General features: G+C 38.6%; 3 protein-coding genes across 7 annotated transcripts; 2 read left to right on the plus strand and 1 right to left on the minus strand.

Annotated features, from left to right (window-relative positions):
• Positions 1 to 6,145: 6,145 nt before the first annotated feature.
• p2ry8.L (P2Y receptor family member 8 L homeolog) lies at positions 6,146 to 28,730 on the plus strand. Of its 2 annotated transcripts, none has more exons than XM_018246164.2 (3): positions 6,146 to 6,250; positions 14,179 to 14,263; positions 26,125 to 28,730. In XM_018246164.2, the coding sequence occupies exon 3, from the start codon at positions 26,161 to 26,163 to the stop codon at positions 27,250 to 27,252; it is 1,092 nt and encodes a 363-aa protein (XP_018101653.1). In that variant the 5' UTR covers positions 6,146 to 6,250; positions 14,179 to 14,263; positions 26,125 to 26,160; the 3' UTR covers positions 27,253 to 28,730. The 2 variants fall into 2 exon arrangements, with proteins under 2 accessions (XP_018101653.1, XP_041437672.1); XM_041581738.1 differs by lacking the exon at positions 6,146 to 6,250 and adding an exon at positions 10,708 to 11,062.
• A 24,043-nt stretch (positions 28,731 to 52,773) lies between these two features.
• On the plus strand, positions 52,774 to 80,673 carry asmtl.L (acetylserotonin O-methyltransferase like L homeolog). Its single transcript, NM_001092345.1, is given in 14 exon segments — positions 52,774 to 52,851; positions 58,832 to 58,933; positions 60,924 to 61,055; positions 62,654 to 62,701; positions 63,723 to 63,787; positions 64,700 to 64,764; positions 67,444 to 67,552; positions 69,130 to 69,541; positions 71,405 to 71,567; positions 76,273 to 76,457; positions 76,602 to 76,734; positions 77,484 to 77,627; positions 78,872 to 78,994; positions 79,868 to 80,673. Coding segments are annotated over 13 exon segments (1,878 nt in total). The 5' UTR covers positions 52,774 to 52,851; positions 58,832 to 58,840; the 3' UTR covers positions 80,074 to 80,673.
• Positions 80,674 to 85,248: 4,575 nt separating this feature from the next.
• LOC108707981 (interleukin-5 receptor subunit alpha) lies at positions 85,249 to 109,240 on the minus strand. Of its 4 annotated transcripts, none has more exons than XM_041581741.1 (12): positions 109,085 to 109,240; positions 100,154 to 100,230; positions 99,075 to 99,161; positions 97,064 to 97,223; positions 95,145 to 95,265; positions 94,400 to 94,517; positions 92,180 to 92,358; positions 90,445 to 90,584; positions 89,070 to 89,214; positions 86,666 to 86,765; positions 86,163 to 86,241; positions 85,249 to 85,908 (listed from the first exon to the last, which is right to left on the minus strand). In XM_041581741.1, exons 3-12 carry the CDS (start codon positions 99,149 to 99,151, stop codon positions 85,828 to 85,830), a joined length of 1,200 nt encoding a protein of 399 aa, XP_041437675.1. In that variant the 5' UTR covers positions 99,152 to 99,161; positions 100,154 to 100,230; positions 109,085 to 109,240; the 3' UTR covers positions 85,249 to 85,827. The 4 variants fall into 4 exon arrangements, with proteins under 4 accessions (XP_041437675.1, XP_041437674.1, XP_041437673.1 ...); XM_041581740.1 differs by having other exon boundaries at positions 97,064 to 97,221; positions 99,070 to 99,161; positions 100,154 to 100,226; positions 109,085 to 109,239; XM_041581739.1 differs by having other exon boundaries at positions 97,064 to 97,221; positions 99,070 to 99,161; positions 109,085 to 109,239.
• Positions 109,241 to 124,009: the final 14,769 nt, after the last annotated feature.

A 124,009-nucleotide genomic window follows, 5' to 3' on the forward strand; every position in this document is an offset into this window, starting at 1 on the left:
CATTCTGCCAAAGCGACCCCCCCAGCGATCAACCGGACTTCTTTGCAAAGTTGATGGTGACAGAGAATTGCCAAACGGATTACTGTGTGCATTGTCCCACTGTCCCACTACCATGTGCAGAGGGTGCTGCTTGATATTGCCATCACTGTTAATCTTTCGTATAACCAACAGAGGGCGCTGTGTGATATTGCAGTCACTGTTATTCTTTCATATAACCAACAGAGGGTGCTGTGTGATATTGCAGTCACTGTTAATCTTTCATATAACCAACAGAGGGCACTGTGTGATATTGCAGTCACTGTTATTCTTCCATATAACCAACAGATGGCGCTGTGTGATATTGCAGTCACTGTTATTCTTTCATATAACCAACAGAGGGTGCACTGTTATTCTTTCATATAACCAACAGAGGGTGCTGTGTGATATTACAGTCACTGTTATTCTTTAATATAACCAACAGAGGGCGCACTGTTATTCTTTCATACAATTAACAGATGGCGCTGTGTGATATTGAAGTCACTGTTATTCTTTCATACAACCAACAGATGGCGCTGTGTGATATTGAAGTCACTGTTATTCTTTCATATAACCAACAGAGGTTGCTGTGTGATATTGCAGTCACTGTTATTCTTTCATATAACCAACAGAGGGCGCACTGTTATTCTTTCATACAACCAACAGATGTCGCTGTGTGATATTGCAGTCACTGTTATTCTTTCATATAACCAACAGAGGGTGCTGTGTGATATTGCAGTCACTGTTATTCTTTAATATAACCAACAGAGGGCGCACTGTTATTCTTTCATACAACCAACAGATGGCGCTGTGTGATATTGCAGTCACTGTTATTCTTTCATATAACCAACAGATGGCGCTGTGTGATATTGCAGTCACTGTTATTCTTTCATATAACCAACAGAGGGCATTGTGGGATATTGCAGTCTCTCCCCAAGTGTACTGTTGGTATAGGAATGATTAAAAGTGACTGCAATCTCAGCTACTCGGGTCGGGTACCGCTGACCCGAGTATAAGCCAAGGTAGACTTTTTCAGCACATTTTGGATGCTGAAAAACTCGGCTTATACTCGGGTATATACGGTAATAAAAAGAAATAACTATACATTAGTAGCCTTACAGAGCATTTGATTTTAGAGAGGGCCAGTGACTCCTATTTGCAAGCCAGGAAAGAGTCAGAAGATGAATGCAAGTAATTAAAAAAAAAAAAATGATGGCCAATTCAAAAGTTGCTTAGAATTAGCCATTCTATAACATACTAAAAGTTAACTTACACGTGAACCACCCCATTAATCACTTGTTACGTCCCTGTTCCATGGTAAGTGTAAATCAGCTTTATGCATGTGGAAGTTGTCTCATGAGGAAACTTCAGGCTACTTCAGAAAAATGAAGCAACACGTATACCATTCCGCCAGCTATTCATATTCTTGCCGGTGGGAAGGCATTTCAGGGAGATTAGTCTCCCCCCAGTAGCGAAGAATTATCATAGGCGACTATATCGCCCAGTGTGCCACCACTGTTAATACTCTCCTGTGCCCCGTGACCTCTGCCACCCACTACTCCCTTTCTGATTAAAAGAGACAGCATTAGAGCAGGACTACACAGGCGATTTCGCCGCGATCAGACTTACCTTATTTCCGTTGCATCCGACGTGATGCCTGCGATTTTGCACAGTGCGTCGAATCACGGTGAAATCCTGCCCTAAGACTCAGAATCCCATTACACAAGTTAGAGAAGAGAAGTCTAAAACCTTCATTTGAGAAATAAAACAAAGATGTTTGACTTGAGATTCTTTAGTTGCTGTTAAACTACAAGCTCTAGCAACCCCAACACCTATAACCTGAAAGTTAATTAGGGCATCATAGCATTCGGAGTATGTCATTTAATATGTTCTTTTTAAAGGAGACCCATCACCCAAAAAAATTATTTTTCACATTAATCAAGCAAAAAAAAAAAAACTACAGTGTAACTTTAATTACACTGTATAAATTATTTGAATCTTGTTTCCATCAGTCTGGGAACTCATAATTATAGCAAGCAGGCAGGAGCCATTTTGTGGACACTGTTATTAAGACAAGCCTTCCATCATCTCAGAATCTTGTTTGTGCACCAGAATGGGGGACCCGATGTTCATCCCCATGCCCTGGCTACACAATTAAATGGTTAAGAGAATTGGGGGAATGTGGGGAGAGCAGTGACATCTAGGAAGTGCTGAATGGAAAGTGAAAGTAATCGCTTGCCCCGCCTCTATGCCTTAGGCATAGAGGAGGGGCAGGCAATATTTGATTGACAGCTGAGATTTCTAACTTAGTTTACAACAGCTATGAATGCTTTAAAAAATAAATAATTTGGATTTCATATTTAATTTGAATAGGACTTTTATTATACAGCTTTTTATGTGTGGGTGACAGGCCCCCTTTAAACATAAAGGTCATTTAAAATGAAATTGGTGTTTGTTGGCATAAGTGATACTGTGTCATCCAATAAACTGTAATTCAGCAATTTATTAGGTGCATATATAAATTGCTTTAGAAACCTCCATCCACTGAGATGGCAAAATGTTACTGTTCCTTTTGTTTGAGCCTTAAAAAGGATCTGGCTGGAAGTAGGGAGACGCAGCTGCCCTTTTTACTTCCTTATCTGCCAATTCACTTTTTGAGAAGGGATGGTTCGGTTCAGATGAGTTTGAAAAGACCGACTGTAAGTTAAAAGGATCACAGACGGACTGTTGAAACTGTATCACAGATGCAGATAAAAGGTAAATGATCATTCCTTGTTTTGTGTGGCATTAGCTCTGAGCCTAAGAATATACCTTAAATTCCTGCCAAGATTTATCAAGATCTTTCATCATCATCACAATCATTTATATAGCACCGGCAAGTTATGTAGCACTTTAAATGAGCTTTTCTTGAGCACTCAGCCTCTGAGCTTTAATACCCCATAGAACAGAAGGGTGTTTGCCAGCCCAAAACCATTAAACACATTCTAAAGTCTTGACACTGACCTGTTTTGATAAATATGATACTTTTATGACTGTCAGATTCTAATGACTTGACACTGATCTGTTTTAATAAATATGTTTAGGTGGCCATAGACGCAAAGATCCTAGCGTACGAATCGAGGACTCGTACGTTTATCGGACCATGTGTGGAGAGTCCCGACATTTTTCGTCCGTCGGAGATCGGCCGTTTGATTTTGTCCCGACTGATCCCGCCGGAGCTCATTGCGCTCTCATCGTAATCTGATCGTTCGGCCATAGGGCTAATGTTCAGATTACCCCCGATATAGCCATGCCGTTAGTGGCATATCGGGGAAAGTTCAGCTCGTTTGGCGATGTCGCCAAATGCGTGGATCTTTTCGTCTATGGCCACCCTTACTTTCCTGACTGTCAGATTCTAATGACTTGACACTGATCTGTTTTAATATACATGTTACTTTCCTGACTGTCAGAAAATGTTCCCAACACTCAGGAAAGTATCTTGTAATGGCCAATTTACATTTCAGTAAATCTGCACATGGCACCAACACTAAGCACTTTCCCTCTAAACTTAAATGGAGAGACGTATGGGCAAATGGTTTTAACACAAAGATAGTTTTTTTTTCTTGTTGCTGACACACTTTGTGGCAACCTGGTGAGAAATGTACTAGTTATAAAACAGGAAGCAGGTGGGTGAGGCATGGCAGGAACATGAAAAACTGAAAAACTGAAAAACTGGTCTCTAATTTTAATTAGGGCAGGTAATTGTGTTTTAAAACTCAAGAGCCTGTTTATTCTTATAAACATTGCTGAGTGAGTTTATCAGTTTTAACGCCTGTTTAGCGATGTCACTTGACCTGAGTATAGTAGAAGCTATCATGGAGTTCCATGTCCTGGATAAATGCACTCACCCTGGGACCTCATGTCTATATATGGTCCACTTTAATCAAATAATTCACATTTTCCAAAATGATTTCCTTTTTCTCTGTTATAATAAAACAGTACCTTGTACTTGATCCCAACTAAGATATAATTAGTCCTTACCGAAGGCAAACCATTCCTGTTGGGTTTATTTTATGCTTCAATTAATCTTTAGCAGACTTTAGGTATGGAGATCCAAATTATGGAAAGATCCTTATCCAGAAAACTCCAGGTCCCAAGCATTCTGGGTGACAGGTCCCATACTTGTATTGTTCTCTTCTAATATCTGGTAAATAATAATCATAATATATAAAAAAAAATATTAAACCAAAAGATTTATTTGCTTTATTAATATCTTATGTTTTTATATTATGTTACTAACCATATACAGATTATTCAAGAACAATGTGTCCCTGTTGCATACTGGTTTTTAAAGCAGAATCCCATACCTTACTAAAATGTCCCTTAAAGTGATACTGACACTAAAAAAATATTCTTCAAAATATTAATCTACATTAAAAGTTACCTACTGTATAGTTCATGTTGATTGTTTTTCACCGATAGGTCTGCTTTTGTAAATAATTGTTACTTGAATTTAATAAACCTGACTTTTGCCAACCTGACTGTCCCTTCTCAGACTGTCAGTTACAGATTCTAATGCTAACAGACTATTGAAGCTCAAATATGGCAGCCCCCTCATAGAGGAACACGGGGGATCAGATGGGTAATTAAAAGCATCTGCAAATACTTTTATAGCAAAATTATAGGTAGTATGCAAAGACAGCTTTATGATAGATGTAAAAAAAAAATTTTTTCTGGTGTCAGTATCTGTTTAATAGGGAGGGGCAGGGGAACTGTGCTTTTGTTTCCCTATGTCTCGTTCTGACCTAAGTTACCAAGATAACAGGACAGGAAACTGAGTGTTACCCAAATGACACGCGAGTGTCCAAAAAAGAAAAAAAAAAGACTTCACCAGTGATACCAGCAGACACTCAATAATGGAGTTACAAATATAACAAATGTACACATGGGGCAATCTTAATGTTTTTTAGCTCATTGGACAGGGGACAAAAGGCTTAAAATTGCCCCTTCAATCTCTTGAATGGAAATTGCCTGAAAGGGACAGCTGGACTTGTATGATAAACGATTGTTGCTGAAAAATGCTCATTGGTGTACACTGAATGCCCAAAGCAAATCAAGGAACAAATGTAGTGAAACATGGCAAAATGATATCCTGCCCAGCAATATTCTTTGAATAAATTACCATTAGACAACTTATTTTCTAAATCCATAAATAGTCAATATAACGTCCCTGAAAGGAGCAGTACACCCTTTCTATAACATAACATAGGTGCAACAAATAGAATTTGATATGAGCATACATTTTTTTTTGTTATTTCTTGAGCTAAACAGGGAAAGTGAAGTTGTGGTTTTTATACAAATGGCCTGTAGATGTCACTGTGCTCAAGACTTATACTGTGCATACTTTCTATACAGCTTGTGGTGTTAGAGTTGCTTGCTGTTGTGTAATGGCTGCATGAGCCTGCTAATAAAGCACTGTTATACTCTACTCATCCTCGGCAACCAAAACATAACAATTATGCAACATATTAGGTTCACGGAGATCAACACACAATCGAATACCTCCAGTTTTCTTCATTGTTACAACAGAAGCTACTCCATGTTTGGTTCTTGCAGGGGAAATAGTTAGATTATCAATGCACAGATTAACAGAAATCCATTATGGGGGGAGGGGTGTCTGTGCATTGGAATTATCTACCTTGCAAGCTCCAAATATGCAGTAGCTTCAATTTCCCTGTTTGCCCAGTTTATCTAAAAAAAATTATAGTTTTTGCACGATTAAAACAATAGTAACAAAAAGTATGTTCATCACAAGCCCTATTCATTCATCTCTTGTTGAACAAGGGTGTGCACTGTCCATATAAAATATGATAACCACAACACAAGTTGCCAGGGACATCAATGCCCACTGTGAAATGTTGAGAGATCAATGCCCAATGCGCAAAAGAAGTGTTTGTAACATTAGTCCTAAGTGGATTCTCGTCATCTGCGGAGTGAGAAATTGGTTGCGGTGTCCTGTATTGCTAACAGCAAACAACCACTTTCATCACAAACGTTGCAGACAGCGTGACAGTTAATGAGAGGAAAAGACAAGCCTTATTCTTTTCCTTTTTTTGTAGCCCCACCTCTCTACACATGAGAGAGAGAAACAAATTCAAGGCACAACTCAATTTTAATTTCCTGTCTCTGTAAGATTCTTTCTGAGTTGATGACAACATGACAAGGGTGTCCCTCGCTGCAGTGTGTTGCACAGTAGGTAAGCACTGTACCACTTCAACTATATTTATTGTATGAACAATTGGATTATGTGTGGGGATGACTTCCTTGTTGGGTAATGACCTAGATACATTGAAAGCATGGTAAGTAGAAAAATGCCTTCAAAAGTGAATTGAATTATTCTGTAATATAATTGGTCTGGTCATATAAAAGAAAAACACAGTGCATTGTACTTAATACATTTGTAGGGAAAAAACATAAATCCATTGTATGTATACAACAAAATCAAAGATTTAACAGTTAATTGCAACGGTATTTACACTGCTACACACAGAATACAGATATAGGATCTGTTATCTAGAACGTTTGGGACCTGGGGCTTCCGGATAAGGGATCATTCTGTAATCTGGATCTCCATACCTTAAGTCTACATAAAAATAATTGAAACATTTAAAGAAACCCAATAGTTTTGCCTCCAATATAGATCAAGTGTATTTTAGCTGCCGTCAAGCGCAAGATACTGCTTTATTACGGTATTATGGAGGAAAAATAAATCATTTTTAAAATCTGAGTGATCTAATTATGATGGACTTCCAGTAACTGGATAACAGGTTGACAGATAACGGATCCCAGACCTATATTAGCATATTGCAATGTGAAACTATGAGCCCTGGGAAATAATGAATGAAGAGTGGGAGCATAGGCGGTTTTGTTTACTCTGTCTAACCCATAACAAAACAATACCTCAATGTGTAAAGCATGAAATGTTATACAGGTATCGGACCTGTCATCTGTTACCTGTTATTAAAATGCATGGGACCTGGGGTTTTCTGTAATTGGGATCTTCATACTAGAAAATCATGTAAACATTAAATAAACCCAATAGGATGGTTTTGCTACCAATAAGGATTAAATATATCTTAGTTTGGATCAAGTACAATGTATTGTTTTATTATTACAGAGAAAAAGGAAATCATTTTTTAAAATCTGGATTATTTGAATAAAATGGAGTCTGTGGGAGATGGCCTTTCTGTAGTTTGGAGCTTTCTGGATAACGGGTTTCAGTATAATGGATTCCATACCTGTATAAGAAGTTTTGATTGTATATTCTAACAACAGACAGGAATCTGGTGAGAAGCAGACATGGGTTTGGGTTTGTTACCTTCATGTCACAAGCTGTTAGTTTAAGTTATACCACACTGTGGGGGAAAATGTGCGCAGCAAGCAGTAAACACTGTGACTGGTTTTTGTCAAAAATCGTGTGAATATCCCGTTTCAAGAATTGAGCCTTTATCGCAAATAAAAAACAGCACTGTCAACATTACTTGTCTTTTGCTTAGAAAATGACATTGTGTTGGTGCAGTACTGGTGCCTATACGTTAAACATAGTGATCCACGTGGATGTTGCACTCACTGTTTGATATTTGGGAGACACGCTGAACTGGACAATAGAGGGATTCATGATCAGGCATTTTTCATTGTTATTAAAGCTGCACTGCTGGTAATTATGCACAGCAAAGACTTCATGGTTTAACTTGACCCGTGAAAGACTTGTCCCAGGCCACAAGGATCTGAAACGGAAACTCAGGTCCATAGACATAGGTTTAGTAATTGCTGCAGCGGTTAGCTCACTTGCACAATGATCTGTAACCTAAATCTAAAAACTATGCAGCAGCATGGGGTGGGAGAGCTTAGAAGTATGGCCTTGCCTTTGGAAGAAAAGCACATCAGACCTGAAGAAGATAGGAAACTGTTTTTGGGTGAAGTTATGTAATAGACAACATATATTAAAGTAAGATACAATCAAAGCCAAATCTTGAGTTGCATCTGTTTCCCATTAAAAAAAAGTCTTAAAGGAGTGGTTCACTTTTAAGTTAACTTTAATTATGTTAAAAGATGAGTAATTTTAAGCAACTTTTCAACTGGCCTTCATTTTTGAATATTTTCCCTTCTTCTTCTGACTTGTTTCAGGGGTCGCTGGCCCCATCTAAAAACAAATGCTCTGTAAGGCTGCAAATTTGTTGTAATTGCTACTTTTTATTACTTATCTTTCTATTAAGGCCTTCTCCTATTCATATTCCAGGCTCTAATTCAAATCAGTGGTTGCTAGGGTAATTCTGACCATAGCAACCACCTCTCCTATTCATATTCCATTATCTTATTCAAATCAGTGGTTGCTAGGGAAATTTGCACCCTAGCAACCAGGTTGCTGAAACCACAAACTGGAGAGCTGCTGAATAAAAATCTAAATAACTCAAAAACCACAAATAATAAAATATTATTGCAAATTCAGAATATCACTCTCTACATCATACTAACAGTTAATTTAAAAGTGAACAAAAGTGAATAGGAGACCTTGACCTATTATTTTAATATACCCCACCTTGACTATTGTGTCTCCCAACTGATCTGCCGCTGGCAACATTGTCCCTCCAGATCTCATTCTTCACCTCTTCAAATGTATCACCCCAGTCTCTTTTTGGATCTGACAACAGGGCCTGGTTTAGGTCTCTGATTAAAAGACCACATTAAAAAATTCATAGAGAGAAAAAAAGCTCAGTTTTCTCATTTTATGTGCCACTGGATTCTACCAAAGTGAAACATTGCCATTTGTTAGTTGGTAGATGAAGAACGCCATTAAGGCATTTGTTTACATTGTGTCTTTCTCCTCCAACACAGTGGAAACTTCTCCGTCTGATGTTCACACTTTGTTTTGCAATTTCTGTTCCATTTTCCTGTCCTGGGTGAAAGGTCAATTTTTCTTTTTTAGCTCAGTGACTCAGAGACACAAACAAAGATACACCAAACCAGACTAAAAGGGAACTCCACTCCGATATCGCTTTTTTGATTTGAAAATGTCATTCTAAGCAGCTTTTCAAGTATACATTAATCACATCATTAGCTTGTGATACTTTTGGTGCAAATGTGTTGTGTCTATTAGTGCAACCCGCTATGGAGACCCTGGAATTACTGGTATTTTCAGGGTGGTGGTAGCACCAGGGTTCCCCAGTGTCAATAGGTGCACTTACTTACAATCAGCAAAAGATGCAGGATAGATGCAATGGAACTATATGGAAGTGCAAGAACCATGTTTGGGGCAGGTACTTTTCATGGATGGCATTAATGTGCAACATTTGTTTAGTATGTCTTCTTATCAGTGTGGGGGGTGTATCCTAGCTAAGCGATGTATGTCAGAAACCCATCCCTGGTCAGCTAGAGAAACACTTGGTCCTCCTGCCAAAGGCTTGCATTAGATAGATCCCAAGAATGAGCCTCGGGCCTTGCAAACCTTGGGTGCCAGATGAACAGTGGGGGGATCAGACGCCACAAAACACACTTTGCACAATTGGTACTTTCTCTTACACATTGCAAGAGAAAGTAACCCCAGCCTTTTGGCCCAGTGGTGAAGAAATGTTTATATTCCGGCTGATAGGTGTCACCCATCCCTTTTATACTTTTTAGCACGTTTCGGAACTTTTGCCTAAACCCCTGATTTACACACTGATTTAGGGGGAGGTCATTAGGCTCCTTCTGCTAGTGAACCACACCATGGGTACACAAGATTTTGGATCCTCTTTGGAGGTCCACAGGTGTTCCTGACCCCCTCATCTTCCTTTTGGCCTGAGGGAGAAGAAGAAAGGGACCCCCAGCCTTGCAGGAAAATCCTTGCCTCCAGCTGGCCTTTTGGCTGGGGACCTAGTTTTTGGACAAAGGCAGGCCCGATGAAACTCACGGGAAACTGTGCCTTTTGGTTGGGTGACACAAAGATAGTACCAACAGTCTCTCATTGATATCATCAGGCACTACATACAGAGATATTATCGGTAGCCGATATAAATCTTTTAACCTGTCCGACTAAACTACTGATCGCCAATGCATGGAAAATGTCGGGACAAAGTACACACAGTCTGAAAATTGTATGATATTAATTTCTTACGATTTTCGGACCATGTGTAGATTGTCCCGACATTTTTTCGTGCTATGGCGATCAGTAGTTTAGATCAATATCAAAGAGAGACTATCGGTACTATTTGTCAGACATAACTTTCATATGATTGCTGCCTGTCAATTAATGGCCCAAGCATTGTGTGATTTGTTCTTTTTATTACTTTATATTAATCTGAATTGTTAGTTGCAGATCGGAAGATTGGAATGGAGATTTGTATGTCTATGGCCAGCTTTAGTCTTTTTAAGACTAAGTCATTGAACCCTTTTGTACTTTTTTGCACTTGGGTGATTTGGAGAACAGGGGCTTCAGTAAAAAGCATTTTAGCACACCCACACTTGCATCTGCAAATAATACTTCTTGAGTTTCATGAGTATCTAGCAGAGAAAATAATATAAAAGCCAGGATAATTAGTAATTAATTCAGATTAAATTCCATGACATGACACCAGTGCATGGTGTATCACAATTTAATAATCATCCCTAGGACAAGCAAACCTCATTCACCACTTGATGATTCCTGCGACCCCTAAGTGCAGCTTCTTAACAACGGTGCACAGTACACTGAGCATGTGCAGTGCCACTGACACTCAAAACATGGCAAGATGACAAGCTCCTATGGACAGCTTTAAAGCCAGGGATCATAACTGCTATTGGGCTGTGATAACTCTGTGCTGGTACAGGATGTTCAGTAAATTAAGTAAAAAGTACAGTAATTCTATTTTTTTTCTCATTTTTATACTTTAGTTCCTTAAGGGTTTGTTTTGAAAATGGAACATTTGTAGCCAGACATACAATACAGAGGGACTTTTATCAGAAGGGAAGAGAAAATTCCCCGGCAACAGACAGAAAACCACTAGCAGATAATGTTTATATAGTCAAATAGTCATTCCTTTGGAGAATTGTTGTAAGTATAATTATATTCAGTATTTTAACAATTATGCTGCAGCTACAATACAAACAGAACTGCTTCTAGTAAAGGGGTACCTTTAAAGTGGACATTCAAGTGCATAACCTGCATTTATCAACATTGAACCTCATTTTCCAGTTTGCTGCCCAGTTTCCCAACTTAGACAAATCACTCTGCAAAGTGGCAGCATCCTGCATGGAACCTATAGTTCTGCAAAAATAGAAACAGTACTTTCAATGCCCACCTCCAGGTCATTAATAAACAAGTTGAAAAGCAAGGGACTTAGTACAGAGCCCTGCGGTACTCCACTAACAACACTGGTCCAATTAGAAAATGTTCCATTTACCACCACTCTTTGTAGTCTATCTTTTAGCCAGTTCTCTATCCAGGTACAAATACTATGTTCCAGGCCAACATTCCTTAATTTAACCAGTAACCTTCTGTGTGCCACTGTATCGAATGACTTAGCAAAGTCTAAGTAAATCACATCCACTGCCATCCCAGAATCGAGGTCCCTACTTTCCCCTACCTTCTCATAAAAAGAAATTAAGTTAGTCTGGCAAGTTCTATTACGCATAAAAGCATGCTGACACAAACTCATAGTACTATGATTTGTTATGAAGTCCAGTATGAAGCTTTCCTAGCACTGACATCAGACTAACTGGCCTTGATTTTTGAGGCTGGGAACAGGATCCCTTTTTGAATTATGGCCCCACATTTCGCCAGTCTCTCAGCACTACACCAGACCTCAAAGAATCCTGAAAAATTAAGCAAAGAGGTTTGGCAATCATAGAGCTTAACTCACTAAGTACCCTGGGATGAATACCATCTGGCCCAGGACCTTTGTTTATCTTAACCTGTTCTAGTCTCTTTTGAATTTCCTCATGTGTGAATCATGCAGCATTAGCATGGTGAACTTGATGGACTTTGGTCTTTTTTTAACCCAATTTAACTAACTATGTAACTATGATATACACAACAGTTATGTAACAGGTGGCACCTCTGCAGGGTTGAGAGCTGCCCATAGAAGAAGTTACATTTGCTCCCACAGAGGCAGGACTTGAGGTTATAAATCAAAAATGATCAGCAACCCCAGGCTATGAAAAAACAAACAAGAAGAAAAGAAGCAATACTGTATAATGAAGACGATTGAATTGGATCATCATGTGCTCTGGGAATAAAATGCTACATATGAGGTGTAGTTGTCAATAGGAGATGTTATATGTGCTCGCATGGAGGCAGGACTGCGGGTCAGCAGTAGCAGGGTGGTGGGGAGTGCCGTGCAGATGGGGCAATTTGCCCAGATGGCTGTTAACTAGCTAGATAAACATGTGTAAATTGTCTCGTGTATTTAGTAATCTGTTCTCTTTTGTAAGAGAGATATGCAGTTAGACATCCGGATTTAGTTTCAACATCCTTTCAAATCATAACTGTAATAATACAGCTGCTTTAGGGTTGCAACTTATCATGTGCTTAGACTTGCACTGTTCAGTTATTTTCTTACATATGAGGAAATGGGGTTTGAGTGAACAATCTTACAAGATCTAAGATTTAAGGCGACCAGTCTGTGCAAAACAATGTGCCCCTGCACTGTCATTCAGAGATATAAACTATTTCAAGCAAAGTCCCAAAATAGCAATTTACTATAGTAGGCATTATATATACAGTATATATATATATATATATATATATATATATATATATGTGTGTGTGTGTGTGTGTTGGGAAAATTCTTTGTACCATGTCTCGGTTGTGTCCAGTGTACAGTGTCATTAGGGTCCTACCTTCTCTGACCCTCACTCTGGCAAACAGTACAGAATAAACAGAATTCAGGGGTACTACAATGATTAAAGGGTTCTCTCCACCAAGAAGGGTGTGATCTACATTTGTTTTTTGAATGTCTTCCACTTTTTTGTGATATTTCCCTACAAGTGTCAGTTGGATGTATTTTAGACATATTCAGGGTCAACTGAGTTTGCTCCACATGTTCTTTCAGCCCCATTTTGTGCCTGGCAAATTTACATTCCCCCATATGTAATATAAGACACTAAATTTACCCAGGCACAGTAACCCATAGCCCCCAGTGAGGTGTTTGTTTTTAAACAGGTAACCAGTAAATAGTACCTGCCTTAGGTCATAGGTTGCTATAGGTAATAAGAACGAGAATGCTCTAGAAGTGTATTTTAGCTCATACATTTGAGTCCCACATTTCTGGGCGATGTCTCCATAAAAAGTTCTTGCAATTGAAATGCTGACTGTGAAACCCTCTGTCCTTGTGGAAATGCCTCTGTTTACACTTTCTGTTAATATTTTACTGATCTGCATGTCAGCACAGGGAAATATAAAGCAAATACAAAGGAATAATAAATGTTGATATACTGTATACCGTCCTGCATAGTAACTTGTTAAGCTAAACAGAGACTGCCTATATACATACTGTATATATCTCCTTGTTAGATGAGCATGTAATAGGCCAGGATATGATGAGCTGGTGGGCCAATCTGGTCTGATCCAATAGTTTGATCCAGCAATTGAATCATGGCTGTGGCCAATTCAGACTTGTGGGAAGAGGACTACAATTGTGTGGAATATTACTGTGCGTGCTAAAAAGACAGAGGGGAAATAATGTTCACGTGAAGAGAAGGGATTTTTTTTTTAAATTCTGAACTAGCATTTTATAAAGTCCCCTCCTTGTTCCTCTATTGGTCTGGGCAGTACTAATCAGCAAAATCTTCCAGAACCCAGACCTTCTTCCCTTCCTTCACTGGGGAATCACTTCTAGACAGTGCCAACACATACAGTATAACCAATGAAACCTTTTAACTGGCTTTAATTGTAAACTGATGTGTTATGTGCTGAATTGTACTGTGCCTCAACAGTGTGATCACTTTGGTCAAGCCTCTGACTTCAAAGCAAGACTTGTAGGACCAGGTGTGGTGTACACATGTGTGTCAAGGCTTTAACATCCCAGAAGATGACATCCCTCCTTTGGCGGTGCCATAAAACTTCTGAAGGAAATCTGAAATAATGCAGTGCATAAGTCAAATATTTTCACAAACAGCCTTAACATACCAAATGCCAGTATTTACTTTTTTTAACATTATATATTACAGTGGCCAATGTGGAATACCAATTGTTCTTAAAGAACTGGAGAAGTTCGACCTGATCAATATCATCCAGAATAAGCTACGCACAAAGGTACTTAACTGTATTTGTTAAAGCTGTGGTGCTTGTGGCAGGTTCCCATGTATTTTCTTCCATATTAATTTTGCGCTGGTTTCATTTCAGCAATACAGCTCCAAAATTGAAGTGTCATTTATAAACCTTAACAAGAAAATGTTACAAAAGGAGATCTCCTTGGTCTATGGTCTAAAAGTGTGATTTGTCAGGTATTTTGAAACCACAGGAACACACTACCCTTAGTTCTAAACCATAACTTTTAGATAGATGGGGTGGGTGGGATTTACAGATATTTGCTACAGTACAATGCTGACTTTTAGTAACATATCCACATGGTCTTCAGAAACGTTCTTTTTGGATAGTAGTGTCTTTCTCCTTGAAACCCTGCCATGCACACTATTGTTGACCAGTGTTCTCTGGATTGGGTCGGCTTATTAACACTGACATTCGCCAATGCAAGAGAGGCCTTTACTTCCTTAGATATTAGGCTTGGGTTTATTGAGATCAACTGGAGTATTAAGATGGCCATACACTATACGATCAGCTCATTGATCAAGGTTGCCAAATGAGTAGATCTTTCTCCTAATATACCCACATAAGGTGGGCGATGTTGGGCTTAATCTGACCATTGGCAGTGGGGCCAATCAATCAGATTAACAGAGGCAGAAATAGGAGCCATCAGATCAAAGACCCCATCAGCCCTCAATTCGAGGGGAAAATCAACCCTGTCCGATCAACATCTGGCTGATGGGCCCCATACACAGGGCCAGAATTAGGGGTAGGCAGAAGAGGCACCTGCCCATGGTGCAACGACTCTTGGCAGGTACCTCTTGAAGAGCATTCTGCCTACTCCTTCTCTGGACTTTCTTGTTTCTGCTGGCTTTCTGCACCACTACACTCAACCGTGTGCTGCCCTATGACGTCACTACGTACACACGAGCGTTTGCGCACATGTGGAGGGGGGGAGTGAAGGGGCTGACCAGGTCACCAATGGCACCCGATCGTCTTGGCCCACCTCTGGGCACAGGACCCGAATTGGCAGCCATGCTTTTGGTGTGATGTTTGTTATTCAGCCACTCTTAAGGAAGAAAGCAATGGTGTTGAATTGCCTCCATGTATTTGTATGCACTAACAGTGGACTGGTGGCGTCTAAACTCTTTAGAATTTGTTTTGCCCCCCCTGATGGTGAGCATCAATAACTGTTTTTCTGAAGTGCCTAATAAATGTCCTCTATTCAAGCCATGACTCACACACCTGTGCTGTTAACATTTGGGTAGAGAAGAGCCAGATTTCTGTTCTTAAAATGATGTAGTGCATCCCACACTCACACCTGATTATCCATTGAAACACTTTAATTTCCCCCTTTTAAATATTAGGGGTTCAAATACTTTAGCCACAATTTGAATGGGCATTAATCAATTTCTATATATAACTAAAAATGCCTTGACAATAAAACTACATTTAGAGGAAAAAAATGGAATAGGCATTAAGAGATGTTTTTTGGAGGACTTAGTGCTGTAATAGGTTCATATGCGTTGCAACACATTCAGTCCAAAGAAGAAAGTGCTTAATGTGCTAAATTATTCAAGGCATAGTGTGGTACAACATGATTTCAAAAGTTTAATGTTCTACGTGATGAGTCAGATTCAAGTGGGTTAAATGACCCGATCAGCAGACTGATAATGCTTATTATACAATTTATGAGCGTGGAACTTTCATGGCATACAAACGGGGTCATTTACACAGTAGAACACCATGTGCAAAGTGCAAAAAAGGCTGCAATTGGCACAGCATTCACTGCACCCCGGGGGAAGGTAAATGACCCCTACTGACTTCTAATATCAATGACCTTGTAGCAAGTGGCATGGATTAAATTCCCATCTGCTGACTGCAGCCTAGGAAAACTTTTTTTGTTTCTCCCCAAGTTGTTACATAGCAGATACCAGAACATACTTGAATAGGATATTAGTGCCAAAGTAATGAACTTGCAGCACTGAAACCAAATAAGAACAATTTGCAACTACACCCACAATGTGGGTAACTTCAACTGATATTGCTGCCAATCTAGATACAAATACTTCCAGCAAGAGTATGAAACTCTTAGATTAATACAATAATGTAAATCATTTATTAACTGCCTTGGTGAGGGGAATTTTTCTGAACTTATAACATGAGCATCTACATAAAAAATGTACAGATGTAAATGTACAGTGTAAAGAGCTGCATAATTTGATGGCGCTATACAGGTATGGGATACATTGTCCGGGAACCCCTTATTCAGAAAGCTCAGAATTACAGAAAGGCCATCAAATAAAATCAATTTTATCCAAATAATCTACATTTTTAAAAATGATTTCCCTTTTCTCTGTAATATTAAAACATTACATTGTACTTGATCCAAACTAAGATATAATAAATCGATATTAAAATAAAAACCAGCCTATTGAGATTATTTATGTTTACATGATTTTATACTAAACTTAAGGTATGAATATCCAAATTACAGAAAGATCCTTTATCTGAAAAACCCCAGGTTCCAGGGATTCTGGATAAATAAACAATTGATGATGATGATGAATTTTTATTCCAGCTTTAATTATCACTGAAATGGGAAATCCATCATCATGATACACAGACATGGGACATGTTATTAAAAATGCTTGAGACCTGTTTTTTTTTCGTATAAGGGGTCTTTCTGTAATTTGGATCTAGGCTAATAAAAAATCATTTAAACATTAATTAAAGTATTAAACCCAATAGGTTGGAGGCTTTACTTCCTTTAATTGGATTATATCTTAGTATTATATCTTAGTTATGATCAAGTTCAAGGTACTGTTTTATTATTACAGAGAAAAAATAAATCATTTATGTGGTTAAAATGCAGTCTATGGGAGATGGCCTTCTTGTAATTTGGAGCTTTCTGGATAACGGGTTTCTGGATAATGGATCCCATATTTAGCTCCAGAAAGTCATGCAGAACTTTATAATTTCTAAAACACACCTGCCTTATAATTTAAAAGAAGGAATACAGAATAAAAATATGATTACTGGGTCGGCTAACAACAGTTTACAATCTATCCACAATTGAGCTAAAAGGCCAACAACTATACATATTCATTTATAATACACAAAAGCCATGAATATCCTGTAAATTATATCCTTATAAACGGTGAGTAGTGATGTCATCAGTTATAAACGGTGAGTACTGATGTCATTTCTGTCACATGACTCACTAAAATTTGTGTATTATAATAAATAAAGTACCCCCAGTTGTAAAATATGTGGATATTAGAAGTTACCTCGGAGTTCCATGACCTGTATAAAAACACTCGGCCTTCGGCCTCGTGTTTTTATATGGTCATGAAACTCCTCGGTAACTTATAATATCCTTATATTTTACAAGAGGGGGTACTTTATTCACTATATATAAGAGGTCCTCTTAGTTGCTCAATCTTGTGAAAAAGGTGTCTAACCATGAGAAAGAGAAGGGGGCTTAAAGGAGAACTAACCCCCACAATAGGAAAAGACCCTACCTACTACACTGGATAGTCCTCCCTCCCGGCTTCCCCCTGCATAGCTGAGTACCTCTGAAAGTTCCTCTAAAAAAGTACTCATGTATCGGTGCAGAGTAAGCACAGCGGAGCTCATGGGCGCCATCTTCCAGCTCTTTGGCAATTTCCAGCACTTTTGGCGCATGCGCAGTTGGTGTACATGCGCAATACTTAAGAGCTAGAATGAGCTGTAGTGATGGGCGAATTTTCCTGTTTCGCTTCGCCAGAAAATTCGCAAATTTCCCGCAACAATTTTGACGCTGGCGACAATTTGACCTGCGCCTATTTTGTTCAATTGCATTAAAGTCAAGGGTGAGAGTAAATTGTCGCAGCCATCAAAATTGTTGCCGGCGTGAAACATTTTTTGATACCGGTGAATTAATCGCGAATTTATTCACCGGCAGCAAAACGTGGAAATTAGACGCAAATTTGCGTCTGGCAAATAAATTTGCCCATAACTACTCCATTGCGCTTACGCTGCACCGATACTTGAGTATTGTGTTAGAGGCACGTTCTGGAGTAATCAACTATGCAGGGGGGGGGGTAGCAGGGAGGAGGGACTCTCTAGGGTAGGGGCTTTTCTTATTGGGGGTTCATTTTCCTATATATTCCTATATAATATAGTAATTAGCACTCAAAGAGAAATGGGCAAACAAGAAAATATATATAGTGTAGCATTCTTTTTACATAGATTCACGCTTATATGCAAATACATCCACACATTATCAGGGAATCATCTATTCATTCAATTTTCCCTTTCATAAGCTCAGTGCACTTACCTGATGGTGTAAAAGTATGTTTGAAATGTATTCACTTGCACATTAGACTTTGGGTGGATATTACCGCACTGATAATGTGTGTAAGTATTTGCACAGAAGAGTGAATATATATAAAAATAACACTACACTATATATATTTTCTTGTTTCCCCATTTCCTTTTGAGGTACGATCGGTAACACTGTTTGGAGCTTTATTTGACTTTGGAGGTTGGAGAGAACCTACACGTTACTGAACTGGGAACTACACTTGGTTTGGGACTTAGATATATTTCATTTTGTAGTTAGCGCTGTCACAGAGGGACCCTTTATAAATGTGCCACAATGCAGGGATTTTATCTAAAGCCCCCCAGGTATATCATGCAATGCAATAACTGTATGCACATGGTAAGACTGAGCAACAAAGGGTGGTATTCTCAGCAGTGTATAAATCATACTATAGGGGATTATTTACTAAAATCCAAATGCAAAAATTTGTGATTTTTTTTTTATATAAAATCGGACAAATTTTTCAGGAATTTATTAAATCCTGAGGATGGAAAAGTCTGAATCTGAAAATCCGGCATCTTAGACCTGTCTAGGTTGCATATAAGTCAATGGGAGAAGTCCTAATGATTTTTTGATGTGCGCTGGGTTTTTAGCAAGTTTTCAGGCAAAATTTTTTGGGTCAAAAGTTTCCGGGTGAAAAATCTTTTCACGATTTTTTTCCCGCAAACAACATTTTCGGGAAAGTGTATTAATAAATAAGCCCAAAAAACCAGTGCGGATTTGGTCTGAGTTTTTTTTCAGAAAATATTGAGATAAATTCGGACTTTGATAAATAACCCCCTAGGTGTCAGGTGCTAGTTGCTGAAGCCCCACAGTAATCTGACTTTGTTACTTAGCCATATATCATTCAGTTCAGTTACTTGAATATTCCACCCACACTCATGTTTTGCAGGGCATCCTGTTCACTGTAACCGTCAGTCGTTGCCCTTCCTGTGTATGAATATTTTTCTTTGAGATATATATTAATAAAATGTTGCTGGTTTCTGTTGAACCTGTGCTTGTATACGGAGCCATGGCCGTGCTAATGCAACATCCTGATGTCATGTCACATTTCCTGTATTACTACTGGTTTCCTTTACATTCTATAAGTAGTACAAATGAGTAATGATTCCTGCGTAAAACAGATAAATTTGTGATACTGGAGGAGAGAAAAGAAAATGTATTACCTCAAACCACATGTATATGACTTGTTAGTTTTGTCTTCATAGTCACACAAAAGAACTATCATACGTCATTATTACATACAGGTATGGGATCCATTATCCAGGAACACGATAATGTTTAAATGATTTTTTAGAACCCTTAAGGTATGGAGATCCAAATTATGGAAAGACCTTTATGCGGTCCCAAGATTGTAGCTAACAGGTTCCTGTTTATAATAGTTTTTAGGATTGGGAGTTGCTACTTATTTAAAGGGGAAGGAAACCTAGTCAGTGTAAACCCCCCACCCCCCCTCACGTTTGTTGCCCACCCTCCTTCCTCCCCCCCTGGCCTACCCGTCCCGCTGGGCAAATGCCCCTAACTTGTTACTTACCCTTCTGCGCAGGTCCAGTCCAGGGAGTTCAACGACGTCATCTTCTTCCACGCGATCTTCTTCCTGCTGTGAACGGCGTTTTGGTGCATGCGCAGTAGGATCATTTCGCCGGTACGGATCTACTGCGCATGCGCCAAAAGTCACGCGCATGCGCAGTAGATCGTACCGGCGAAATGATCCTACTGCGCATGCGCCGTTCAAAGAAGGAAGAAGATCGCGTGGAGGAAGATGTCGTCTGTGAACTCCCTGGACTGGACCTGCGCAGAAGGGTAAGTAACAAGTTAGGGGCATTTGCCCAGCGGGACGGGTAGGCCAGGGGGGAGGAGGGAGGGTGGGCAACACACGGGAGGGGGGAGGGTTTTTGCGCCGACTGGGTTTCCGTCTCCTTTAAGAGGGATATAAATGAGCTGGAGAGAGTGCAGAGACTAAGTGCAACTAAACTGGTTAGAGGGATGGAAGACTTAAATTATGAGGATAGACTGTCAAGGTTGGGGTTGTTTTCTCTGGAAAACACGAGGGGACATGATTACACTTTACAAGTACATTAGAGGACATTACAGACAAATAGCAGGGGACCTTTTTACCCATAAAGTGAATCACCGTACCTGAGGCCACCCCTTTAGACTAGAAGAAAAGAACTTTCATTTGAAGCAAACGTAGATGGTTCTTTACAGTCAGGACAGTGAGGTTGTGGAATGCACTGCCGGGTGATGTTGTGATGGCTGATTCCGTTAATGCTTTTAGTATAGGTATATATAATTTATGTGAAAGTAGGAAGGGGTCAGTGTGAGTGTGTGTATGTATAGATGCTGGGTTTCATTTGGAGGGTTTGAACTTGATGGACTTTTTCAACCCACTCTAACTATGTAACTATGTAACATTATCATTAAGATATTTTTAGAAATCAACATTATATTTCAAATGTAAGTTTTCACTATCTTTCTGATAGACACAGGAAAAACCAATAACACACTCACCCCAAAACAGCAGCCACTCCTTATTAAAACTGCACCTTAGAGTATGAACAACACATCAACTATCCCACACACTTTGTCACACGTCACTTACACACCACCTGACAAACCACATGTATGTCTACAAAGATGCAGTGAATTAAAAGTTCACACATCTGCTGCCACAACAAACCTATATATTATATACAAGTGTAAAGAGAATAAATAAATAAGTCCTTTGTCTGCATTTGGAATTGCCACAATTCTGCCTCATACTGACTACACTGGGGTAGACCATTAATAGCCCACGGCTATTAATGTCTAAGGATGGCCAAGTGAATTTTTGGGGCAATTACTTGGCATCATAAGCTACTAATGGTGTGTGGGATTTCACTACCACTATAAAAGCAATAAAGCACACGTGGCGCAGCGTTTTCCGAAGTCACCCGAAGTTTCCTCTTGTGGCATCTTCAGGCGACTTTGGAAAACGCCACACTGCGTGTGCTTTAGCGCAGGCGACTTTTCATTATAGTGGATGGGAAGACACGAGGAGGCAGTTCGGGGAGATTGTCGTCCAGAAGTCAAGGCGATTAGTCGCCAGGCGACAAAATCTCCCCGAATCTCCTTGTGTGAACTAACCCTTACAACCTACCTGCAAGGTTTTTTTCACACTGACTCTTTCAGGTTGATATTTTTATATATTCCTGTTAGCCTCCAGGAATGGTGCAAGTGGCTTCATAACTAGACTACAACTGGCCCATGTATATTCCCTACCTCCAATCAGAAGAGTTTCAAGATAATACAGTTACATTGCATATGTTTTCTGTTCAAGAGGAGGAGGAGAACAGTTGGCATTCCAGAAGTTGCAGAACTACAATTGCCATAATTTTAAAAGCAGCTCAGCTGATAAAAGATGATAAAAGGGAATTGATTTTTTTGCAACGTATAGGATGCTGTTAGAGTTCGGTATATCAGAAAAAAAATTGAAACTTTAACACTTTTGTGCAGGACAGTTGTTCATGGTTCATTTAGTTCCTTACCAAACAAACAGTCATAATCGTATATAAAAAAAGGGAACATATCTTTCGACGTGCTATATTTATTCTCTGAAGCACATGTGTATTAATCAGCAGAGATTTGTTAAAGGAACTAATGCAAAACAGGTGCGTGCAAGAAAAGCGCTGCAAATGTATTTACTATCTCTCTAAATGACAAATAATTAATAAACTGAGTTTTTTTTAAAAAAATAAATAAATACCCAGGGGGTTATTTACTAAACTCTGATTGGCAAAAATCTGAAAATTTGTGTTTTTTTAGTATAAAATAAGAATTTTTAGTGGAAAAAAAACAACACAAATTTTTCGGGATTTATTATACTCCGAAGATGGAAAAAGTCAGAATCCAAAAATCCGACATCTCAGACCTGCCGAGGTTGCATTTAAGTCAATGGGAGAAGTTCCAAAAATATCTAGATCCGCACTGGGTTTCGTGCAATAATTCGAAGATTTTGAGGTTTTCGGGCAAAGATCAGAAAAAATCTGAATCCGAAAAATTTGTACGATTCCTTTTTTTTCACAATTTTTTCGACTTAGGGAGTTATATACCAAACCTCATTTTTTTTTATTGGGTTTTTTTTGGGGGGGAAAACTCAAATTTTTAGAGGAAAAAAAAACTGTAATTTTTCAAGATTTATTATACCCCCAAAGCTGCTATAAGTCCGAATACGAAAGTCGCCCATCTGAAACCTGCCAAGGTCAGAAGTCAATGGCAGATGTCCGTTTTACAATTTGAAGAAATCATGATCTGCGCTGGGTTTCAAAATTCAGGGTTTTCAGGTGATAACACAAAAAAAAAATCGTGTGATTTGAGTGTCAAATCCGAAAAATGTGTATGATTCAAGCTTGGTTTAATAAAAAGATGTGATAAATTTGAGTTTAAGTAAATAACCCCCTTAAAGTATGCTAATCCAAATTACGGAAAAACCTCTTATCTGAAAAACCCCAGGCCCTGAGCATTCTGGATAACAGATCCCATACCTGTCATCATAAATAATGGTTTTATTTAGCTGGAAAAAACATTTTATTTCTCTGTGCTGGGCAAGGGAGTCTGAACCAAATCATTTTTTCTCAGAATTCTGTTTTTACACAGAATTCTGCTTTTAAAAAACAAACAGCTGACTTTGCTTGCCTGTCTGTTCCTTAACAAGCACATGATGTTGTGTAGATGCAGAAAAGAGATCAAAGGGCCGTCAATTTTTTAATTGAATTATTGATGTGAACTTATTTTTGCCGTTTGGTTCTCTGTGCTGTTCTTCCATTTATCCTCTTTACAGAGATATTTATTAAGAAGTGCATCTGAATGGAATCCATTATAAAGCAGACCTCAGTTTGGAAATGCTTGAACAAGTGGTGGTCTGCCTTTTCCGCTATGGCACATTGTTCTTGAAATAAATGTCTATCCAAAAATGTTGTTTTTCGCATAATCAAAGAAAAGTCGATTCTAAGCAATTTTGCAACAAACATTCATTACAAAATGTCAATGGTTTTTAAGATACAGGTATGGGATACCCTTTATCCACTAAGCTCCAAATTAAGAAAGGCTGTCTCCCACAGATTTTTATTATTTTATTCAAATAATCCAAATGTTTAATTCCTTTTTCTCTGTAATAATAAAACAGTATCTTGTACTTGATCCAAACTAAGAAACAGTTAATCCTCAGTGGAAGCAAAAACAAGCCTACCAATCCAAATTACGGAAAGATCCATTATCCAGAAAACCTCAGGTCCCAAGCATTCTAGATGATAGGTCCCATACCTGTATTGCTTTATATGACTGCAATTGAAAGCAGTTTAGAGTAAGATCCAATGGTCAGGGCTTGCTTTACCTCCTGTATCAGCATTTGTAGATTATTTGTATGTATGATATATGCATCTTCTGTTGTACAGTGTTGGTTGGTTGGTGTTACTACTAATAATAATGATAATAGTAACTATGTAAAATGGGGCGATTAGGGGTTCATAACTTGGATGCAACTAGGATGCACGGTACATAGTACTAATACGAACAAAACATGCAACAGTTATTATGAGGATAGTTTTGCCCATTAAGATAAAAGCACCCAAAAAACATACATAACTTGTTGACATAGGGAAGGAAGTCTACTAATAAACAAGAAGAGTTTATAAGTCTATAAGCATCTGTTTCCGCTTGGGCATTAATTAATTCCTAACATATGATGTTGTATCCTGTTTTGTTCTTATTTACTTTCCTGTCTCGACCTTTCTCTGGTTCTTGATGTGTGATATGCTCTTGACTGTCTCAAATACTCAGTTATGGTTTCTTCGGTAAAAACATCTTCGAACCTATTGCATACTATAGATTCTACCATGCTTTTGTTAATGGCATACTGAATTCTGAAAACATCTTTAGTTCAAACTGGTTCAGTGTTTTGTTTGCCGCATATCCAAAGATGGTGGTTCTATTCTATTGCTGACCATGAAAGGGACTTGCCATAGCAGATAAGCATCATAGAAGCACAAAAAACATGTACTGTTTGTATCAACTCTTATTTACCATGCTTGAGTGTATTAGTATTTATCCTAATCACATTATTGACCCTACTGATAGCTTTGGCCCACCTAAAAGGCAAGCATTACAGTCTAAAACCTCTTCTTTAAAGTGTAAAGTATATGTAAAAGCCTCTTTAATCATAACTGTACTGTAGTGCATTGGAAGAACTGTAAATAGGGTGCGTATTCATGAAACTCTGTGCTGGGAATGCAAATACAGTTCAGACGTATTTCAAGGTGACAGCTGTTTCAAGAACGTCTGCAGACACGTTACCACAAAAACAGGAAAATAAGATTTCTGGTAATATGTTGTTTGGTTTATGCTAGAAAATGATCTCATAATTCCCACAGATGTCAGATATCAAAAGCACAGATTTTATAAACATTAATTAAATCCAGCAGAATTGTTTTGCCTCCAATAAGAATGAATTATTTGTCAGTTTCGATAAGGTACAAAGTACTGTTTTATCATTACAGGGAAAAAGAAAACAATTTTCTGAAACATTTGAACTATTTGATTAAAATTTAGTCTATGTGAGATAGGTTAAGTAATATCTGGCAAAACTAGGTACAAGCAAACAAAAGAGAGGCGGACTGACCAATGCACATTCCCTGGTCCCCTGTTTTATAAGTAATTTAGTATCTAGTGCAGGTATTTTTATAAGTAAGACAAATTGCTGGTCCCAGGGTATAAGTGTGAATTCCTAGGAGCCTGTGTCACACTCCCAAAAGGTATAAGATACTGTAATAAAGTTGGAATAAACAGCTTCAGAGCAGTGTTTTGCACTGCTAATAAAAGAAACACATGCAGTTTAAAAATACTGCTTTGAAGCTGTTTATTCCAACTTTATTACAGTATCAGGTATTTTTATAAACAGGGGTTTTTAGTTGTGATCAGAAAATTGGTAAGCCACCGTACATATGTATATATTTCTAGATGTGCGGGTCGGGATTTTCCTGTCCTGCAATCAGGACAGTCATATATATATATATATATATATATATATATATAAATATATATATATATATATATTTGGTAAGGACCAGCACTCTTTAGATTTAAATCATTAATCATTACCAAACATATGCATTCAGGTCCCATACCTGTATAAAGAACTATGAAAAAAGTGACCTACAATTTTGTGAATTTTTCATAGCGATGTTTCCCCATTCACACCATTATTTTAATCTTAATTTAATATCTTCTCTTCTGTTGTGGTGGATTTGTGGCTATTATGGTTATGGTTGTCAAATGGAATCCAGTGTCAGACTGATTATTTTTTGTTCTTTCGGAAACAGTTGTCAGCAAAAACAGTGGTGGTCCAATGTGTGACCTATATAATTATACGCAAAGTGCACAAACAAGCACCGGCTATGGCAATTGTAAAAAAAAAAAAAATGGTGCACATCAAATCAGTTGGCTTATGTTTTCTTTTACTGTTTTCCAGATTTCCAGAAGACAGAAGAGCCAAATCCTTTTAGCGATGGGTCCGTTCAGTTTACCTAATGAAACCGAGCCAGATAATGAGACTTTAGCAATGCTGGAGAACAAATACATTGCAGTTACTCTGCCTGTAGCCTACTCTATTGTGGCTTTAATAGGCATCCCAGGCAATCTATTCTCCCTTTGGATTTTAATGTTTCACACCAGACCTATAACATCTTCAGTAATTCTGATGATCAATTTAAGTATAACTGACCTGGTCCTTGCTGCTTTCCTTCCATTTCAAGTCATTTATCACATCTTGATGAACAACTGGATCTTTGGCACACACCTGTGTACTCTGGTGACTGTGCTCTACTATGCAAATATGTACTCTTCCTTATTAACAATCATGCTAATTAGCATTGAGCGCTACCTTGGTGTGGTCCACCCAATGAAGTCTGGAATGTGGAGGCGAAAAAGATATGCTATCGCAGCTGTTATTATCATTTGGATTTTAGTGATGTTCATATTGTATCCAATGTTTACAACGGACTTGACCTATGATGTGAAGCATCTGAAAAAACTAACATGCTTTGATGTTCTTAAATGGAAAATGTTACCAGACCTAATGGCCTGGGCAGCCTTCATCATTTGTCTTTTTGTGTTTTACTTCTTGATTCCTCTTATAGTGACTGTGATTTGCTATGTTCTAATTATACTGAAACTGGTTCAGACTTCTAACAGATATGGAAGTGGACAAGAACGAAGGTCAATACACCTTGCACTAATGGTTCTTCTGGTGTTTATCACATGCTTTGCTCCCAGCAATTTCATACTTCTGGTTCATGCAATTAATCGTTTGTTCTACAACAAAAGTTACTATCATGCCTACAAACTCTCACTCACCACGAGCAGCTTAAGTAGTTGCCTTGATCCATTTCTTTACTATTTCGCTTCAAAGGATTTTCGCAAGAAAGCCAAAGAAGTCTGGGCCAAAAAAGTAAGACAGACTGAGCCTTATGAAACAAGAAGGAGCAGCATATTCTCTGCTTTATCAGGAAAGTCCATGACATTCTCGAGTGGACACAAAGAAGTCTTTGAGAATGGAAGCACCCATCGCAGCTGTGAACGGCAGGAAAGCGATGTTTAGGTGGTAGAGCCATAACCTTGGAGGACACTCCTATAACTGGGAAGCCAGAGATGCCTGATCACAAAACTGTACAAAATAACCATAGACTGAAATCTCAGGGGATCAGGATTTTTACACTGTATTCAGGCATACTTTAGGAAAACCGTTGAAAAAATACTGTAATGTAGGGTGTGCCAAGGAAAACCTCACCACCTGTACTGAACAATTCATTCACAATGGTAGTAGCTGTTTATGAAGGAATGTTTTTTGTATGATGGGCGAATTTATTTGCCAGGCGCGAATTTGCGGCGAATTTGCACGATTTGCCGCCAGCGAATAAATGCACGAAACGCACGTGAAAATTCGTGGCGCCGTTTTGCGAATTCGCCCATCACTATTTATAATGTGTAAACAATGTGCTTTTTTTTCTTTCTTTTATATCAGATATGCAGAAGATACCAGTGACTTATTTAGAACTATAATGAAACCTACTGTACAAAGCATATAGACAGCAGATGTTGCCCTTTATTGACTAGTCTAGCAGACTGATCTGCTCTGAGTGGTTCAGATCAGGTCACTTAGCCAAATCCAACTGTGAAGGCCGGAACTTGATAGATCCTCATCCGCCATATATTATTCGAACACTTGCTCAAGGGCTGAACACTGATTTATTCAGTCTGGCCCAAGATTTGATTGTTCTTGAGCCTGGCCAAAAAAAGAGATGTTTCCATGTTTCAAATCAGATCATTTTAAATATATTCTAAAATGTGAGGAACGCGGAATACGTTTCTTAATGATTTTTTAAAAAGAGGCGGAAATGAAGAAGAAAAAACAACCAAGTAAAGGAACTTATCTAAGCAGAGTATATATTCGTTTAGAAATACAACAAAGTATATGGACATCTTGCTTGCTTAGAACACACTTTTCCTGTATAAAGATAAATTTGATGAAGACTAGGTTTGCTGTAACTTTCCATGGCAGTGGAGAATGGCTGAACAGCAGCTCTGTCATGGCTAAACTACAAATTTAGAGGAAAGGAACATTCTTTGCACCTAGTAAGTTATACAGGTAAGGGATCCATTATCCAGAAACTTGTCAACCAGAAAGCTACAAATTACAGGAAAGCCTCCTCCCCAGAACTACTTTTTAATCAGACATTCTTTTTTCTCTGTAGTAATAAAACAGTGCCTTGTATTTGATCCCAACTAAGATATAAATCCCAACTAAAAAACAATTAGGGGGTTATTTATTAACGTCTGAATGTCCAAAACTCGAAAAACTCTAGTTTTTTTAACTATAAAATCCAAATTATTAGTGAAAAGAAAACCTCCAATTTTTTGTACCCCGAGGATGGAACCCAAAAATCCGGCATCTCAGACCTGCCAATGTTGTATATAAGTCATTGGAAGAAGTACCGAAGATACATTGATCTGCGCTGGGTTTTGTGCAAAAATCCTAAGATCTTCTAGTTTTTGGGTCAAAAATCTAAAAATACAAGTTTAGGGTGGAAAATCAAAAAAATTTGTACAATTCGAATTTTCGCACGATTTTTGCATTTTTTCGAGTTTTTTCCCACACTGCAATTTTTCAGGAAAATGTATTGACAAATAAGGGGAAATAACCTGTGCAGGATTGGTCAGAGTATATTTCAGAAAAACAAATGATAAATAACCCCCTTAATCTACATTTGAGGCAAAGCAATCATATTGTGTTTATTTAATGATTAAATGATCATTTAGTAGACTTGAGGTATGGAGATCATAATTACGGAAAGACCCCTTATCTGTAAAACCTCAGGTCCTAAGCATTCTGGATAACAGGTTCCATACCTGAACTATGATACTTTAATGTGAAAATAAATGAAAGATATACTTTGGTAACTAATGCAATTTATTTTTCCAGGCACCATCTATAGCCCTATATTTGTATGAGAACATCCTATGAGTTTTTGTTTGCTTGTTGTGGGTATTCTGTGCAAAAGGGGAAATAAAGTCACAGAGGTTGTACTGCATTTTTAACAACATCTCTAAAGAAAGTAACAGCAATGCACCTAATGAGGAAGTAACATTGTGAAAAACAATCTCTTTTTTGAGTTTTAACTAACAGCATTAAACAGAAATCTAAGTGTACATTATGCTGTATTACACAACGTAGTACCTATAGGGCATTACTACCTTATCTTAAACAAACATACAGTGACAGATAAGTTAAAATAAGTTACTCTAACTGAGCCTGTTGAGTGAGGTACTTTTTGCAAGTGCTTTGTAAACATTTTATCTGCACTCAGGCTTGCTGTGTTTTTGTGGTGAATGTATATATATATGTATATATCTATATGTATGTAGTTGAAGGCTTAGGCACACACTAACGTATACTTAACCTGGGTGAAATATATAACACATTTTGAAAAAAATTGCTGATGCACTCCAGGAATTTCAATAATGAAAACATTATTTATTAGGTCCAATAAATCATTATTTCTTTATTTAAATTTCTGATGTGCCTCAGCAATTTAAAAAAAACCCCAAATATATATATATTTATACACAGAAATACATCGAAGGGAAATAAAGGCGCCACCAAAGTGATTAAAGTTGCTTACATGATTTCTGGTATTTTTATAGGAGCACCAAGTAACAATCTTCTTCTGCTTCTTAGATCTTCATTTTGGCCCCAGTCCAGTGCAATTCCGCAGTAGAGTAAAAAGCCAGCCTTTTGCTTCTCATTCTACTGTGTATGCACAATCAAAATAACAAAAGAACCGCACAACCAGGTCTTTTGAAGGTGAAAAAAATCTAAGTATATTTATTTCAATGTTTCGGCTCCTAACTTGAGCCGTCCTCAAGTTCAAGTGCGGTTGTTTTGTTATTTTGATGTTTATTATACAACTTGCACCCGGGCATTGGTCAGATCTTTGGTCGTGAGTGTGGAGATTTTGTATAGTTTTTGAATTATGTGCCTTCTTCTTCATCTCACTCTTTCCAGATTTCAAATGGGGGTCACTGACCCCATCTAAAAACAAATGCTCTGCAAGGCTACACATTTATTGCTATTTGTTGTTATTGTTTATTACTAATATTTCTATCCAGGCCTCTCCTGTTCATATTCCAGACTCTTATTCAAATCAATGCATGGTTGCTAGGGTAATTTGGACCATAGCAAAGAGATTGCAAACTGGAAAGATTGCAAATTGTCTCAGAATATACCCCTCTACATCATACTAAAAATTTATTTAAAGGTGAACAACCCCTTAAATTAGCTTACTGATTACAAGTGCATGCAATTAATAACAAATGCAGCCTCTACCAGAATATATAGTCAGAGTTTTTAGCTCTTTATGTAACTTTTAATCTCAAATTTCTCTCTAATATGCCTTCCAACGTGTGTAAATGAATTAAACTGTTGAAAAGACTTTGGTGATGAAAAACAAAAAACATTGCAGGCATTATTTTACATCTGTGTAGGTCTTATAGGAAAAGGCATGATAAAAATCTACTTTTTTGTAACATGTGGGAGAGTACACGTGTGTTTTTGTGGGTGTGTAAATGGAAGAGAGCAGTTGCCACGTTTAGTAGAATGAGTCAATGCCACAACAGCAATATATGGGACACACAAAGCAACTTTTGAAATGAATCACTAGACCAAAATAGAATACTATGTATTTAAATTTTTCCCACTGCCTTTAGCATTACCATTATAATAAACTGCAATGGCATAATTTCCAAAGACATGAAGCATGTACGTTTACTGAATTTATTGCTCAAACTAATGTATTGTAATGGATTTGTTTTCCCACCTATCCCCTCATATGAATTCAATGTCATGTGCATTTACAAAACACATTCAATACTGCCCTCTTTTTGATCTAGAGCTCCGCCGTATTCTGTATCGATGCATTCTTAATTGTAAATAAAAGATACATTGCACCTGTTGGAACTGGACTAAACCACTAGACAGTGCATACACAAATACACTGTATCCAATACATTGTAAAGCAGATAAAAAAACAAAACTGGGCATTGCCAGTCTATCAACATCTCAACTTAAAGGACATGTAAACCTTACATTTTCCTACTATGTATATAAGTTGGGAACCTCTCCCACAGCTCAGGGCATCATTTGCACTGCATATATCCCCTGTTCGCCAGCACTGTCACGTATTCCTAAAAGAAATATCAGCTTTTACCCATTTTCTCTATGGCATATTTACATCTGCTAACAGCTCATGCGCATTCTAAAGTTCCTGCAATGAAAAATGTGGGCTTGCACAGGCACAACTTTCTTTCATAAAAAGGTTGTGCTTGGATTGAAATAGTTAAGATTAGCTCAGGAGAGGTTAGGAGAAAAAAATAGGAGTAGTCAGCTAGAGTAGAGTTTATATAGGAACCAGCAATGCTAACTCTTCATTGGCTGGAGGGTGTGCTAAGTAATCTGAGTTTAAAAGAACTGAGCATGCTCAGTAGCCAACAGCCAAAGTAAATTCCCAAGGGAGGGGGCTGAGTGGGTTAGAAGAGGAGAAGGAATCCTAAGTGATTAAGTGAATGCTGTAGCCTTACTATTAACGAGTAGTGGCAGAGATTTAAATATTTCAAACAAGCTGTTCACTGATTATTTTTTGTGTGTGTGTGTGTGTGTGGGGGGGGGGGGGGGGTTACATGTTCTTAGAGATCCCCTAGTTCTTAGAGATCTTAGATTTTCTGCTAAAACCTTTGAATCTGATCCCTGCACATAATTTGTCTCATAAATGATCATGTATATATTGTACAGTTAGCACATGGAATAAAATACATTTTTCATATCTCAGAAGTTGTTTGGTCGCTTGATTCAAGGTGTTGATTTGTATTCTCTGAATATCTCTCTGAATATTTTCTCTGACTATAATTTACTCCTGTAGCGTGATCATTATTCATTTTACATGTATGAAGTCCAGATATTTAAAGTGGTGGTTCACCTTTAAGTATCTTTCCAATTGGTCTTCATCTTTTCTTTTTTGTAGTTGTTTGAATTATTTACATTCTTCTTCTGACTCTTTCCAGTTTTCAGATGGGGGTCACTGACCCCATCTAAAAAAACAATGCTCTGCAAGGTTACAAATTAAGGGGCCGATGCATTAACCCTTGATATTCGACTGGGGAATGAAAATCCTTCGACTTTGAATATCGAAGTCGAAGGATTTTGTGGAAAAAAGTTAGATCGAACGATCAAAGGAATAATCCATCGATCGAACGATTAAATCCTTCGAATCGAACGATTCAAAGGATTTTAATCCAACGATCGAAGGATTATCCTTCGACCAAAAAAACTTAGCCAAGCCTATGAGGACCTTCCCCATAGGCTAACATTGGGTTCGGCAGCTTTTAGGTGGCGAACTAGGGGGTCGAAGTTTTTTCTTAAAGAGACAGTACTTCGACTATCGAATGGTCGAATAGTCGAACGATTTTTAGTTCGAATCCTTCGATTCAAAGTCAAAGTCGTAGTCGAAGTAGCCCATTCGATGGTCGAAGTAGCCCAAAAAACACTTCGAAATTCGAAGTTTTTTTTTACTTCGAACCCTTCACTTGAGCTTGGTGAATTGGCCCCTAAGTGTTATGGTTAATTTTCATTATTCATCTTTCTATTTAGGCCTCTCCTATTCATATTCGAGTCTTTTGGGTAATTTGGACCCTAGCAACCTGATTGCTGAAATTGCAAACTGGAGAGCTGCTGAATAAAAATATAAATAACTCATAAAACACAAATAATAAAAAAGGAAAAGCAACTGCAAAAAGATTAATAAAAAGGTGAACAACACTTTTAAATGATGAGGCCAAGTATGCCAACAGGTTTCTAGCTAGACGGCTGTGATCATTTCAGCTTCATTCATGTATTTAGTGTAAAGGTATGGGATCCCTAACCCAAAAAGCTCTGAACTGAAAGGTCATCTCCCATGGGGGTAAATTTATCAAAGAGTGAAGTTCCGCCACTAGAGTGAAATTCCGCAGCTCTCCATTCATTTCTATGGGATTTTGAAAGGCGTATTTATCAATGGATGAAAGTGAAATTTCACCCTTTGATAAATACGCCTTTAAAAACCCCATAGAAATGAATAGAAAGTGGCGGAATTTCACTCTAGTGGCTGAACTTCACTATTAACTTCAATCTTTGATAAATATACCCCATAGACTCCATTTTAATCAAAGAATTCAAAATTTCAAAAATGATTACCCTTTTCTCTGTAAAATATTGTATTTGTACTTGATCCAAACTAAGATATAATTAATCCTTATTGGAGGATAAACAGTCCTATTGGGTTTACTTAAAGGGGAACTATTGCAAAATTTAAAAATTAATATAAGCTTCAGCATACTGAAATAAGAAACTTTGTAAATAAGATCAATTAAATATTCTGCATTGTGAACATAATCAAGTTTATGTTCACTACCCTTTCTCAGCTTTTATTTCTCTTCAGCAGTAGTTGGTTGTCAGATAGTCATTGACAGTTAGATCCAATATATTATATAGGGGGGGCTCCCTTTCCTAGCAGACGTATTAGAGCTCACTCAAAAAACTGATTCCAAAACAACCAAAATCTAACAAAATAACTGCCTTTTGCACAAATTCTGCATGTAGAGAGAGAGGATTTCTGGTGATTTTAATACAATGATCTCTAATACATCTTCTAGGCAAAAGAAGCCCCCTATAAGATATATTGGATCTAACTGTCAATGAAAATCTGACACCCAACTCCGGCATGAAGAGAGAATGAAGAGAAACTGATGCTGAGAGAGGTATAGTGAATATAAACTTGATTATTTCAGAAACGGTACAGAGTACAGATTGTATTTAGAAAGTTTATTATTTTAGTATTCTGAAGCTTATAATTAATTTTCATTTCTGCAATAGTTCCCTTGAATGTGATTTTACTTAATAATTTACTTACATGATTTTCAGCAGACTTAAGGTATAGGAATCCAAATTATGGAAAGATCCCTCATCTGGTAAACCACAAGTCTCGAGTATTGTAGATAATAGGTCCCTTACCTGTACCTTTTTTAGACTGATATTTAATGTGTGATGTGCACCATATGCATCAGACAAGTCTGCTCCATCTATATGTATATTAAAAAGTAAGAGATTAAGAAAAAGATATGGCTTTGAATGTCAAATTCCGAAAATACCCATTTAGCTTTAACAGCATTTTTTAATTCTTAAATGTTATCGGGCTTTGCACGGTGGGAAATTTCCTGTTTACAAAACCCCGTCTGGGTCAGACTTGAAAGGCACCAAAGAATCATTGTAAATGTCAAATGTGATGTGTTGCATAAAGAGTAACATTACAGGGGTTTTGAATGCAAATACATAAAGGAGGACATCGCTGCTAATTAAAAAATGTTCAGATTGAATCTGTGCCCAATGGGACACAAAGCTATTATTATGGTTAGAATCTCAGCCATGAAGCAGGACAAAAATCCTTCTTACAGTGGGATTCAAAAGGTGGCAGTGCAACATTGTGCCCATTGTGATTATAATAAAAGTCTACAATAAAGTTGTAAATACAGTTACTGTACTAATGCACTTGGCTTCCTATTGTAGCATACTGGTATTGGACCTGATATCCAGAATGCTCTGGACCAGGGGTTTTCTGCATAATGGATCTTTCCGTAATTTGGATCTTCCTACTTTCAGTCTATTAGAAAATGAGTAGGTTGGTTTTTATTCCAATAAAGATTAATTATATTTTTATTACTACAGAGTAAAAGGAAATCATTTTTTAAAATCTGGATTATTTGGATAAAATGGAGTCTAGGGGAGACAGCCATTCCGTAATTCAGAGCTTTCTGGATAACGGGGTTCCGGATAACAGATCCCATACCTGTACTGGGCATTAGGTTCAGACTTACATAGTTAGTTACATAGTTAAATGTAACTAACTATGAAAACCCAGCATCCATACACACACCCCTCCATACTTTTAATTAAATTCTATATACCCATATCTATACTAACTATAGAGCTTAGTATCACAATAGCCTTTGATATTATGTCTGTCCAAAAAATCATCCAAGCCATTCTTAAAGGCATTAACTGAATCAGCCATCACATCACCCGGCAGTGCATTCCACAACCTCACTGTCCTGACTGTGAAGAACCCTCTACGTTGCTTCAAATGAAAGTTCTTTTCTTCTAGTCTAAAGGGGTGGCCTCTGGTACGGTGATCCACTTTATGGGTAAAAAGGTCCCCTGCTATTTGTCTATAATGTCCTCTAATGTACTTGTAAAGTGTAATCATGTCCCCTCGCAAGCGCCTTTTTTCCAGAGAAAACAACCCCAACCTTGACAGTCTACCCTCATAATTTAAGTCTTCCATCCCTCTAACCAATTTAGTTGCACGTCTCTGCACTCTCTCCAGCTCATTTATATCCCTCTTAAGGACTGGAGTCCAAAACTGAACTGCATACTCCAGATGAGGCCTCACCAGGGACCTATAAAGAGGCATAATTATGTTTTCATCCCTTGAGTTAATGCCCTTTTTTATGCAGGACAGAACTTTATTTGCTTTAGTAGCCACAGAATGACACTGCCCAGAATGAGACAACGTGTTATCTACAAAGACCCCTAGATCCTTCTCATTTAAGGAAACTCCCAACACACTGCCATTTAGCGTATAACTTGCATTTATATTATTTTTGCCAAAGTGCATAACCTTGCATTTATCAACATTGAACCTCATTTTCCAGTTTGCTTCCCAGTTTTCCAGTTTAGAGAAATCAATCTGCAAAATGGCAGCATCCTGCATGGAACCTATAGTTGTGCACAATTTAGTATGATCTGCAAAAATAGAAACAGTACTTTCAATGCCCACCTCCAGGTCATTAATAAACAAGTTGAAAAGCAAGGGACCTAGTACAGAGCCCTGCGGTACTCCACTAACAACACTGGTCCAATTAGAAAATGTTCCATTTACCACCATGGAACATAGCCAGTTCTCTATCCAGGTACAAATACTATGTTCCAGTCCAACATTCCTTAATTTAACCAGTAACCTCTTGTGTGGCACTGTATCAAATGCTTTAGCAAAGTCTAAGTAAATCACATCCACTGCCATCCCAGAATCGAGGTCTATAGTTACATTCTCATGAAAAGAAATTAAGTTAGTCTGGCAAGATCTATTACGCATAAAACCATGCTGGCACAAACTCATAGTATTATGATTTGCTATGAAGTCCAGTATCTTATCCTTTATTAACCCTTCGAAAAGCTTTCCTACCACTGACGTCAGACTAACTGGCCTATAGTTTTGAGGCTGAGAACGGGATCCTTTTTTGAATAGAGGCACCACATTAGCAATTCGCCAGTCTCTCTGCACTATGCCAGATCTCAATGAATCCTGAAAAATTAAGTAAAGAGGTTTGGCAATCACAGAGCTAAGCTCGCTAATTACCCTGGGATGAATACCATCTGGCCCTGGACCTTTGTTAATCTTAACATGTTCTAGTCTCTTTTGAATTTCTTCATATGTGAACCATGCATCATTAGTTGTATTACTAGAATTGGGACTGTTAAGAAGGAAACCTTCACTTACTGGTTCCTCATTTGTGTAGACAGATGAAAAATATGAGTTCAGAATCTGCGCTTTTATTTTGTTTTCATCAACCAGCTGACCCCCCTCTGATAGTAAGGGTCCCACCCCTTCCTGCTTCATTTTTTTACTATTAACATATTTAAAAAATAATTTTGGATTTTTTTTACTGCTTGCTGCAATATCCTTTTCTATAGCAATTTTAGCTTGCCTTATAGCTTCTTTGCATGATTTATTGGCCTCCTTGTACCTTATAAATGTTTCGGCTGTACCAATTAACTTCCACCTCAACACCAACGCTTCTATTGAACCAAAAACGGTTTTGCTTTGCATCGACGTTCCTTGCTTACAAGTGGAATATACTGACAAGTATACTTATTAAGCAGCATTTTAAAGACTTCCCATTTTTGTTCTGTGTTTAACCCTGTGAAAAGCATTTCCCACTTAATATGTTGCAGAGATGTCCTTATACTGTCAAAGTTTGCATGTCTGAAATTCAGTGTTTTAGTTACTCCCTTATAGAATTGCTTCTGCAACAGAATCTCAAAGGAGACCATGTTATGATCACTATTCCCTAAATGCTCACTCACACAAATGTTAGAGATGAGTTCAGTATTGTTAGTTATTACAAGGTCCAAAAGAGAGTTATTCCTAGTAGGTTCTTGAACGAGCTGGAATAAAAAGTTGTCATTCAGCATATTTACAAACCGACTTGTGAATGTATTCCCCCATAGTCATTCATGATTGCTTTCTACTGACCTTAATAGGAAGCTCTGTAGACCATCCCCAACACTCACTTATTACCCAACCTAATCTAGTGTTGGGCTATGAAGCATAGGTTTGATAGATGGCTGCTACTTGATTGATACAATCGCTTAGTGCTGTGGGTCGCTTCCAAAAAAAAGACACGTCCCTACGGATCTTTCACTTCAAACTCAGATGTCCCTCTGAGGCAAATTGGAGAGGTTTCAAATGGGTGTTTTTTTCCTTCCTCTGGATCAACTAGCATTTAGGTAGGTTATATATAGACTTAAAAAGTTGAACTTGATGGACGTGTGTCTTTTTTCAACCTAACTTACTGTGTTACTAAGTAGAACAGGGATCCCCAACCTTTTTTACCCATGAGCAACATTCAGTAAAAAGTGTTGGGGAGCAACACAAGCACGAAAATATCTCTAGGGTAAAAATAAGGGCTGTGATTGGCTATTTGATAGCCCTTATGTGGACTGGCAGACTACAGCAGGCTCTGTTTGGCAGTGCACCTGGTTTCTATGCAACCAAAACTTGACTCCTAGTCTGGAATTAAAAAATAAGCACCTGCTTTGAGGCCACTGGGAGCAACATACATGTTGCTCACGGGCTACAGGTTGGGGACCACTGATGTAGAGCTTCTGATGCACTAGCATGTCTAGTCCCATTTTTTCACTATTTATCAGTAAAGAAAGAGGTTTTTTAAATTTTTTTCTTTCCAGTGTGGGATTGTCCATGGTTGGAACGTACTTAAGTAGCTTTTCTATTTCAGGTGAGTCATTCTAGCTTTTATCCTGCATTATACTTGTTGAGTAATTGCTAGCAAGAAGATGCAACATTCATCACTTTGGAGTGATGATCTGCTAAGACAGGCACTATGCTGCAAAAGTGCTGGTAAGCACAGCAACAAATAGAGATTTCTGCTTTCATTTTCTAGCTCATCATTGTAGAGTAGACTGATCTAAAGTAATTTTGACTGGTTGTTATTGGCAACTGTACTAAGCTGCAATGTGAGTTTATCAGCCCTAGGACCTTGCAGTTAGGACCACATAGTCCACCAGTGCACATATTTCGGCTTATCCACACTGCACTTCCCATTGACCTTAAAGGGGTTGTTCACTTGAAATTACATGCACTGATTTACAAGAGATTTACACGAGACTGGAATAGAAAGATGAGTAATAAAAAGTAGCAATAACAATAAATGTGTCGCCTTAGAAAACATTTGTTTTTACCTGGCAAACTGATAAGATGAAGCTACATCCTCCTTAATCTTATGTCAGTGACATCATATCCTGTATGCTGAAAAGTTATACATAACGCTGGCATTTTTCAAATTTTAAAGCGGGATTGCCTTCAAAAGTCCTAACTAGTAAAGATTTTTGTGTTTACATTTTTTTTCCAGACATTTGAGGGGCATGCCACATTTGTTTTAGGATGGGCTCATGTCTAGGGCATTAGAGGATGCTAATGCTTCCATGTGGACATGTGTAATAATAAGTGGCCACTTCAAACATTTGCACCAACATCTCTAATAAAGACGTCTATACGACCTATATGTACCCACCCTATTCAAATTGACCTAAGTGTAAGAGTACTAACGTTTGCCAGGCAGAAAGGAACGTTAGCGAAAATTGGCTATGAAATACTCACGCTGACAAATTAACGCTAGCGAAACTTCGCCAGCCCTTGGCTATAGAGATGCAACTTTGGATTTTAGTGATTTAGAGTTGTGGTAATGAATATACACTTGTCGAAGTGGCGCAAAGTGTAGTGAAGCGTTTGCTTGTGAAAATTCGCCATTAAGTGAATTCTCCTCCATGTCTAGAGCAGCCCTACCAAAGTTGTCCATGCAAACTCAAAACTACACCTAAGTATGTAATGGCCCAGTGAGATTTAACTGAAATTGAACTAGAAACAAAGAGTGAAGTTAGAGATCGCCACAGTTCTCTAGAGTGAAATACCACCACTTTCCATTCATTTCTATGGGATTTTTAAAAGAGTATTTATCAATGGGTGAGAGTTCATCCATTGATAAATACGACTTTCAAAATCCCATAGAAATGAATGGAGAGTGGCGAAATTTCACTCTAGAGGACTGTGGCGATCTCTAACTTCACTCTTTGATAATTATACCACTAAGCCTTAATTTAATTCAGCTGCAAGTAACAGTCGATCAAACGATGCTAATCAGCACAACCTTGACCAGTTCTCATTACATAAAAGGTAAAAAATTGCAATGGTAGCTCTCGGGCATAAAGACTGCCTCTCCAGTTCTTATAATATATCATTATTTCAATCTATAATGGGCAGCTTCTGACTGGAACCTCTTAGCACCCAGGGCCGGAACTAGGGGTAGACAGAAGAGGCAGCTGCCTAGGGCGCAATGATAGGGGGGCGCTGGCTAGCTACCTTTAAAATTGTCTTCTGCCTACTCCTAGTCAGTACCCCTCAGTCTTACTCCCCTTCCTTCTGTCACCCATCCCTCCCCCTCACCCCCTCCCTCCTGTCACCCTCCCCACTATCGCTGTCCCCTCCCTTGCTCCTCCTCCTCTGTCTCTAACCCCTTCCATCCGTTGCTGTCCACTCCCTTCCTCCTCCTCCTTTGTCTCTAACCCCTCTCCTCCGTCGCTGTTCCCTCCCTCCTCCATCACCCACCCCTCCCAAAATCTAAGGACAGAGTGAGTGTGAGCAAGAAAATAGTGGCTACAGGGGATGTGTGCATGGTGTTGCAATGAGGGGGGGGGGTTCCCAGTCTATATTTAGTACTTGGGTTACAGAACCCTATCTATGTCACTGTCACAATAAGCTACCCACAGCAACTTTGCAACATGGGAGACAAGTTGATTTAAAGGGGTGGTTCACCTTTAAATTAACTTTTAGTATGCTTTTGAATGGTTAATTCTACTCAACTTTTCAATTAGTCTCCATTATTTCTTTTTTTTATAGTTTTTTTAATTATTTGGCTTATTCTTCTGACTCTTTTCCATTGTCTCAGAATTTCTCTCTCTACATAAACGTTTTTCATACTTAAAGTTAACACAAAGGTGAACAGCCCCTTTCATGCCTTACACTCATTTATAGTGCCTTGCATAAGTACGCATCACCACATTTTCTTGTGTTACAACCGGAAAATAAAATTGATTTAAATTTGATTTTTAACCTTCTGATTTACTCAATAAACCCTTTGAAAAATATTTTTCATCTTGACCCAAAAATTAACTGATCTAAATAACAGACATTCACCCATATGGTCAATACTTGATACATCTGCCTCTTGTTTCTTTGTATTTTGGGGCAACTACATATTTGCACACTGCTGTAGTCATAAACATGTGTTTTCAATTACAGAAATATCTGGCTTAATTTAATTCTTTATTTCTCCTGCAAGGGCATGGGCTGGTCAACCACTTTTCTGCATTAGTGAAATTGGAAGATATGCTTTTATCTGTCCCAATTTGTACTAAAGGTATATATCCTCCTACACACACACTAGTACTCTCTACAGGGCAACAGACCTGTAATGAGTTTCAGATTTGTGGTGAGATCAAGAATGTTTTTTGTACCTCTGTTAGTTGCAAAGTAGCAGCAGCACTAGTAGGGCTCTTACACACGGGCGGTTTTCCCTGTGTTGCTCTTTATTCTGTTCAGCCGCAGGGGAGCGCAGGAGTAGACGCACGCAATTATTGTGAAGGGGGCTGTACTCACACAGACGCATGTAACCACCAAACGCAGGTGGGACACAGCGGGGCAGATTTACTAAGCTCGATTGAATAGTTAGAATAAAAAAATATTTGAATTTCGAAGTTTTTTTTGGGTACTTCGACCATCGAATTGGTCAAATTTGATTGAATTCGATCGAATCGAATGATACGAACGATTCGAAGTAAAAATTGTTCGACCATTCGATAATCGAAGTACTCTTTAAAAAAAACTTTGTCTTCATTCTTCGCCAGATTAAAGCTACCGAAGTCCAATGTTAGCCTATGGGGACCTTCCCCAGCACTTTTCTAAGGTTTTTTAGGTTGAATAAAAATCCTTCGATCGATCGCTTAAAATCGTTCGAATCGTGCGATTTTTATTCGATCAAAGTTTTTGCGCAAAAATCCTTTGAATTTTTAACCCTCGAAATTCGACCCTTGATAAATCTGAACCAGCATGTTGCATTTCACCTGCGTTCATGTGTCGGTGTGAGTATAGCCCCCTTCAGAATAATTGAGTGCGTCTACTCCTGCGCTCCCCTGCGGCTGAAGGGAAGAAAGCGCAACGCAGGGGAGCACAGGGAAAACCGCCCATGTGTAAGAGCCCTTAGAAATAATAGTAGAGGCATGTGATCTGTTATCCGGAAACTTGTTATCCAGAAAGCCACAAATTACGGAAAGGCCATCTCCCGTAGACTCTATTATAATAAAAATTTAGAAAAATAAGGTACTGTGTTATTATTACAGAAAAACAGGAAATCATTCTTAAAAAAAATTGAATTATTTGATAAAAATGGAGTCTATGGTAGATGGCCTTCCTGTAACTTGTAGCTTTCTGGATAAAAGTTTCCCAGATAACAGATTCTATACCTGTACACACAATGTTACCTGAAAGCAGCCTAGATAAACAGCCAAGGCATAGACTGTGAGACCATAGCTCAACTTTTCACTAGTCAAGGAATCTGGTGAATTATCAGTGGCCGCGATCCCTTGGAAGAAAACATTAAACATCATGATGATGTCCGCTAACCCAAAGCTAATCTGCTGTTTGGAAACAGCCAAAGTAAAGAGAGCTATATTGGAGGGAGCAGTTGTGCAGTTTGGAAGGGGAGAGGCCTGTATGGGACCTTAACCTAGATAAATAACTTTCATTCCCCTTTATATTAAGCAGAATCACTTTAATTTAAGCAATTTAATATTAAAGGGGTGGTTCACCTTTGAGTTAACTTTTATTATGTTATAGAATGACCAATTCTAAGCAACTTTTCAATTGGTCTTGGTTATATAGTTTTTTTCACCATTTGCCTTTTTCTTCTGACTCTTTCCAGCTTTCAAATGGGGGTCACTGACCACTGACACCATTTAAAAACAAATGCTCAGTAAAGGAACCCATTTATTTGTTATGCTACTTTTATTACTCATGTTTCTATTTGGGCCCTCTCCTATTTATATTTCAGTCTCTTATTCACATCAATGCATGGTTGCTTGGGTAATTTGGACCCTGGCCACCAGATTTCTAAAAGTGCAAACTGGAGAGCTGCCAAATAAAATGGTAAATAACTCAAAAACCACAAATAATAAAAAAGTAAAACCAATTGCAAATTGTCTCAGAATATCACTCTCTACATCATACTAAAAGTTAACTCAAAGGTTAACATCCCCTTTAAGTGTTTCGTTTTAAAGCACACAAAAATAAGCTGGCCCAGGATCTACTCCCAAACCTTTACTAAATATTAGTGATGCACCGAATCCAGGATTCAGTTCGCGATTCAGCCAGGATACGGCCTTTTTCAGCAGGATTCAGATTCGGCCGAATCCTTCTGCCTGGCCGAACCGAATCCTAATTTGCAAATTAGGGGTGGGGACAGAAAGCACTTGACTTTTTGGCACAAAACAAGGAAGTAAAAAAATGTTCCCCTTCCCACCCCTAATTTGCATATGCAAATTAGGATTCGGATTCGGTTCGGCCGAATCTTTCACGGAGGATTCGGGGGTTCGGCCGAATCCAAAATAGTAGATTCGGTGCATCCCTACTAAATATGCTGTCCATGTGAATGGAGCATGATGTTTCTAACTCCTGTATGGCCAAAGCTATTATAAACACCAATACTTCATAGTAAACTGGGAGTAAGTCTATAGATTGCAGGCAAATTTACTGGTATTAGTGGTAAACATTGATAATGAAAATTTTTTTGAATTTTTCAAGATTAGCTTTAAATGCGCAAATACTATGTTATTAAACTTTTGGGAAAATATTGTGTTTTTACCCATTAACTGTAACTGTTAAGATCCTTACATGGTCCTCTTTATTATTACCCCCCCCCCCAGTTGTTACTTCCCTGACAGTCAGCAATGTCAGTAAAATTGGGACATCATTTTAGTGTGGCCCTGCTGATATTGCTAGAGAATAGTATCCAAGCCATGCTGTGTCATCTCCTGACAAAGGGGAAATATTACTACAGGTATCAAGTCAATATTATTTTATATCTTGCTTCCATCCCCCTATAGTTTCACATTTGCTACCCTCAAACTGTATATTGTCACAGCTTCTATAAACCATAAGTACTAGATCAAAGCTTTCTAAGCAGAAGCAGGAAGGACAGAATAGTGTCATCTCTTTTATTACAAATAACTTTGGCATCTCTGAGAAACAACTAAGTTGGCTTGAGGCACAAATTGAGGTGGAGCAGTTTAGTTAATAAAATCTCATTTGCCCAAACAGTTTCCAAATGGAAGATCAGCAGGAGAAGGCCCGCAAAAAGTTCATTCAAGTCATTCAACTAAAAAATAATTATAACACTAGGCAATGATTAAGTGCCTGTGAGATACGAAACGCGTAAGGCTGCGCCTTTGTATACCAAAATAAACAACATTCTTTTTACACGTATGTTTGTAAGATTGTGGTTGATCCACTACAATACGGTTCTGATCCGCTCCCTCAGCTGAAGGTCTATGGCGCTGCACGTGGACCTCTTCCAATACTCGGTGAGTTTAATTACCTTGAGACCTTATCTTTTATATACTAAACCAGAAGTTGAACCCTCTCAGTCGATCTACTTTCTGCTGCCAGGGTCAGTGTGCCACCCAGACCAAAGCAGGGTCTGAAAATGGGTATAATTATATCTGCAGGGTGTTCTATTTATCTCTATAGATACATTGATAAATTTAGGGTCCTTAGCTTTTTCAACATTCTAACTTTATTAGACTAATCAAAGCTGATCGCTAAGTGATAGCTAATGGCTATAGCTCACATGGTACCATCTTGGAGCCCTGTGACATATCCATCATATCTCCTGAGACACCCCTCATAGACACATTGTTGGATCACTTAGCTGACATGTACTGTACATTTACAGAGAAATCTCTACAAATGAAGTGCAGAAAATGTCTCCACCCAGTGGTGGAATTCAGAATAAAGAAGTGCTGTTTATGCCGGTCAGACGTATGAAGCAGTTACATAGGAGCATGACAGTAAATAAAAGTACATATTATTTATCTTACAAGAATGCGATATGGTACAGTGTAATGCAATAAAAGTACCTGCTGGGTTCCCTAATATGTTTTCTTTTTAGTTTATCGTATATGCATAGTATATTGCACTGAAGCACATGAACACACTCAGGACTCATACCAGGCTCTTATTTAAACCCTTCTTAAAACTCCTGTTGCTATATATATCATTGAACTGGAGGGTGAAACGTGTCAGTCGATAACACAATAAAGGTAATAATCAGGAAAAGCTATGTTTAACTCTTTAATGTCCATTCTGCTGGCTCAAAGGAAGATGCCTGTACTAGAAATATTGTTCCTAAAAGCCTATAGGTCTTAATTGTTTTTCTATATCAGCTTTAAAAGACAACATGCATTATTTATTGGCCCGTTTTTACCCCTCAAACTGAAGGGGGTTTGATTATTCCCTTTATAAAAAAAATAAAAGTGCCAATAATAATATTGTTTCTAAATATTGTTTGGTTCCAGACTCCCTAATGCCAATGCGCATTTTCATGGAATTGTTTTTCTGTATTTCCAGTTTTACACTGAAAATCCAGGTCGGGGAGACAGAAAACCCTTTCTGGTTTTGGGAAATGAAAGGTAGTTGGATCCAGTGGAAGGTTCCCGCAATCCCTTAAAGGGGTGGTTTACCTTTCAGATAACTTATAGTATGAGGTAGAGAGTGACATTCTGAGACAGTTTCAATTGGTTTTCATTTTTTATTATTTAAGGTTTTTGAGTTATTTGGCTTTTTATTCAGCAGCTCTTCAATTTGCATTTTAAGCAATCTAGTAGCTAGGGTCCCAATTACCCTAGCAACCATGCAGTGATTTGAATAAGAGACTGTAATAGGTATAGGAGAAGCCTTAATAGAAAGGTGAGTAATAAAACATAGCAATAACAATTAACGTGTAGCCTTACAGTGCATTTGCTTTTAAAAAGAGGTCAGCGACGCCCATTAGAAAGCTAAGAAAGAAGAAAAAGGCAAATAACTATGAAACTATAAAAAATATATAATGAAAACCAATGGAAAAGTTGATTAGAATTGGCCATTCTATACTAAAAGATACCTTAAAGGTGAACCATCCCTTTAAATACATGTTTTTTATTGTTAGAGAGCACATTAACAGCCTAGAGAAACATCAGATCATTCCCGTTACATATATTAAACTCAGTCTGGCAGGTAACTTGTATTGATCTTGTGAGAGCATCACCCGACCCTCAGTATGGTTATGTTCAGAGTGAATTGCTTACTCCTATTTTAATTACCAGCACTATTGTGTAATACAGTAGTAGTTTCACATTGTTCTGCCAAGTATTTAAAATTCTTAAAGAATAAGGAAACACAATGGGGCTCATTTATCAACACTGGGCAAATTTGCCCATGGGCAGTTGCAACCAATCCGTGATTAGCTTTTTAAAGCCAGCTGCAAGTAGAACAATGAATGCAGCAATTCGATTGGTTACCATGGATTACTGCCCATGGGCAAATTTGCCCAGTGTTGATAAATGACCCCCACTGTGTTAGCACCTCCCAATAAATTGAATCATTAACATATTTCCCTGGGCCATGCACCTCTTTGGAAAAATACCTTGGTCCTTCTATAGCAGTATATACTTAGACCTGTGCACGTGCCAGAGCCAGACCAAATAGTATTGCAGCCCAAGGCAATATTACTTGGTCTGGCACCCGATAGACCATCTCCAGCCAGTTTCATTCTCCCTCTTATGCCGATCCCAACCCCATGACTAACATTCACTTCATCCCCGTCACTGGTTCCTCACTTCCCCTCTCACTGGATAGTTGGTCCTTCTGCTGGTCTCCAACCTTACTCAGAACTGCACTCTAGGCACATGTCTATCCCGCCTACTCTTCATTCTCGGCATGCAAAATTGAGTTATGGCACCACCATCTGCTAGATTAATTACTGGACCTCTTATAGGGTTGATTTCAGAAGGCAACTAAACTGTTCCTTGCGTAGAGCTTTCCAGGTTTACTGCCAATATTTCAATTTGGTCTCTCTTGTGAATATTTTTTGTTTAAGCACATCACTTTAGTGCCCATTTACTAAGATGCTTACTAAACTGCATTACTTCCAGTTGCTAATAGCACTTAATCAGTGATATTTAGAAAATGCAAGAACTGAGATGAGCAACATAAAATGTTCAAAAAATCTGTTTACTTGAAATGAGCATGAACAAAATACAAAACCATAAAGCCAAAGGTCAAAAAGGGCAGGGGATTCATTGCATGTTTTTTATACATTTAAAGCTCTGCTAAAACGTAGACTCTGGATTTCAACAAAGGGACACATTCTTAAAAAATTCCAGTCTCACAATTGGTTGAATTGGCACATGTTTCTACACATGTGAGCAGTAACGCCACGCCAAGGCTTCAACCATGTTACTAGCCATTCACACACCGTTCACTCCGGACGTAACAGGCTTTGCCTCCTTTAACATGTAAAATACTTAACGTTAACATTATAACAATAGTAGAATAATGATATAACTATGGAGGCTGAAAAAGACATGTCTGTGAAGTACAAGCCTTTACACTTGCAACTGATCAAGAGGGAGCGAAAAAACCCATCTGAAGTGGGGGGCCAATTTGCTACAGAAGGGAAAAAAAACTCCCTGAACTGGATCAGTGGTCTGTGTATTAAAAGCAAGGTATGAACGTCACAGACATGGTATGAAGACAGAACATGCTGGAATTTGGTCCCTCTAAGAGGAACCATCTTTGCCCTTTTACATTCCTATCACACATTCACACACACAATTACGCACCTTTCTCTTATAGTAAATGTACATATGTTTACCTCTTCCTGATGTTACTAGGTGAGCTCTAGATGGTACTTTCCCAGATGGCAATGCAACAGATGGTACAACCAGGCATTGCAGGGTATGATGGTGTCTCCATGCAGCATGTTCATATCCCAAAGTCCATAAATGATGGTTGCAGATGTTATATTGTCCATGCCTGTTGGAATAGCATGGCTGAGCCTCAGAAGCTTAATCCTGCCAAGTAGAATCAATGTAGGAAAGGCCAGAAATATTGCCCCCTAATGCGTTGTTGTTCTTCGTGGAATCCAGGAATGATAGAGCCTTTCCTTTATATGGCTTGATCTGCTCCCTTGATGACTGTATGAAAAGGGGAGGAAACAATTTAGTCTTAGGAATATAAAATATACAATAAAAGTGAACAACTAAAGTGTCTGCATTTAACATTTATTCAGCAAGTCCAGCAGAAAGTTATAGGCTGCTGTGCTAAAACTCCTCCTCCTGATATCACGAACTAACCTATAAACTGCATCATTGCTCCCCTTTTATCACCTGCTCTACCCCCAGCTTGGGCAGCCTACTGATGAAAGGTAGCCACTCCCCAGTTACTTTTATCACTAAGGGTCATGTTTACTCACATTGAAGATAAATATCTGGAAAGATTTCTGGAGATGTCCGTAGCAACCAATCAGATCTCTGCTTTTGTTTTCTAATGTATAGGTGGCTGTTTAAATCTAATTGCTGATTGGTTGCCATTTGCAACATCTGCAGAAATCTCTCCAGATATTTATCTCCAATGTTAATAAACATGCCCCTTAGTTCTTGCACTGAGACAGTTCTCTTTTTTGAATACTGCACTAGTCTGGATAGCTTCACCAGAGTGGGCCATCACCATCTGCCCCAACTAGGCTTGGTGCATGATGGGGCAGATGGTAATGGCCAAGCTTGTGCTTTCACCGGAGATGCTTTGGAAGCTGGGGGGAAAGATGGTTGAAGCCTGCCCTGCAAAAGACTATTCCAGACCGGTCCAGTATTTAGAGGTGATTACTACATTTCTATGTAAAAAGTATTTCAGCTGCCTTTTATCAATAAAATAACTCAAAGTCGGGTAAAGACTTGATGAAATTGAGCGAAAACTCAAATCATACACATTTTTCAGATTTGACGCCCGAATTCCTTGATTTTTTCGGGTTATGGTCAGAAAACCCAGATTTTTCCCAGACAAAACCCAGCGCAGATCATGATATCTTCAAATTAAAAGGGACATGTGCTATTGACTTCTACAATACATGTCCTCAACAGGTTTGAGATGGCATTTTAACAGCTTCAGGTTATAATAAATCACAAACAATTTGAGGTATTTTTTTTTCCACAAAAGATTTGAGCCCCCCCCCCCCAAAAAGAAAAGGTTTAGTAAATAATCCCCTTAAATGTGTTTATCCTGTTAGGGAAAAAAAATATTTTAGTGCTTTGGTTTTAAGAGAAGCATCAGTCTAACAAATGAGGAGAATAAAGAGGAAAGTTTCCTGACTGCTAATAAAAGCATATTTAGGTTCAAATAACATCTGTATTAAGCAAAAATATGAAGTGTAAATATATGTGTGCATGTTACAATTCTTCTGTACCACCAGCCATACTCACCTTTCTCAGTAAATGTTTAAGATCTCCACTCAGCCAGTAAGGGATAATGGGCTCGTTGTTGATGACTGTATCTATAAAATTCTCATCATCGCTTTCCTCGGAAAATGGGGACTCGTCTGTGGCCACTTCACAGGTGATAACTCCAAGTGCCCACCAGCCCACCGCTGCATTATATTCCCTGTTCAAGAAAATCTGAAAAATAATAATTGACATTTTGAAATTACTACAACATTTTGTTAACTTAGTACATACTTTCTATTGTAATACCCATGAAGGTAAGCGAACCCTCATATATACACACAACAAAATAATACCACACAAATAAACAAAAATACATATCCATAAACCCCAGTATGCATACTGGTACCTTTCTAAGTGATTATTGCCTATCCATTGATACCCATATGTCTATTCCCATTCTTTTTGGGTCTCTCTTCTGGGCTGTCCTTACAGGCACCTTTTCTGTTCTTCATGGGTAGCTCTTCAGAAAAACAGTCATTGTCTATCCAACTTCTTCCAGTTTTCCCCTCTTATTTCTCTTTGTGGTGCTTCTTCTTTCCTTTCTTCTTCCCTGGTCGTTTATCTTCTTTACTCTCTCTCTAAGTTGACAGAGGGTCCTTGTCCATCAAAATCGACGCTCTTTTTCTCCATTTTCGTGCATTTCACTGCGTTTTCTGATCTCTCCTACTCTCTTGTCTCTTCTCTCCCAGCAACTGTTTTTCCAACTGCCAAGTCTAGTCCTGTAGCAGGTGCCACTTAAGTGACATCATAGCTTAGGTGCATGCGGCATGTTACAGATACAACCCTGGCCCATATCTCAGCAGTTAAAAAGGCACTCAGTTAAATTATTTTCTTATTGGGCTTTTTGTGTATTTGGAGTTGGGAGCAGCATAATGTACAGGGAGTATCCGATGTTGTTGTAGATCCCAAGAGTTAAAAATGTATGGGTTGCAAATAATAAGAACTTTTAAGGGTAAATTTGGCTTTGAAACAGCGAGAACTGTGAATATATATATTTGGCATTTTTCTGTCTTTTTTTAGTTAAACATTTCCAATTTTTTCATGGTGGAATATATGAATGGAATAAATGTAACTTTTGCACCAAGGGATCACCTCAACATGGCATAATCCCTGTGCTCAAGCAGTATGATAAGGAAAAATAAAATGTATTAAATGATAAACTATGTCAATGGCATCACTCTATACTCTTTGGTTACTTTCCAAGGTGAATTAATTACCCACCTAATGCACCCACAATTACTGGATTTTAGGGATGCACCGAATCCACTATTTTGGATTCGGCTGAACCCCCAAATCCTTCGCGAAAGATTCGGCTGAATACCGAACCGAATGTGACCCCTAATTTGCATATGCAAATTAGGGGTAGGAAGGGGAAAACAATTTTTACTTCCTTGTTTTGTGACAAAAAGTCACGCGATTTCCCTCCTAGCCCTTCATTTGCATATGCAAATTAGGATTCGGCTTCGGTACGGCCGGGCAGAAGGATTCCGCCGAATCCGAATCCTGCTGAAAAGAGCCGAATCCTGGATTCAGTGCATCCCTACTGGATTTGTTTTGACTGCTCTTTACTTACTTTGATCCTAGGTCCCACTAGCTATTGCAAACACTGCACCAGCTGAATTTCCGCCCCTAATGAATGCAAGTTTTAGATTCTCACGAAGGCAGGGCTGCCAACATATGGCCTGTGGGCTAGAGAAAACTGGTGAAAGAAGCAGACATATACAAATCCAGGACTTGGTTTAGGACTCAAGCAAGTGTGAACTGGACTATCTGTGATTATTTGTGCACAATCAATGCACGTTTTTTTAATAATTATTTTTCTCAAATTCAAATATGAAAATAAGGATTCCGATTTGATCCATTATTCTGCCAAATCTAAAAATTATATGTTTGGTTCGTCCCTTCAGAGAAGGTGTCATGGTTCTTGTGTGACAATTAGAAATGTTTTACCCGTACATCTATACGGTCATGGCCCCTTGTGATAAGTGCTGCAGGCCCTTACCCCCAGGTACAGTGAGGTAAGGTATAAGCAGATCTGGCCTGTGTTTCAAACAGGAGGAGGATCAACAGAGCTCTGCACTTAGACATAGACTTTATACAATTATTTTTAGTTTGCTGAGGAGCACCCACTGCACTATTTCCGACAGGGTGCTGGTCACTTACAGGAGATAATAATCATATCAGATAGGAGGGGGAAGAAGAATACATCTTATTAAGGCTGCAGTTAATCTCCCAAAACTGATACCCCACTATCTCCCCAAGATAAAGATGTCTGGGTGTTTTGGGAGATAAATTTATGTTTCCTGCCAACGTTACAGATAATTTTAAATACGTCTGCTGTTGCTAAAAAACATTGTATTATGCTTAATATTAGTGTTTGCTGCAAGGTAGTCCTATTATTACGCCCTTATTAAAGGAGTTGTTCATCTATACATTTTATTATCTATTATTTTTAGTATAATGTAAAGACACAATTTTCAGTTGGTTTTCATTTTTTATTTGTATCTTTTTTGAGTTATTTTGCTTTTTATTCAGCAGCTCTCTGGTAAACAAGTTCAGCAATCTGGTTGCTAGGGTCCAAATTACCCTAACAACCATTGCAATGATTTTAAATTTGAGACTGGAATATGAATAGGAGAGTGCGTGAACAGAAAGATAAGTAATAACAAATAGCAAAAACAATAAATGTGTAGCCTTCTACAGCATTTGCTTTAGATGGGGTCAGTGACTCTCATTTCAAAGCTGGAAAGAGGCAGGAGACGAACAATTAAAAAAAAATATATATAAAAAAATTACGAAGGCTAATTGAAAAGTTGCTAAGAATTAGCCATTGTATAACATACTAAAAGTTAACTTTTAGTATGTTATAGAATGGCTGACTCTAAGCTACTTTTCAGTTGGCCTTCATTATTTATTTTGAATAGTTTTTAAATGATTTGCCTTCTTCTTCTGGCGGTCTCCAGCATTCAAATGGGGGTCACTGACCCCATCTTAAAACCAAATGCTCTGTAAAGCTACAAATGTATTGTTACTGCTATTTTTTTATTACTTCTTTTTCTATTAAGGCCTCTCCAATTCATATTCCAGTCTCTGATTAAAATCAGTGCATGGTTGCTAGGGTAATTTGGACCCCAGCAACCAAACTGCTGAAATTGCAAACTGGAGAGCTGCTGAATAAAAAGCTAAATAACTCAAAACCCACAAATGATAAAAAATGAAAACTCAGAATATCACTTTCTACATCATACTAGAAGTTAACTCAAATATATATATTATATACATAATGCAGAGCAGCTGAATGTTTTCTACACTAAGCTCACTCCCCACACACCTCCCTCTCAACTACCGTTCTGGAGTCACATGCTGCAGGCTGCTGACACACAAACTTAATGACTCAGCTATAGACGACACCCACCCCTTCCCCCACTCTCTCAGCCTTATATAAAGCTATTTTCATCACGAGCCCTTTATGCCTATAGAAGACAGAAAGGAAAGAACAGGGAGGAAGTGGGGCAAGGGACAGGAAGTGGGGCAAGAGGAAAAGCTGCCTCAGAAGCCGTGTCTAAACAGGAAGTGGGGCATCAGTAGTGTAGGAAGAAGGCTGGGTTTGATTGGTCGAGCTGTGGAAGAGTCGAATAAATATTGCACCAGTACAGAGAGAGGATTCTACACGTGAGTTTATTGTGAATTTCTGTGCAATTGTGTCCTTTTCTGTTGTTTTAGGTTAGGATAAGGGAAGGGTTTATGATGTACCTGCAGCTCAACCTGCAGAGACTGTCAGCTGGGCTGCTAGAATTGCAATGAGGGAGATACAGTAACCACAGACATCTCATTGCAGGGGAACATGTGCAGGGAAACATTACCTGTTCTGAGCATTCACAGCTTTATGGTTTATGGCCTCACTTCTGAAACAAATGCAGGTGATTGAGTAAATGTGATTTTTTATATATATATATATATATATATATATATATATATATATATATATATATATATATATATATATATATATATATATATATATATATATATATATATATATATATATATATATATATATATATATATATATATATATATATATGTATATATATATATATGTTATAGGCTCACCCATGTACATATCACAGGTGGGTTTATCTACTTTGCGTCAGCCATGATCGGCGATCCCTCTCACCTGAGTTCGTTTTCTGGAAAAAAAATAATGTCCTTCCTATATATTTTTCTTTTTTCCCTATTAATAACATTGGGATCAACCATCATTTTTACGGTAAAATACCAGGTGGAAGCCCTAGTAAGGGTTCCAATATCATTTATATGTGAATACATGAACACTGCAGTCATTTAGTAAGCAGTAGCCATTGTATGTTGCAAGAGTTAAAAAAAAAACCCAAAAAACTATTTCTACAGATGGCACCCCTTGAAATTAAAAGAATTGCTGGTGTTACAAAATAAATGATAAATGTGTGCTCCCTAAAGCATGCAGTGGCATTATCTCCCAGGGGACCGTACCCACTGAACCGGAACATGACATTCTATTTGATTTGTAAGGGGCAATGCGTTGGTTAGACTGTACATGACACATTTAAATGGAAATCCTTCTGCTACATTCTTTTACTATATTTTGCCGTGAGCCAAGCTAAGGGAGTAGGGATAAGTTGACCAATCCTACATCACAAGCATGCACATAATGACTGGGGCACTGGGAGTTCTTTCATGATGCTGGTGTCCTAGAGCTCCTGACGGTGTTTTACTTGAAAAAATACTGTTTCAACCCAACTGGAGTATGAACTGTTAATCTAATAGGCAGTGGCAATTTGGCACTCATTGTCATCCTGAGTCAGCCTAGCTGATGCCGGCCCCCTTCCTCCAACACACGCACTATAAAGGGTTATTTACTAAAACTTAAATGTGTCTCCTCTCAATCTTAAACCAAAGTCCCATCCATGATTTGAACTTATTTATCAGTAAAATAACTTGAAAAAGTCAGGTTGGGAAAAGACTCGGTAGAATCGTAAATTGTTCGCCTTTTTTGGATTTGACGCCCATATCGCTCAATTATTTTCGTGGTTGTCACCTAAAAAAACCTTTTTCGGAGACCTAGTGCAGATCACCATATCTTCAAATTGTAAAAGGGATATCTGCCGTTGACTTCTACATGACATTGACAGTTTTGCGATGTAGGATTTAGGGGTAAATTCACTAAAGGACGAAGTGCCTAATGCTAGCCTTAATTCGCTAGCGTAGCGCATTTTTGTTAATTCGCCGATTCACTAACGGACGCTGGCGTAAATTCGCTAGTGTTACTTCGCACCCTTACACCTGGCGAATTTGCGCAACGGACGTAACTACGCAAATTCACAAAAGTGTGGATTTTTCTGACCGCTACCTTTTACGCCAGACTTCCTTCGCCACCTCGGACCAGGCGAAGTGCAATAGAGTAGATAGGGATTGCTTCCAAAAAAGTTAAAAAAAAATTTAAGTCCCAAAAATGCTGGCGTTTTTACTTTTTTTTTATGGGTGATAGGCTGAAAAAGATCGAATTTTTTTTTTTTGGGCTCCCCTCCTTCCCACCTACATTTCCTAACTCATGGCACCTTAACTATACAGTGGGCACATGTGTAGGGCAAAATAAAAATTTTATTTGATGTTTTGAAGGTTTCCCAGGCTTGTGTAGTGATGCTTCATATACCTCCATTGTAACTTCAATTTGCGCCGTATGCAAATTAAGCATCGCTAGTGTAACTTCGCTTTGCTTGGCAAATTAACGCTAGCGCAACTTAGCAACCTTACACTTCCCCTGAGCGCAACTTCGGATTTTAGTGAATTTGCGTAGCGCTGGTTAAAATACGTCTTGCGAAGTGGACGCTGGTGCAACTACTAATCTTAGTGAATTTGCCCCATAGAGTTTAAGCAGCTTCGGGGTATAATAAATCTCAAAAAACATTTGGGTTTTTTTCCTATAAATATTCAAGTTTTTGGCCAAAAAAAAAACTCGACCAGAAAAAATTAAGGTTTAGTAAAGAACTCCCATAGCCTTTTAGCATCAGAGTATTTTGAGGGGGATCACTAGTGTTGCATTTGGCTGTAGGTACCTTAAAAGGGAGGACTTAGCCATGGTGGCATGAGAAACAAGAGAAGAGATGTTGTAGGTTGCAGAGGAATAAAGCGCTTTAAACAAAATTGAGAAGGATTAAATTAAATCAATAAAAATTTTTGTTAGGTACAATTTGAGGTGGCATTGACTCATTCATGTCGAGATTGCTAGGAGGCAAAAGATTTAAATTTCAGCTGGTAATGAACAAGTTGATAACTATATTTGGATTTAAGCATAATCATAATATTTAAAGCAATATAATTGGAAAATAAATATATTATGTAGGTTTTGGGAAAAAGTTAAACTTTATATTGTGAAATCTGATAACCTAAAAAGCAAATGTGGGCTCATCTGCTATCACAGTGATTGCAGTGTAGACATGTTGCAATGTTAATATAAATATTTGAATTCCTGTCAGATAATGCTTCCATCAGTTCAAGTGACAGGACTTTTGTGTTTGGCAATGTATTGAATTTAAAAAGAAAAAAATCGGACCAAAGTCTAATCTGGATTAACAGACTGCAAGTCAAAATCTGCACTGTTGGCCTTTTTGCTACTGTCTCTCTCCCAGTATTATTTGCACATGGTGAGAATTGCCATTGCCTCCTCTCACAGTAGTCACATCAATTCTTTGTAATGATAAACCTGGGCTTACTCCCCCTGCTTCTGATGGAGCCAGAAAACTGCTGACCCAGACAGACCTCCACACATGTAGGTTCTATGGGATACAGATCTCTGCTTCTGAAATGAAACTGTATAGTTAAAGGGATACTGTCATGGGAAAAAAAAAATTTTTCAAAATGAATCAGTTAATAGTGCTGCTCCAGCAGAATTCTGCACTGAAATCCATTTCTCAAAAGAGCAAACAGATTTTTTTAAATTCAATTTTCAAATCTGACATGGGGCTAGACATTTTGTCAATGTCCCAGCTGCCCCATGTCATGTGACTTGTGCCTGCACTTTAGGAGAGAAATGCTTTCTGGCAGGCTGCTCTTTTTCTTTTTCAATGTAACTGAATGTGTCTCAGTGGGACATGGGTTTTACTATTGAGTGTTGTTCTTAGATCTACCAGGCAGCTGTTATCTTGTGTTAGGGAGCTGCTATCTGGTTACCTTCCCATTGTTCTTTTGTTTGGCTGCTGGGGGGGGGGGAAAGGGAGGGGGGTGATATCACTCCAACTTGCAGTAAAGAGTGATTGAAGTTTATCAGAGCACAAGTCACATGACTTGGGGCAGCTGGGAAATTGACAATATGTCTAACCCCATGTCAGATTTCAAAATTGAATATAATTGAATATAAAAAAATCTGTTTGCTCTTTTAAGAAATGGATTTCAGTGCAGAATTCTGCTGGAGCAGCACTATTAACTGATTCATTTTGGAAAAAAAATGTTTTTCCCATGACAGTATCCCTTTAAATTAGTGCAGTCATTTATTTAGGGGGTTATCCGATTTTTTTTTTTCTGATTATTGTATTAAAAAAAAAAAGAGCAAACTAGAATCCACAATTTGACCTTTTATTTATTATAAAAAAAGCTCAATTTAATCGGATCGGGGAAAAACTCGATAAAATCTACAGAAAATCGGAATCACACGAATTTTTTGGGTCTTTTTCCCAAAAAGTCTGAATTTTTTAGATTCTTTTTGCCCGAAATGGCTAATGGCTAATTCCAGTGCAGACCTCAGAAACTTCCAAACAGGATTTGGTCTCAGATTGAGGATTTTCGGATTCTGACTTTTTCCATCCAGGGGATATAATAAATCTCGAAAAATTCTAGTTTTCTTCCACTAGAAATTTGGATTTTATAGTACTAAAACTCAAATTTTTCAAGTTTTTTGCAATCAGACGTTTAATAAATAACTCCCTTAATGTTTGGTTAAGAAGATAATCATGTATGGCATTGCAAGTGTCCATAAATATCCCAAGACAATCGGGAAGTAATGTAAGGTTGTGTGTTTTTTTTTTTTTATATTAAAATTCAGTATGAAATGCCATCAGGCCTGGTAATGCCTGGCCACCCGAAATAATCATACTGGTATGGCATCTGTTATCTGGAAACCTCTTATTTAGAAAGCTCCAAATTACAGGAAGGCCATCTCTCATAAACTCCATTTTAATCAAATAATTCCAATTTTTAAAAATGATTTCTTTTTTCTTTGTAATTATAAAACCTTATCTTCTACTTGATCCCAACTAAGATATAATTAATCCTTTTTTAGTAGAATTAAGGTATGGAAATTCAAATTACAGAAAGACCCCTTATTCAGAAAACCCCAAGTCCCCAGCATTCTAGATACTAGGTCTCATACCTGCACTAAACATTTTTAGGAGTGGCTAGGACCGTAACCACCAGATTACAGTTTAAAGGGACACTAAACCCAACTATAAAGGTGTCCCACTGTGCCCCCTAGTTCTCTATAGAAGCTGAGAAAAAAACATAATTACTCCTGAAAACCAATTCATCTATGAGAATTCTGCTGACCAAAAAACGTCCAACTCCGAAAACAGGAGCAAAGAATATGGAGCCAGATTTACACAGATCAGCTGGGATTCTCATTGGAGGATTATTTTGCATTTTAATGCCCTAGAGAGCCGGGTAAAATTTTTATTTTTAATGAATTATAGGATATTTTGAATTAATCGATTGAGGCACCTGACACTTTATATTTATCAAATACCAACATTAGGGATAGATCAGTTCTCCCTGTGTTTGAAGCATTTGCACTTTCTATTTATTAAAGAATCACTTCTTCTTATCTAGTTTTTAATAACCTTTAAGGAATACAATGGTGAATTCATTAAAGAGACATTAACTTATTACCAGGCACCAAGCACTTTATTATTTATTCAATCATCAAATAATACAGCAATTTATTTTGTTAGTACTGATTGATGTAAAGATAATTGATTTAAAGATGGTTTGAAGGGTTGAAAGTTAATGAATTGATTCCACAAGTTAAATGCAACTCAAGGGTTTTATAATTAATAATCTGGAAATATACGGGGTACTTTCTTTCTCTTCTTTCTAAAATTTTTAATAAAACAACCCTGCTGTTGCTAGACTACAGCTGTCAGCATGCCTTAATCGTGAAAGCAAGTGTGGTTGAGCAATGCAGTTCAGCAGGGTTTAGTGTCCCTTTAAATCCCAAACTACAGAGCTGCATATGAAAATCAGAACTAAATTTAAAAAAAGTAAAATAAAAAAGGCCCATTTTCAAACTGCCTGTCAATATTAGTGTACAGCAAAGCCAGGGTCATATTTTCAAAGGCGTGCAATGTAAAAGTGGCCAACACTTTCTCATGCAGGAAGACCTACACCAGTGTTAACTGGTTTATTTCACCCTGGGGGTTTTTATGAGAGCGGAAACCAACACTAACCAATAACTTGGTCTTGCTCAGTTGTTCCACTGTTGCTATGGCTTTTAAATCGGATTATTCTATGTGTGTACAGACTGCTATGCACATGCTAATATATAAAATTGATGCCGTGTTTTCATGGCCACAGTACAATGTCCTGCTTTAAATGTTTTATATCCATTAATTTTTTCTGCTTACAGAGAAAAAACATGCTGCTGAATCCGGTCATTTCAAAGCTCGCTGGGAAAAGGGTCGTTTTGGCAAGCGCGTCTCCTCGAAGACAAGATATTCTCACTAATGTGGTCAGTATGTATCTTCAATTCTTTCTTATAGGCTCAGCAGAGCACTGAGTATATTTGTTCATCAGAAGGCAAGGCACATGTTCCATTTCAGATATATTTTTTAAAAGAAGTATAACATCTATATTTGTGTACTGGACTCAGATTTTTTTGTACAGGTTATATGGAAACCTGTTTGCCGTCTACCATAGACTCCATTTTATCCAAATAATCCAAACTTTTAAAAAAATGATTTTCTTTTTCTCTGTAATAATTAAACAATACCTTGTCCTTGATCCAAACTAAGATATAATTAATCCTCATTGGAAGCAAACCCAGCCTATTGGTTATTTCATATTTACATGAGTTTCTAGTAGACTTAAAGTATGAAGATTTAAATACCGGAAAGATCCGTTATCCGGAATGGCCCAGGTGATGGCCCAGGTCATGAGCATTTTGGATAACCGGCTCTTTGGTTCGTTAATCTTGCAATATAGTTTAGCTCCCAGGGCACACAGAGTGCGGTCAGACATTTTCCACAATGGAATTGAAGCAGGAAACATTTATGTTGTTCATAAGTGGAAATTATTCTCAATGTATTTGTTTTCAGTTATTGAGTAAATGTGTGTGGGGGGTGGCTTTGTGCAAACACTGGCACTGACTTTATTATGGATTACTATTTGCATATAGCTCTATTTGAAGCACATGGAGTAAGGTCGCAGGAAAAGATGCGGCAAATTCACTAATGGATGAATTTTCACGAGTGACCGCTTCCACACACTCCGCGCCACTTCGCCAGGAGCAAATTCATTACCACTACGCTAATTCACTAAATTGCGAAGTTGCGTCTCAGAAGCCGATAGCTGGTGGATTTTCGCTAGCGTTACTTCGGCAGTGCGAGAATATCATAACGAAGTCTCGCTAGTGTTCATTTCTGCCTAGCGAAACTTCTTGGTAGTCTTCCGCTTTGATCAATTTGAATAGGGCGGGTTCATAAAAGTTGTATAGACGTCTTTGTTAGGGATTTTGGTGCAAATGCTTGAAGTGGCCATTTTTTATTACAAATGTCCAATTAAGCAAAATAAAGACATAAAAGATCCTCTAATGTCCAAGACATGAGCCGCCCCTAAAACAAACGTGGCATGACCCTCAAATTTCTGGAAAAAAAGTGTTAACACAAAAATAGTTTAGATGTTTGAAGGTAATAACACTTTAAAAAAACAAGTCACCAGCGTTTTTTTTTACAACTTTTATGAATTTCCTGCATACAGGATATGATGTCATAAGATTGAGGAAGATGTCACTTCATTTTATGAGTTCGACTGGTCTAAGGTGGCGAAGCAAACTCTTGTGAAAGGGGTAATATTCAGTAAAACTTGCATTGGGATTTCTGGCGAATTGTCGCTAGTGACGGCCACTTCGCCCTTTGGTAAATCTGCCTCGATGAGTCTTTTTTTTTTTTTTAATCACCGAGCAGTGTATGTAGACTTATTTCTACCAAGAGGAGGTAAAGTCCTTTATAGGGATAGAGAAAATATAGATAAGCAGTAGAAAGGTTTTATGCACATAATTACTAATGGTATTTTTGTTACAGATGTCGGCAGCTTATTGGTCAGTGTAGGGGGCCCTCCGACAGGCTTCTCCTATCGATATCTGGCTGAAAATCTGGCAGACATTAATCGGACAGGTTTAAAAATATGCTTGTTTGGTGGCCTGTTGTGCTTTCTGTTGAGGTGAAAGAGAACAACAACATTTTGAAATCAACCACAACTAACACCACAATTTAAACGTCACATGTGCTATATTCTAGCCCAAGAGAGAGAATGTGGAATGATACATAATCTCATTTTTATAGGCTCAGGTGCAGTAACTCATGATAACCAATAAGGTTTTACTTTTTACAAGTGACCAGTAAATGATGCTGATTGGTTGCCATAATTGACTTGGGCTGTAGCAAACGTAGCACTTTTTAGTACATAACCCTTGTTCATACTTTACCTTTTTAAATATCTAGGGGCTCCGATTTGAAGTGGTCCCATCTTGGTTCAAAGAAACCTTAGATAAGTCGGTGTTCTCTGCACCATATGAATATGCACTGGAAACAGCCAAACAGAAGGCACTTGAGGTGGCCAGAAGAATGCACATGGTCAGTATATAATATTTTTTTCAATTTTTTTTGTTGTGTGTTACAGTTGTGGAGCAACCTGCAAAAAAGGAAAAGGTAAATAAAATGGCAGCCCTGGGCATCACCAAGTGAATTGAACTTGTCCGTTAAAGGGGTGGTTCAACTTTAAATTAACTTTTAGTATGTTATAGAATGGCTAATTAAGTAAATTTTCAATCTGCCTTAATTTTTTCTTTTTTATAGTCTGTATGATTTGACTCTTTCCAGCGTTCAAATGGGGGTCACTGACCCCATCTAAAAACAATGCTCTATAAGGCTACAAATGTATTGTTATTGCTACTTATTGCTCATCTTTCTATTCAGGCCTCTCCTATTCATATTTCAGTTTCGTATTCAAATCAATGCATGTTGCTAGGGTAATTTCTAGCCGAGGGGAAGGCAGTTCGGGGAGATTAGTCTCCCCAAAGAAGAGATTTGTCGCTGGGCTACTAATCTCCCCGAATCTGACCGTGTGTCTCTGCCCTTAGAGCCACACTATTCTAATCCAATGAGAGAACTGTGGCACTTAATGAATATACGCATGCTGTTGGAAAAGATGATTTGAGAATAGCAGAGTACCCACATTTAGCTACCCACCAATATACTCCCATTGCACTGCAGGTGCAACCTGCAGGACTCTAGTTTTAGGGTACCTTCACCAGCAGCTACTGAAGGGCTGCATTCAAACTATTGCATTTCCCAGTTATAGACCAGACCAGTCAGCTATTCTATAGTGAACAAAGTACTTTAAAAAAGATATAGTGAATAAAGTATCCTTTATTGTTAAATATAAGGATATTATAAGTCACAGAGGAGTTCCATGACCCTATAAAAAGGCATGAGGCTGTTTTAGTGAGTCATGTGACAGAAATTACATCACTAAGACAGTTATAAGGATATAATTTACAGGCTATTCATGGCTTTTCTGTATTATAAAGATATTATAAGTTATTTCAGTGGCAATAATCAGGCAAAGTGTAATTTGCAACCACTTTGAAAAGCCCCCCTCCCCCAGAACTGATAACTAATTGGTTTAGACTGATGATTATGTCAAGTCCACATAATAATATTTAGCTTTTAGTGGTGCTATCATTTTTGAAATTTCTGTACACAGTATATGGCAAGACTATTCTCTGCTTAGTGGAACTTAAGGTGGCCATAGACACACAGATCCGATCGTACAAATCGAGGATTCGTACGATTTTCGGATTGTGTGTGGCGTGTGCCGACCTCTTTCGCCCGGCTGAGATCGGTCGTTTGGTAGATCGGTCAGGTTTGATTTTGACCCGACCGATCCCGCCGGAGCTCATGGCACATCGTAACCTGATCGTTCGGCCGAACAATCAGATTACCCCCGATCTAGCCATGCCTGTTAATGGAATATCGGGGAAAGAGCCGCTCGTTTGGCAACATCGCCAAATGAGCGGATCTTTGCATCTATGGCCACCTTTACAGTCACATGGTAGGTCAGTTTTATGAGAGGCCAGAAAACCAAAACAAACATAAAATAGTTGTTTTATGATAAACTGTAAAATTGCAAAAAAATATACTAAAATATATATATATATTTTTTTTTGTAGAAGCATCTTAAAACTCCTGATATTGTCATTGGAGCTGACACTATTGTGGTAAGCAGCCAATATAAAGTTAATATTAACAACAAATTATAGTTTTGCAAGGTAGTTTTTTTTACTTGCGGCCTTATAAAGAAGTCGATTGGAGCTATTGTACCCTTTTCTATTGTTTAAGATGTATAAACCATGAATGCTGATGCTGAGGTTTCCTTCCCAGAGATGCACAAAGTGCCAAAATGTGCAGGTACCCTTTATGTACAGGGATCTGTTTTACAAAATATTATATTTTATTAGGGATGTAAAAAACCCACTTTTTGGGATTCGTCCGAATCCCTGATGCCTTTGAGAAAGGTTCGGGTGAATACCGAACCGAATCCTAATTCACAAGTCATGTGATTTCCTGTCAACCCTAATTCACATATGCAGACTAGGATCTGGGTTTGGTACGGCCTTGCACAAGGATTCCGTTGAATCCAAATCCTGCTGAAAAAGGCAGAATCCTGAACCGAATCCTGAATTCGGTGCATCCCTATATTTTATACTATAGTTATAATTTTGGTAAGATCTTTGCTTATGGTGTGTCTCATTCATTTTAAAGCATATGCTATTTAGAGGCAGTACAGACAAAGTAAGCTTGCCTTTATACATCATAGATGTCTCTTAATTACTTGCTGTTATACCCTCTATAATTAATCAACAAATTTGCTTAGCATAAGTAATTGAAATACAATTGGAATAGGTAATACAAAAATGACAGCCTTTTCTATACATGGCAGACACCATGTCCACTGAAGGGTCCCTAGATTTCCAAGGCCCAAACCTTTATCTTAGATCAGGCACAGAAAGTGGTCAATACTTACTAATGCGCCACTGGAATCCGGGTAGTAGGGTGCTAGTAAGCACATCTTTGAGCATATCAGAATGCTGACTTTTCTTGTTTTATACAACAGCCTTAATAATTATACAGAAGTGAACAGAACCATAAATCTTAGAAACTTTCTCACTGCCTTGATGTTTATTTTACTGTTCATAAACCTGGAACAATTCTGATCTAATCACCATACTCTCTTTATAGACTCTAGAAGAGGCAATCCTTGAAAAGCCAGTTGATAAACAAGATGCATATAATATGCTTTCAAGGTAAGATCTTCTGTATGCTTTTAAATTCATTTAAAAGATTAATTAATCTGTGAGGTAGAGTGTGATAGTCTGAGACAATTGCAATTGGTTTTCATTTTTTATCTTCGGTTTTTGAGTTATTTAGCTTTTTATTCAGAAGCTCTCCAGTTTGCAATTTCAGCAATCTGGTTGCTAGGGTCCAAATTTTACTAATTTTAGCAACATGCACAGGCCCTGTGGGAAGGCCATAAAGTCCTGGGCCTAGGGTGGCAGGATTTTAGGGGCAACATACCACCCAGCTGCATCCACATTGTTTCTGAAGCACTGGGGAAATGCAGGAGATTTGATAATTTTTTAAATTTCCCACTCACCAATTAGTGTTCTTGACCTGAAGAAGGAAATTTGTGCAAGTGTCAAGGGTAGGGTGGTGGTGGCAACAAGCAGCGGGGCACCCTATGAGTAAATCCGGCCCTGACCACGCAATGATTTGAACAAGAGACTGGACTATGAATAGGAGATGCTTGAATAGAAAAATGATTAATAAAAAGTAGCCATAACAATACATTTGTAGCTGTACAGAGCATTTATTTTTTTAGATGGGGTCAGTGACCCCCTTTTGAAAGGTGGAAAGGGTCAGCAGAAAAAGGCAAATAATTAAAAAACTATATAAAAAAAAAAAAAAAAAAAAGAAAAACAGAAGACCAGAAAAGTTACTTAGAATTAGCCATTACTAAAAGCTACCTCAAAGGTGAACCACCCATTTAATGATCACATATGGTGCATTAATGATGCACAGGATTACTAGAATAAATACGGATTACGATAATTTTTGGCCTTTATAAATACTTCTGTTTTTATATTTATATTTATTTTTTATATATTATTTATCTTAAACCAAAAGAAATGCATGTTTCCGCTTCTCCTCTATTTCAGGTTAAGTGGCAAAGAGCACAGTGTTTTTACAGGCGTTTCAATTGTTCTTTGCAACAGACAAAAAGGTATTTTGTCATCTCCCTCTACCCCTCTACCAAAATTGAGCTTGCCAGGTATACTGCTTATATCAACTTAAAATCGTTTTTTTTATGTATTTGGCAGTATTTTAAGCCAGTATAGCATTAGTTCATTTTTGTGCATTTCCCGAATTCCAAATCCTAATTTATATTGCTCTGGGGTTGGGATGTGCATTAAACCTGGCAACATACCATATATTTTATGTTGGCTATACGTATCTTTTATAAGGGAACAGTAGCCATTAGGGATAACCTAAGATGGGGAGATTAATAATACCCAATATAGTGGAGAAATATACGGGGTGGGGCTATTTTCTGAAGTAGCCAGAAGTTTTCTCTCAAGGAAACTCAATTACAGTCGCAATCACATTGCACATATTTCCCCAGTGATGTCTGTGGCCGAAAATAAATTGCAGGTGACAAATGTCTTGGGTGCCATTGTCCCAAACACCTAGGGGGTTATTTATTAAACTACAGTCTGGCTTTTTGGGGCAAAACTTTTTTTAATACTCACATTTTTCTTTTAAATTTTTAAAGCCTGAATCCGAAAATCCGCCATCTCAGACCTGACAATGTTTTATGTATAAGTCAATGACATAGGTCCCTATCCTATTCTGAAGTCTCAGTGGTCTGCACTGGAATTAGTCTGAAAATCCGACCATTTTGGACAAAAATCTGAAAAATTCGGGGGAAAAGCCAGAATATCCGAACCCGAAAATGTGCCATCTGAGACCTGCCAAGGTTGTGTATAAGTCAATGACAGAGGTCCATCACCTATTTTGAAGTTTCTGTTGTCTGCACTGGAATTAGCCTGAAAATCCGACCATTTCGGACAGAAATCTGAGAAATTACGACTTTTCTGGGAAAAAGGCCAGATAAAATCAAGCAATTCAGGAAGAAAACTCTGGAAAATTGTATGATTAGTTTTTTCACTTGATTTTATTGAGTTTTTACCCGAACCGATTAAATCAAGCTTTTTTAAAAATAAATAAGGTAAAATCGGGTATAGGAATTTGGTTGTTTTTTTGTTTTTTTTTTATTTAAATAATGAGATAAATTCAGTTTTTCGGGAATAACCCTCTTAATTAAATGTAGAGGAGTAACTTTTAAATGAAACTATTCTGAATACTGTGGTTGCTTGATAACTACCATTGAAAAGAGTAGTGTGTGATAAAGCTGTACAGCTCCAGGTACACTGGAGGGTGGGTATTTACTAAAACTAGAATTAATCTTATATTTTTTTTTTTTTTAATAAAAGTTGACTGAACTCCCATTCACAAATTTAACTCATTTATTAAAAAATCAGCTCGAAAAAGTCGGTGCTGGAAAAATCGTGCAACAATTTGATTCGTACAACTTTTTCAAATTTGATGCCTGAATCATACGACTTTTTCGAGTTGTCTCCTGAAAACCCAGATTTTTTTTTTTTGGATCACAGATCACGATGTCAAGAAACATCTTCAAATTGTAAATAGAACATCTGCCATTGACTTCTACATGAACTTGACAGGTTTTAGCTGGAGTATTTTTGGATTTTCATATTTTTTAATAAATCTCTAAAAATCTAAGTTTTCCCCCAGAAAAAAAACCGAGGCTTCATAAATAGGCCCCTAGATGTCTGCTTATACTTTCATAAAGATTTTAGCATTAAAATGTTCTCATAATTGCGTTTATAAGCATGTGACTAGCAAACAAAGAAATGGAATAAAATCCATGGTGATGTACAATTATTATAAAATATACATTTCAGTCAGAGAAAAAAAAAGTGCGAGCGCCAGAAAAAAGCAGCAAAACTCACTGACTTTTTTTTATTCAAACGCTAGCTTATTTAGGAAATAACACAACAAAATATTCTTGTGTGGTTTTTTTTTTCCTCAAAAAAATGAACTGGGTGATTGAATAAATAAAGTTGTTAGAGCCTATGCCATTGACTTATATTGATCCTCATCAGCTTTTATTTGTTGAGCTTTTTTTTGCCGATTTTTTTATTAAAGGGGAACTGTTGCAAAAATGGAAATTTAATATAAGCTTTATCATACTGGAATAAGAAACTTTGTAAATACAATAAATTAAATATTCTGCATTTTTTTTCTAAATTAATCAAGTTTATATTCACTATTCCTCTATCCCAGCATCTGTTTTTCTTCATTCTGTCTTCGTGCAGCAGTTGGGTGTCAATTGAATAATCCAATATATTTTATAGGGTGATCCCTTTCCTAGCAGATGTATTAGAGCTCATTCAAATAACAATACATCATTTTTTATTTTATTTAGAACGTTTCTTATTTCAGTATGCTGAAGCTTATATGAAATTTTCATTTTTCCCTATAGTTCCCCTTTAATAAATCCTGACTATTCGTGGGTTCAGATAATACTTGCACATATTTTTTGTGTCCGTTTTTTTCTCTGCATTTTTCTCAAATCATAGACAAAATGCTTACTCAATTTTTGACAAATCAGCCCCATAGTGATATCGTAACAGTTATTGCAGACAGCATAAGCTCAATGGCTTTACTACTGAAATAGTTCCATTTGGTTGAAGTAGTTCTTCCCACCTTGCATTGTAAGGTTGAATGTTCATTTCTACCCCAGCAATTTGGTCATTTATTTTTAAATCTCTCTCAAATGAGTTATTTTGGTTGCAACTTTGTGATCTTGTTTTCCCAGACAATCAACTGGAGATGGATGTTTTTGATTTTTATGAAGAAACTAAAGTTAAATTTGCTGATTTATCAGAGGACCTTCTGTGGGAGTATGTTCACAGTGGGGAGCCTATGTAAGTTCTTCTGGCCTTTGGAGAATATGGATAATGGTCTTCAGCCTGTAAAAAAAAAAACGAAACCAAAGTTGAGACTTGTGCTTGAGCATTTGCATTACATGTTTTCTAATGATTTCATTTTTAAAATGAAAATATTCTCTAAGTTTGATGTGTGCTAGTCTGTATGGGGCAAATTCCCTAACCTGTGAAAATTCGCCAGCAATGGCTTCACACACATCGCAACACTTCGCCAGGTGAAAATTCCCTCAGACATCGCTAATTTACTAAAATGTGAAGTTGAGTCCAGGGCGCCGAACGCTGGCGCATTTTCACTAGCGTTACGTCGGCAATCAAAGCGAAGTTGCACTAGCATTCAGTTATGCCTAGCACAACTTTGTTGGAGGTCTTCGCTCAGGCTAATTTGCATATGGCGGGAAATTATAAAGTTTAATGGACGTAAATGTTGCAGCAAATACATTACACCCACTATGTAAGTAAGCTAAATAACTCATGTATAAGAAAGTGGCATAACTTAGGAAAGTAAAGCCCGAGTTCTTTAATTTTTATGGTATTAGAAAAAGACTAAATTGTAAAAATGCATATTATTACTTTTTTAAATTAGAACATTTTATCACCCAACATTTAAAGGCATGGGGGCAAATTCACAAAGATCCGAAGTTGCGCCAGGGACAGCTTCACCGCACCTTGCCAGGTGTAGTTCGCCAGTGCTACGCAAATTTACTAAAATGCGAAGTTGCTCTCAGGGAGGCGAATGGTAGCGAAGTTGCGCTAGCGTTAATTCGTCAAGCAAAGCGAAATTACACTAGTGATGCCTAATTTGCATATGGCGCCATGTTAAAGTACAATGGACGTAGCAGCAAATACATTACACTACACAAGTCCAGGGAACATTAATAAAGAAAATAGAGTTGTTCTATTGTCCTACACATGAGCCCACTGTGTAGTTAATGTTCCATATGTAAGAAAATATATGGGGGAATCCAGTTACCCAAAAAATCACTCTGAAAAAAGGAATAGACACCAGTGTTTTTTGGGACTTAGAAATTTTTCCACTAAAAATTGAGGAATATTTATGCACTCCATTGCACTTCGCCTGGTCTGAGCTGGCGAAGGCAAGTTGGGCGAAAGAGGTAACGTTCAGTAAAATCCACATCTTTGTGAATTTGCAGACTTAGGTCCAATCGCCAGAGCGAAAATTCGCCTGGCGATAGAGTGTGAATGATCGCTAGTATCTGTCTCTTTCGCTATTGAAGTTACGCCTGCGCCGTTGGTAAATTGGCAAAGTGCCTGAATGACATCACACTGGTGAATTTTCCCCAGAGTTAGTCACTACGCCCTTTAGCAAATCTGCCCCTATATCTGTTTACGCCACACTATGAAGGCAAAGCATCAAACTTGTTGAATGCATCTGCAGCATCATATCTCTGCTGGTCTGTCCAGAATTGACATTCGATCAGTAGATGCCTAAATAAACTGCAGTATCCACTCATTACCACTTATGTTGCTGGTGTAGTCTTTTAATAGTGAATGAGATGTTACCTGTAAATGCTAAACTCATTATTTTGTTGTTGCAGGGACAAAGCTGGTGGTTATGGGATCCAGTCTCTTGGAGGAATGCTAGTAGAAAGCGTGCACGGGGATTTCCTAAACGTTGTGGGGTTTCCCTTGAATCACTTCTGCAAGAAATTAGCCGAGATCTACTACCCCCCATCAAAACAAACCATTAATCGGATCAAGCACGATTCTATCCCCTATGTAGAGACCTTTGAAAACCTAAGTGACGTGGAGAAAGACTGCTGCGTCAAGAGGGAAGCACCTGATGTGAAGAAAGGATCCCAAGAGAAATGTAATTATGCCTTGAGAAATAAATCATCAAATGTAACTGTGCCAGATACAGCAGCACTTCAAAATGGAATCCCTGAAACCAACCATTTACAGCTTCCAGCAAATATCATCCACCTTCTGGATGGATTTAAAGCATCTAAGGTATTGTCCTTGTTCCTATAAATAAAGTCCAGAATTTACTTAGGATTGCCATCAGTTATATGAAGACTAAATGTGGGAGTTCAGAATTATAAGTACCCAATACAAGGCAGGTACACATCTCTTTATAAAACACAATTACTACTGTAATAACATTAATGGCACCTCTATTTTTATTTTTTTACTTAAATTATATAAACCTGGCGTCATAAGGGTTTTTTATTTGTTTTTTTTTTTTTTGTATCCACACATGCCATTTTTTTTTTTTTTATGGGATCTAATGTTCATCTTTTGCAAAGTTCTCCCATAGCGGTGGAACTTTGCAAAAGAAGCACATTTCCCAAATACTTTTATTAAAGGAACAGGTCAGAGTAAAATTAAAAACTGGGTAAATAGCCTGTGCAAAATAAAAATCTAATACAGTTAGTTAGCCAAAAATGTCACTTATAAAGGCCAGAGTGAGTGGATATCTAACATAATAGAACAGACCACTACTTCCTGCTTTTCAGCTCTCTAACCCTGAGTTAGTCAACGACTTTAAGGGGGGCCACATGGGACATAACTGTTTGCAATTGATATTCAGCTCAGATTCAAAAGCAAGAGTTATGACCCATGTGGCCCCCCCTCAAGTCACTGATTGGTTACTGCCTGGTAATCAATCAGTGGAAATGAACAGAGCTGAAAAGCAGGAAGTAGTGTTCTGGCTATTATTTTAGACATCCAGTCACTCCAGCCTTTATACATTACATTTTTGCCCAACTAACTATATTAGGAACATTTTTTATTTTGCACATCCTATCTAGTTACATAGTTTTTATTTTTATACTGAAATTGTTTGTTTTCTTTTTATAAATGATCAAAGTCAGCACTTACCCAAAATGCTTATGTAGATATAAGGGTAAGGACAGACGGGGAGATTAGTCACCCTGGCGACAAATTGCCTCTTCTTCGCGGCAATCTCCCCGAACTGTCTTACCTTCCCTGCCAGCTATAATGAAAAATCAGCGGGATGTCGCTTTCTTTTCCGAAGTTGCATCACGAGGAAACTTCGGGTGACTTCAGAAAACTAAGCTCCACGAGTGCCATCCCGCTGGTGATTTTTCATTCTAGCCGGCGGGAAGGTAAGGGGAAGGCAGTTGTCACCCCGAAGAAGAAGCGATTTGTTGCCAGGACGACTAATCTCCCCGAATCTGCCCATGTGTCCTTACCCTTAGAAGTGAACATAAATCTCCTGTAGGAACAGAGAGGTGTTCTTCACTACTGTAGCCTGACCTCATTCACTTCCGCGGTGCTGATCTTATTTTCTGCAGGCAGGGAGGTAGGGTCAGGGAATGTACAGTAAAAAATGCTGTCTTACCTCCTATTGATCTCTACATTTATTGCGAAGGAGGGGTCGGCAAAACCCTTTTCAATTGCTGACTTTTTTAGTAGAACTTTGCAAAAAAAAAAAAAAATCCTTTTTACATTTTGCACTATTGTATTTTTACTTTTTGGGGTCACATGAGGCAAATGCCTTTCAGACAATTTGGTTGGGTTTCCAGTCGATTTATCCTGATCATTTAATTATATATTTGTTACATTATACATTTCAATCAAAATTAAAAAATGACATAACATCAGAATCATTGCCACGCTCCTGTTTTTCTGACTTTATAAAGTAAAGTTCTATAAAAGCATCCTGGATATAAGGCTGACATCCTGAATGTGGATGTTGTACATTTTTTCTAAGAACATTTAGAAAGAATGATGTTCAGAAAACACAGAATCTGAAAACATAAACATTTTTTTGTCCTAAGTGCAAACTAAATGGACAATAGCTAAATGCCCTATTATTTCTGATTCCCAGTACTTTGCCTCTGTTCACAGACATTGTTTGCTGCCTGTAAACTGAAGGTCTTCGATGAGCTGAAAGAGAAACGTGACTTGAAGGCTGAAGATATCTCAGAAAAGATTAATGCTTCTTTACGTGGAACAGAGAAGCTTCTTGATGCCTGTGTTGCCCTTGGCCTCTTGGAGAAAACTCATCAAGGTGAATCTTCTTGTCAGTTTATTTCCGAGTAATGTTATATTCTTGAAATTTCGAAAAATGAACTAAAGTTAAGCCTGTCTAAACATCGGCCAGGGGACCCATACCTCATGCAAAAGCCGTGTTGTTACTATCTAAATGGGTTTGAGGTGAAAAAATGTAGACAAAATGTTTTGGACAAACTTTTGCAATACAGTCTAAATTGCTTTGTTTTGGTTTTCATTGGTTAAAATCTCCATCCTGGATCTTTGGCTCTGGATCTATAGTACTTATGGCAACCTACTGTTATTCTTATTTAAATTACTTATCTATCATATTTAAATATCATATTTACTGCCAGCAAATGCATCCAATTTGGCCTCCTTTCAAGCAGATCTATTTGATGCTGCCTCCTGCCATGCTTGCCCAGAAGTGAGCCAAAACATGGCAGATCCCTCAAACATGTTTATGCAACCGTTCTCAACTAACTGACCCTCAGCACAGCAGATCACTCAAACTTACTGGCGATCTGTCTATGAAGATTCTCATTTATCCAAGTCATGATATACAGTATCTAGTAGAATTAAGTTAAAAGCAACTGGACTTTTTAGAATTTTCTTGAAAACTTTTCACCACTCATCCAAGCAGCTTCTTCAGTTCAACTGAATTGGTAGGGAATCCACCCCGGCATTTAAACGTTTGAGGCTAGTAAAGTCACAGACATCCAATCGCAATGGTTCCATTAGACTTTAAGGGGAACTATCACGAAAATGAAAAATTAATATAAGCTTCAACATACTGAAATAAGAAATATTCCAAGTACAATCAATTGAAAATTCTGTACTGTTTCTAAAATAATCAAGTTTATCTATCCCTTTCTCAGCATCTGTTTCTGTTTATTCTGTCTTCATGCAGCAGTTGGGTGTCAGATATTCATTGACTGTTGGATCCAATATGTCTAATAGCGGGGCTCCTTTTGCCTAGAAGATGTATTAGAGCTCACTCTATTAAAATCCCCAGGCGTCATCATTTATTCCTCTCCCGGTTTCCTTTGTTTTGTCTGTATCTCTTTTTTTTTTTTTGTGAAAACTTAAAATAAAGAATATAAAAAAATCCCCACACATCATGTCTCTCTACATGCAGAATTTGTGCAAAAGGTAGTTCTTGTTAGTTTTTGTTTGTACTGGAATCGGTTATTTGAATGAGTTCTAATTCATCTGCTAGGAAAGGGAGCCCCCCACCCCTATAAGATATATTGGATCTAACTGTCAATGACTATCTGACTCCCAACTGCTGCAAGAAGACAGAATGAAGAGAAACAGATGCTGAGAGAGGAATGGTGAAGATAAACTTGATTATGTTCACAATGCAGAATATTTAATTGATCGTATTTACAAAGTTTCTTATTTCAGTATGCTGAAGCTTATATTTTAAATTTTAATTTTCGTGATATTTCCCCTGTAAGGTGTTGGCTGAAACTCATAGATGTGTGAAAGTGTGATCTTTCAAACCATCTGTCCTCTCTATACAAAATGTGCACATTGTCGTCCTCAAAGGAATGTCCCTTTTCCTTGAAATGTAGATAGACTGGTGAGTCTAGTCCTGAGGCGTTAGCCCTTCTATTTTGGGCCATTCTCTTACACTTGTTTTGTCTCTTGGATGAGTGGTGAAACATTTTCAAAAAACTCTAAAAATTCAATTGCCTTTGACTAAATTCTACTAGATACTTGGGCAGTATCCCATAGCAACCATTGGTTTCTATGGGTTAATACCCAAGCACAAAAGTTCCAGTGTGTTGATAAACGATCCAAATATATTTAAAGGAGAAGTAAAACTTAACTAAAGAAATAAGCTAGAAATGTTGTACATTATGTTTTTGAGCTTTTATATCAGAAACCACAGCCCTTTAGGGTTAAAGATCTATGCCTCCAAAGACGCCCTGGTAGCTTCCCATCTTCTTTTCTGCTGATTCACTGCACATGCTCTGTGCTGCTGTCACTTACTGAGCTTAGGGACCCACTCACAATATACTGTACACATAGAATATTAATGTCACATTAATTAATACAGATAATTACTACATGGCAGCACAGAAACCAGTGCAATTAGCATCAGAATTTAATATTCAGCCCTGTACCATCAGCTTATATTACAGACCAAGCTCATTTTCTGCTTGATAATTTGTGACGACCCCTAATCTTAGCTTCTCAGCAGCTGCTCAGAGCCCACTGAGCATGTGAGACACTTTCCAAGATGGTGACCCCCCGTGACAAGTTTAAAATCCTGGATCATTGCTGCTATTGACAAGCTGAAACTTTAGGCTGGTGCAATAAGTTTAGTTCTCCTTTAAAGGAGAAGGAAAGGGTAAACTTAAGTAGATTTCTATCATAAGTCTGGTGCACTCATAACTTACAGAGCGTAGTTAATGCTTTCTCCCTGGTGTCTAGAAGAAGGAACAGCGCCCTGCAGAAAATGTAGACTTGAACTCGTGACGTCATTAATTATTAAGGCAGCCTTGAGGCGCGTTGGGCTCAATAACAGTTTAATGCGCATGTCTCAGAGCAGCCTTTCTCCCTTGTAAAATGACGCGCATGTAAATCTACCTATGCACACCTCATTATTGACCCCTGTAACCACGCCTCCCAGCCAATCGTATTGCAAGCTAAGAAGACCCACAATTGTACATTTTTGGATCATACTGTGAACAGCTAACAGGCAGCTTCAAGAGCTTGCGGTTCGCTGCCGGGGGAAAAAACATTTTTAAAAGCAGGCTAAGGTGAAATATGCAGCCCGAGTATTAAACATTGGTGGACAGTGGAAAATACTTACTGTGTATGCGCTACAGTTATTGTGTGCTTGTGCTGCTTTTGCTAATGAGCAATTTGACACATATGATGCGGTGGGGGAAGTTTTTTTTTTGTTTTTTTTTTGGCGCATGTGCATTACTGATGTAGAGGCAAAAGAAGTCTCACATCCTTTAGAAAGATGCCCGCCGCATTCTACAGAAGCAGAGCAGAAGATCAACCTTCATTTTCTGCTTTTATAAGCACAATGGAGGGAAGAAAATATAGCGATTAAGGACATCAATGTGAGTCCTATAGAGGGAGGTAGTGCATGAAATTTACCTTTCCTTCTCCTTTAAGTAATGTGAGCAATCGGTTTGATAACACTAATCGCAGAACGCTGGTGATTTTTTTTTTTTTTGTTGTGCAAGTATCATTGTATAGTGAAGAGGTAGTAGAAAATATTAACTTTGGAGGGATGAAATTCGAGTATTCTTCGATATTCAGTCAGGAGAGCAGCATTCTTAGGTTTCTTCCCTTTCTCTCGACTAGTAAATCTGGCAGAATATTTGATTCCTCCCTCGCCCCTAGTATTAACATTTCTAACACTCTTTTTTTTTAGAACGTTATTGTACCACATGTAATTGTCCTTGGGACAGGCTTTATAAATCATTATAATCATTAATGCTGTATTCATGATCTGGTTATTGGCTTCATGGTACATTGATACTTCATTAAACGTTTTTATACTTCGTACTCATGCAAGTTCATTTTGTCAGAATGATTATAGTTTTAATAAATGTTTATGAATATAAATAAGACATAAACAGATGCAGGGTTGTGGAGTAGAAACATAAATCCTTTGAATCCGACTCCTTCGTTTATGTTGCCTCCAACTCCCACTCCTGTTTTTTAAGGAACAGTAATCGGAAATACTGAAAGTGTATCAAAGAAATAAACATATAATGCACTGTTGCTCTGCACTTAACGTCTTTCAATCAATGAAGAACACGGCATTTTATCACTGCCAAAGCTCAAAAATATAAACCGCATCATTTGGTAATTCTAAAACCAAATCAAAGTTAAACTACATATTGGAAAACCTAAAATAACATATTAATTGAACTGGCATATAGCTGTAGAATAGCTGTTACTGTATATACAATCCAAAATAAAGTATTGTTCTTAGAAACAGAATTGCTTCTGCCATAACTTACTTAAAGTGGACCTGCCGCCTAGACACAAAAAGCGATATAATAAAGGCCTTTTGCAAATTAAACATGAAATCCATTTTCTTTTTTTATGAAAGCATTCACAGCTGTTGTAAGCTCATTTAAAAATCTCAGCTGTCAATCAAATATTGCCAGCCCCTCCTCTATGCCTTAGGCATAGAGGCGGGGCAGACAATCACTTTCCATTGAGCACTATATGTCACTGCTCTCCCCACATTCCCCTGTTCTCTTAACCGTTTCATTGTGTAGCCAGGGCATGGGGATGGGCATCGGGTCCCCCATTCTGGTGCACAAACAAGATTCTGGGATGATACAAGGCTTGTCTTAATAACAGTGTCCACAAAATGGCTGCTGCCTGCTTGCTATAATTATGAATTCCCAGACTGAAGGAAACAAGATTCAAATAATTTATATAGTGTAATTAAAGTTCATTTTGCTTGACTAATGTGATAAAATAGGATTTGGAAGAATTTTTTTGGGTGACGGGTCCCTTTTAATAGAAGCTCTTAAATCTAATTTATTTTCAGTGCTTCTATTTAAAGTTATTAGGATTCGCTCTGTACATTTTTGGCTACTCCGACCCCAGATATGCAAAAATTACTCCCAACTCCACAGCTCTGATTAGGTGTAGTTAGAAATGTTAGTTTATTGTAATATCTGTTGCATACAACTACATTTGTATCCTCACAGTTCCGTTTTCTCCCCCCAATGCAGTATATAGCAACACAGAAGCAGCGAACACATTTCTAGTTAGTGATGGTGAATTCTCCATACATGAATACATTATGCACACCAATGACAATTTGTGGCCGCTGTTCACAAATCTGGAACTTGCAGTCAAAGAGGGAACCTGTCAAAAGCAGAGGGTCATCGAGAAACACTCACACAGCCTAGTGCAGGTAAGTAGTGCCACTTTTTCCTTTCAGCTTTTATTATACTGTTATTCTGTTTCTTGGTGTAAGCAGTATTGTTTCTTCTGTAATGTAAAATTAGCGTATTCCCTATATTGTGTCAAATATAGTAAGTCCTGTTTACTTTTCAAGGATACTCATCTCTGCAATCAAGACAGGAAAAAAAGCTTTATGACTGCCATGCATGGCATGATGAAAATAACTGCCAAGGATATCGCAACTGCATTTGATCTTTCCGAATACTCTTCTGCTTGTGATTTAGGAGGTAAATAGTGTTTCCTAAAAATAAGTAGCAATCGTGTGTTTTGTGGTGGGATGTACCGAATCCACTATTTTGAATTCGGCTGAATCCCTGAATCCTTTGCAAAAGATTTTTATATTAGCATATGCAAATTAAGGATGGAAAGGGGAAACATTTTTTCACTTCCTGGCTTTGTGACAAAAAAGTCATGTGATTTCCCCCTGCCCCTAATTTGCATATGCTAATTAGGGTTCGGCCAGGCAGAAGGATTTGGGAAAAAGGCTGAATCCTGAGCCAAATCCTGGATTCGCTGCTTCCCTAATTTTGTGTGCACCACAATTTGGTGTGCACTGGCCCTTAAAATGTATGTGTGTATGACAAATCAGACTATATTCTGCCCGTGACAATCGTACGAAAGTTATGTCTGACAAATTCTAGTGTCCATTGATATCGTCGGAGATATACTGTACATGCAGAGATATTATCGTTAGCCGAGAAATCTTTTAACCTATCCGATCGACCGAAGGCCAATGAATTAAATATGTCTGAACAATCCACACATGGTCTGAAAATCGTACGAAACTTCGAATTTTACAATTATGTCTTTGCGCCAGCTTTAGAGCGAACATTGCTGTTAGGGTATCAACTCCGTATATCCTCTATCTAGTTGTCAGTGTTCACAGATAAAGCTATATAAATTTAGATTCCTCTGTAAAAACCAGGGCACCTAAAGTTTCACACACTCCTCTAATTTGTATTTCTTTTGTTTACAGGCTGCACCGGCTCACTTGCTCATGACTTGGTTCAGATATACCCTAATATGAAAGTAAACGTCTTTGACTTGCCTGGGGTTATTGAAAATGTTTGCCACTTTCAGCCCGAACATTTTGATCCATCTCGCATAACGTTTACATCAGGTCAGTGTAAAAACAGATGGAAGACAGAAAGAGAGCAATAGTGCTGAGGTTCAGCTAAAAATGGGTTTTTATTTGTTGATAGGGTTGCCACATACTGGCCTGGCCAGTAAAAATGATGGTTGATCCCAATGTAATTTATAGGGGAAAAAAATATATATAGGAAGGCCAGTATTTTTTTCCAGAAAAGGTGGCAACCCTATAAAATTGTTTAGTCCCCAGTAGCATGTATTAGTGATGTGCGGGTGAAGAAAAGCCCAAACCTGTGCCCGTCCACGCCCAGTTTTCCTCCTCCTCTTATATACCCACCCCATTGTTGATGTCACAAAAGGGGTGGCCAGGCACACGCATATAAATCCAGAAGATGGAAGCTGGCTGTCTTAGGTCACAGGCGGTTAGAGCTGGCAGAAGAGCTCAACCCGAACCTAAACGGTGCATCGAGGTCGACCGAACCTGTTTTACCCTTGGGTATTGGGCCAGCCCGCATCTCACTAACATGTAGTACTATGTGCATATGTCTAGGATGGTGACTAAGGACTAATTATTGCTGACACTGTTAAAGGAACAGTAACACAAAAAAAAAGTGATTTAACGTAATGAAAATATGAAGTGTTGCCCTGCACTAGTAAAACGTATGTGTTTGCTTCAGAAACACTACTATAGTTCATATAAACAATGGCAGAAATGGGGAAAAAAAAGGCTATATGGCAGAGGTTAAATAGTGGATAACACCATTATGTTCTACAGAGCTTATCTGCTGTGTACCCTGAACCCTTTCTCCTTTGAATGGCTGCCCCCATAGCTACACAGCAGCTTATTTATATAAACAATAGTAGTGTTTCTGAAGTAAACACACCAGTTTTACCAGTGCAGGGCAACACTACATTATATTTTCATTACTTTAAAACACTTTCATTTTGACGTTACTGTTCCTTCTAGTATACCTGTTAGACAGTTCATATGGTAAAAAGTAACACACCTATCTTCACTGTTAGATGAGTGGGGGTGTAGGACATTCATTTGCAATCTTTAGCTTAGGCGTGCAGGGGCCATGGAAAATAAAACAAAATATATTGCCTGTCATTCAAGTTATGCTAGGAGGGCATGATTGTCATACGTGTTGTGTATATGAAGCAATCTTCATATATTTGTGTACAAAAGTTAGTTACAAAATTATTCTATTTACTATATTAAGAAATTACTTTGCTTGAAGTCAAAAACTATGAGAAGTTATTGTTTCACCACAGGTAACTTCTTGGAAGACCAACTCCCTGAAGCTGACCTCTATATTCTTTCACGAGTAGTACATGATTTGCCAGATGAAAAACTGGACCATCTTCTACAAAAGATATCAAATGCCTGTTATCCAGGTAAAAAATTAAAAGTTGCATGTGTGTACAGATTATATGTTTTATATATCATTTTCACCCGTGAGCAACATTCAGAAGAAAAAGGATTTGGGGAGCAACACTTGCATGAAAAATGTTCTTGGGGTGCCAAATAAGTGCTGTGATTGGCCATTTAGTATCCCCTATGTGGATTGTCTACCTACATTGAGACTCTGTTTGGCAGTGCACCTGGTTTTTATACAACCAAAACTTGCCTTCAAGCCTGGAATTCAAAAATAAGCTCCTGCTTTGAGGCCACTGGGAGCAACATCCAATGGGTTGGAGAGTAACATGTTGCTCACAAGCTACTGGTTGGGGTTCACTTTTCTAGAATCACAATAGATTTTGTGTATCTTTTAATTCTTTAAGATCTTAGGGGTCTGATTTTATAATATTTAGACCCCGTATACTCCCATTTTTCCAGGTGGTGCTTATTTTTTAATTCCACCTTCAGAGGCAGGTTTAGTTGTATAAAAAACAGGTGTACTGTCAAACAGCATCCCGTAGGCTTCTAGTCCACCTAGGGGCTACCAAATAGCCAATCACAGGTCTTATTTTTGCCCACCTAGAAATATTTTTCATCTTCGCATTGCCCCCTCAACTCTTTTTATATCTGAATGTCGATCATGGGTAAAAATGGTTGGGGACCCTAGCTCTAGGGCAGAGGTCCCCAACAAAAATAGCAAGTAGCCTTTCTAGTCCCGTGTTTTGAAAGACAATATCAGACTGATTGACCAACGTTACCAGAAATATTCAGATTCCATATATTATATTTGATACAACAGAGCTGTGGTGCTTGAGATCTGCATTTGTAGATGCCAATAAAATGATTTGGTGTTGTTTTGGCCATTGTAGGTAAAAGTGCCTTATTACTTGCTGAAATTGTACTCGATGAAGAGAAAAGGGAACCGAGAGCGTTGCTGCAGTCTCTCAGCATGAGTGAAGGAAAGCAAAGAAGTGGCTCAGAATACAGAAGTCTCCTGCAGAACTATGGTTTTACTAGTGTGGTCTTCAGGAAAACGGGCAACCTCTTAGATGCAGTTTTGGCAGTTAAAAGTTAACACTGGCTAGGCAAAATTGTGTTAGTCTAGTAGTTTATTGAATGACTTGTTAAGTTTGAGAGCATATATAATTATAATTGCAATTTTTGTATTTCAACTGATTTTGCATTTTAAACAAGTTGAAGAGGAAGTACAGGTATGGGATCAGTTATCCGGACACCCGTTATCCAGAAAGTTCTGAATTACAGGAAGGCCACCTTACACTTCAATCAAGTAATTCAAATGTTTTCCCTTTCTCTCTGTATTAATAAAACAGTACCCTGTTCCATATTAAGATATAATTACTCTTTATTGGGTTAATTTTGTATTGGGTTTATTTTATGTTTAAATATTTTTTTAGTAGACTTAAGGTATGGAGATCCAAATTACAGTAAAATCCCTGATCTGGAAAACCAAAAACAAGCCCCATACCTGTATACAGGGGCTATTTTGCAGCCAGTAGAGTTTGAGTACAAAGGTTATGTTTCTTCTGTGGATATCTGAATTGCAGGGTATGAGGGTGGAGCTGCAATTTTGCACCGGTGAGTTGTCATAAATTATTGTTCAATATCACTGTGTCATTGTAACAAAACAAAAATAAATCTATTTTTCCAAAATGTACATATTGTTTATGGTTGTGACTGTAGAGTAAAACCGTAAATGGGCAGTTTTCCTTCCAATGAACTTTTTAATCTGACGAAGACCGCAATCTAGGACATCTTTCTTGCAATCCTTCGAGTTGTTTCTATTTATTTTGCAGTTTTGTACAAATAATAATCTTCCCGCTATGTATAATGCTTTATACCTAATCCAAGCATGCAAATGCTTTTAGTTGTTAAAATCATTTTGTAAAACATAAAGAAGCATTCATGAATACTAGGAAAAACTGAAAAACGTACACAAAACGAGCTACTGGTTGGGGATCACTGCTCTAGGGGAATAGCAGAGATAAAAATGTCCTCCCCGACCAGCAGCTAAATAAATCTGTTAATTCAAATGGTGCAGACTTGTGGTATGCCAGTATACTGTATATGGGCCCAGATATGTTATATTCGGAGTATTAAATAAAACAACTGTCTGCAGGTAAAGAATCAGCTAGGTGGTTCCTGATAAAACCTTTCGATTAAAGGTCCATTACCTATGGGTTTGGACCAAAACATTGCAGTATAGGGTGGGTTAATGCCACCCTTAAATTACAGTTTAATTTCCTCCCACAATACTGAATGTACTTTATGGGTAATTGATAAATTCAAAGCCAGATCATGGACAGTGACGCTGACTCCGAGATGTGTGCCATCACCTTAAATTGCGAATTCCACATGAGTTCATATTCTCTACAATGAGGAAAGTCGTAAAACTCTATGAATATAAAATAGCATTATTAAATGACTCTCTAATTTTATAATCTCTCATTAAAAGAACCATTGGGACCATTTTGTATCTCAAAATGAATTTGTTCTTTTAAGACAAATCTACAATAGGAAGGAGGCTTTATATATGGCCTCACACAAAAATAGCACGGAAAGATAAAGATTATACCTTTGGGATGACTCTTATCTACACAATGCAGAAGGCAGCCACCTGAATGTAAGGTATTATGGGAGTGATGTTCCAGAAATAACATTGTTTCCACCACGTCTGGAGTTCCATATAAAACAGCAAGTAGCCTTTCTAGTCTAGTCTAGTGTTTTGAAAGACAATATCAGACTGATTGACACATTTTACCAGAAATATTCAGATTCCATATATTAAATTTGATACAACAGCTACAGAGCTGTGATGCTTGAGATCTGTATTTGTAGATGCCATTAAAAAAGTTTTGGTGTTGTTTGTAGGTAAAAGTGCCTTATTACTTGCTGAAATTGTACTCGATGAAGAGAAAAGGGAACCGAGAGCGTTGCTGCAGTCTCTCAGCATGAGTGAAGGAAAGCAAAGAAGTGGCTCAGAATACAGAAGTCTCCTGCAGAACTATGGTTTTACTAGTGTGGTCTTCAGGAAAACGGGCAACCTCTTAGATGCAGTTTTGGCAGTTAAAAGTTAACACTGGCTAGGCAAAATTGTGTTAGTCTAGTAGTTTATTAAATGACTTGTTAAGTTTGAGAGCAGATATAATTGCAATTTTTGTATTTTAACGGATTTTGCATTTTAAACAAGTTGAAGAGGAAGTACAGGTATGGGATCAGTTATCCGGACACCCGAAATCAAGAAAGTTCTGAATTACAGGAAGGCCACCTCACATTTCAATCAATAATTCAAATGTTTTCCCTTTCTCTCTGTATTAATAAGACAGTACCCTGTTCATTATTAAGATATAATTACTCTTTATTGGTTAATTTTTTATTGGGTTTATTTTATGTTTAAATTTTTTTTAGTAGACTTAAGGTTTGGAGATCCAAATTACAGAAAAATCCCTAATCTGGAAAACAAAAAACAAGCCCCATACCTGTATAGAGGGGCTATTTTGCAGCCAGTACCGTTTGAGTACAAAGGTTATGTTTCTTCCCCCCGGGGAAATGCCCCAAACTTTATACTTACCCCTCGGCGCAGATTCAGGCAGCCATCTTCCGGGTCTTCATGTCTTCTGATGCTTCGGCGCAGTTGTCGCAAACCGGCAAATTACTCCAACTGTGCATACGCTGCTTCGCCGGTCTCCTAATCGGCTTACCAAAGACCTAGAAGATGGCTACGTGGAACTCTGATGCCTGAATCTGCGCTGAGGGGTAAAGTATAAAGTTAGGGGTATTTCCCCGGGGAGCAGCTATGCTGGGGGGAGGAGGGAGGGGGGTCTACGTGGGGTGGGTGGTAGGGTTTTTTTTTTGTTGTTTTTTTAAACAGTTGAATTCTCCTTTAAAGTGCAATTTCTCCTTCATTCGCAAAATTGTTGTAACACATAAAACATGGTCCTCAAAACTCCCAGAAATGTGTTCAGACTTTCATAACCTGCCAAATTTTGTAAGAAGGACATGGTAATTAGGGGGTGTGGCCATAAACGAGCGTGGTAAAAAAAAAAAATTGCCGCACGTACTGCAGCGGATCTTTTTGTCCCTCTTTCCAGTTTTCAAATGTTGGGAGTTATTCTAACTGCAAAGTCCAAGGGCTTATTAACTAACAATGCTGCTTGTTCAGTTGTCAATAACAATCTAATAAATAAAAACAGGCTAATAAATAATGCATATTCTTCCTTAAAGCTGAAATAGAAAAAACAAATGTAAACGATTAAGACCTATAGGCTTTTAGGAACAATATTTCTAGTACAGGCATCTTCCTTTGAGCCAGCAGAATGGACATTAAAGAGTTTTTATTGTTTTATTGACATTTTCACCCTCCAGTTTAATGATATATAGCAATTTAAGGTTACGGTATTTCCCAAGTGATTAGGGGACAGGAGTTTTAAGAAGGGGTTGAATAAGAGCTTAGTATGAGTCCTGAGTATGTTCATGTGCTTCAGTGCAATATACTATGCATATAATATAAATTAAAAAGAAAACATATTAGGGAACCCAGCAGGTACTTTTATTGCATTACACTGTACCATATCACATTCTTGTAAGATAAATAATATGTACTTTTATTTACTGTCATGCTCCTATGTAACTGCTTCATACGTCTGACCGGCATAAACAGCACTTCTTTATTCTGAATTCCACCACTGGGTGGAGACATTTTCTGCACTTCAGTTGTAGAGATTTCTCTGTAAATGTACATCAGACAAGTGATCCAACAATGTGGTCAGTGGACTGTCTATGAGTGAGGGGCGTCTCAGGAGATATGAGGATATGTCACAGGGCTCCAGATTTAAATAGTTGTATGTAGTTAGAATGCATACCTGCTAACTGTCTTTTTTTCTGAGGGACAGTCTTGATTTTGCAGCTCAGCCTACAGTCCTGGTTTTTCATTAAAAAGTTAAGTTTCTCTTTGATCTCCTACACTGGAGCCAGAAAAACATATAACGTTTCTAAAAACGTAGATACAGTTGTAACTAATAAGATGAGCAGGTGTATTGGGATTTGGGAGAACTGAGACTCATAGCTTAAAGGGAAGTTTCACCTTCAGTAGCAAAACTGTGTTTAACACATAAAACTTAGGCCTAAAAGAAATGTGTTTGTAAAATAGACATAGGGGTCCGTTTACTAAAGTGCGGTAAATCTGACTTTAAGTTTCCGCATGTTATCGCTGAGAATATTTTTACGCCAGAATATTCGCATCGACTAAGTTTACTAAACAGCGATACGCTCAGAAGTCATTGCGATCACTTGCGTTAACTACGTTAAGGAACCTGCTTACGTTAGCGGTAATTTGATCGAGCTATAAAATAGTCTTGTTTTATGGCGGTTATTATGGCAATTTTTACTGTGACATTTATGGCCAGAAATGCACCTTCAAAACTCAAACTTTATTGACTGATGATTATACCATCCAACAACATCACCAGAGTAACACCAATCAAACATGTCTGCATCATATAAACCCTTCTGCCAATAGAATCATAGGAACAAGAAATGATACCAGTCAATCTCTTTGCTTCATAGAAATGCACAGTTTAATGTAGCCAATCACAATGAAACCAAAAAAGCGTAGAGGCTGACGAATCCTTGGACTGTGATGCCGCTGAAACTGCTGCTGTTGCACCAGATAGAAGCAAAAGCCAAAACATCCTGTCCGCAATAGCTACAGATCTCTCTCTCCTATCGGCAAAGAATGATGGGTAAAAAAAACAGTATTATGGGATATTTCCTGCCCCTTGAGAATTTTCTGGCGAAAAAAATACTTTTACGCCACTACATAGGTGGCGGTAAAAGTTTGCGAATATTCTGGCGTTAATTTTGTCTTTAGCACATTTCGCTGTTTAGTAAACCATGCGTTAATGTGTACGTAGCGTTATTTTCAGCGAATGCGATAACTGGCGAACAATTATTCTTGCGCAAGAAAATTCGCAAATTTATATTTACCGCAGGTCAGTAAACTGGCGATAACATATTTGGCGAAAATTCTGTCTATATATTGTGCGAATATTTTTAACGCACTTTAGTAAACGGACCCCATAGTAATTAGAGGGGTTAGCCACAAAATTTTCGTGGTCAAAAGACCCTGAGGATATATGGGGTATGCATCGCATGCTGTGCACTCCATACAGTGGAGATACAGTCATAAAGCCACACATCAAAATACACATAAAAGAGAGACGTTGGACGTCCGTCAGGAAGCATGCACATTTAATGCCTGTAAAGTGTTACTTCTGCGCATAGGGTGAGATTGGACTTTCCAATATGATAATGTTGACCCTTCATTAAATGAAGCTGAAAAAGTGAAGGTTTGGGAGAGGCCATCACAGTCTCCTCCTGACCACATCAACACAGAGCGACTTTGGAGATGCAGTTCATTAGATCCTAAAATGATTAGCACAAAAGCATATTAAATTAAGCCATATCTCTTGAGGCATATTTGTCCATCTCATTTTGTCACCGTTAAGTGAATAAAGCCCTATAGCTGGCAGGCAGATGTTATAGGATATATTAGATGTTCTTCTTTCCATCGATTTTGCTAGTTTTCCAAACATATTACATCCGGTTCCTCACTTTCCAGTATTGGAATCATCTGCTTACACTTAAGGTTTTCATTGTCCTGAGGGAAATAATATGTCATTATTTTATCTTCGTTATTTTTCTTGAGGCATATTTGTCCATCTCATTTTGTCACCGTTAAGTGAATAAAGCCCAATAGCTGGCAGGCAGATGTTATAGGATATATTAGATGTTCTTCTTTCCATCGATTTTGCTAGTTTTCCAAACATATTACATCCGGTTCCTCACTTTCCAGTATTGGAATCATCTGCTTACACTTAAGGTTTTCATTGTCCTGAGGGAAATAATATGTCATTATTTTATCTTCGTTATTTTTCTTTAAATAATGTAAGTTTCTTATCTCAGTATCATAAAGCTTATATTCAATTTTTACTCTCACGATAGTTCCCCGTTAAATTGTTGTGCATTAACCCAAAAGTATTGATAGAACAAAAACATTAGATCATTTAACAGTTTCTTCTGCTGTTTTTAGTCCTTTTTGATATACGATACCTTTTAGCAAATATTAGGGCAGAAAATTAAAATTACCAATTCTTTTTCTTGATTGGTAGGTTTCAAGGAGTATTTCCTTGGGTGTGGAATTGCTGGAAATAATAATTTGCAACTCCTGAAAAAGACAGACAGTTTGTTGGGTTATTGAGTATCATTCCATATATACAGATAAGGAGCCTCAGATCATGTGCCTTGCAGTACAAGAGTACAGTTGTTTGCCCATAAGTGCAATTTACACCCCACCCATTTATAAAACTCAGATTTTCAACAATTCTGTCCAATATTGTGGGAAGAGTTTTGGGATTCCCCTTACCTGTTTCATCTCCTGTGCACAAAGCAAGGTCTGTACAGAACTCATTGGCTGAGATGGGAGAGGAAGACTTTGACTGGCCCAAAACCTAACCCAACAGAACCTCACTAATGCTCTTAACTCATTAAATTAGCCAAAAATACCTTTTTTTTTTAAACTATGTATCAATTTTTTTTTAAAAAAAGGGATAAAAATGTGCAGCATATTTATTTAATAAAAAGATCCTTACCTCATACACAGTAAAAGAAGAACCAGACAAGCTATTATGACAGCTGCTGCTATAGCTGTGTAGGTTATGATATTGATTGCTGAGGAGGGTGGTACAGGTCCTTAGAGAAAATCAGCTTTGTATTAATTTTAACAAAAAGTTAAATCTTTGTTTTGCTTTTAATCAACAGTAAGGACCGTAAATTGACTGGACAAAAGGCTTTGCCATAACCAGTTTGCTGTGCTTGGCTGCTAACTAGGCTAAGAGGCCTATTTACTCAAATTCAGATTTTCTGTTTTTCACAAATAATATTTTTCTTTAAAAATTAAAGTTTTAAAAAAACCTCCAAATGTTTCAATATTTATTGTGTAAAAACCACAAAAATGCAAATAAAAAACTTCAAGTAAAAGCAGTTGAGGTCCCATGGAAGTCAATGGGATCAGCTCCGGACCTTTTGTATTTTTTTTCCGCCATTCAGGCTTTTAGAGGCTTATCGGATTTTTTCGCTAGTAATTATCTGAAAAACTCAAATTGGGAGAGGTTTTAGAGATATTCTTATTCTCTTCTGCATTTTTTAACATTTCTACGTTTCATATTTAAATTTAACTTTTAGCATGATGTAGAGACAATTTGCAATTGGTTCTCATTTTTTATTAGTTGTGTTTTTTTTTAGTCATTTAGCTTTTTATTCAGCAACTCTAGTTTGAAATGTCAGCAATCTGGTTGCTAGGGTCCAAATTATCCTTACAACCATGCATTGATTTGAATAAGAGAAGGGATATGAATAGGAGAGGCCTGAATAGAAAGATGAGTAATAAAAAGTAGCAATAACAATAAATATGTAGCCTTACAGAGCATTTGTTTTTTAAATGGGGTTAGTGGCCCCCATTTGAAAGCTGGAAAGATAGAAAAAAAAGGCAAATAAAAAAACTAGAAAAAAGAAAAAAGAAAGAAGGCCTATTGAAAAGTTGCTTAGAATTAGCCATTCTTTACCATACTAAAAGTTAACTTAAAGGTGAACCACCTCTTTAAAGGAGAATTCAACCGCCTAGGCACAAAAATCCCTCCCATGCGTAGGTCCCCCTTCCCCCCGGCCTACCTCCCCCCCAGGGCAAATGCCCCTAACTTGTTACTTACCCCCTTCTAGGTCCTCTCCAGCGGAGTTCACGGCAGCCATCTTCTCCCGAGCACTCTTCTTCCTGAGGTCATCGGCATTTGGTGGCGTATGCGCAGTAGGAGGCATTTGCCGGTTCAGATCTACTGCACATGCGCCGAAAGTCACGAAGTTTCCGAAAAAGAAATCGTAACATTGTGACTTTCAGACGCATGCGCAGCTGGAGGCATTTGCCAGTACGGAGCTACTGCGCCCGAAAGTCACGAAGTTTCCGATTTCTTTTTCCGAAACTTTTTTTGTGCCTAGGGGATTGAATTCTCCTTTAATAACTAACAACTCATTCGTGATTTTAGATAAATACAATTTAATTATGGTTTCAAAACTATCTGATAGCACTAAAATTTTATAAATGGGCCTCTTGATATCAGAATTCTGTCCCATCGTCTGGGATGAGCTACAGAAGGCGGGGTGGAAATTTCCCCTGAATATCTCCAGAAAATGACAGCTAGAATGCCAGTAACCCTTGAATTGCTCCACATGGTTGACGAATAGAAAAGGTATATGTAATAAAAACTATGTTAAGACACAGTTAATTTATTGGCTATAATTTCTGATCAATGTATTGCTACCTTGGTGAATAAAAGTATCTATTTCTATAAAAACATGAACATTTGTGGGTGATTCCACACATTAGAACGTTAGTGTATTGGTTGGAGAATTACTCAAGGCATGATGTGGTGGATTATCATTAACATTTAATTTTTATTCTGTGCAATAATCACACAGTCGTGACATCATAACGTATCACAGGATCAGTAGAAACGTTATGGAACTATTGAACTATTAAATAAAGGGGCAATGGAGAAAAAGGAGAAATATTTGATTTAGAGTATGGTAAAGTCACTCTCTAGAACCCATTTGAGTTTTGTGCTATTTCTTCATAGCACAAAAGGGATGGCTTACTGGAATCTCGGGGGTGGATTCCTTAGGAATCTGGATGGGGTAAGGGTTGGCTGGGATGACTTAAAAGAACCCTAGTTGGGTCATGCTGCCCCAGCATTTGTGTCCTTGGAAAATATTTGTAAGATTGTATATTTGTATTTCTCTATTTTAGTATAGTGAGCTGTGCCTTTGAGTATCAATATAATGGAACATGTAAAAATATAATTTATATAAATTTACAAAATTGCCAGTTATGTTTATATTACACATACCAAATTCACCTGCTTAGGCATCTGGAGTATCTTTGGAGGGAATTCTGGGGAGAATAATATTTATAGGGTTTCTCAGTGAACATAAGCTAGCTCTTACCACATTTGAGTTCCTCGCTCCATTCACCCCAGTTAGTATCCATGTAACATGTATCTTTTCCTCTAGCTCTCATACGCAAAGGACATTCTTCTTGAAAGCTAGATATATCTTTTTTATATGTATATTTAGCATCAATATCAGGTTCCTAAATTAAAAAGAAAAAAAGTTGTATGTCTTAAATGAATTCATGGATGACTGTGAATGATCACTGGGTCACAGGCCAGAGTGAGTGCAGCAAATATTCTCTGGAAGTTGCTGCTGTTCTGAAGTGCCATGAAGAACCCTTACTAAGAACTCTGATGTCAGTACAGGTATGGGATCTGTTAACTGGAAACCCATTATCCAGAAAGCTCCGAATTACAGAAAGGCTGTCTCCCATAGACTCCATGTTATCCAAATAATCCAAATGTTTTTTTAAAAAAAATCCTTTTTCTCTGTAATAATAAAACAGTAGCTTGTACTTGATCCAAACCAAGATATAATTAATCCTTATTGGAAGTAAAACCAGCCTATTGGGTTTATTTAATGTTTACATGTTTTTCTAGTAAACTTAAGGTATGAAGATCCAAATTAATGAAAGATGCGTTATCCGGAAATCCCCAGGTCCAAAGCTTTCTGGATAACAGATACCTGTATAAAAGTGTGCGTGAAAGTACAAAGTGAAAAGACACTCACATGCTCAGTGGGTTCTGAGCAGCTGTTGAGAAGATAAGTTTAGGGGTCGTCGTGCATTATCAAGTAGAAAATAAAGTTGGTCTGTAATATAAGCTGATGCTACAGGGCTGATTATTAAATTCTGATGCTAGTTGCACTGGTTTCTGTGCTGCGATGTAGTAATTAGCTGTATTAAATACTAATCAGCATTATATTGTGACATTTCTATTCTATGTGTACTGTATATTGTGAGTGAGTCCCTAAGCTCAGTAAGTGACAGCAGCACAGAGCATGTGCAGTGAATCAGCAGAAAAGAAGATGGGGAGCTACTGGGGCATCTTTGGAGACATAGATCTTTACTGCTAAAGGGCTGTGGTTGCTTTGGGCTGGAACAGAAACCCAAAACATAATGTACTACGTTTCTTTAGTTAAGCTTTAGTTCTCCTTTAACGTGCACACCAATCCTACAAATTAAGAACTTAAACCAGAGGCTGTACTGAACATGAGAAATGATGGGCGAATTTATTCGTCAGGCGCGAATTCGCGGTGACTTTGCGCGATTCGCTGCCAGCGAATAAAATCATGAAACGCCAGCGAAAATTCGCGGCGTCAAAAAAAAATTTCCGGAAAAACGGACGCCGGCGCCGTTTCACGAATTCGCCCATCACTGAACATGAGGGAACCAGACCGTTGCTCTGTCTCTCTTTACATGTATACTTACTATATTTCCACGCGAGTCTTGCATTTGGTATTTAAAGCAATGGTTTGCAGCTGTATAAAAAGTCTTAGGCTGTGACCAGTAGAATTCGACCTCATTTTTTGTAAATATCAAACTAATATTCGTTGGCGGTTGGAAAACTTCTGCAATGAAAGGAATTAATTTTTCACAGTTTCTAAAGTAAATCAGAATTCAGTGTGAATTTTTCTGTAGGAATGCAAAGAGAACGGCATTTGATTCGGAATTGAGCAATCTAAATGAAAGTATTTTAGCAAAAACAAGCATAATACGCTACATGGCCAAAAATGTTTAAGTAAAAGTATCTGGACACACTGGGGGTCATTTATTAAAACTGGGCAAATTTGCCCATGGGCAGTAAGCCATGGCAACCAATCAGATTGCTGCATTCGTTGTTCTACTTGCAGCTGGCTTTAAAGAGCTAATCACTGATTGGTTGCTATAGGTAACTGCCCATAGGCAAATTTGCTCAGAGTTGATAAATGAGCCCCAGTGTCTAAAATGACATGACCTCCAGATCATGTGAACTATTCATAAGGAACATTATCGTCATCATTTGTTTATATAGCGCCAGCAAGTTACACTGCATTTTCCAGCCATTTCAATTAAGCAGGAGTCTTGCAATCATTTAATTAACAAGGATCAAAGTGCCCTGTTCACAAGAGCTTACAATCTAAATCACAAGAGAACAATTCAAACATAAGAATGTTGATGATGTTGGCGATTCTCGATAAGTTGACTTCTGAAATCAGTGCCTTAAATATGCTTCCCTACACAGGTAGGTTTTTAGGGAGCGTTTGAAAGTTTTGTAGAGGAGGGGGCAGAAGTGATATGTTGTGGCATAAGAGAAGTCTTGCAAATGGCAATGGGATGAAATAATTAGAGGAAAAGCGAAGATGAGGATCAGAAGCAAAATGATGGTTGGGCGAACGAGTGTTAAAATGAGTTGTGAGTATTTTTACTTTGATTTGAGAGGAAATTGGGAGTCAGCTAAGGGACTTGCATAGGGGTTACAGAACAATGAATACTGGTGGCAATGAACTGCAGTATCATAAAAATATTTTTACTAAGAAGTTGCTGAACATAACGTCCAACACGGGGAGGTACATTTATCAAAGGTCGAATTTCGAATTCATTTATGCTTTTTAAATTCGAATATACTCGAAAATCGATTGGGAGTTTATTTAATTTAAAAATCGAATATCTAAAATATGCACGAATTTTACTGGCTTGAAAACTCGAATCGAATTCGACTAAACTCGATTCGAGTTTTTTCTCCAAAAAAACTTAAATGTCAGGAAGGCTACTAACATGCCCAAATTGGTCCCTGGACTTCTCCCATTGACTTATATGTGAACTCGGCAGGTTTAAGGTGGCGACTAGTCAAATTGGAGTTCTTAAAGGACCAGAGTATGATAAATTTTGAAATTCGAATTAAGTTTGAATAATTCACAATTCGAATTTCCGAGTTTTGACCATAAAAAGTATTCGAATATTCAAATCGACCCTTAATAAATCTGCCCCCTAGACCACTGCAAGTCCCTATAATCTGAGTTTGCCTCCTTCATGGGATTTATCATTCTTATGCAATCCGATCAAGATCATCCAGTGATTGAATACTCCTTGTCACATGTGGTTAACTTTAGTCTCTCCACCAAAATATAATTTCCAGTTACAATAAAGGGCAGTTACCACTGCCCTGATATATTGTAAATTTTACCTTTGGACAACGGCTCAAAGCGTTTGGCATATATTTGTATGTCTTTTTTATTGTTCCCCTCCAATAAAATGGTGGACATTTCAGCCTCATTAATTTTCAAATCAGGAATTTCACACTTTCCAGTTCTTCTTTGTTGATCATTCTCGTAATGTTGGCACTGTAGCTCTGAGTTATTTTGTCTGCAACGAGAATCTATATTAATTAGCTTTAATCGTGGAACAACTGGTATGAGTGGCATAGCCAGAATCAGGCAGAAGGAAGGTGGCTGGGCAAGATCAAGAACGTGAGAAGAACAGAGTGAAAATTGACTCTGACCCCTTTTTTTCCAAACCTGACCCAAATTAAATAACAAAGCAGTATATATCCATTTATCCTATATGGTGTATTTCTTACAAGCATACTGTAATAACAAGTGAGTGCAGGCTAAGATACTATTAAACTGAAAAGTATATACATTTATAAATTGCACATTTGAGTACCAGACAGATGTTGGATTTACCTGAAGCACACCCTGCAGAGTATAACAGACTTAGTGATAGAATGTTGAACCAACCTGCTAAACTCAGCAATGCAAAGTTGTAAGAAAGTTGTAAGGAAAAGAAAATTGTAAGAAAGATGTTTCACACTGGCTTGGGGCATTTTACAATGACTATACATTTTTGCAGTGGTTAAAGGTGTTGTTCCCCTTTAAATTAACTTTCAGTATAATTTAAAAAAAAAAACATATTCTGAGACCATTTGCAAGTGGTTTTCACTTTTTATTAATCTTTTTATTCAGCAGCTTGCAATTTCAGCAATCTGGTTGCTAGGGTCCAAATTACTATAGCAACCATCCACAGATTTAATTAAGAGACTGGAATATAAATAGGATAGGTTCTGAATAGAAAGATGAATAATACAAAGTAGCAATAACTATATTTTTATAGCCTTAAATGTGGTCAGAGGCCCCATGTGAAAGCTAGAAGAGTTAGAAGAAGAAGGCAAAAAAACAAAAACAAAGTTCAATTAAAAAGTTGCTTAAAATTAGCCATTCTATAACATACCCTGTACTAAAAGTTAAAGGGGATCTATCGTAAAAACGAAAAATGTATATATGCTTTATTTTATGATGGAAATAAGACACTTTGTAAATATAGTCAATTGAAAGTTCTGTACCGTTTGAGGGGCAAATTCACTAAAGCGCGAAGCGGCTAACGCTAGCACAGATTCGCCAGCGTGACGTCATTTCGTTACTTCGCTGATTTACTAACGGGCGCTGGTGTAAATTCGCTAGCAAAGTGGACCTACTCTAGCGCTACTTTGCACCCTTACGCCAGGCAAAGTTGCACTATGGCGAAGGGACGTAACTACGCTAATTCACTAACTTGCACATTTTACTGAACATTAACTCTTGCGCCAGACTTGCCTACGCCACCTCAGACCAGGCGAAGTGTAATAGAATAGATAGGGATTGCTTCAAAAAAAGTTGACATTTTTTCCCAAAAAACGCTGGCATCTTTTCCTTTTATAAGGGTGATAGGCTGAAATTTTTTTTGGGGTACCCTCTTCCCCCCTACATTTCCTAACATATGGCACATAAACTATACAGTGGGCACATGTATAGGGCAAAATAACAACTCTTTTATTTTATGAAGCTTTCCCAGGCTTGTGTAGTGTAATGTATTTGCTGCTACATCTAAGTCCATTGTACTTTAACTTCGCGCCGTATGCAAATTAGGCATCGCTAGCGTAACTTCGCTTTGCTTGATGAATTAACGCTAGTGCAACTTCTCTACCGTTCGCCTCCCTGAGTGCAACTTTGCATTCTAGTGAATTTGCCTAGCGCTGTCGAAACTACGCCTGGCAAAGTGCGGCGAAGTGCAGCAAAGCTGTCGCTGGCGCAACTTCGGATCTTAGTGAATTTACACCGTAGAGTAGGGAAACTCAAATGCAGTGAGGCATGGAATCCAGCAGAACAACTAAAGTTAACACTATAACACAGATATATTATGGACAGACCTCTTATTTAATGAAGTCCAGAACCTAAACATTCTGGTTAATAGATCTCACACCTGTGTATGCATGACCAGTGGCCACATCAGACATTCTTATCTCTCTGCTCCCAGCCTTTATATCCATATTCATCTACTCTCCTTATTCCCTGTTTGCCTCCTGTTATAGAATGCCAGAACCAACCTGGAGCTGTGTAACTGATTGGGGGCCACATATTTGTATACTTACATTAACAGGAGTGTGTAATTTGTGTCATCTGGTGCATTTTTGCCAAAATTCCAATAGCATCTCATTGAAGTAACATATAATTCACAGGTAGCATTGCTTGCTGCTGTTTCTTCCATCCCTAAAGTAATTATATATTTAATTAGAGTTTTGGAAACCTTTATAGTTAGCATTCAATAATTTCAATAATATTTCATTGTTCTACTTGCAGCTGATTGAATGAACATAATTATTGATTGGCTGCCATGGGTTTATAAGAATTGGATAAAGAGTCTGAATGTGTTTTGCTATACTAGATACCATGCACATTATGTCCTCTTTCTAGTGGCACCTGTCCATAACCAGTAGGTAGCCCCACAAGGCAATAAATACATTTTACTCAAAGATTTAAGGAACATCTAATACAGATTTAGTTCTCAGTGCTACAAATGACCACACCATGTTCTACAGACACATAGATCCATCTTCCAAACAAGTTCCACATGTTCTGCCCCATATATAGCTTTTTCTACCATTTGCCATGTTCACCTTTCCTTAGCTTTTCTGTAATCTCCTTCTCTTTTGTCTTTCTCTCTCACCCCATTCCCTTCAACCCATTTCAAAAAGCTTCTATCAAGTATGCATATGATTCACATAATCAGTTTGAACCCTATTTGCAAATTAAGCAGCCCCGATGTACTCTGAAGATCTTATAATATATAAAACATGTACCATCTCCAAAAATTGTGATGTGGAATTGTTTGCTTACCTTCAGGTATGACCACAATCTCTCTTGTAAAATGTGTAGTTTTTTCATTGATCTGTATGTCTACTTTAAGTGTGACATGTGTTTGGAGTTCCAGCTTTGTCTCTCCAGCAGAGCACTTTACCTATAAAAAAAAAAAGGTGACATTGTATAAATGTCATTTTTTACATGAAAACTAAATCACAAAAAAAGTGAAGAAAGTCTGTATGATTTAGATAAAATGGTGTAGGGCTAAGTTTATCTGTTATGCTTTTGCCATAAAGCTCACTTCACCTTACCTCTCAAAAATATAGTAAGTAGCCTATTTCTGTGCAACGTATACCTCCTGGTCATTTCTCATTAGCCAGTGATTCAGAACAACACAATGATCACATCTTGTAGTAAATAGGTTTAGACTCATTTGAGTGTGTAGCTACTGAATATTGTCTTCTAAATTCTACCATTCAGGGAAAACAGTATGCCTTTCATCCCAAATAAATTCACCGCTTTATTGGACAGTAAATATTGTAATCAGGGTGGTGTGGATTCTACTTTCTGTTGACAACAGTGTAGTCAGTCCTTCCTGATGCCACGAATGTTGGGAGGAATGAAAAATATGTAAAGACTGCTGTAAAAATCTGTAATTGCATATTTTTTAGCACACATTTATTTTTATATTTTATTATGGCTCCCTAAACTGTTTCACAAGGTTAATTTAAGTCGGACTCATTAGCATTATCACTTACCCACACCAAAACTTAAGCCAATGTCTCACAGCACTTGCATAGTGGTATTATGTGAAATAATGACAAAGTTGTATATTGAGAAAGAAGTTATACTGGGTTTCAACATTATCAGCCAGTTGGGAAAAAATGCTATTTTAAATATATTATCAGTGTTTTCATGGATGAGAATGTTATAATGGAATTCATTGGCCACAATAATATTTGCAAGGTATGCAATCTATTATCAGAAATGCTTGGGACCCCGATTTTTTTTAGATTATCATGTAAATCGGATCACCGTATCTAAAGTCTGCTTAAAATCTTTCATACATTAAATAGACCCAATAGGATTGTTTTGCCACCAATATTAGTTCATGCAGCTTAGTTACTATCAAGTGCAAGGGACTGTTTTATTATTATTAAAGAGAAAAAGGATATCATTTAAAAAAAATTGCAATTATTTGCTCAAAATGGGCTCTGTCGGAGATGGCCTTTCTGAGCAGTCTGGATATCAGGCCAGATCAGATATTAATATTGTCCGTGACAATTGTGGGTCTGAACACCAGGGGAGTGTTTTGTAGCTGTTGGTTACCTCCTATTGCACTGGAGGAAAGTCGTGGCTACAAAATCTAACAAAAATCTAACAAATCCCTTGGTCAGATATATAGATGATTTCTCCTATTGTGGGGGTAATAAGAACATGATAAATCTTTATTAGCTGCATACATAATGGAGGGTGATATGTTTTAAGATGATTAGAAACTAATGTTTTACTACCTCTGTAATGTATGTTTATGTTATGTGGTGGATTTGATTCCGTTGCACATGCAAGTAGTTGTCTCCTTTATAGATCCAAGACTGTAATTGTATTATTACTTAGTAGTGAAGGCTCACACTCCCTGTATGCTTTTTATCAAGACTTTTGCAGAAAGTAGCAGGATAGATTTTATCTGGAAAATATCAAACTATGCTGAAGGAAATTTTCTCCAGTATCTGTGCTATGCACTAAAATAGTGATAGTGCAAGAGTTTATTTATACCTTTAGAGCAATCTACCTGATTTTTCCCTTGTATTAATTTTTTGCCATAATTCACCAACCTGGCTTAGGTCTGGTTTAACCTTGGTAGGATTTACTGTAATTATGTTCCGTTCTATAAATTGTTCCCATCTTTTCAACACGTGGATTGATGCAAGAAAAGCTGTATCACCATACTTTACCTCCTGCAAAGGCGTAAAATTTTTCTCATGGGGAGCTTTTACTGATATCCAAAATTCAGTGATATTTGATAATTCCTTTAGAGCATTGCAATCCCAGGATAACTGCAAACTTCTGTTTAGGATTTGTAATGTGAGATTTGCCGGGTGAGGAAGCAGATCTAGACGTGAAACACTTATTGTTAGTTCTTTTTTCTCCATACACCTTGATTGGACAAGACAGTGTATAAACAATGCAGCAGTTCTCGACAGTTCACTGGAGATAGAGAGACCTCAGTGAGCCTATATGGAGTAGAAGTGGCTACATTTTCATTTTAGGCAGAATTACTGCAGTACCAAGGTGCCACATATGCCATTATGATTGAAATCAGTCAAACTGGCCAACCAAGTCTGGGCATGTATCTTCAGCTCTCTTTGTTCATAGACTTACACGTTCAAACAACCCCATTGAATACACCAAAGAATACATCTTTGCATGTAAGCAGAAGTGGGGGTGTCTTAGGTAAGCAAAGAATGTATCAGTTTGCTATTATTAAAAGGGTGGTTAAGTTAACTTTTAGTACGTTCTAAGCAACCTTTCAATCGGTCTTCATTATTTATTAATTTTTTATAGTTTCTTAAGACTCTTTCCAACTTTTAAATGGGGGTCACTGGCTGTTAGCAGAGAGCTGATCTGAACTGAATGTGCAGCTTCTCTGTAAGCGAGGACGGACACACCAACTTCTGTGGGAACAGTAACTAACAGTGGCGGAACTACCGGGGGAGCAGGGGGTGCGAGCAGGCCAGGGCCGCACCCCCTCAGGCCCCCCTGGCAGCCTACGCGCCACTAAAATGCGGGTTGAAAAATTGCGTACGGAGGGGGGCGGGGGCCCGGCTGCGCGTCACGCACCAGGGCCCGCCCCCCTCTAGTTACGTTTCTGGTAACTAACATGCACTGGAACAATCTCTGTCTGTTGTTTTCCAACACTGACTCCATCTAAAAAATAAATGCTCTGTAAGGCTACAAATGTATTGTTATTGCTGCTTTTGGTTACACATCTTTCTATTCAGGCCCACTCCTATTCCTATTCCAAAATTTTATTCAACTAAATGCCAGGCTGCTTGGGTAATTTGGACCCAAGCAACCAGAAATTGCAAAAAGAGAGCTGCTGAATAAAAAAGATAAATAATTCAAAAACCACAAATAATTAATTATGAATTTTCTTGGAATATCATTCTCTACATCATACTAAAAGTTAATTTAAAGGTGAACAACCCCTTTAATGCAAATACATGACCGATGAAAGTTTTTCTAGCATTTCGCAAAAATGATCCACCAACCACCACTTTATTCTTGAAACAATTCCCTCAATACTCTGAGGTTTTAACTGTTTTAATTGTGCTGCACTATTTGCTATTATGCACTAGAGAGCAACATGGGAAGGTCTTATAAGATTACTTGAAATTAAAGTGATAAATACTTATAAGAACTGTGTTGTGGAACTAGTACTCTCTATCTAAGAAAAAGTGTTAACACTGAACCAACAGTTTGTTGTAATCACTAGGTGGTACATAAAAGTTTGAAAAAATGTCTTCCTTTAATATCCAGTTGTTTTTTGGAGTTACCCTTTCATCCTCAATATCTGGGACTCCATACCATCCACTTATCCCCATCGAGACCTGCTAGGTTAGTCTGGAAGCAAAATGGGATGCTCCTTAGTAGTAAAAAAACAATGGGAAGGTGCTGCCAGAATGTAGCCTTCCATGTGAACATAGTGGTTCCCATGCTTTCAAAGTAGGTTTGTACAAAATCTACTTTTTCTAAATTTAATTGAATACAGAACCTTTCATGAAGGATTAAACTCCTGAAATGCCCCCCTTCATTTTCCTATTCAAATTAGCATAACTCAGGGGAAAAAGAACAGAAGTTTACATAAGGCTAGGACTTGAATTGATTTTAGATTTTTGTGTGCATTTTGTTTTACTAGCACTGGTAAGTTATTGAGATCAGAGCTACTTTAATGCCTTACCTTTCTTATGTACAAATGAAAGATGCAGAGGAAGCTGTACAATAATCATCCATATAACAGAGGTCGCATATTTGACATCCATTGTTCTTTCTCTGCAAAACAAATATTGTTTATGTGGGCTGAAAACATTAGGGGCCGAATTAGCCAGAATTGGCCAGATTAGATAGATGTATCTAAAATTGTAATATGCAAATTAAGGTTCAGATTCAGTGTTATATTTGGGCAAATTTTAGTTTGGGATTTGGCCATATTTCTTTGTGATTGTGAAGGCTTTCTTCTTTTATGGGGATTCATTAGATCTGGGGAGGACAAAATTCAGTCTAAAAGCGTGGTTTTAGAAGTGGCCCACGATAACAATACATCACTGGATGCATGTATTTTTAGACAGCATTCATTTGTAAATGGATTATTGGTTCCACTTTTTTTGGTGCTGCTGCTATCTTACAGTCATTGAGTCATCTCCCGACCTGCCACTAACCATTCAGATCAAAGTCTCACCATTCCAACCAAATAAAGTAGTTAAAGAACAGATCAGCCGATGTTCTGCCCCTGGCAGCAATCGTACGATAGACAAAGCTAGTGACAGTCTCCCACTGAAAATCGTACGATCGGCAATACACGCAGAAGCACTGTGAGGCTTCAAATGTATTGTTGTTTTAACTTGTTATTAATTATCTTTTTATTTAGACCCTCTTCTATTCATCTTCCAGTTTCTCAATCACTTTCTGGTTGCTAGGGCAAATTGGACCCTGGCGACCAGATAGCTGCTGGAATTCCAAAATGGGGAGCTGATTAACAAAAAGCTAAATAATTGTCAATTGCCAGTTGTTTTAGAGTATCCCTTTCATTTAAAATGTGAACTACCCTTTAGAGGTGCTAATAGGAAACTGAAAGTTAGTTGGCAATTAAAACCTCATATTAAATATGGGGGTAATTCTTATTTCAAACAATCAGCTGCTGTAGTCTATTAATGTCTCAACAGCCTGCAGAAGCACGTTTTCAGCCTTGTCACTTACAAACCATTTAAAGCTCTTCAATCAATTAAGGAAATAAAACATCAACAGGTAATAGATTTCTCTTTTACCTTTAGAAGTTAAGGATCAGCAGACAATTTTCATGGGCTAGGACGGTTGGTATCTTCAGATCGGTAAAGAACTCTGCCTTTGAGAAAGTGACAAGAGATTTTATCATTTTATTATAAATTTGACAGGAGAGCCCCTCCCCTTAAAGCTTCCTCTTTTTAATAATGAAGAACTTGACTTTCTCTTTGCAGTCTTGTTTAATTTCCTAGAATATTCTGAAAGAGCAGAATTACCGTAAAATTAAATGTCATTATATTATTTATTGGTCTTCCCGACTCCATGAGCACATGTAGTTACCAGATTTCAAAATATTTCATAATATACAGACACTTACCTCCATATGTAATAATAGGCACTAAGTTTGCCCAGGAACAGTAACCCATAGCAACCAATAAGATCTTTGCTTTTAGACAGATGACCAGTAAATGCTACCTGCTGATTGGTTGCTCCTGGGCAAACTTAGTGGTGTATTTTTATCAAAGAGTGAAGTTAGAGATCGCCACAGTCCTCTAGAGTGAAATTCCGCCATTTTCCATGGGATTTTTCATACAGTATTTATCAATGGGTGAAAGTGCATTCTTTGATAAATATACGGCTTTTAAAATCCCATAGAAATGAATGGAGAGTGGCGGACTGTGGCGATCTCTAACTTCACTCTTTGAAAAATACACCCAAGGGACTTTAATTACATAACTCCAGAGGAAAAAGGGGCCTCATTTAGTATATGCAGGTGTAAAAATGCCTAAAGCCCATGTGTAACCACTTGCCCTTAGTTTGAGTGCATCCTTGCTCCCATTATTGTGCTGGAGCACAAGGCACAGTGTGGTACTCATGTAGGTGTGAGCCCTATGAAATAGGAGGGGGGATGCGTTAGACCAGGGGTCCCCAACCTTTTTCACCCGTGAGCAACATTCTGATGTAAAAAGAGGTGGTGCCAAATAAGGGTTGTGATTGCCCCTATGTCGACTTGCAGCCTACAGGAGACTCTGTTTGGCAGTACATCTCAAGTCAAGTCAAGTCAAGTGGATTTTATTGTCATTTCAGCAATATACAGTAAATAAAGTACATAGTAGAAACCAAATGACGTTCCTCCAGAACCCCCCGGTGCTATACAACAACTCGTACACGGTCATGCTGGGCAAAGTGAACATTTCAGTTCCTTATGAATATATTCAGTTCAGTCCTTGGGAGTTGAGATACCCGATGGCTTGTGGAAATAGACTGTTTTGCATTCTGGAAGTCAGCGCTCGAAAACTGCGGTATCTTTTACAGGATGGCAAGAGGGTAAAGATATCATGTGCAGTGTGGGTGCTATCCCTGACAATGCTGGTAGCCTTCTGGAGACAGCGGGTGTGGTAAATATACATAATGGCAGGAAGCGAAACCCCAATGATATTTTCCGCTGTCCTCACCACCTGCTGAAGGATCTTGCGATCTGATACAGAGCAGTTTCCATACCAGGTAGTGATGCAGCTGCATAAAATGCTTTCAATAGACCCTCTGTAGAAGATAGTGAGAATGGGTGGTGGAAGGTGGGCTTTTTTCAGCTTTCACTGAAAGTAGAGACACTGTTGTGCTTTCTTCACTATAGAGCTGGTGTTAAGGGACCAGGAGAGGTTCTCTGCCAGATGTACAGATATTCATAGACAGATTATTGACTTTGCCCCAGTCCGTTAGCCATTTCACCTCTTGTCTATATGCTGACTCATTGTTCTTGCTGATGAGACCTACTACGGTTGTATCATCAGCGAACTTGATGATGTGATTGGAGCCATGACTTGCCACACAGTCATGAGTCAGCAGTGTGAACAGCAGTGGACTAAGCACACAACCTTGGGGAGCTCCCGTGCCCAGTGTGATGGTACTGGAGGTGTTTTTTTCCCATTCGGACTACCTGAGGTCTCTTGGTCAGGAAGTCCGGGATCCAGTTGCAGATAGAGATGTTCAGGCCCAGCATGCTCAGCTTAACATTCAAGTGCTGAGGAATGATTGTATTGAATGCTGAGCTGAAGTCTATGAACAGCATACGTACATATGTGTCTTTCTTGTCTAGGTGGCTAAGTGACAAGTGCAGGGTAGTGGCAATGGCATCGTCCGTTGAGCGATTGGAACGGTTGGCGAATTGCAGTGGATCCAGAGATGGCGAGAGCAGGCCTTTGATGTGTCTCATGACCAGCCTCTCAAAGCACTTTATTATGGTGGATGTTAGTGCGATAGGACGATAGTCATTTAGGCAGGACACGTGGGACTTCTTTGGCACAGGAATGATGATGGACTCCTTTATGCACCTCGGAACAACAGCGGTGCTCAGGGAGATGTTGAAGATGTTGGTGAGAACATCTGCCAGCTGGTCTGCACATTCTCTAAGCACTCTTCCAGGGATATTGTCTCGTCCAGAAGCCTTATGTGGGTTGACTCTGCGGAGAGTGTTCCACACATCAAACTTGATTAGACATAGCACCTGGTCGTTGTGTGGGGGTATGGTCTTTGACACCTTTGTGTTGTTCATTTTGTTGAACCAGGCGTAAAATTTATCAAGCATATCTGGAAGGGAGGCATCATCATCACAGACTGGTGTTGTCATCCTGTAGTTGGTGATAGCTTGAACGCCTTGCCACATGCGCCTGGTGTTCCCGCTGTCTTGAAATTGGCTATGTATCCTATGACTAAATGCACGTTTGGCTGCCTTGATGGCCTTTGTTTTTTATACAACTAAAACTTGCCTCCAAACCAGGAATTCAAAAATAAGCACCTGCTTTGAGGCCACTGAGAGCAACATCCAAGGGGTTGGGGAGCAACTTGTTGCTCACAAGCTAATGGTTGGGGATCACTGCTTTAGACCCTTACATTGGTGTGTGGAGGAAGAGAGCTAAACTACACCACTCAGCTGCTCAAACAGAGGTTTTTGACCAGCTAATAAATGTCTATTTGGGGAAACAGAGAAAGCCAGAACTCATGTAGTACCTAGGTACAGTTATGGGACCTGTAATACAGAATGCGTGGGGTTTTCCTGTTAACTCGTATTTCTGTTATTTGGATCTCCATACAGTTAGCATGCTATAAAATCATTTAAACGTTAATTAAACCCATTCAGATTGTTTTGCCTCCAATAAGGATTAATTATATCTTAGTTGGGATCAAGTACAAGCTACTTTTATAATTACAGAGAAAAAGGAAATCATATTTAAATATCTGAATTATTTGATTAAAATGAAGTCTATGGGAGATTGACTTCCCATAATTCTGAGCTTTTTTGGACAATGGGTTTCCGGATAATGGATCCCATATCTGTATCAGTATGAGGTAGTATGGTCAAACAAATATCCAATGACAGAGCATATCTCCCTGAGACCACCTTGGAGATAAACTTGGCAGGATCCAAATTCACCTCTGTGATACCCATTAGCGGACCCTGCTCAACTTCAGTGGAACCTCTTGGAAACACCTCTAACCTGAATCTTTGTTTACTGTGATACCGACACTAACAAAACCTAGGAGAGACACCAACAATACTACATTGGAGCTCATTATTGCACTTTGTAACTGACCTGCCTATCTTATACTATTACAGTAAGTACTATCTTATAACTTCATTCTCAAGTTCCACTCCTTTACTAAGGGTTCAACTCCCGTATGGCACTCATTTTCTATTGGGGCCTTGTCCTAAGCTCCCCAGCACCATCCACCCAGTACAGAAGATGGAGGCCGAAGAGGAAGAGCCAAAATGCTTCCTCTCACTATATCAAACCTTAAAGGAAGCAGTCGTGAGCCAATAGGGGAACACTCTTCCACTCAGGTACTGTATCTAGGTTACAGGACCAGGACTTAGACAATAGAGTGAAAATCACACTAGAGGGGGATGGACCAGAACTAGGGTTGCCACCTGGCTGGTATTTTACCAGCCTGGTAGGTAAAAAGTATGCTTGATGCCAATGTTATTAACAGGGAAAAACGGAAAGAATATAGGAATGCCTGTATTTTTTTCCAGAAAAGGTGGCAGCCCTAACCAGAGCCAGTAAGGGCTTTAACCCTGGGGGGAGGGGGTAATTTATCAAAGGCTGAGTTTTAGAGGTTTTTTATTCCTTGTATAAACTCACAGCTCAAATGTTTTGTGAAATTTACTCAAATGGGAAGAACTTGAATCAGTGAATTCGGAGTGAAAAACTGGAATACTCGAATCAATCAACGGTTTGGCAAAAAAAAAAAACGTGAATTGCTCGAATTAATCAGGTTTTCGAGTGAAAGCTGCCAAAAAAAACACCAAACATCATGAAGGCTACAAACATCTTCAAATGGTTCAAAGGACCTCTGCCATTGACTTCTACATGACCTTGACAGGTTTTAGCTGAAGTATTTTTGGAGTTGAGCAGCTTCAGGGTGTAGGGCCCTATAGGGATACAGGCCCTATAGAGTTAATCTTTTCACCATTTCCTTGGGTTATTGGGTAGAATCCCTGTTACAAAATAACCTTTACAGTGATAGGCTGAGAGATTTGATGACAATGCTCTGACTCACTCCTATATAGTGTGTGCAGGGAGTGGCCTCTTCCTCTTTTGCCTCTGGATGTGATTCCAGCTGGATGTGCTCAGGGGGACTGAGTGCAATAGGCCCAGAAGAAGTCATGTGTCCAAGTCGGGGACCAGGTAACCCCGTGAATGAGGAATAGTTACACTAGGGCAGACTTGTCATAGTCTCTCTAGGAGAGAAAGGCAGAGAGGTGAGAGAGAAAGAGCAGCTGAAGCTCCAACAAGGATTTGCAGTAAGGGAGTAGCTTCCCAGAGGCTCTGTGTGTTGCCTCCAGTCAGGGACCTCAGTGAAGAGGGACTGTAGGGTAGAAGCTGCTTTCCTAACAACTTCCAGGAGGGAAAGGTTGTACTGCAATTGCCTGTGTACTCTCTGTGTGAGCCTGCCTTTGATCTGTGTGAACTCTCCATATGCTGTTTCCCTCAACTCCTGCGTGAGTACTGAAACCTGTGGTCATTTGCTCATTTTGGCATAATAAACCGTTCCTGATTGTTAAGAACCTCCTGGCGCCCAAGTTGTTTTTGTGTGCACAGTAGCCTGGGGGGATGTAGTTGCACTACACCATAGAGGGAACCAGGTCCGGACTGAGAATCAAAATAGGTCCTGCCAGTTCAGGTACACAGAGGCCCAATCGGCCCACACCAGCCCACTAAATACTGACTTTCTATGGCACCTTATAGCAGCCCCTCTGGCATTTGCCAGAACCCACAGTTTGCCAGTCCGGGCCTGGAGGGAACACTTCCACTTAGCGAAGGCCCTGCCCTCGGTGTAAGTCGCGTGTAACCCATGCGCTAGTGTTCTAGCTGGTGAATTAACCCCAGGTGGCCCAAATAGGTGTTACAAGGGTATAATACATTTTGAAAAATGTGAGTTTTTTTTAAAACCTGAAACATTTTAGTTTTTTTAAAAAAAAATATATATATATACCCTCGAAACCTCGATTTTTGGGTTAAAACAACTTGACTTTTAATAAATAGCCCCCTAGTTGTCCCTAGCAAAAAAGTATGAACATGCAGAATATGCACATAGTAGAGATCCATGCTCTCAGATGCAAGTTTTGGCTTGCACCTCACCATGAAAGAAAGTATACACAACACCAACAGCCCAACTGTAGCTTCGTTTTTTTTGTCAGCCCCAAATAAATTATAATAAATTGTCAGGTGTTTGGCCCAAGGACTGGATGGACAGATGTCTCACAAGGGGCTATACACAGCATGGTCACCTTTCTATTATTCAGATCACTTGGGAGCACAGTTCAGCTCCATACACTTACTATTCAGCATTACACCATACACTGGGCACTATTGTGTATATTCTCTGTGTCTCTGTGTGAATTTCCTATGTTCTCTGTTTTTTTCTCACATTCTAACATACAGACTTGGTCAAGTCTTGTGTTAATACAATATGAAAATACATATTGTAGTAAGCTTTGTTTATGCACACTCTTTTGGCATTCTGCTAAGCAGTCATTTGACACGAACACTTAAATGTAAAAAAAATTAAACTACAATTCCAGACTAAGTTAATTACTCACAAAGGAAATGTTGTATTACTTACCTTAAATAAATACAGCTCTTCCCTAAGACTCTTTGGTAATATAATTGTGAAATAGTTGCTTCCTTATATTTCTTACTTCAAACACAGCACAGATGTGAGTTTTTTTTCTATAAATAAATATACAGTAAAATCCCTACCCACTCTCCATGTGTAATGTGGAAGTTAACTATGAAGTGTTTTGCGCAGGGTCCTAACCATAACTTCAGGTATCATTTATATAAAATATGCATCTAATCTTTACAATAATGTCTCTGCAATAGATTGTGGACTTGGGCTATTTCCTAAAGATTTCATGGCATCGAAAACATTCGCCACATTTTCATTCATCTTAATAAGTTGGTAAGGGGGTGAACCAGATGAAAGTGTGATATGTAAAAATGTTATTATTTTGTGAGTGACAAAAATGTGTTTGATTTTAAAATGTTTGTGTGTTTAAAATTGTTGAATGTAATTTGTGTGAATCGCCACTAAAATCTAGTTTAGTTGTAATTTCTTCCCCAGACACAAGAGGCCACTATAGAGCACAGAAGGGCTATAAACGGAGGTGCCCCGCCCAAGGTGAGCAGTCTTGATGGGAGGGCGTGACAGAAGAACATCAGCTGATCGGTGAGTGAAGACATCTTTGATAGATAGGAAAAGCTAGAATAGGAAAGATCCTAAGTAAAGCAAGCACTAGGTGCACAAGATAGTGAGGATAGTCAGCAAGGGCAGCTGTTGCCCCATCAAGGAGGAAAGTGGAATTAGTTTCCTACAGGCACTCCGTAAGTAAGGGAATCAGTGGTAGTAGGACAAGGTAGGAAGAACACCTGAGTCTCTGGACAGGAATTGGATGGAAAAGGGTCCTAACCTGGATACAGGTATCGGGCCATTATTGGAGAGTGGGTGGATACGGGTGGAGCATATATCGGACCACTAGTCGGTTAGGTGTGATCCAAGATCCTAGTCAGGTGTGCCTACTCTGCAGTGATTCCTTGAAGTAATTGTACTGGAATTGTTTTGAACAAGTGTGTGCTGGAGTGATTGTTGAGTGTCCTGGTGTTCATATTCCAAATAAATATCTCCTGTTTAATTTTTACATCAAGTCTTGTGTGGTGAGTAAAAATTGGGTTAAGTTCCCATATACAATCTGGAAGCCCCTCCCACAGGTATAACCAGATTTCTCAAAAAAAATTCCTAGGTTTTACCAGTCAATGAAGCAATTATCAGGAACTGTATCAACACGCAGAACTACCGGGGGTTTGGCACTTGTGTCGATGAGAATCCATGCATCTGGAGGGGGCTGGTTCTCTGCCTATAGCTGATTCCCTGCGCTGCTAGTTCTATTATTGCATGTGCTCCTTGCGCTTCTATATACTGTACAGTAGGTGTGCCTGCCTTCTACCTCAGAGCCAGGCAGCAGATTTAGGGCTTCCACATCAGCCTGTGTCAATTGCCACAGTGCAGTCCTGCCATAAAAATTGACCCGCACTTCACTCTCACACTGAAATGATAACTGGATTTGCAGCACGGTCACATCTGATTTGTGTTGAAGTGTCAGTGCTGCAACTGCATCAATATTGATGCACTGGCTGCAGTTGCGTCTGGATCATTTTCCCCTGGTAAAAGCAGGCATACAGGGATCATGAAAAAAAACATAAATGTTGAACTGGCTGAATATGCTCAAAAATGCTATTGAAATCTTTGCACTGCCCAAACGACTTTACATATTTAGAACAATCTAAAGTCAGCAAATATTTAGAACTATTTAAAATCAGCAAATGTTCAATGGCATTATTTCTACAAGCATCAACATTCAAAGGGGATTAGTGATTCCTAATGTGGTGAGATACTCACCAGGGCAGTTATACTACACCAAGTAGCAGCTTGGCACATACCAGTTGGGGAAGAGCATTGGCTAAACATGACACTGAAGCAAGTAAATAAACTATTTTCATAATAATATACTTTTCTAGTAGTATGTACCATTGGGTAATCATAAATAGAAAATTGCCTTTTTAAAAAATAAGGGCCGCCCCCCTGGGATTGTACGATTCACAGTGCACACAAACAAACCAAACAAACTATACTTCTTAGGTCACACGAGCCAATTAACAGACTGAGTTGTGTCTTTTGCTTCAACACTTCTTCCTGTTACAGTTAAAGCTGCAGTATTTCTGGTCAGGTGATCTCTGAGGCAGCACACAGACCATCACAAAATAGTGGTTCAAGGCAAGAGATGTAAAAGAACAATATTTACTTAAATATATATTCCAGTTTGATAAGATTCTTTTATATGCCACTTAATATGGCATATATCTGTTGCTTAAATATTCATTTTGGGGGTATAGTTTTCCTTTAAGATGGTAGCAACGGTGAGCCCCAGACACCCCAGTCCCACACTTGTGTTTTTATCATCTCAATTATTGCTTATTCTTTGTCTCTGAGTTGATAACACTGCAGGTCCCCCTACCTGATACTGCTTACATTGTATCATTTCTGAGCCTTGGGCTCCCGCTTACTAAAGCGAAGTAAAAATATTCGTACAATATATAGACAGAATTGTCCCCAAATATGTTATCGTCGGTTTATTAACGTGCGTTGAATTAAACTAACGCTACGTACACATTAATGCCGGGTTTACTAAACAGCGAACTGTGCAATAGACAAAATTAACGCCAGAATATTCGCAACATTTTACAGTGTCCTATGTAGTGGCGGTAAAGTATTTTTTTCGCCAGAAAATTCTCAAGGGGACAGGAAATATCTTTTTTTACCCATCATTCCTTCCTGTTTTTGTTGTCATTGCTGACAGGTGAGAGAAAAGTGACTGGAGAAGAGAGAGAAGTGAAAAGATGTTTTGGTTTTTTACTTACAGTTTTAAACTTTCTAGCTATAGACAATTTCCAACCATCAGTATCAAGGGTGATAGGAATCATTGTTCAAGTTTTTCAAGAATTCTCAAGCAGATGTTAACAGCTATAGTTAAGCACTCCATCAAATTTATAACCTTTCCAACAACTACTGAGCAGTGACAGGAAGTAAAGTCTGTTGTTTATAACCTTGGAGGAATGCCTAACTGCCTTATAATGGTTACACCTCCTTGTGCTACAGAGGAACAGTTTCGACACTGCCCTGAATGTGCAGGTAGTTTGTGACTCACATCAGCTAATATTAAGCATCAACTCTGACTTATCTGGGAGTTGCCATGATACCTATATTCTCCGCCAGTCAGCAGTTTTTGACTGGTTTCAGCTTGGTCTAATGCCAGAGGGCTGGTTGGTTGGTAAGTCAGAAACTGCCTTTATTTTTTCTCTATAGTTGTTGAATTAGTTTTCTTTTTTTTATGACTCTTTTCAGCTTACAAATGGGGGTCACTGACCCCATCTAAAAAACAAATGCTGTGTAAGGCTAAAACGTGTTGTTCTTGCTACTTTTTATTACTCATCTTTCTATTCAGATCCTCTCCTATTCATATTACAGTCTTAAACGGCAGATAAGCTGGTGAATTAGTCTAACGGATTCCTCCCAGCAAATCTGCCTTATGTATGGCCACTGTGTTGGTGCACTGTACTCAGGGCCGCTATCAGGGGGGGACAGGTGGGACAAGTGTCCCTGGCCCGGGCATGAAGGATGCTGCACTTTTGAAAGAGCCAGGCCCCCCTTCTGAGCGCCGAACATTTACGGCCATTTTTGAATCCGAACAGACGAAATTGCGAAAGTGCCAAACAGCCGAACTCCCGAAGCCACGAGAAGACCCGTAGCCATGAAAGGAGGCGAAGTTGAAGTCCTGAAGCCATGAGTTCAATTCTACTGAACACCAATTTTTGTTTTTTTTTTAATCCCCATGCCACGAATGTATTATTTTAATATTCTATAGGCCCCTGCCACAATGTTTTTTTTAAAAATGTTTTTTAGTACCCCAATTTTTTTTAACTTGTAAGGGGGGCCCTGGCGCCAAAGTTTTTTTTTAAAAAAAAAATTAGGGGCCCCAATTTTTTTTAACTCGTAAGGGGGGCCCTGGCACCAATGTTTTTTTAAAAAATATTTTATGGGGAGCCCTGGCGCCAATGTTTTTTGTTTTTTTTAAAACTTATAAGGGGGCCCTGACCATCAATAGCTTTTTATAACTTGTGTGTGTGTGGGGGGGGTTACTTTTTTTAGCGCTGATGTCTGTGTGGTCTTGGAGTGGAGTGGGCGGGGTCTGGGCGGGGCTTGGGCACCAGGGTGGGCAGGGCCCAGGGGGCCCCGTGATTTCTAATGGCGACCCTGACTGTACTTGCCGCAACATGACTGTAATGAAAAGTCATCCATATATTTTAAGGATCATTAATTTTTTTCATAATTATTGTAGTGGATGCCGGATACGAAAGTCAACCTTGGTTTTTGGTTCCTATTGCGAATCCAAGAACACCAGCGGAAACAAGATTTAACCATGCTCATATCAAGACACGCGGAGTAATTGACTTTTGGAGTATTGAAATCAACTTTCCGATGCCTCCAATATTCTCCAGAAACTGTGTCGCATGTGCAGTTTTGAACCATGTTGCCTTGGATCATGGTGTTTTTCTTGAAACGGATGATGAGCTTCCACCGGAAATTCCTGGTTACCCTGCTGTTTCCAGAGATTCCAGTGAGGAAGGGAAATGTGTGTGAGCACATCTCATTACATCTTTTTTTCAGTGTAAGTTATTTTGGGCATTGAATGGAATATATGTATGTTTGGAATGAATGGTAGGTCACGTTGGCAAGCACTGATTTGAAAAATACCTTGAAATACAAATAGGAATGAGTTTAAAGATAATTAATAAAAAGTAGTCTTCATTTGCAAATCAGAAATGGCAGGAGTTAGTACCTCTTGAGGCATCAGTATGATACCAAGCCTCTGGGGACAGTTGGGGTACAAAATATTAATAAAAGGCTCACAAGGAAACGTGCAAAAAATTCAGCGCAAGTTTATCCTCGACATGAAGCACGCAATCTACTGAAGATATGGTCAGACCTCAAAAGGAGCAACCACTTCCTAATAAAAGAGTTAAATAAATCAAAATCTCCTGCAATCGCACCTCCATAGGAATGCAGTACCCTGCCAACGGTAGTCATCCGAAGTTTCCTTTCTGAGGAAACTTACTTATATAAGTATCCTTATACTTACTTATATAATATATACTTATATATCCTTACTTATATAATAGAGGATTCCAATAAAAGTGGGCTGTCTTCTGTGAAATGATAGGTGTCTATTGGCCATACGTTTCTGATTTGTGTATACTTATGATTTTATTGGAGGGGGTGTGTTTTTATTAAGATTGGTTATTCTCTGCTATTCTCTGCATTTATATGATGCAAACAGCTTGATTGGATGAATTGTTTAGAGTTAGAATTGTTTATATGTGTTTTGCTAAGAGAGTGTAAAAGGTCACTTTAAAACTGAACTATTCTACAATCTATTCGCATATCAAATTTCTATTGTATGGTATTGCTGTCAATACAGCATGTTCAATAAAGTTTTATCAATGAAAAACCACATTTCTGTCATTAAAAATTGCCGCAAAGATTAAGACTATTTTATAGCAAAAATATTCACAAACTTATTCTGATCACCAGAAAATTCAAAACTGGCTGAAATTAACGCTAACGTAAGCTGGTACATATAGCGTATTTAACGTGACTGATCGGAATGCTTTCAGAGCACATAGGCGTTTCGTAAACTTTGTCACTGCGAATATTTTGGCGGAAAGAAATTCGCAGCGATATTGTACGATAAAATATAGTCGCATATACCGGGCTTTAGTAAACGGACGCCTTGGTCTGATCACATGATTCTGTGTGTGTGTGAAAGAGAGGCTGCGTTAGGAAATGGCTTCTTCAGCCTGAGGTAGAGGGTAAATCCTCTTGTGTCTGTATGCAGGCCCGGACTGACAATCGGTGTGTTCGGGCAATTGCCCGATGGGCCTTTCAATACACAGTTAAAATGGGCCACTCTAAAACGCACTATGGCAATTCACACAGGGCACTTGCAAGCTGAAATCCGCCACAGGATGCCAGTATTCGCTTTTTAGCAGAAACACCAATACGTCAAGAAACTATCAAATCAATAGACTCTATGGGATCTGTACGTTTGGAACCACACTTTATGTAAATATGCAGCATATTTTAAATATAGCGTCCAAATTCAATTAGAACAATGAGAACAATGAGAAGTGCATGTTGGGAAAAGAATCCTACATGCTGAAAAACGCATGTTGACGGTCGCATGTGGTTTCAGTGGCGTATTTACGCCTGGCTGTTCTTTTTTAAAAATGCAACGCAAAAACGCCACATCTGGCCTTGCCCTTAGACATGTGCTACTATCGGCTAATGTCACATGGGGCTGAAAATGAGTCTGTGGGCTGCTTCAATTTTTTTGCCCTGGCTGCTTTTTACTCCCAGTCCGTCCCTGTCTGTATGTGAGTCTTCTTGCACACGTGTATGTCTACTGACATCACTGAGTAATCACTTTTTATCCGCATAGGCCCTTCCTTGCAGCAGAAAGATCATGAGGTGATTGCAATCAGGCCCGGATTTGTGGAAAGGCCACAAAGGCCTGGGGCGGCAGAATTTTAATGGGGGCGGCATGCTGCCCAACCACAACCACATTGGTTCGGAAGCACTGGGGATTCACAGGAGATACAATAGTTTTAAAATGACCTGTGCACCAATCCCCAGTACTCAGGACCCGATCCTGAAAGTTGGAGCATGCACACAAAGGAATCGGAGGGGATGGGGTGATGAACGGCAGCGGGCCTTGGGGCACTTACTATGTAAATCCGGCCTTGATTGCAATATAGTGAAGGGAAGCCGGGGGAGGGGGTCTAAAACATGTAAGTCCTCAGAAATCTGGGGAGAGTTGACATAATATAGTAAGGATAGCTAGAAGGTACCCCAGCAGTACAGTAAGAATGAAAGAAATAAACTGCATTTTAACAGCAAAGCAACGCACAACAACACTTAAATAGGTGCCACTGAACATAGATACACCTGTCAATCTCATCCCTGTCTGTTCCACAACAAAGCAGTAGGCTTCAACAGGAGAAGAGAAGTGCATGGCCAGCATAGCCTCACATCTTTGTTATTCACAGCTCATACCAGTGTCGGACTGGGACACCAGGGGCCCACCATAAAACCTTAGACCAGGGGCCCACCAAAAGTTTTTAGACCAGGGGCCCACCCTCAGTACTGTTTCCTTCTTCTCCTCACTTAACCTCTATTTTCCTAGTCTCTTTTCTCTACATACTAGAATCTATTATTCCACCTACAGTATTTAGCCACTTTGTTCTCATAGAAATAGGGAATGACCATGAAAAAGGCCAAAAGTTTAGCAGCATGAGGGCCCAATGACACCTGGGCCCACCGGGAGTTTTCCTGGTATCCAGATGGGCTAGTCCAACACTGGCTTATACTGTGGGGCAAATTTACTAACCTGCGAAAATTTGCCACACTTCGCCAGGCGTAAACTCGCCTGGACAACGCTAATTCACGAAGATCTGAAGTTGTGCACAGGGTACCGAAGCTTGCGAAGTTGCGCTAGCGAAAATACGATCAGCAGTTTGAAGTTACAGTAGGTAGTTAAGTTGGCTAATTAGCATACAGCGTGCAGTTAAAGTACAATGGCCGTATATGCTGCAGCAACTACATTACACTACACAAGGCCAGGGAACCTTAATAAAATTATATAGAGTTGTTATATTGCCCTACACATGTGCCCACAGTATAGTTTAGGTGCCATTTGTTATCAAATGTAGGGGGGAAGGGTTACGCCCAAAAAAAAATTCGCTCTTTTTCAGCCTATCACCCTGTAAAAAGGAAAAGACTCCAGCGTTTTTTTGGGACATAGAAAAAAATGTCAACTTTTTTTTGAGGAACTCCTATCCACTCTATTGCACTTCGCCTAGTCTGAGGTGGCGAAGGCAAGTCTGGCGTAAGAGGTAACATTCAGGAAAATCTGCATCTTAGTTACATAGTTACATAGTTAAATTGGGTTGAAAAAAGACAAAGTCCATCAAGTTCAACCCCTCCAAATGAAAACCCAGCATCCATACACACACCCCTCCCTACTTTTAATTAAAATTCTATATACCCATACCTATATTAACTATAGAGTTTAGTATCACAATAGCCTTTAATATTATGTCTGTCCAAAAAATCATCCAAGCCATTCTTAAAGGCATTAACTGAATCAGCCATCACAACATCACCCGGCAGTGCATTCCACAACCTCACTGTCCTGACTGTGAAGAACCCTCTACGTTGCTTCAAATGAAAGTTCTTTTCTTCTAGTCTAAAGGGGTGGCCTCTGGTACGGTGATCCACTTTATGGGTAAAAAGGTCCCCTGCCATTTGTCTATAATGTCCTCTAATGTACTTGTAAAGTGTAATCATGTCCCCTCGCAAGCGCCTTTTTTCCAGAGAAAACAACCCCAACCTTGACAGTCTACCCTCATAATTTAAGTCTTCCGTCCCTCTAACCAATTTAGTTGCACGTCTCTGCACTCTCTCCAGCTCATTTATATCCCTCTTAAGGACTGGAGTCCAAAACTGAACTGCATACTCCAGATGAGGCCTTACCAGGGACCTATAAAGAGGCATAATTATGTTTTCATCCCTTGAGTTAATGCCCTTTTTTATGCAAGACAGAACTTTATTTGCTTTAGTAGCCACAGAATGACACTGCCCAGAATTAGACAACGTGTTATCTACAAAGACCCCTAGATCCTTTTCATTTAAGGAAACTCCCAACACATTGCCATTTAGTGTATAACTTGCATTTATATTATTTTTGCCAAAGTGCATAACCTTGCATTTATCAACATTGAACCTCATTTTCCAGTTTGCTGCCCAGTTTTCCAGTTTAGACAGATCACTTTGCAAAGTGGCAGCATCCTGCATGGAACCTATAGTTCTGCACAATTTAGTATCATCTGCAAAAATAGAAACAGTACTTTCAATGCCCACCTCCAGGTCATTAATAAACAAGTTGAAAAGCAAGGGACCTAGTACAGAGCCCTGTGGTACTCCACTAACAACACTGGTCCAATTAGAAAATGTTCCATTTACCACCACTCTTTGTAGTCTATCTTTTAGCCAGTTCGCTATCCAGGTACAAATACTATGTTCCAGGCCAACATTCCTTAATTTAACCAGTAACCTTTTGTGTGGCACTGTATCAAATGCTTTAGCAAAGTCTAAGTAAATCACATCCACTGCCATCCCAGAATCGAGGTCTCTACTTACATTCTCGTAAAAAGAAATTAAGTTAGTCTGGCAAGATCTATTACGCATAAAACCATGCTGGCACAAACTCATAGTATTATGATTTGCTATGAAGTCCAGTATCTTATCCTTTATTAACCCTTCGAAAAGCTTTCCTAATACTGACGTCAGACTAACTGGCCTATAGTTTTGAGGCTGAGAACGGGATCCTTTTTTGAATAGAGGCACCACATTAGCAATTCGCCAGTCTCTTGGCACAATACCAGATCTCAATGAATCCTGAAAAATTAAGTAAAGAGGTTTGGCAATCACAGAGCTAAGCTCGCTAATTACCCTGGGATGAATACCATCTGGCCCTGGACCTTTGTTAATCTTAACCTGTTCAAGTCTCTTTTGAATTTCTTCTTGTGTGAACCATGCATCATTAGTTGTATTACTAGAATTGGGAGTGTTAAGAAGGAAACCTTCACTTACTGGTTCTTCATTTGTGTAAACAGATGAAAAATACGAGTTCAGAATCTGCGCTTTTATTTTGTTTTCATCAACCAGCTGATCCCCCTCTGATAGTAAGGGTCCCACCCCTTCCTGCTTCATTTTTTTACTATTGACATATTTAAAAAATAATTTGGGATTTTTTTTACTGCTTGCTGCAATATCCTTTTCTATAGCAATTTTAGCTTGCCTTATAGCTTCTTTGCATGATTTATTGGCCTCCTTGTACCTTATAAATGTTTCGGCTGTACCAGCTAACTTGAAAGCCTTAAAAGCACGTCTTTTCTTACCCACCTCAACACCAACGCTTCTATTGAACCAAAAAGGTTTTGCTTTGCAACGACGTTCCTTGCTTACAAGTGGAATATACTGACAAGTATATTTATTAAGCAGCATTTTAAAGACTTCCCATTTTTGTTCTGTGTTTAACCCTGTGAAAAGCATTTCCCACTTAATATGTTGCAGAGATGCCCTTATACTGTCAAAGTTTGCACGTCTGAAATTTAGTGTTTTAGTTACTCCCTTATAGAATTGCTTCTGCAACAGAATCTCAATAGTGAATAAGCGTAGTTACGTCCATTCGCCAGTGCGAAAATTCGCCGCGTTAGCCTCCTCGCCCTTTTATAAATTTGCCCCAGTGACGCTACAGTGCCCTGCAATGAGCAATCCAAGCAAATGTCGCCAGCCCCCCCTACAATGTTCATATGATGTGATTAGGGTACAGAGAAGGCACGGCTACTACTGCCATGAGGCAAGGTGAGAACCTTGCCTCAGGCGGCAAAAAGTGGCCAGTTACAAGGGTCGGAAAAAAGCCGCCTCTTGTAATCTTAAGAGCCGAATTTCTGGGTTTTAACCTGGAAATTTGGCTCCGCTAGTTCAGAGAGAGCTATTGCGCTCAATGCACTAGTGATGCTGCCTCCCTTTGACCCGCTCAGAGGCCTCAGGCGGCAGCAGCCCCAGAATCACGTCCTGAGAGAAGTGTAAAAGATATGGGAATTCTTAGCTATGAGGAAAGACTGGCCAAATTGGGAATGTTCACGCTGGAGAAGAAGCGCTTAACTGTGTATAAATATATAAGGGGATCATATAATAATCTCTCTAATGCTTTATTTACCAGTAGGTCCTTCCAGCTGACGTGAGCTCACCCATTCTGATTAGAAGAAAAGAGGTTCTGCCTATATATTTGGAAGGGGTTATTTACAGGGAGAGCTGTGAAGATGTGGAATTCTCTTCCTGAATCAGTTGTACTGGCTGGTACATTAGATAGCTTTAAGAAGGGGTTGGATGGCTTTTTAGCAAATGAACTAGCTCATAGTACAAGTTGATTCAGGGACTAGTCTGATTTCCATTTTAGATTCAGAAAGAAATTTGTTCCCCTTCTGAGGCAAATTGGAGAGGCTTCATGAAGCTGCTACAAATTGCTCTGTGGAGTCGCCATTACGTTGTCCATGTTGGCGGAATTTATATCTTTGAACAACCACATTTACTCTTGGCATGAAAAAGTTCTTTATAGCAGTAAGAGCAGTTTCATAAGTCTCATCAAGTAATGGTAATGTATAGAATATACACTGTCCCTCTGCTCCCAGGCAGTGAGTAAGAAAAGCACGCTTTCTAGCGTGGCATTATTAGGCCACAGTTGAATTCACAGTCTGTACATTCCCAGCAGTTCCCTGACTGAGAGTTTTAGCCTCTGCCACTGCTGTTTCAATTTGTCTAGCAACTGTAATAGCCTTTGCAAGGGTTAAATCCTGCTCTAGGAGCAGTCTCTCTCTAATGCGAGGTGAGTTTATTTTTTCCACTATTTGGTCTCTTAGCATTTCATCTGTTAGATTCCCAAACTCACAGGTAACAACCAGCTCTCTCAAATCCACTACAAATTGTTCTGTAGATTCGCCATTACGCTGTTCACGTTGGCGGAATTTATATCTTTCAGCAACCACATTTACTCTTGGCACAAAAAAGTTCTTTATTGCAGTAAGAGCAGTTTCATAAGTCTCATCAAGTAATGGTAATGTATAGAATATACACTGTCCCTCTGCTCCCAGGCAGTGAATAAGTAAAGGATGCTTTCTAGCAGCAGAAATCTCCCCTTGGTCAGCAGCAATAATGTAGTTTTCAAACATACGGATCCAAGCAGTGAAAGGTGTGGTAGGCTCACCAGGGTTTGGAAGAAAAGGTGTTGGCTGCTGCAGAGGTAGAAGAGACATCCTGTCACCAATTTGTTATGTTTTGGGTAGCCAAGGATGAGTAGAGTATAACAGTGCTTTATTAGCAGAGACTCATGCAGCTATTACGCAACAGGAAGCAACTCTTACTTTCACTTTTACAGTATAGACAGTATGGTGTATTCACTGTATAACTATTGTGTACAGTGACATCTACAGGCAGGGCCGCCATCAGGGGGCCACAGGGGGTACCGTTGTACCGGGCCCGGGTCTGTAGGGGGGCCCGGCCCCCCCCTTCAAGTATCTGATTGGTTACTGCCTGGTAACAAGGGTAACCAGTCAGTGTAAACCAAGAGAGCTGAAAAGCAGGAAGTAGTGATCTTGCTATTATGTTAGACATCCAGTCACTCAACCTTTATACATTACATTTTTGCCTAACTAACTATATTAGAAAGATTTTTTATTTTGCACAGCCTATCTATTTACCCAGTTTTTATTTTTACACTGAACAATTCCTTTAAAGCCATTCTAATTTAAAAAAAAAAAGCAACCTATACTGTATGTGGGTCAGACCTGGTCGACCTTACCTGGTGGAATATTCTCTGGGATTATAGGCCGACTGATCTCCTTGTCAGGGTCACAGCTATTCTTTCTGACAAACCTAACTGCCTTTCACATATAGAGTAGCTATAACATGTCTACTTTGCTGGCTAATTCTCACCTTAATTCTTGCCTGCTTGTAGCCATTGAAGATCCTAAAATGATCTTTTTTTATTAATCCTGCAAATGGAAATGCTGGAGGGGGGGGGGGGGTTATCAATCAGAACAGCCTGACACGCCTGGCTCACTTGCATGCACAAGAAAATGTATAAGAGGATGGTCATTCATCACACTGGATAGCTTCATTAAAATAAACATTTTATTCTAGCAAGCTGTCATTGAAAGCATTGGGCATTTTCACAGTGGGCTATTTTGATGTGATCCCTCTTTTTATCCAGAATAAATTACATTTTCAATGAAGATATCCAGTGCTGTGTGTTTATTTTTACTGTCACGACCGGCACCCAATACCAGAACAAGTGCCAAGCACCCTGGTCTCGGCTCGGCTTCACCAGTAGTGTGACCACCGTTGGGCTTCGGGAGGAGCCCTCAGCTTACTTGGGTGCCACCTTGACATCATTCGTCAGCATGATGTCATTTCGGTACTTTGCCGATTTACTAACTGTTGCTGGCATAACTTTCGCTAGCGAAGGAGATAGACTCTAGTGCTACTTCGCACTCTTACGCCAGGTGAAGTTTCGCTCTGGCGAAAGAACGCTACTTCGCAAATTCACTAAGATGCGGATTTTATTGAACGTTACCTCTTGCACCAGACTTGCCTTCGCCACCTGAGATCAGGGGAAGCGCAATAGCGTAGATAGGATTTCCTCAAAAAATATTTGAAAATTTTTCTAAGTCCCAAAAAACGCTGGCGACTTTTCATTTTTCAGGGTGATAAGCTGCAAAAGATCGTAACATTTTTCTGGGGTACCCTGTTCCCCCCTGCATTTCCTAACATATGGCACATAAACTATACACTGGGCTCATGTGTAGGGCAATATAACAACTCTATTTCATTTTATTAAGGTTCCCTGGGTTGTGTAGTGTAATGTATTTGCTGTAACATATACGTCCATTCAACTTTAACTTCCCGCCGTATGGAAATTAGCCAACGCTAGCGCAACTTCACTTTGCTTGCCGTAGTAACACTAGTGCAACTTCGACAGCGTTTGGCACCCTGGACGCAACTTCAGATTTTAGTGAATTAGCGTTGTCCTGGCGAATCTACGCCTGGCGAAATGTTGTGCTGTGAGCGAAGCACGATGGAGAATTTTTGGAGGTTAGTGAATATATCCCATAATGTTATTGTGTTTGCTATAAATGTCTATTTAAAGAACAGTGGTTGCAGATATCCGGCCCTGACATGAATATTTCGACTTTTTCCTGTTTCTTTAATGTACATGTCTGCAGATGCCCCCCTCACCCAACTCCACCCACCACCTTATGGATGCATACAGAGAAAACCTTGGAAATATAATGTACTTCAAACAATTATCTTTAGAAACAAAATAGAGGAACAAACTGTGGTTATATGTGTAAATGAATCATCTTTTCCACAGAAGAGGTGGCAATTTTGCAATTATGCCCTTTAAGCTTTAAGTAACATTTTCTTTAAATTATATAGAGTTATATAAATGGTGAATCCTATACCATGTAGCGCCAATTTCAGAGCCTTCCTGCTGCTCTCCATCGTATACATGAGTGGGGATAATTCTGTACAAGCCATATAATTAGTACTCAAACACCAGCTGTCCAGCTTCAGCACGCTGGCTCTCAATGACAAAATCTACTGGACAAAATCTACTGGACATCATACAGTCATGGGTAATCTTCTAGTGTACCAGCCATACTAACTTCCCTACACCTGAAAGTCCTACAATAAACTAGCCTGTTCCTTTCTTCCAGATTCCCACTAAAGTCATCTCCTACCTTAGGATATTCTCAGGGATCCCTTTTTGAATAATGGCACCATATTAAAAAATTGCCACTCTCTCTGTACCATGGCAGACCTCCTGGATAACTAAGTAAAGAGGTTTGATAATTACAGAGCAAAGCTCTTTTAGTACCCTGGGGTGAATACCATCCAGCCCTGGACCTTTGTTTACTTCACATGTTCTGGTCTCTTTTGAACTTCCTCAACCAACCATTAATACTGTAAATTGTATATGGAAGAAAACAGAAAAGGGGCATTTATTACAGCAATGTACATAGTAATTGGGACACAGATTGCATCCCCAAGATTAATAGTACATTGCATGCCCAGAACTGCACAGAGATGGAACAGTGTTACTGACTTCCATCTTTGGCTTTATCACTTCCTTTACCCAGCATTGATCTATGTAATCTCCAAACCAGTTATGACCATCCATACCCTTGCCTCCTGACACCTCTCTCTCTAACTAAAGCTGTCTGAGGATTTTGTTGTGTTTACATTCATTTCAATGGAGGGGGTTAGCAACAATTTGGGTGCAGTTCAAAGGGAGCAGGTGACTGTTTTTTTCTTCCTGGTGATCTGATTTGGAGGGACAAATCAGGCTGATTCCCAAATAATCTGGAGGAGAGGACAGGAAAGAGTAGATATACTGCCCAAATATTCCCCATTTCATAGTGGTTCCACTCATCCCACTGCCAAAGTTCCAGGCCTACTGTACCTTAGAGAATTCCATTTGGAAACCACTGCACCCAGCTAGGTCTTTTCTTTATTAATTATAGTTAGCTCAAGGTGACAAAGGTCTAACCCTATGGAATGGGTGGTCAAGTAATCCATTTCTGCAATAGCCACTTTCAAGTTATATATCACATATAGCTAAAGTCTTGGGTACAGAGCTATAAAAGTGATAAATAGCAAGTTCTGGCATGCTAGAGGCCTCTGGTGACCAAACAGAGGTATACCATTTTGTTGAAAAAAATGTCTCTATATGCATGCTCTTAGGATAAAAAAATATTTTTATTAGATCTTTTTTAAAATATCAAACACCCCACATGGAGTCGCGTTTCATGCTTACCAAGCACTTAGTCATAGGCAATCTTAAATGAGACACATGTCCCAGATACTTAACTTACATCTCATATGAACCCTCCCTATATTAAAACCAATCACAAGTTAACACATCTGTTATATAGATCATCAATTAGAGCCTTGTCGACTCTACCTTTGATAAATAACCCCCTTAATAAATCTCACATTTTTAGAAAAAAAAAAAAGATTTGTGAAAAAAAAACTAAATCCAATTGTTATTAATCGACCCCCTATTTATCAACAGACTCTAAAACTACGAATGTCCAGAGATTTATTACAAAATCAGAATAAAAATGTAAGAAAGCTTTCAGAAAATTCCTAGGGAAAAAAATTCTAAAAGTCAGAATTGATTTGGAGAGGTCCAAAAAAATCAGCGCAGCTTCCATTAAGTTTTAACTGACCTTGACAATTTTTGCCTAGCAAAATTTCGTATTAGTGGTTTTCATGGTTTCATGGTTTTTACACGTACTGACATTTTTACAGATTTTTTAAAAAAATGGGAAAACCACAAATTTTCGAGATTCATGGAAAAAAATTGAAATTCAATTGTTAGTAAATGGGCCACTTAGAATTGGTGTCCTGCACTTCCAATAAAAGTGAACAGAAGACAAAAGGGACAGCTTTTCATTCAAGTTTGTGCCATTCGCCGTCTCTCACTCAGTCATTGTGTCTCACTCACATGCACACGTGTGACATGTTTTTTTAAAACAATATGACTTGACTCTTTATAGGTCACTTGCAAGGCCTCATCTGGATTACGCAGTGAAGTTTTGGACTCCAGTCCTTAAGAGGGATATAAAGGAGCTGGAGAGAGTGCAGAGACGTGCAACTAAACTGGTTAGAGGGATGGAAGACTTAAATTATGAGGATAGACTGTCAAGGTTGGGGTTGTTTTCTCTGGAAAACACAAGGGGATATGATTACACTTTACAAGTACATTAGAGGACATTATATACAAATAGCAGGGGACCTTTTTGTCAGGTATGACTGGGATTCAAGCCAGAGACCTTTGGGTTTCTGGTTCAATGCCTTAACCATTTGGCCAGGTGAGCAGCCTGTAGGGTTGCTCGTATGTGTTACCTGGCCTCTGCAGCCCCAGCCCAGCTGCAGCCCGATTGGCCTCTGCAGCCCCATCCCAGCTGCTGCATGATTAGCTGCAATCAGCCAATCAGGGCTGACTCTGCCCTATTTAAGGCCTTGCCTTAGAACACTCATTGCCGGAGCATTACATGGTCTACCTAGTACTGCAGCAGTGCCCCCAACTAGGTTGTTCAAGCTCTTGCCCTTTTCCCTTGTTATTCCTCCTTGCCTTGGTCTGCCTGTCCTTGTCTATCTTGTCTTATCTTGCTTTACCCTATCTTGTTCCTTCCCAGCCTTGACCTTGTTCTGACCCTTGGATTGCCTGTTCTCATTTCCTATTCCACCTTGTACCTTTCCCTGACTTCACCTTGTACCAATCTTGCCTTGCCTGTTCCTGCTTCCTGTCCTGTTCTGCCTTGAACCCTGTCTTATAACTTCCCTTGTCTCTCTCTCACTCTCCAGTACTATCCGCTATTCTGCTCCAGTCTCCCTCTGCCTCAGTCTCCCTTTGCTCTACAGTCCTCTCTTGCTATCCTGCTCTCCAGTCCCCTCTTGCTATCCGCTCCAGTACCCTCTTGCTATCCAGTCCTCCCCTGCTATCTTGCTATCCAGTCTCCTTCTGCTCCAATGTCCTTCTGTATCCTGTCCTCCCACTGTCCTGTCCCCCAGATCTACGCCCTCATCGTCCTGTCCAGTCTGGTCCTGACCTTCACCCGCTCCGTCCTGCTTCACTCTGCACCTGTTCCAGTCCGACTACGCCCTTGTCTCCCTGTTCTTGCCTTTCCCTTTGTGTTCTGTGGACACAGCCAGTCCCTGCCTAAAGGACTCACCTTATCTCTTCAGTCTCTGCAGCGCCCCCTACCTAATCCATGACACTTTTTCCCATAAAGAGGATCACCGTACCAGGGGCCTAGAAGAAAAGAACTTTCATTTGAAGCAATGTAGGTGGTTCTTCACAGTGAGGTTGTGAAATGTACTGCAGGGTGATGTTGTGATGGCTGATTCAATTAATGCTTTTAAAGGGCATGTAAAGGCAAAACAATAAAATCAAATTTTTACTTTCTTTAATGAAAAAGAAACCTATCTCCAATATACTTTAATTAAAAAATGTGTTCCGTTTTTATAAGAAACCTGACTGTATGCAGTGAAATTCTCCCTTCATTTACTGCTGTGGATAGGCATTGTCAGATGGT

The sequence above is a fragment of the Xenopus laevis genome, chromosome 2L, assembly GCF_017654675.1.
Source record: "Xenopus laevis strain J_2021 chromosome 2L, Xenopus_laevis_v10.1, whole genome shotgun sequence".
In the NCBI taxonomy this organism is placed as follows: Eukaryota; Metazoa; Chordata; class Amphibia; order Anura; family Pipidae; genus Xenopus; species Xenopus laevis.

Excerpts from the sequence above, each read along its gene's own strand:
- p2ry8.L (XM_018246164.2), top strand. The coding sequence starts at position 26,161 with ATGGGTCCGTTCAGTTTACCTAATGAAACCGAGCCAGATAATGAGACT.
- LOC108707981 (XM_041581740.1), bottom strand. The coding sequence starts at position 99,151 with ATGGATGTCAAATATGCGACCTCTGTTATATGGATGATTATTGTACAG. Across the intron at positions 94,518-95,144 it reads GATTGTGGTCATACCTGAAG|GGATGGAAGAAACAGCAGCA; the intron begins GTAAGCAAACAA and ends TAATTACTTTAG. Across the intron at positions 89,215-90,444 it reads AAGACTCGCGTGGAAATATA|GAACCTGATATTGATGCTAA; the intron begins GTAAGTATACAT and ends TTTTTAATTTAG.